Source organism: Musca vetustissima, unplaced genomic scaffold, assembly GCF_032173495.1.
Source record: "Musca vetustissima isolate MV318-11 ecotype Yass unplaced genomic scaffold, APGP_CSIRO_Mvet_v1 utg28269, whole genome shotgun sequence".
Classification (NCBI taxonomy): Eukaryota; Metazoa; Arthropoda; class Insecta; order Diptera; family Muscidae; genus Musca; species Musca vetustissima.
The window spans coordinates 8,427-152,605 of NW_026874012.1; the positions used below are offsets into that span (position 1 = coordinate 8,427).

Consider the following 144,179-nt stretch of genomic DNA (forward strand, 5'->3'; position numbering starts at 1 on the left):
CCGGCATAGATTTTATTAAGCTTTCCGTGTAAGATGTCTGAATTTGTATACCCTTCACCACACTGTGGTACAGGGTATTATGTATTTGTGCATATGTTTGTAAAAGGCAAAAGAAAACGAGATAGACCCATAGTTCCTTTTGAGAATATGCATAGAATCAATCTCTGAATTTTTTATGCATGTCCGTCCATCTGTTGGTGTTAAATTGTAAACAAAGTACAGGTCGCATTTATAATCCGATTTGGATGAAATTTGGCACAGCTCATTTATTTGGTACACCATAAATATATATTTCGATTTGCACGAAATTTGGCATAACGTACTAAAATGAGCCAAGAGTGATGTGAACCAAGTTTCGTGAAAATCGGTTCAGATTTAGATATAGCACCCATATATATTTTCGTCCGATTTAGGAAGTCAATATATATCTTTCGATTTGCATGAAATTTGGAAAAGCGTAATGAATTAGGTCTAGAATGATGTGTGTTAAGTTTCCTGAAAATCGTTCCAGATTTAGATATAACTCCCATATATTTTTATACCCTTCACCACACTGTGGTACAGGATATTATGTCATTGTGCATATGTTTGTAACAGGCAAAAGGATTTCATGTGAATGATCCACCAAACTCCCAATATTTGTCCGATTGGGGCAAAATTTTGCCCGGAATACTGAATTAGTCCCAGACTGATGTCTGCGAAGTTTTGTTAAAGTCGATTCCGATTTAGATATAACTCCCATATATAGTTCCGTCCGATTTTTTGTGAATGATACACCAAACTCCCAATATTTGTCCGACTGATGGTGTGTGATAAGGTTTGTGGAAATCGGTTTAGATTTCGATATAGGTCTTATATATATTTTCGTTAGATTTTATGTAAGTGGTGCAACGAAGGCCCAATGTTTGTTCAATTTACACGAAATTTGGCAGAGGGTATTAGGTTGAATATAAAGTGATAACAAAAAACAAATGATGTATGCAACGGTTGTTCAATTAGGTCCATGTGTTTATATATAGCTCCCATACATAACTCCATTTTACTCCATTTCATATAAATGGTAAACCAAGGAATCCAAGTCAGCTCGTTTGGCATGCAATTTTCCATTGATTTCAGAATGGTATGTGTATGGGTTTTTTTCAATTGATTCAAATATCTATCTAGATAGCACATTAAATGAGATGAATATTTACGCCATAAAATAAACATTTGGTCACATTAGGGTTTGGTTGATTTTACCTCTTGTATATTGACCCATCATCATCTAAACAGCCGTTCTATGTATTTGGTCAGGTCCCCTTCACCGTGTAAAGTATATGAAGTTCTGCAAATAATAAAGGCATGTAGAGCGACTAGAAAACATGACAAAAATACAAAAATAAAGTTTTCAGTTCATTGCACCCACTAAATATCATCTCAACATCACCAAAAATCATAGGCGTCGTCCTTGACCATAACCCGAACTTCATGTAAAATTTCAAACAATATTATAACACATAAACACCTTTAAATATTTACGTATAACTCCCACATCCGAGTACATACAACAATATAATTGGTGTCAATTTAAAGGTCAACCACTCCTCTTGGAGATACTATCAACTTCTCAGGTCTATGTCCTTCAGGAGTAAGTATATTCGCCATAGAATACAAATGTTGTTATTTTTCACACGAAAGTCTGTGTCTATTTGACCCGTTAAATACTGAAAATTTTTCATCAAAAGAGTCATGCTTATTTTTTGGCCCCATTCCCCTTCTCAACGGCCTCTGCAAGAAAAACAGACAAATATAAAGTTTTTGGTCCACTTCATCCCCTTGAGGGTTCAAAATGTCTAGAGCATGACCTCAGCAACGTTAACCTACTTCAATTCTTATAGTATGTTCAGTAGGACTTCTTTTGGAATATCAGAAGGTCTAAAATCCACGTCTATAGCTATGAAAGTCATTGGAAATAAATTCTTTAAAAATTCTGAGTCGTAAATTTTTAACTAATATTTTTTCCAGAAATTTGTCCGAAATATTGTCTCCGTTTGCCAAATATTCTTTTTAAATAATGTATGGCCTTTGGTTGAAGTCCCACGAAATATTTTCCGTATAACTATTCATATTCAGTATTTTGAATACAACTCGTATATTATGAATTTAATAAAAATAACAATAAGTAGTTCTTGAAAATTTCTAAACATGCAGAACTTTCTAACATTCGTTCTATCTAATGTTATTGTCAAGAATAAAAAAAAACATTTTAATAACAACATCAAATGTAGGAGTGTTTAAGAATTTTTATAAACAAATGTTAATACTTTTGGACGAGTACAAATGGTTGTTTATGTGAATTGTTTGTGGGGTGGTGGGGGGATGCATGTTAAAATGCAGGAACGCACTACTGTTCATAACAAACTATTACAATAATTCTAAAGGCCACGATTTGTATGGCCTTTGGTAGGGGTGGGGCACAAATCGACAATATACAAGAACTACTGTATATATTTCTGACCTAGTCAATGAAGTATTTCGGAACAAATGGTCGCATGTTACTTCAGCCAAACTGATTATGTGCAGACTAGTTGTAGTTGTGTAGTATGAGGCTTTTAACCGAATCTGTAAATTAATAGACCATGTTCTTGATAAAGATCCTACTTCTCAACAAAAAGTTTCAATAAAGGTTAGTGGTTGTAAATAAAATTATTCTTGTTTAATTTTCGATACCATTTTACCTCCATTTTCCAATTTTTGTGTCCGTAATTTGGTATTTAATTTTCTAAACAGACAATTTTTAAAAAGAAATTTTGAATATACACCACATTTTGGAGAGGATTTAAAAAGTTCGACCATGCCACCACTTTTTTACTTATTAAAGACAATTTTTTGTTCAAACCTCACTAGGACAACAAGAATGGATCTATTAAGGATTAATTTTTCAAAGACCAATAAGCGTCGATTTCTTAACAAATATTTTTCCAAGGACCAACAGACCATTAGGCATGGATTTCTTAAAAAACATTTTTTCAAAGGCAACTACACCAAAAATCGTGGATTTTTTCAAGAACCATAAAACCTATAAATCTGAAATATTTCAAGGATAAACCCATAGAAGATCACTTGAAGGTCTACTAATAATAAAAGACCTCTTTATTGTGTTTTTTATCGAAAGGCTTCTTGAAGAGGCCCGGAATTTTATTTAGAAATTCTTCTAGGCCTTCATTCCCTTTAAAATCGTTATGTATGTACGCCGACATGTTGTATATAGTTTTGTAACTTTAAGCTTTAACTTCAACATATTTATTTATTGTGTGTGTTTTTGTTGTTGTTTTTTTATGTTTGTTCTAAAAAAAACTGGGATACAAGTTGCCTTCTCATACATTACAGGATTGTACGCTTATGTTGAAGCATGTAAATGTTCCTTGACATACAGATTATCCGGATGGCAGAGACACTATATGGTTCATTGAGGAAGGGGACTGGGTTTTACTTGCATTCTCAGTTACATCATGCATGATGTTCCCCTTGCTATAAGCCGGAGTTGGGTGTTGATTCTTGTTAGCTGACTGCCTGGCTGATGTTGTTATATTTTTGTTGCATTGCAGAGAGGATCATTTAATATTAATGTTTATCTTATTGTATTTTTATTTCCTTTGTAATAGTTTTATTGTCGTTCACGACAGAAGCAAAAACAAAAAAGACAACATTTAAACTCTTTCTTTTTAATGCAATTTGTTTGCATTTGAGTGACAACGCACCATGTTTTACATAATTTAATTTAAGGAGAAAAGGCCTGTTGGAAGGATTTTTATACGACTTGGTTGGAAAACTTTGGCTGGAAAAAAGTAGGATGGGACTTTCATTAGATCGTACCACATCCATATATTCGTCTCAATAAGCTGAAAGCTCGATTTCATCACCTCTCAACACCACAATTATCTTCACTCTAAGAAACCAAATTGCCAAGAATTCGGTAATCAACGCTTCTGGTAGCTCCATATATATCATGATGCTCAAATAGCAGAAAGTATATTTCTTGAAACATTACAGCTGTAACCGCAAAATGTAAATGTGGGACCTATTTCCCGGCAGAGGCAGTCAGTATATTCAATGAGTTTAATGAGCTCTACCAGTCTACACACATCTCAGACACAGGGAATTTACCAGCAGAGGTGAAATATACAGACCTATTTCTTCTTAGCAAGGCAAATGTTTCCGAAGTGCCTAAAAAATACGCAGGTATATATTTGTAATGTTGAAACAGCTTGAAAAAGTAGGTTTCGAGTACCTAACAAATAATAGAAAATTCTGATAAAACATCGACTCAACATTGTTCAAATCGCCCAACTCACAGTTATCTGCGATAAGTTAAAAACCAGTAAGGAAAGTACAAAAGTCAGACGGTTCCGAGTATATGATACCCTTCACCCCTTTGGGTACATACTCATATGTATAATAACCTCCCGATAGAACAGATTTAGCATTTTGCAACACCATTAAAATGGGATCGGAGATGATTTAAAACAAAATTGCATATCAATCGGACAGACTTGTATTCTTTGGTGTACCATTTGTATGAATTCGAACATGGTTCGAAAAGTAATGAAGCGACTTGATCGAAAGCCCCGTCGCAGTGGCCGAAAAATGGCTCATGAGCTGAACTCGGGGTAAAGCCATTGAAATTCCAAAAAGTGCAGGAACTTATACCGCAACAGAAAGAAACCAATGAGCGGAGCAATATTGTCGGACGGAGCCGACCATACAACTTCCACGAAAATCGAACTTTCTGTGGTTCTATATTCTGAGCTTGGGCAATATTTCGCGATATTTGCCCTTTAGTGTGGTAATGGGTTACCAAATAATATATTTATACGTAAGTACCCATAAATATGTAAGTGTATCTCCCGAATCCATCCGAGTACATACGACAATATAATTAGTATCAAAAGGTCAACCACTCCTCTTGAATATGCTATCAACTTATCAGGTCCATGTAATTCAGTAGTAAATATATACGCCGTGGAATACAAATTTTGTTATTTTTCACACAAAAGTCAGGTCCATTTGACCCGCTAAATATTCACCTATCTTTATCAAAAGATGCATGATTATTCCACGGCCCGATCCCCTTCTCCATGTAAAAATTCGAGATGTTTGGGCCATGATTGCGGCCTCTGGAGCGACCAGAAAACCAGACAAAAATTAAGTATTTGGTCCATTTCATCCCCTAATTTTTAACCGATCTTTCCCAAAAACAATAGAGGTCTTCATTGGCCAGAACCCAGCCTACATGCAAAATTTCGTGAAGATTGGTCCATAACTGTGGCCTGTATCAGGTTTACAAATTATAATGGACAGACGGACAAACGAACACGCAGGTCTAGATCGACTCAGCTGGTCGAGATATGACGATCGGTATACTAAAAGTGGGTCTAGGACCAATATATATATATATATACAAAGCTATAATACCCTGACAACATAGTTGTGTAGGGTATAAATAGACTCAAAAGTGCTGAAGAACTGCTTCGCTTGGCAGAAAGTGGTGAACTGCAGAATTTGGTTTACTCCGATGAGAAAATATTCTTTGTCCAGCAGTTTGTAAACAAACAAAACGATCGTGTTTTCATGCCAAAGAGGAGCTATATCTAAATCTGAACCCATTTTCTCCAATCGAGATTTTCTCCGATCACAGACAAGTGACTTGTGCTAAATTTCATCCAAATCGGATCATAAATGCGGCCTGTACTTTGTTTACAATTTAACATAAATAGACGGACAGACATACAGGGTTGCCCATATTCGACGAACCCATGTTTTTTTTTTTAAATCAAAGAAAAAAATAAAAATTTGGAGGTTGGAGGTTGAATATGATATCTCTCAAATGGCCGCCTCTGGCGTTTATGACGTATTGTGCCCTTCTTGCTGCATTTTCCATCGTTTTTGCCACATTTCGGCCGGAATAGCGGCTATTTCTTCACGAATGTTGTCCTTGAACTCTTCTACGGCCCTTGGCTTGTTAACGTAAACCATTGACTTCAAATATCCCCACAAGAAGAAGTCAGGCGGCGGCGAATCGGGCGAACGCGGTGGCCAGTCCAAATCACCACTTTTCGACATCAAACGGCCCGGAAACAAATTCTTCAGAAAATCGATTGTTATGCGACTTGTGTGGGGTGGAGCGCCGTATTGTTGAAACCAGAACTGCCTCAGAACTGCTTTCGGCGAATAATTGGCATCGCAAAACTGGTCATCATGTCGCGATAACGCTCCTGATTGATGGTAACAGCATGGCCATTTTCATTTTGGAAGAAAAACGGCCCAATTACCGTTTTCGCACTAACGCCGCACCAAACTGTGACTTTTTCGTCATGAAGAGACACTTCTTGAATCTCCTTAGGATTTTCAGTGGCGTAAAAACGGCAATTTTGCTTATTTACGGTCCCATTTAATGTGAAATGGGCTTCATCGGACATGATAATTTTGTTCCAAAATTGTTCGTCATCTTCGGCCATTTCGATGACTCTTTGGGTCCATTCCAATCGACAAGGCTTGTCCGCAGGCAACATTCTTTGCGTCAATTGAATTTTGTACGGAAACAAATGCAAATCAATGCGAATAATCCGTTGTAAAGTGGACCGAGCCATGCCCAACTGCTGGGAACGGCGTTTTAGGGATGTTCTTGGGGACCTCTCAACACTGGCTCGTACGGCAGCGATATTCTCGGCCGATCGCCTTGGTCGACTTTTATATGGCCTCTTCGGATTAGAAAGAGCCTTACCAGTCGAAAATTTTTCGTATAAACGCTTAATGGTGTTCTTAGAAGGCGCACTTCTCACATTTTTTAATGTTTTTTTGAGTGTTGAGTTTTCACAATTGATTTCTTCTGTTGAATGTAAATTTCAACTATTTCAGAGCGCTCGCGCGGCGTGTATTGGTAAAAATCTGTTTGGACTGACGCTTCAAACGCGGTATGTCATTAAGCGATGTGACATCTCTGTCAAAAGTTATGGCGTTGCCAGATGGGTCCGTCGAATATGGGCAACCGACTCAGAAAGTGATTCTATGCATATTCCCAAAGTGCATGTGTCTATCTCGTTTCTTTATGCCTGTTACATGCATATGCACAAAGACATTATACCCTGTACCACAGAGTGGTGAAGGGAATAAAAACACCCTTTATATAAAAGTTCATCACCTGAGACCCCATAAAGTATATATATATACAGTGGTGGTCACGTAATTAAAATATTTTCTGTGGTTAACATTTCTTGGAAGGTTTTTTAGGAAGTATTTTCAGTACAAAACACTTAGATATACTGCACTTAAAAGATAAAGTGTGAAAATAGCAAATTATTACATGCAATTTTTCTATAAATGCACTGTGGTACAGAGTAGTATGTCTTTGTGCATATGTTGTTAATAGGGAAAAGGAATCGAGATAGACCCATGGTTCCTTTTGAAAATATGCATAGAATAACTTCCTGAGTCGATTTATGCATGTCCGTCCGTCTGTAGAATGTATGATCCGATTTGGATGAAATTTGGCACAAGTCACTTATTTGACCCAAGGACGAACCCTATTGAAATTGAAGAAAATCGTTTAAGATTTATATATAGCTCCCATATATATTTTTGTCCGATTTAATGTAAATGGTGCACCAAAGTCCCTATATATCCTTCGATTTGCACGAAATTTTGGCATAGTGTACAGAATTGCATCTATAATAATGTGTGCTAAGATTCATGAAAATCGCTTCAGATTCTGATATAGCTCCCATATATATGTTGGCCCGATTTAAGGTAATTGGTGTACCAAAGTTCCTATATATATATATCGATTTGCACGAATTTTGGTATAGCGTACTGAATTAAGACTAGAATTCTCCGTTCATATTTAAATGCACCTCCTATGTATATTTTCGTCCGATTTTAAGTAAGTGGTGCACTAAAGATCCATACCTAGGCCAATTGACACAATGTACTGAAGTTAATATAAATTAATCTCAGGCAAGTTTCCTTTAAATCGGTTCAGATATAGATAGAACATAGCTTCCATATATAATTTTCACCTATCCATGTTAATTGTACACCAAGTAAATTAATATTAAATTTTAAACCGTGCAACTTGAAACAAATAGCATGTGGTGTCAAGTTTGCTTTAAATCGATTTACAAAATTTAGCATAGGTTGCAGAATGACATGTGTAGGGATTGATGTTAGTCGGTTTCGATATACATAAGATTACATATTTAAGTTAGTTCAATTTCATGTCGATGTTCTTTCAAAAAGGCGACGTCTGTATCACATCGTCGGCCCATATACTACTACTTTCCTTACTGGTTTCACTTGTATGAGTTCCCATTGGGTAGTCAATCTCCTTAAAAAAAATTTATGAAAGCCCAATATAACGACACTCGCTATTATTCGGTATTTTTAGGGATTTGGGTTCCCATTAGGTAGTAAATCACCCTACCAGAAATTATGGATGTCGATTTTTAGACACTTCTTTTACCCGAATTGGCTGTAATTTTTCAAATCTTTCTAGCAAAAATTTAACATTGTATTGCCCGCCATTTATTAAGGTCCCGAACTATTTCTGCTATTTTAAATGTCCGCCTCATTGTTGAGGTTATAAAAAGTTCGTTTTACTTTACTTTACTCTTTTCTGAAACAATTTTTTTTACAGTGAAAACTATTTAAACAAATGCATTGGAACATATTTTATTATAAAATCCAAGCTTATTAATAACCCTTGCAAAATGTTTTTACAGAATCCGAGCTTTTTGACAGACCCTAACAATTGCACTCTTATTAAAATATCGTGCAAAAATATTTTTAAACAAATAAATACGTTGTTACGTTCCGCCATGTCCCATTTTATATAGTCTCCACCATTAAGTGGACATTTAAAACACCTAAAATCGATTTGGGTTTGTGATTTTCCGCACATTAGGTCCAATATTGACCGATCATCCTCGTAAAAAACGTCATGCTTATTCGTTGGTTGTTTCCCATTATCTGTGTATTATTTCGTGGCGGCCAGGTGATAATTAAGGCCTCTAGAGCTACCAGGAAAATATCCAAATATACAATCTTTAAAAAAAGGTGGGATCTAGGGGCAATTTCCGGACGATGGGTCAATAACTGTGGCCGGTACTAAGATTACTAATTTTAATGGACAGGCAGATACATAGAGGTAAATCGAATCATTTAGACGAGATATAAGATCGATGTTACAGACTCTTGAGTCCACAAAAACTTATAGGACCCACATGAAACAAAAATTCACTTTTATTGATCATTATTATATAATTAGTATTTGTTGGAAAAATATTTTAATAATATAATCTTAACTTTTTATCACAATTTAGAGTTCAATAAAATGTATATCCTCTCAGACAAAAACCTTCTACAAAGGCGGAATATTCTCCAACAAAATAGGTTCAGGGGCTGGATAACATCCGAGAGATTCAATTGTTACATTGACACCAAATTCATTTATTTCATTCGTAATCATTGGAAAACAAATAACACCATAGGGTGTAGAAATTTCGGGATTTGTGACATGAAGTGGTGATTCTGTGGCAATAGATGGATCCGTTGCAATGGTCGAATCTTCTGCAGTAGTAATTACAGTTTCAGTAGAAGTCTGTAAAATGGTAGTTGTTGGTATTTCCGTGGTACTGGTTGTTGTTGTGGTTATCTTCTCTGTAGTTATTGTATCTTCTATTGTGGGATTTTGTTTGTCGTTTACCCGCTCCAGAGCATTTTTCGTTGAATCCGCAATACCTCTAAACATGTCATGAAAATTTATTTTATTTATTCTCGCTAAAAATTCATCCATATTTTCATTGGGATGATATGACGGATTTAGACTATCCAAAATATCTAAGGGATTTTTGTCGACAATTACACGTTCGGTGGTCGGAGTTGTGGTGGTCGTCTCTTCTGAGTTCTCTGATACATCTGTTACATCATTTTCAAATAGAGTACCCATATTTACTTTAGTTATTGAATTTAATATTTCATTTAAATTCATATTCCCATAAAGGGGATAATTGAAGTCGTTTGAAGGTATTGATGTTTCTGTGGTAGAGGTTGTGGTAGTTGTGTCCTCTGAATAACTGTTTCGGGTAGCATCATTAGAACTATGTCTCACGTGATATGGTTTAGGGAAATTGAGATTTCTAAAAGTTTCTGGTATATGTGATGCCAAAAAGTGACCGCTAGCAAAACCACTTAAAAAGTCATCACGATCTGGAAAATAAAAAAATCAGTTTTCTTAGAAAGATTTAAAAAAAATAAAATAGTTTTTCAAGATCTATAAGACCAATAAGCGTGGATTTTTTTAAAAAAAAATATTTTTTAAAGTCTATCAGACCAATAGGCGTGGATTTTTTAAAGAATATTTTTACAAGGTCTATCAGATCAATAAGCTTGAATTTTTAAAAAATATTTTTTAAGGTCTATCGGACCAATAAGCGTGGATTTTTTAAAGAATATTTTTACAAGGTCTATCAGATCAATATGCTTGAATTTTTAAAAAATATTTTTTAAGGTCTATCGGACCAATAAGCGTGGATTTTTTAAAGAATACTTTGTGTTCTTTTGGTTAGCAAAGGTCTACCAAAAATGATAAATAAAAGTCCATTTTTTCGGATATTTTTAAGAAAATATTTATTTTGGGGGTTTTATCGGACCAATCGCAGAAATTTGATACTTTGTGTTCTTTTGGTTAGCAAAATAAAAATTATAAATAAAGGTCAACGTCTATCAGACCAATAAGCCTGGATTTTTTATAAGAATTCTCTGAAATTTTGTACATTGGGTTCTATGGGTACCAAATACTCCACTAAGAATTTAAATATAGATTATTTTTCAACGTCATATCAGACCAAAAATTTTTGGATTTTTTAAAGAATTCACTTAATTTAGTAGGTCTATAGGTAGCACATATCTCTACTATAAATGCATAAAATCACTTTTTGAGTCGATTTAAGCACGAAATTTAGCACAGCGTAACAAATTAGGTCTAGAATGATGTGTGTTAAGCGAAAATGGATTTTTATATATAGATATATATTTTTCGATTTAATGAAAATGGCAGACCAAAGTACCTATATATCTTTCGATTTGCACGAAATTTGGCACAGCGTAATGAATTATCTCTAGAATGATGTGTGTTAAGTTTCCTGAAAATCGGTTCAGATTTAGATATAGATCTCATTTATTTTTTCTTCCGATTTAAGGTAAATTGTGCACAAAAGTCCCTATATACCTCTAGATTTGCACTAAATTTGGCTCAGCGTAATGAATAAGGTCTAGAATGATGTGTGTTAAGTTTCCTGAAAATCGGTTCGGATTTGGATATAGCTCTCATATATATTTTTCAATTTAATGTAAATGGTACACCAAATAATCTTTCGGTTTGGATAAATTTGGCACAGCGTAATGAATTAGGTGTAGATGTGTGTTAAGTTTCCTGAAATCGGTTCAGATTTAGATATAGCTTCTATATAAGACCAAATGAACAATTTATTTTTTGCAGAATGACGTGTTTATTTCATTTTACTGGTCCTTTAAAAAATGCGACATCGGTTAGGATTCATCTGTTGAATATACTCAAAGTGGTTAAAGAATATTTTTTCAAGGTTTATCAAACCAATAAGCGTGGATTTTTTAAAGAATATTTTTTCAAGGTTTATCAGATCAATAAGCCTGGATTTTTTAAAGAATATTTTTTCAAGGTCTATCAAACCAAGACCACTCACTTGAACTACTTGAAGAATATCCATGACCATTATTATGATTATTTCCATATGTATTGAAGTGGGTGTCATATTGTTGCCATCTGCTGCTGCCTAAGCCCGAGTATGAATTATAACTTCCAAAATTGCCACCATAACCGCTGCTGCTTCCATAATTATCACGATGGTAGTTCAAATTACTGCCGTAATTTTTGAAGCCACTGCCATGATTTCCACTCGAATGGCTATCATATCCGATACTTCCATACCCGCTGCTACCTGAATAACTATCACTATGTGATTTAGAATTGCTGCCGTAATTTTTGGAACCACTTCCATAGCTTCCACTCGAATGACTCCGATATCCACTACTTCCATGCCCGCTACTTCCATGACTGCTACTCGAATGACTACTGCTGCTACCGCTATAACTGCTACGACCACCACTACTTCTTCCACTACTACTACTTCCCCTACTTCCACTTCCACGGCCTCCGCCTCGAGCTTCTGTATTACCAGACAATATTACCAGGCCAATTAGGCCGATTAAAAGGCCCGTGATTTTGAAATTCATTATTTCTGAATTTTCTTATATTGTTGTTTTTTCAACTTCACTTGTTTGCGAATTGAAACTTTCGCACTGCTTCGATGCACAAATCGTAATGAGTTTAAATTAAGAATTCATAAATTGTTTTAAATCAATTCTGGCAAAACCAATTGCCATATTTACGTCGTTTATATTGATAACGTCATCAATCTGATCCGTGGGTACATTAAACCACTGATAAGAGTCATGAGATTAATACAGAAGCATTTTCAAATGAATTATTACTCGATTCAGTGCAATGAACAAAAAATACAATTTTAAAACAAATAACCCACATTGAAAATCCAATTTTATAGCAGTGTTGGAAAGCAATATTGGAAAAAGATTTTTTTAAATACACCGCCTAAATAAGTGTTGGACTTTTTATACCCTTCACCACACTGTGGTACAGGGTATTATGTCTTTGTGCATATGTTTGTAACAGGCAAAAGGAAACGAGATAGACACATGGTTCCTTTTGAGAATATGCATAGAATCACTTTCTGAGTCGATTTATGCATGTCCGTCCGTCCGTCCGTCTGTCCGTCTGTCCATGTTAAATTGTAAACAAAGTACAGGTCGCATTTATGATCCGAATTGGATGAAATTTGGCATAGGTCACTTATTCGGCCCAAGGACGAACCCTATTGAAATTGGGAAAAATCGGTTCAGATTTAGATATAGCTCCCATATATATATTTAACCGATTTAATGTAAACGGTACCTATATATCTTTCGATTTGCACGAAATTTGGTACAGCCTAATCATTAAGGTCTAGAATGATGTCTGCCAAGTTTCGTGAAAATCGGTCCAGATTTAGATATAGCTCCCATATATAGTTTCGTCCGATTTCATGTAAATGGTGCCCCAAAGTCCCTATATATCTTTTGATTTGCACGAAATTTGGTATAACGTGCTGAATTAAGCCTAGAGTGATGTATGCCAAGTTTGGAGAAAATCGGTCCAGATTTAGATATAGCTCCCATATATAGTTTCGTCCGATTTCATGTAAATGGTGCCCCAAAGTCCCTATATATCTTTCGATTTGCACGAAATTTGGTACAGCCTAATCATTTAGGTCTAGAATGATGTCTGCCAAGTTTCGTGAAAATCGGTCCAGATTTAGATATAGCTCCCATATATAGTTTCGTCCGATTTCATGTAAATGGTGCCCCAAAGTCCCTATATATCTTTTGATTTGCACGAAATTTGGTATAACGTGCTGAATTAAGCCTTGAGTGATGTATGCCAAGTTTGGAGAAAATCGGTCCAGATTTAGATATAGCTCCCATATATAGTTTCGTCCGATTTCATGTAAATGGTGCCCCAAAGTCCCTATATATCTTTCGATTTGCACGAAATTTGGTACAGCCTAATCATTTAGGTCTAGAATGATGTCTGCCAAGTTTCGTGAAATCTGTCCAGATTTAGATATAGCTCCCATATATAGTTTCGTCCGATTTCATGTAAATAGTGCCCAAAGTCCCTATATATCTTCTGATTTGCACGAAATTTGGCATAACGTACTGAATTAAGCCTAGAGGGATGTCTGCCAAGTTTGGAGAAAATCGGTCCAGATTTAGATATAGCTCCCCTATATAGTTTCGTCCGATTTGATGTGAATGGTCCACCAAAGTCGCTAAATATCTTCCGATTTGCACGAATTTTGGCACAACGTACTGAATTGAGTCTAGAATGATGTCTGCCAAGTTTCGTGAAAATAGGTCCTGATTTAGATATAGCTCCCATATATAGTTTCGTCCGATTTCATGTAAATGGTGCACCAAAGTCCCTATATATCCTTCGATTTGCACGAAATTTGGCATAACGTACTTAATTGAGCCTAGAATGATGTCTGCCAAGTTTCGTGAAAATCGGTCCAGATTTGGATATAGCTCCCTTTTATTATAGATTGATTTTAAGTAATTGACGTACTAAGGAACCAATTGGAATAAAACGTTCTGAAAGTTGTATAACCTAACCTGTGACAAGTTTGTTTGAAATCGCTCAATATTTGGATAGAGCTTTCATATATATTTTCGCCCGATTTCTAGTAAATTGGGCATCAAACTCCTCATGTTAGTCAGATTGACATCAAATTTTGCACAACTTAAAAAATTGAGCATAGAATTACGTAGTTGCGTTTTCTAGAAGTGCAGACATAGCCCAACGGATGACCTATTTATATTTGTTTGAAGTCGATTGACATACTTTATGGATAGATCTAGGTAGATTCACATTTAGATAAATATCACATTTTTTTCATCCAATTTTATGTTATAGTCCGACTTTACTACTTTCCTTACTGGTTTTTAATAATTAAAGAATATTGAAAAAAAAAACCGCAAACCGAAAGGACCAATGTGGTTGCAATGGGTGCCGCTTTCGATTCCCAAAGAAGGAAACATTATTTAATGTTTTAGTTTTCCATTATTTGTAACAAGAAGCTTACATCCCCCTCCAGATACAATGTATTGCCAACCCTCTGATATTACAATAACCAACGTCATATTCAATTTCAACTCATGTTGAATTATACAAAATAGGAATGGTAGGAGATACCGCCGCCCTGAGGATAATAGCAACATTCAATAAGCAACGACCCCAAACATTGCACAAGATTCGAAGAGACATTGTGTCTAGTCAATGATAGGTGGCAACCCCATTACCTATGACAAGCTATACTTGAGTTACAAATCTAGCGCCACCCAAGGACCCCAACCATTGCAGAAAATTCTATTCGAATCTTAAATGTCTACAGATTTGATATATTAGAGGAGACTAAAGTCGTTTTTTTTTTGTAGGGACATATAATACGGGCCAATTTTACAAATCAGTAAAATTATACTGCTTTGACCACAGGTCTTGAATAGTTCGGTTGGTAATCCATCAACAATTACTGTTTCTTTACACTTCAACCGATTAATTGCTGTTATGGCAACATTTTGTCTAAGTGCTATGCACTATTTTGTCTCCACAGGAGGTCATGGCATTTTACTCGTTTAGTAAAATTTCCAGATTTAATTCTACCTCCTATCCAAATATGACTTTTTTGTCTTTGTGCATATGTTTGTAATAGGCCAAAAGAAACGAAATAGACACATGGTTCCTTTTGAGAATATGCGTAGAATCACTTTCTGAGTCAATTTATGCATGTCCGTCTGTCCATGTTAAATTGTAAACAAAGTACAGATTGCATTTATCATCCGAATTGGATGAAATTTTGCACAGCTCATTTATTTGGCCAAAGGACAAACCCTATTAAGGTTGGGAAAAAGACCCAAAGTTAGGCCGATTGACACAAAATGTGGCATAACGTATTGAAGTTAATATATCCTAACGTGTGAAAAGATAAATTGAAATCGGTTCAGATTTAGATATAGTTCCAATATATACAGTCTCCCGATTTTCTGTAAATGGTGCACGAAAGGCCCAATGTTAGGTCGATTGCCACATAAATTTTACACAAGGTACTAAAGTTAGTATAGCCTTAAGTGTGTCAAGTTTTGCTTCAATCGGTTAAGATTTGGATATAGCTTCTATATATTTTTTCTTTCGATTTTAAGTAAATGGTGCAGTAAGGATCCAAAATATGGCCAATAGACACATAAAGCACTGAAGTTAGTATAACCTAACCTGTGGAAAGTTTCATTGAAATCGGTACAGATTTGGATATAGCTTTCATATATATTTTCGTGGGATTTTGAGTAAATGGTGCACAAAACTCCTCATGCCTGTTAAATTGACACGAAATTTTACACAACATACAAAAGTGAGCATAGAATTACGTAATCGCATTTTGTAGAAATGCGGACAGAGTCCATGTAGTTTTTTCGACCGACTTCATGTTAATTGGGATTTGCTTTAAATTGATTTACATAATTTTATCACATTGTAAACAAACGACTACATATCTGTCCAAATGAAAAATTTAGTATAGTTTGCAGAATGAAATTACATTGGGTTTTTGCCTACTCTATTGTGTTTGCAGCTTCTTTATGGGCCTGAGATCTCATTTTTTTAATTAACGCAGTGGGTTTATGTAATAAATAAATATCTTATATCCGATAGGTTTGGAGGACACTGATTACGATTTTGCAAGAAAAAAGTAAAAATGTAATACGGTGAACCGAAAACTGCGGTCAATTTTTTTAAAAAATTTAATTAATCCAATTATTTTTGAAAACGCTTTGTAGAGCATTGGCCACTGATTAGAATTGTGAAATCAGATTTTGAAAATAAAGTAAACTGGATAGTTTTTGGTACGAAAATTGTAACTCCAATGGGAATTCAAAATACTAAATTGCAGGCAATTTGTTGGAAATCGCGAACAAAATCTCAATAAAAACCAATATTGGGGGGATACCGTTATATGGAGACTGATGTGTGTTAAGTTTCGTGAAAATCGGTCCTGATTTAGATATAGCTCCCATATATATTCGTCCGATTTAAGGTAAATGGTGTACCAAAGCCCCTTAATATCTTTCGGTTGGCACCAATTTTTAGAATGATGTGTGTTAAGTTTCTGGTTCAGATTTAGATATAGCTTCTATATCTGACCAAATGAAAAATTTAGTGTCGGTTGCAGAATGACGTGTTTATGGTTCCAATTTCATTTTACTGGTCCTTTAAAAAGGCGACGTCTGTTAGGATTCATCTGTGGAATATACCCAATGTGGTGAAGGGTATCATACAGTCGGCCCCGTCCAACTTTACTACTTTCCTTACTGCTTATATTATCGACAATATCTCTTAAGTTTATTAACGGTCGCAAAATTCCGAACAGAGAACATATCAAGGCGTCGATTGGTGCTATAACCTCTGGCACTGATTGACACTAGGCTGTGTAACTCAAATTCATGACCCACAATGTTAAACAATTTTACTGGAGCAAAACTCAAGGTCTCCAGATTTGAAATATATAACATTTTATCGGCTCTACCAACAATGATCTTTTTGCCAACAAATTGGATTCATAGTGCGTTATTGCTTCTTTTGGACGAAAAAAACCTTATCTGCTAGAAGGAAACGGTCCGAATCGACATTTGCTCCTTTGGATCGATCGAACGCCTACCACCCTGGATAAATGCCTTCCATCTAGACACACCATAATCAATTTAATATCTCGTTGTTTGATCTGGAGAAAACCAAGTGAAATTTTTTTTACCCCGCGATTTAAAATAAATTAGGGGGGTAAATTAGGTTGTCGAGTCCTTTTGTAAGAGACTGAATTTTCCGTCCGTGGAGCCAGAACATTCCCTCTTCCAATTATAACATCAAAATCTTCTAGCAGAGTCATAGTCAGGACAGCGGTTACATGCTCTTTCTATGTATCTGATTTGCTCATATTTCCTTTGGTGGGAACATGGACTCAAATGCATGTGATGTAAATGAATTTTGCTTTTGCTTTTTTAGTTTATACCACGTTAATGAATCTGCAGACTAGGACTTTTATTTACTGCCATATTAACCACAAATCCGCAGTCAAATTCATATATCGGTTCCTTGCAGCTAATGTTGGTAAATATTCCGATGTCTGCACGCAATTTGTGATGATTATTGAGGCTATGATTAGGGAACATATCTGCTACACTACCTCAACGGGTGTTAGGGGGAGTAGCTACCCTCATACGGGGTGGTTACTGTGTTAGTAAACTATATGTTTAAACATGAGAGCCTTTAGCTGGTTTATACAAATATTCTTTAAAAAGGCACCACAAAACTGCATTGGAAAAAAATCATTTGTTATGGCGATTGAACAACAACAATAAAAATATTATGGATTATGTCGCAACCATTATACAGTATTATCAATTGAATTGAAATTACCTAGTTATCTGATGCAAGATCACATACATAATCAATGACGTTTACGGAATAAGAAAATATTGACTTCAAAGAATTTTGGTGGCCTACAGCGAATAAATCGAGTAATATGAATTATTTCATTGATTGGGCAATATTGGAATCAATTATAGTTCCATTCCCTATTTACCCTGACTGTCGTCTCTTGTCTTACCGCCGTGAGAATTTTAAACTCTGAGAAAAGTATTTTTGTTTTTTTCTTTTTTAATATAATTTACCTACTTAAATATAAGTGAGAAAATCCGATTTAAAATTTAATTCAATAAAAATAATTGCAAATTATTTTGAAATTGCATGTGTAAGCATTGAATTGAAAAAAATAAAACGAATTTTCCTCAGTTGTAACTGACAGCCGGCGTACAAAATGTAGGACATCTGTATTAGTGAATACGGCGGATTTAACGTATTCTAATTGAATTAATGAAATATTAAATGTGTGAGAATTTAATATCAAATCTTTCAGAAAACACAACAAATAAAAATGTTGTTATGTTCGAGCTTTTTATATCATCCACCTGGGTTTTTAAAGGACTGTTCAATGTTTATTCTCAATAAGACACCCGTTCGAAATATATATGAAAGCTATGTCTGCATCTGCACCAATTTCAACAAAACGCCATAAAGTCATTCTAGTTCTAATCTCAATTTGATATGTTGTGCAAAATTTCGAGTCAATCGGGTAAACATTAGGAGTTTGCTGCACATCAAATCGGACGAAAATATATGGAAGCTAGACCTAATTCTGAATCGTTTTTCAAGAAGCTTAGCAGACATCATTCTAGACTCAATTCAGTACACTATGCCAAATATCGTGCAAATCGAAATATATACAGAGACTTTGGTACACCATAGGTATATCTAAATCTAAACCGATTTTCAACAAATTTCAATAGGGTTCGTCCTTGGGCCAAATAAATGATCTGTGCCAAATTTCATCCAATTTGAATCACAAAAATACATTGACAGACGGACGGACATTCAAAAATCGACATAGAATGTGATTCTAGGCATAATCTCAAAAGGATACATGTGTCTATCTCGTTTCCTTTTGCCTGTTATAAACATATGCACAAAGACATAATATCCACAGTGTGGTGAAGGGTATAAAAAGATTACCAAGCACGTCGACCTTGTGCGCAGTTTTTTCAGTTTGAAAGGCCATGCTTTGATACGTCATCCTCCACTTGATCTTATCATCGAATCCGTGACCTTCACCTTCTTCGTGAATTATCTGTAGGCTCGCTTCCATTTGCCTTTTGAGCTGGGGCATTCAAATCCATTCGCACAATATGACCTAAACACCGTAGTCGCTGCAGCTCGATACTCTGACTATTTCCGTATGTATATGGTAAAGCTCGTGGTTCATTCGATTCGATTTTTTCAAATTTCTTTCAAACACTTGAAGTTGCTACCTCATCTACAAGTGCCCAGGCTTCTGATCCATACCAGCACGGGTAGTATCAGCATTTTGTAGAGTGTGAGTTTGGCCTGGCGTGAGGTGGCCTCTGTTGGCCAACAATATCCTTCTCCGAATCTCAAAACTGATGTCATTTGTTTTATTTAAGGCGATACCTAGATAGATGACTACCTCAAAGTTGTAGTTTTCAAGTTCCACCGTTGGTCCAAGTGTACCTTAGTTAATACCATAGATTAGGCTTCTCGTCATTGACTGCCAGACCCACTTTGACAGACTCCTTCTCAATTTTTTTAAGGTGGCTGATAGCGCTCGCAATATTCGACCCATTATGTCGATGTCGTCGGCGTAGGTGAGTAACATATGCTGTTTGGTGTACAGAGTGTCATTTCTGTTCACCTTTGAATCTCGTATGACCTTCTCCAGCAGGAGGTAAAAAAGGTCACATGAACCCTCGTTCGATATTGAAGGTCTCCGAGGGGTACTTTCCGACTTTAACTGCCGACCTTGTGCAAGTTAAAGTTATCCTGTATTAATTCTGCAGGAGTGCCGAATGCAGACATGGCTTTAAATACCTATGACCGGATTGGGCTGTCGAATGCGGCTTTATAGTCGACGAATAGGTGGAATGTTTCGATATGTTTTTCTTGGCTCTTTTTCAATAATTGGCGCAGGGTACAAGGCTGGCCTTGAATAGTTCGGCTGGTAATCCATCGGCACCTGCCAGTTATCAGGTCCCATTTATCAGAAGCCGCACACTACCTTGTCTGGCGCCTACTACCATACGAGATATCCATAAGTTAGTATGGCTGTCTTGAATCCGGTTTGAATCCCCCGTTCATTCCTATGGAGTTAGACATCTGTTAGCGCGCTCCATTACATTACCTCTCCACATTGTCTCGAGATATTTAGTTTCTAGTGAGAGATCTAAGGTCACTTCAGAAATTGGAATCTTACGATTCATCGTGTAGAGTACCATTTCTGTATTCGTGGGCTTGACACCTACTTTACTTTATGTCGGATATGCTCGACAAGTATTTGTCAGAGCTATTATTTTAGGGTGATCAAACTTTGCCAGGATCTTATATATAACTAGGAGCCATACGGAAAATTATGATCTTACGTAAGAGTACCAATTATGTCTTCGTTGAGTTGACCGTATATGAACTTCAAGTATTTGCCACAGATCTACAGGACCTTTTTATCAATTCATCAATCCATTATATTAGAATTGATGAGGTACCTGTATATTCGAGTGCGGAATGGGTATATTCCTGCTTTACATTGTTGAAGACTTCAATCGCACTTTTTCACTGAAGTTCCACTTCGATCAACTACAGTCACATACCAGACAATTACATTATCTTCCCCTAAGAAAACCATTAAGGGAACCCCACCCCCCCCCCCCCCCCCCCATTCTCGATTTTATTTTTTCAAGATTTTCAATGGGCTGGTAAATCTATACCAATGCTTGTTAAGGTTTGTAACTTGGCACATATATAATTGAAGATTTAAAAGAGAAGAAAAATAATTTACAAAAAAATTTTGTTATTGTTTTGTTGTTGTTTTTTGTAATTAAAGAAAAATCCTTATTTTTTATGGCGGGCATGAAAACTCCTCACTGGAACATCGGAATCCGAAAATTCCAAAGGTGTTAGAAATAGTACATGTCTGCCTCTCGTATGAACTAGGATTATTGACTTCGCTCTAAAATTAACAAAATAGTGGACCTTTGAAAAAATATTTTTGGAAAATCGCCGATTTTTTACCAAAAACCAAGTTAAAAAATAAGGAAGATCTTCACCGATTGGCTTTATCCTAGTTCATACGAGAGCTATACACTCCCAGAGAAACGTTGCAAAATTTGGAACCGATTGGATTATTAGTTTTTGAGTTATCGTGCCCGCCATTCGCAAAAAAAGGTTTAGAGAAAAACGCGTTTAAAGTTTGAGAAGCCCTTCAGCCGTCACTTGATGCGGACACAATAAATCGGATATATCTTCAAGAGTTCTTGAGATTTTCACTTGAAATTTTGTAGAGACATTCTTTAATCAGTGTAGATTCGAATTATATCAACAAAAATTTTGACCCCGAGAATGGGGGGGGGTCCCCTTAAATGTCTTATTAACCAGTATCTGATCCCCTGTCTCTCTCCTTCCATTTCTCTCTTTCTCTCTCTCTAGAGACTGATATGTCTACATTACTTAGCATAATTTCAAATTAAAGCCAACATAATTTCACAATTTTGAAATTTTTTGTTTCCCGTTTATGCTACTCTGCTGGTTATCACACTTGCAGTATAAAATACATAAATTCTTAGAATGCCCTCTGCATGAATACGAAATTTCAATATACACACATGCTCTCATTCTCTACGTGTGGTCATCCATTTCATTTTTCCCAAACTAATTTAGGGTCAATTTAAATCGTTTTGTATTGTCGCGGTGGACACCAACCACCGCATCAAATTAAATCAACATCGTTTTTCTTTTCACTTAATTTACTATGGACAAGCGTCTTAGTAGTTTTTAAATTGATACAAGTAAACAAATTATTGTCGTTGTTGTTGTTTTTCTTGGTTTGATATCAAGTACCCTATATTTTGTAGGGTAAATTTGTGATTGTCATAGAGTTTGGTATTTGTATGGTCCTAAAAGCATTATCTAATCGAAGTGAGTATATTTAGTATTGGGAATGAAGTAAATTGGCATTTCAGGGCAATGGTGGAAAAACTTCTTCACAATAAATCTCCCATACAAAGGTCACTTGGTATTTTCGGTATGTTCCAGGTCTCGATCGAATTTTTCAAACTGAGTGTCTGTAGTTTGTCATCTCGTTTTCTTCTGGCAAAAATATTCCATGGCATATTCCAAATCTAAAAGCCCCAATCCCTAAAAGTCAAGTCCCAAAGTCCCAAAAAGAACTAAACAAAATATTTACTTGTAGTTATTTTAAAGTTATTCGCAGAATTTTCCAACCGGAGTGGCAGTAATTTGGTATTCAAGTTTTGAAGGTTCAGAAAAATAATATCTTTATAGCTTACTTACTTAGTTGGCTTATGACAGAACGGTTGTAACATAAGCCGAGCTTAAAAAAGATTTCCTGGCGCGTCGGTCTTGTGCGAATCTCATACAATTTGAAAGCCCATTTTCCGAGATGTTGTCTTCTAAAGCCCATTTTCCGAGATGTTGTCTTCTACTTGATCTTTCCATCGGATTCGTGGCCTTCCCCTTCTGCCTGAACCATCACTTGGCTCGCTTTTATATGCCTTTTGAGCTGACGCACTTCATCCATTCTCACAATATAGCCTAGCCAACGTAGTCGCTGCAGCTCGATACGTCTTACTATGTCGATGTCCGAGAATATATGGTATGGCTCATGGTTCGTTCGACGGCGATATTCACCTTTGACGCCCATATATCTTCCGGAAAATTTGTCTCTCAAACACTCCAAGAGCTGCCTCGTCTACTTGTGGAAGTACCCATGCTTCAGATTCATACAACAGCACGGGTAATATCAGCGTCTTGTAGAGTGTGAGTTTGGTCTGGTGAGAGGTGGCCTTGCTTTTGAATTGCAATCAACCTCATGCCGTTGTCTGATGTTTCTTCATGGAGGCTGCATTTTTCGACGGTGGGGCCAAAGATATTTTCCCTTCCGATTTTTGCATTAAAATCTCCTAGCAGAATTTTAATGTCATGGCCAGGGCAATGGTCATATGCTGTTTCTAGTCGCTCGCAAAATATGTCTTTGGTCTGTTCCTTTTTATCTTCGGTCTGGGCGCAAATGAGACTGATGTAGAAGAACTTCGCGTTTATACGGATTATAGCAATTTGCTCATCTACTGGAGTAAATCTGGAGACGAGGTCTTTTATTCTCCGGTTAAACATAAATGCGCAGCCAAATTCAAGTCTCGTTTCATGGAAGCTATAATACAGTGCGTAATCTTCTGATTTACTTACGATAGTCCCTTTCCATCGCATTTCATGTAAGGCAATAATATGGGCTTTGTACCTCTTGAATACATCCGCCAAAGAGAACACTGCGCCTGTTCTGTGCAACGTGCGCATATCGTGATCCTTTATACGTTTGCGGGGGTCGTCAACATTAGGTGGGTTTGGTTTTCTTTTTCTTTGCTTTTTCATAGTAGGTTCAATTTTCCGAGTGTGGGCAACTAACCCGAGGCCTCAACCCATTTTTTTATAGTTCTTATGGGTGAACTCGTGGCACATATTATCTCACTATTTCATCCGGTGATGAAAATAGCTACCCCAGGTAGCACCACGGTGAGGTCAGTCCACAATTGAGATGAAAGTGGGACCAAGAGAAGCCTTCGCCATGCAAAAGGCTAAAAAAAAAAATATTTACTTGTCATTATTTTAAAGGCATTCGCCACATTTTTCAACCGAAGTGCCAGTAATTTGGTTTTCAAGTTTAATATTTATAAATCGATTTCGATATAAGTTCATGTTTTGACACAGCCTCCATACAATGGCCCCTATTTAAAGGCAGTCCGCCTAATGTTCGGTATTTTAAACGGTATGTTCGGTATTTTGTCTCTAACCACTTCTTTAAAGAAAATTTATAATAATATGAACCTATGATTTTACAAAATGTTATTTCGGTTGCTCTAAAGAACCGCTTATTGCTCTAATGAAGCTTTAAAAAAATCTTCTTAAAAAATCCACTCCCAATGGTCTGATAGTACTTGAAAAAATATTCTTTAAAAAAAAACACGCTTATTGGCCTGATAATCCTTGAAATATATTATTTAAAGAATCCACGCTTATTGGCCTGATAGTCATTGAAAAATATTATTTAAAAAATCCAAGCCTAATCGTCTGATAGTACTTAAAAAAATATTATTTAAAAAATCCACGCCTAATGGTCTGATATTACTTGAAAGGACATTCTTTAAAAAATCCACCCTAATTGGTCTGATACCTTCAAAATTATTCTTTAAAAAATGAAAAAAAGTCCACGCTTATTGGTGTGATAGTCCTTGAACAATATTTTTAAATAATCCACGCCTTTTTGGTCTGCTGGTCCTTGAAAAAATATTTTTAAAAAATCCACGTTTATTGTTTTACTGATCCTTGAAAAAATATTTTTTAAAAAATCCACGCTTATTTGTCCTTAAAAACTATTTTTAAGAAATCAACTCTTATTGGCCTGATAGTCATTGAAAAAATATTTTTAATTTTTAAATATTTTTAAAAAATAGACGCCTTGTTATTTAAAAAAATATTTTTTAAAACTCCACGCCTTAGTTTGACTTTTAAAAAATATTCTTTTAAAAATTCTCGCCTTGATCTGGTCCTTGTAAAAATATTCTTTAAAAATAATCTAATTTATAAATGTAGTATGGATATAATTCGTTTTGATCTAATCCCTTCTTCATTTGTCTTCATAATCACATTTCTGGTGCATTGTACGACATTATAATACATCTCTGTATACATACACCTACATATTTATGTATGTTTGCCTGATCAGTCTGTATACCGGCACACACATAATGTTTAATGGAGATAGATATGACTAATGGCCTTTTAAGTTTGAAGAATTGCCATGGAGGCCGAACGACAACGATCATTTTCTGTCAAGACATCAAAGTGAAAAGACATCGAAAAAATTTACAAAAGCGGTTTGGAAAATTCCATAATACAAAATTTCAAAAAAACTAAAAATTTTTGAGAAGTGCTTATTGAAAAGAATATTTAAAAAACTTATATTGCTTAAAAATGCAAACAATGAAAAGTTGTATCTGTTTATTATTGATAACTTTATCACTCCTAACGGTGTGTGAAGCTCGTGGTGGTAGGCGTGGCGGTTCGATGGGTGGCATGTTTGGTAGTTGGCGTAAATATAAGAAACCCTCCTCCTCGAGTAGTGTATCATCGAGACGTATAGTTAGCAGTTCACCGGTTCACACACCCATCACAAAAGCCCTTAATGAAAAGAAGGCAACCGGTGGTGATAAATTTATCAAAAATGGAAAGACCTATGGTAGTGCTAAATATAATACACCACCACTGCCGCCAGGTGGTTCGTATTATCAAAATACCGCTGCAATGCCGGCTAATGCTGTTTACATCGCCCAAGCACCGCCAAGGGGAGCAGGTAAATACAAATGAAACGAAATCGATTTGGTTAAAAAATACAATTTTGAATTAGAGGAATGTTTGGTATTTATTTTTGAATTATTTGATATAATAAACAAAATTACAAATTATTTCCGTTGACGATTTATTTAAAAAATTCGTGTGTATCATGAGCTCTGTATTACAATAGAATATAATATACAAAGCGATTACAAATTAAATTCAATTGTAAATACTTCAAGTTTATGTGTAGAGCATAATCGGACAGTGGCGTGGATTTTTTAAAGAATATTTTTTCAAGTACTATCAGACCAATAGGCGTGGATTCTTTAAAGAATATTTTTTCAAGTACTATCAGACCAATAGGCGTGGATTTTTTAAAGAATATTTTTTCAAGTACTATCAGACCAATAGGCGTGGATTTTTTAAAGAATATTTTTTCAAGTACTATCAGACCAATAGGCGTGGATTTTTTAAAGAATATTTTTTCAAGTACTATCAGACCAATAGGCGTGGATTTTTTAAAGAATATTTTTTCAAGTACTATCAGACCAATAGGCGTGCATTTTTTAAAGAATATTTTTTCAAGTACTATCAGACCAATAGGCGTGGATTTTTTAAAGAATATTTTTTCAAGTACTATCAGACCAATAGGCGTGGATTTTTTAAAGAATATTTTTTCAAGTACTATCAGACCAATAGGCGTGGATTTTTTAAAGAATATTTTTTCAAGTACTATCAGACCAATAGGCGTAGAATTTTTAAAGAATATTTTTCAAGGACATTCAGGCTTATATGCCTGGTTTTTAAACAATATTTTTTCAAGTACTATCAGACCAATTTTTTTAGGCGTGGATTTTTTAGAGAATATTTTTTCAAGTACTATCAGACCAATAGGCGTGGATTTTTTAAAGAATATTTTTTCAAGTACTATCAGACCAATAGGCGTGGATTTTTTAAAGAATATTTTTTCAAGTACTATCAGACCAATAGGCGTGGATTTTTTAAAGAATATTTTTTCAAGTACTATCAGACCAATAGGCGTGGATTTTTTAAAGAATATTTTTTCAAGTACTATCAGACCAATAGGCGTGGATTTTTTAAAGAATATTTTTTCAAGTACTATCAGACCAATAGGCGTGGATTTTTTAAAGAATATTTTTTCAAGTACTATCAGACCAATAGGCGTGGATTTTTTCAAGAATATTTAGCGGGTCAAATGGACCTTGACTTTTGTGTGAAAAATTACAAAATTTGTATTTTATAGCGTATATATTTACCCCTGAAGGACATAAACCTGAAAAGTTGATATTATATCCAAGAGGAGTGGTTGACCTTTAAATTAATACCAATTATATTGTTGTATGTGCTCGGAGGTGGGAGTTACACCTAAATATTTACAGGTATCTCCGTATTTGTATATTATTTAGTAACCTATTATCACTCTAGAGAGCGGAATTATAGCGCAGATCGCTTTGAAATGTTCCATGAGGTTCCAATTATGGTCAAGGACGACGCCTATAATTTTCGGTGATGATCAGATAATTATTTTGGAATGAAGTGGGCCGAAAACTTTTTTTGTGTTATTTTCGAGTCGATCTATAGACCACAAATGAAAGCCGAACATCACAACACAACCAACGGTGAAGGGAGTCTGGACAATAGCTGTACAGAATACTCGTAATATTCGGAAAATATGTCAGTGTGAGGAAGAGGTGCTGTTTACCTCTAATCGGGCAAGAGGGTGAAAATATCACGAAATATTTCCCAGGCTCGAAATAAACATCCGCAGAAAATTTGAGTTCCGTGGTAGTTGTGTAGGGTATCGTATGGTCGGCCCCGTCCGACTATACTCGTCCGCTCACTGATTTTATATTGGATTTATATTCGGCTGATCCATCGTTTAAAGTACTACCGAATAAATAATTATTCAAAAGGTAGTTGGCGCCTAAATGTATGCTTTAATAAATCGATTTTGAAATTAACATTTTTCCAACGACCCTCAAGGTGTGGATTTTTAGAAGAATATTTCTCCAACGACCCTAAAGGCGTGGATTTTTAAAAGAATATTTCTCCAACGACCCTCAAGGCGTTGATTTTTAAAAGAATATTTCTCCAATGACCCTCAAGGCGTGGATTTTTTAAATAATATTTCTTCAACGACCCTCAAGGAGTGAATCTTTAAAAGAATATTTTTCCAAGGACCAGACCAAGACACGGATCTTTAAAAGAATATTTTTCCAAGGACCAAAACAAGGCGCGGATCTTTAAAAGAATATTTTTCCAAGGACCAAAACAAGGCGTGGATTTTCCAGAGAATATTTTAAAAGAATATTTTCCAAGGACTAAAACAAGAAAATTTTTAATTAAACACATTTTTGATTAATTTTTTTGTATTATTTTCAGACCAATAGGCGTGGATTTTTTTAAGAATATTTTTTCAAGTACTATCAGACCAATAGGCGAGGATTTTTTAGAGAATATTTTTTCAAGTACTATCAGACCAATAGGCGTGGATTTTTTAAAGAATATTTTTTCAAGTACTATCAGACCAATGGGCGTGGATTTTTTAAATAGATTTTTTCAAGGACTATCTGGCCAATAGGCGTGGATTTTTTTAAGAATATTTTTTCAAGTACTATCAGACCAATAGGCGTGGATTTTTTAGAGAATATTTTTTCAAGTACTATCAGACCAATAGGCGTGGATTTTTTAAAGAATATTTTTTCAAGTACTATCAGACCAATAGGCGTGGATTTTTTTAAGAATATTTTTTCAAGTACTATCAGACCAATAGGCGTGGATTTTTTAGAGAATATTTTTTCAAGTACTATCAGACCAATAGGCGTGGATTTTTTAAAGAATATTTTTTCAACGACCAACAGACATATAAAGTTTTGTATTTTTTTCAGATTTTGGTGACTTCTTGACCGGTTACCTTACGGGCAGATTATTGACAATGGGCCTCTCGCCATACCCATATCATCATCACGTGACTCATGTCTATCACGACAATCCAAATCAAGCTGCTGCGAACAATGGCAATAACGACGGAAAAGTTATAATAATCAATAATGGACAAGATGTAGCTGCAGCATCAGCTCCAGCAACAACAACCTCTTCATCAACATCATCAAATAGTCCAGATTCGACAACAGAAATTCCCACCTCATCATCTCCATATGCTTTGGCCTACACCTCATCGACAGAAAATATTGCAGCTGCGATATCAACAACCCCACCACCGAATGGAATTATTTGTGTACCAATTAAAATGAAAGAGAAAAATTCTAACGGTGATCTGATCGAAGTTGATCGTATTGTCTGCTATCCGGCACCACCACCACCGGCTCAAATACAAAATGAAATGAAATCGAAGCCCGTCGAAATTGCCGGAGATATTGTCGATCATTGAAAATTACGGGTTTTCTTTGTATACGAATATTATAACTTAATATTTATTATAGCTGTACTAAAGAAAAAAGCTTTAAATATTTTATATAATCTTTAATTAATAATAAATATATAAAAGAAAAAAAATATGAATAACAGGCTGATTGTTTATACCCTACACAACTATGTTGTCAGGGTATTATAGCTTTGTGCAGCCCCAAAAGTTTGTAACGCAGCGAAATATTGGTCATAGACCCACCTTTAAGTATACCGATCGTCATATCTCGACTAGCTGAGTCGATCTAGACATGTGTTTCCGTCCATCCGTCCGTCCGTCTGTCCATTATAATTTGTAAACACGATACAGGTCACAGTTATGGAGCAATCTTCACGAAATTTTTCATGTAGGATGGGTTCTGGCCAATGAAGACCTCTATTGTTTTTGGGGAAAATCGGTTAATATTTAGGGGATGGAATGGACCAAATACTAAATTATTGTCGGTTTTTGTAATCGCTCCAGGGGCCGCAATAATGGCCCGAACATCGTGAAATTTTGCATGAAGAAGGGGATCGTACCAAAGAATAAGCATGCCGGTTTTGATAAAGATCGGTCAATATTTAGCGGGTCAAATGGACCTTGACTTTTGTGTGAAAAATTACAAAATTTGTATTTTATAGCGTATATATTTACCCCTGAAGGACATAAACCTGAGAAGTTGATATTATATCCAAGAGGAGTGGTTGACCTTTAAATTAATACCAATTATATTGTTGTATGTGCTCGGAGGTGGGAGTTACACCTAAATATTTACAGGTATCTCCGTATTTGTATATTATTTAGTAACCTATTATCACTCTAGAGAGCGGAATTATAGCGCAGATCGCTTTGAAATGTTCCATGAGGTTCCAATTATGGTCAAGGACGACGCCTATAATTTTCGGTGATGATCAGATAATTATTTTGGAATGAAGTGGGCCGAAAACTTTTTTTTGTGTTATTTTCGAGTCGATCTATAGACCACAAATGAAAGCCGAACATCACAACACAACCAACGGTGAAGGGAGTCTGGACAATAGCTGTACAGAATACTCGTAATATTCGGAAAATATGTCAGTGTGAGGAAGAGGTGCTGTTTACCTCTAATCGGGCAAGAGGGTGAAAATATCACGAAATATTTCCCAGGCTCGAAATAAACATCCGCAGAAAATTTGAGTTCCGTGGTAGTTGTGTAGGGTATCGTATGGTCGGCCCCGTCCGACTATACTCGTCCGCTCACTGATTTTATATTGGATTTATATTCGGCTGATCCATCGTTTAAAGTACTACCGAATAAATAATTATTCAAAAGGTAGTTGGCGCCTAAATGTATGCTTTAATAAATCGATTTTGAAATTAACATTTTTCCAACGACCCTCAAGGTGTGGATTTTTAGAAGAATATTTCTCCAACAACCCTAAAGGCGTGGATTTTTAAAAGAATATTTCTCCAACGACCCTCAAGGCGTTGATTTTTAAAAGAATATTTCTCCAATGACCCTCAAGGCGTGGATTTTTTAAATAATATTTCTTCAACGACCCTCAAGGAGTGAATCTTTAAAAGAATATTTTTCCAAGGACCAAAACAAGGCGCGAATCTTTAAACGAATATTTTTCCAAGGACCAAATCCAGGCGCGGATCTTTAAAAGAATATTTTTCCAAGGACCAGACCAAGACACGGATCTTTAAAAGAATATTTTTCCAAGGACCAAAACAAGGCGCGGATCTTTAAAAGAATATTTTTTCAAGGACCAAAACAAGGCGTGGATTTTCCAGAGAATATTTTAAAAGAATATTTTCCAAGGACTAAAACAAGAAAATTTTTAATTAAACACATTTTTGATTAATTTTTTTGTATTATTTTTATTAAATATTTAACCTCTAAAAATACCTAAAACCTATATCCCCCTCCTTCTATAACTCGTTGATCGAACAACCGTTGATTCGATGGCTGGACGCATACGACACATAGCTCCCATGCCATAGGGCCTACGTTTCATTGTACTCAAATAGAAAACCCCTTTCTTTCTCCTTGCCGGTTCGCCACCCATAAACACTTCTGCCGGACATTGTTTCGCCCCAGCTACACAACCACATTTCTGTTCAATAACATTTCTATAATTTTTACAACGAATTGCCCCAAAGGCATAAGGATTTCTCAAAGATTCCGTAAAATAATACAACGAACCAAAATGATCGCAGGCAAATTCCGGTTCAGTCCCCGTAACATTTGGACAATGTGGCTGCCCCAAACCCCAATTGGGAAAAAATGAAGCATGACCCAAATCACTACCCCTATAACCAAACAAGAGCGGTATCCGTTTGTATAGATTCCACATAGAGGGCGGCATCCGGGGTCAATCGCCATTCCTTGGCAATAGTTTGATGTATGGGTCCCGCGGTGTCCAGGGCATAGATGACACCATATTGAGATGGCTTCAGTAATTTTCCCGCTACCCCCGCCACATGACAACCATAACTGTGACCAATTAAATACATCTGTTCGAAGGGATAGTTGGTCGCCTTATGTAGAAATCGAGTGAAGACATTAATTTGTTCCGCAATATCGAACACTTCGGCTATCACGCGAAAATAATTCACATCCAGCGAGTAGTCACTGTAATCGACAAGTATGACATTAAAGTCTCCTATTTCCAAATAGGCATCTTTAATTGCTGCACTCGAGCATGTTGTTGTCATACCATTCCAACCGTGAATTGATATTCTGGAATTAATGAAAATCGAAAAAATTGACGTTAATATAAAATTTAATAAAAGAATGAAGAATATATTTTTCCAAGGACTAATAAGGCGTAGCTTTTTTAAGAATATTTCACAAAGGACCAAAAGAATATTTTTTCAAGGACTAAAAAGGCGAAGATTTGGTGGCGTAGGGGATAATAGATACCAAGCAACGGCTCTGATTGGCTTTAACAAGGCGAAGTTCAGGCTTAGCTTGGTCCTTCTTTCATCTCAATTGTGGTGCCACCTGGGGTAGCTATTTTCATCATCCGATGAAATAGTGAGCTAATATGTGGCGCGAGTTCACCCATAAGAACTATAAGAAAAGGATTGAGGCGTCGGGTTAGTTGCCCACACTCGGAAAACCGAGCCTACTATGAAAAAGCAAAGAAAAAGAAAACCAAACCCAGCCAATGCTGATGACCCCCGCAAGCGTATAAAGGACCACGATCTGCGAATCTGAACTTGGAATGTGCGCACGTTGTACAGAACAGATGCAGTGTTCGCTGGCGGATGTACTCAGTACAAAGTACGATATTATTGCCTTACAGGACATACGATGGAAAGGAACTGGCGTAAGTAAATCAGATTATTACGCCCTGTATTATAGCTGCCATGAAACGAGACGTGAATTTGGCTGCAGATTTATGGTTAACAAGATTCTCCAGATTCACTCCAGTAGATGAGCGAATTGCTATAATCCCTATAAAAGCGAAGTTCTTCTACATCAGTCTCATTTGCGTCCATGCTCCGACCGAAGATAAAAATGAACAGACCAAAGACATATTTTACGAGCGCCTAGAAACAGCATATGACCGTTGCCCTGGCCATGACATTAAAATTCTGCTAGTAGATTTTAATGCAAAAATCGGAAAGGAATTTATATTTGGTCGGAAAATTCAGCCTCCATGATGAAACATTAGACAACGGCATGAGGTTGATTAACTTCGCGGCAGCAAAAATATGGTAGTTAGCAGCACCAGATTCAACCATCTCGATATATACGGGGCCACTTGGATTTTTCCTGATCAAGCAACGAGAAATCATATTAACCATGTTGTGATAGACGGAAAGCATTCATAAAGTGTTTTAAACGTCCGATCGATCCGAGGAGCGAATATCGATTCGGATCATTACCTTGTGACAGCCAAGGTACGCACCTGTCTTAATGTAGCAGCAAAGGTGCGATCTAATGTAACACGGAAATTTGACGTCGAAAAGCTGCAAACACAACAGATAGCAGAAGCCTACTCCGCTCAACTTACCTAACTGCTTGACGAAAGCACCCACTGTCCCGATAATAATATATAAGCACAGCGGCAGAGAATTGCCCACTCCCTACAATCTGCAACAAAAGCAACACTTGGGTACCAAAGACCACCATCAAGAAATCCGTGGTAGGATCAAGAGTGTTGTAATGCTACTGATATGAAAAACGCAGCGTATAGGGCAACCCTGCGGACAGTAGCAACACGTAATACGATAGAGAACTATCGGGAGAAAAGGAGAGAGGAGAGCGTGAGCGTGAGCAAATCGAGATGTACAGGAGTCAGAATGAAGTCCGAAAAGTTCTGTAGAGATAAAGTAGGAAACCTGGTGACAGATACAGTCAGCGTGCTGAGGATCTGGAAGGAGCATTTTGTAATACTTCTGGTATCAAATGGTAGCAGTGAAGTGGATACCCCAGAACCAATAATAGATGACGGTATAGACAAGATGAAGTCTGAGTAGCAATCAATCGATTAAAGAATAAAAAAGCAGCAGGTGCCGATGGTTACAAGCCAAACTATTCAAGACTGGTGGTCAGATGCTGCTAAGGATCATGCACCAGCTGATTAGTACAATTTAGCTAGAAGAATGCATGCCCAATGATTGGAAACTCTGCATCCTGTGTCCCGTGCACAAAAAAGGAAATAAGACGATATGTGTTAACCATTGCATATAAAGTGCTATCCAGCATACTGTGTGAACAACTGAAGCCAATGGTCAATGACATTATTGGACCATACCAATGTGGCCTTAGGCCTGGCAAATTCACCATTGACCAGATTTTCACTCTGCGCCAAATCCTGGAAAAAAACCCACAAAAAACACATCGACACATTCCACCTATTCGTTGACGATAACACCGCATTCGACAGACCTATCCGTTCAGAGGTGTATAAAACCATGTCTGCGTTTGGCATTCCTGCAATATTAATTCGGCTATGCAGGATTATTCGTTGACGATAAAGCCGCATTCGACAGCCCTATCCGTTCAGAGGTGTATAAAGCCATGTCATGTAATTCGGCTATGCAGGATAACTTTAACAGGCACAAGGTCAGCAGTTAAAGTCGGAAAGGACCTCTCCGAGCCCTTCAATACCGAACGAGGATTCAGACAAGGTGACAGTTAGTCGTGTCCTGTAAGGCAAAAGTGAACAGAAATGACACTTTGTACACCAAAGAACACATGTTACTTGCCTAAGCCGATGACATCGACATAATGGGTCGAACATTGAGAGCGGTAACAGCCATCTTTGAACAAATTGAGAAGGAGTCTGCCAAAGTGGGTCTGGCAGTAAACGGCGAGAAGACCAAGCTGATGGTATCAACGCGCAAGACGTCCAGTAGACTCGGACCAACTGTGGAACTTGAGAAGTACAGCTTCGAGGTAGTCAAAAATTTTATATACCTTGTTGTTATACGAATCTGAAGCATGAGTACTTACGGAAGCAGATGAGCAAGCTCTTGGAGTGTTTGAGAGAAAAATTCTCCGAAAAATCTATGGGCCGATCTGGGTTGACGCTGTATATCGCCGTCGAATGAACCATGAGTAGAGATGGTATTTACCGGGTAAATACCCAAGGGGTGGGTAAATACCCATTTGCGGGTATTTATTTGGGTATTTACTATATTGAGTCGGTAATACAACATCTTACACCCAATTTCCGGGTTTCTGTTATCAAATCGATTTGGAATGGATAGTTTTATGATACTTTAAATACATGGGTAAATACCCGAGTTTTTACCGAAAAATACAACATCTTACATCCAAATTTCCGGGTTTCTGTTATCAAATCGATTTGGAATGGATAGGTACCCCCATATAAAGGTACCCCTAATTTGAGTATTAACCCAAAAATTGGACGCAAAATTTTGGCCGCCTATGTCAAGTGGTTCAGCAGTTAATGAGTTTATACCCAATTTTTGGGTAAAAACTCGGGTATTTACCCAAGTATTTACCCACGTCTCTAAAGTATCGTAAAACTATCCATTCTAAATCGATTTGATAACAGAAACCCGGAAATAGGGTGTAAGATGTTGTATTACCTAGAAAAGCGAACCAGCTGATGGTTCACGCAGAAGGGGAAGGCCAAGAATACGTTGGAAATATCAAGTCGAAGACAACATCGCCGAAAATGGACTTTCAAATTGGATAAACTTCGGACCGACGCGTCTGGAAATCTTTTCTAAGCTACGTATGTAAGTATAATTTTAATATTATTTTCCTTTATTTACAGTATTTTTCAAAATATTTCCGCATTTTTGCCACTATTCTCACCGCAAGCAAAAAAATCACGTTCGCTTCTTAAGTCTTTTGTTTCACAAGGAAACATGGACTCTTGCCATTGTAACCAGGTATTTAGACATTCAAAAAATTCTTGTTAATTTCAAAATATTGCGAGAATAATATAAGAAAACAAAATTGCAATATTCAAAATATGCTTTAATTAATGTTATTCGAAGCAAAATAAAAAAAAAAACAAAAAAGATTGCACTTTACAATTAAATTCGGAAATAACACACATCACAGCCCGACTATAATTACCGGCATAAAAAATAAATATAAAGTGTGTTATCACATAAAAAACAACAACAACATGTACAATATTTAAAAGTACTTGGAAGTTGTTGTTGTGATTGTTGTTCACACACAATGCCCCGCTATATATCACAAGCAAAAATGCTGCCAACAAAAGGGTAACTGTAAAACCCTACAGCAAATAAACGTCAAAACTATTAACACTTGACTTCCTCATATATTTCGTGTGGCTTCTCTTGTTTTATTACTTTTTAAATGGAACATTCACCGGCACCTCGAATGTAAACAGTTACCCCGAACACACTTCACTCACCTCACCGGCCATGTGGCATTAAAATTTGATTCATACAATCCCTTCTGATCGCCAGTCTTTAACACTTGCCGCACATAGGGATTCCGCCTGGTATACAAATCGAAACGAACATGTTTCTTTGCCGCTCGCAAATCTGGTATGAGCAACTGACGGGCCTCCTTTGTCACCAGTGTTGCTATGAAATCCACTGTCAATGGCTCACAATAGCCCAACTGGTTTTTAACAACAGCGACGTTGACACGAGCTGTAATGGCATGAAAGAAGGGAAATTATTATTTTTTTAATATGTTTGGAAATAGAGGGTTCTGTCGAAAAATATTTTGTCTAGTGGCCCCTAAAAATGTTCCTAAAAACAATTAAAATTATATTTTTTCAAGGGCTATATAAGGCGTGGATTTTTATACCATTCACCACATTGTAGTACAGGGTATTATGTCTTTGTGCATATGTTTGTAACAGGCAAAAGGAAACGAGATAGGCACATGGTTCCTTTTGAGAATATGCTTAGAATCACTTTTTAAGTCGATTTATGCATGTCCGTCCGTCTGTCTGTTCATGTTAAATTGTAAACAAAGTACAGGTCACATTTTTTATTCGAATTGGATGAAGTTTGGCACAGCTCATTTTTTTGGCCCAAGGACGAACCCTATTGAAATTGGGAAAAATCGGTTCAGATTCAGATATAGCTCCCATATATATTTTCGTCCGATTTTATGAAAATTGTGCACCAAAGACCCTATATATCCTTCGATTTCCACGAAATTTGGCATAACATTCTAAACTAAGTCTAGAATTATGTGTGTTAAATTTCTTGAAAATCGCTTCAGATTTAGATATAGCTCCCAACGACGTAAGCAGATGGGGGCCTTTGAATGGCGTTATTGCGTTGAAATTGATGCAGATGTAGCCATAGCTTCCATATGTATTTCGAACGGGTGTCTGATTGAGATTAAATTTTTAACAGTGCGACGTACCGAATAGCGGGATCAATTTTGCTATACATCGTTTTCCATAAATTTGTCTCATGGTACGCAGACGACTCTAAATATGTCCGAATAAAATTAAATTTATCATAGGTTGCAGAAAGACATGAGTATGTTCCTTCGAGGGAACATTGGCATGTTTTTTTTCATTTCAAGGACTTTAAAAAGAGTGGATTTTTAAATTTTTTTTATAAAAATCCACGCCTTGAAAAACCTTGGATAAATCTTCTTTAAAAAATCCGCGCCTTGAAAATCCTTGGATAAATCTTCTTTAAAAAATTCGCGCCTTGAAAATCCTTGGATAAATCTTCTTTAAAAAATCCGCGCCTTGAAAATCCTTGGATAAATCTTCTTTAAAAAATCCGCGCCATGAAAATCCTTGGGTAAATCTTCTTTAAAAAAACCGCACCTTGAAAATCCTTGGATAAATCTTCTTTAAAAAATCCGCGCCTTGAAAATCTTTGGATAAATCTTCTTTAAAAAATCCGCGCCTTGAAAATCCTTGGATAAATCTTCTTTAAAAAAGCCGCGCCTTGAAAATCCTTGGATAAATCTTCTTTAAAAAATCCGCGCCATGAAAATCCTTGGGTAAATCTTCTTTAAAAAAACCGCGCCTTGAAAATCCTTGGATAAATCTTCTTTAAAAAATCCGCGCCTTGAAAATCCTTGGATAAATCTTCTTTAAAAAATTCGCGCCTTGAAAATCCTTGGATAAATCTTCTTTAAAAAATCCGCGCCTTGAAAATCCTTGGATAAATCTTCTTTAAAAAATCCGCGCCTTGAAAATCCTTTGATAAATCTTCTTTACCACGCCTTGGAAATCCTTGGAAAAATATTCTTTTAAAAAATCCACGAACTGAAAACTCATGGAAAATATTCTATTAAAAATCCACGCTTTGTTGGATGGACCAGCAACGTACACAGGATTTAATTTCGGGGGGGCCCGGTAGTACAAAATGAAAAAATTCGCTGTTGCAAACTTTACTGTGAAAAAAATTCATTTGGGGGGGGGCCTGGAAAATTTTTCCCTAAAAAATCCATCCTTGATGGACCTTGAACAAATATTCTTTAAAAAATCCACGCCTTGTATCGTTTATTCCTTAATAAAATATTTAACTGACGTCACTTCTACCTTCCAAAATTGTAGTTTCTACTAAAAACAACAACAAAACACATTTGAAGTTTAATAATATCATATCTTAATATTAATTATGAAGGCGGGATACTTTTATTTTAATTACGGGCAAACATATATTTTTTCACTTCATTTGTTTTTAAAATTTTCAGTTGACCGCATTTTTATGAAATAATATTCAAATTTATAGAACACAACTGTAGAGTTTAAGTGATGAACAAAAACTGAGATATAGATGATAATGACGATGTTAAAAACCGCTTACACTTAACCCAGAAAAAATTTAAACTTGAGCTGATCTAAGTCATTTGTTTAATTATGAGGTTATTAGCATGCAACTTAATATATTTAAGTCGTATTCACTTAGAATTTAAATATTATTTTTTATAATAATTTTTTTATTTTAAATACCAACCCCAACACATTGTCATGCAAATCACTATGAAAATTAAACACAATCGCTTCAACATTTTGTTTTTCGATTCGATTTTTGTAAAATTTTCAAACTTGAGTTAATTTGTTGGCTAGCGTGTGCGTATGTTAACCCGGCAATGTCCTGTCGATAACTAACCTTGCCACTGGAATAGAACAAAAGATTTATAAGATTTCGGATTCTTAAATGAAGCAAGAACTTCAACATCAACAACAACGGCAATAAACAAATAAACGCAATACGATCAGTGACTAGAACTTGAAACAATGAATTGTGGAAGAGTTTCGCTTTTTTTGTTCAGAGAATCAGAGCAAGGTCATCTTCCCTATAGATAGCAAATACGTGAAGAACAGACAACTCAGTGCGTTATGTGGTTAATTGTTGAAAGGATGAGCTGGAAGATTAGTTGGAAGAGGAGGGTCGGAGTCTTACTGTATCAGATTTATTTCATTTTTAAATAAAATGTTTCTTAATGAAAACATTCGAAATGTGTTAATTAGGATACGAAATAAAAAATATATAATTCACAGTTTTGTATTTTTCTTACGTAATTACTGTAATTATGAACACAATAAAGTAAAACGTCAGATTAGAGAATTACGTTTGTCTGTTGAAATCACGATTGATATTGCAATCTTTGAGATATGTCTTTGGGATTTTGTTCATACCTTGCTACCACCACTAGGATGTTTGGTATTACAAAAGGGTCCACTTTTTTGTACAGCCTCCTATAAAGGTATCACAAATATTCAGCATTTTTGAGGCAAGTTTTTCGATAAAACTGGTGGTAATTTATTTTTTTTTAAATTGCCTTCTCATTGGGCGCAGGTCCAATATACGATTCTACCGCATTATTGTGAATTTTTTGGTATTTTGGCAAGTCCCCACCATGTAACGATACTCGCCATTTTTAGGTATTTAGGGTAGATTTTGGGAATTTTCAAAGATAAAGCTACCGATTTTTTATATGTTGAAGGTATTAACCACATTAAGATCCCGCTCCAGTAAACTTTCTTCTCATATGTTTTGGTAAAACTCCAATAGACCAGTTCGGAAAGTTCTTATCCAAGCACAAAAAGCAGAAAAATTTTAAGTGTTTTGGAAACTTCCATCTCTGTTATGAACACATGTTCTGATCTGGCAACTCCTTTATATAGAAACAGGTATTAGAAAAAAAACCGCTTCCGCAACCGCAATTTTTTACAATGGTCATTTTTTATTATAAACCAGTAGGGAAAGCAGTAAAGTCAGACGGGGCCGACTATAAGATACCCTTCACCACTTTGGGTATATCCAACAGATGAAACCTAAAAGACGTCGATTTTTTAAAGGACCAGGGACAAAATTATGAAAATCAATTATAAGCATATATATATAAGCTATATCAAAATCTAATCCGATTTGAACTAAACTTGCCACACGTTATGTTATAGTAACTTCAGTACCTAGAGCAAAATTTTGTCCCGATTGGACCCACCATGGTAAAGCATTTAAAACCAACTTCTAGGTTATTCTAACTCCAGTACGTTGTGAAAAGTGTGTGCCAATTTTGTGTAAAATAGGATGACACCATATACATTATATCGGACGAAAATATATATGGGAGCTAGATCTAAATCAGGTCCGATTTTCAGGAAACTTAACATATATCATTCTAGACTTAATTCATTACGCGATGCCATATTTCGTGCAAATCGAAAGATATCTAGGGACTTTAATACACCATTTACATAAAATCGGACGAAAATATATATGGGGGCAATATCGAAATCTGAACCGATTTTCAGGAATCTTAACACACATCATATTAGAGCTAATTCATTGCGCTATGCCAAATTTCGTGCAAATCGAAAGATATATGGAGACTTCGGTATACCATTTACATAAAATCGAACGAAAATATATATGGGAGCTATATATAAATCTGGACCGATTTTCAGTTACTCTCCGCAGGCACTTACAATGAAAATATAGGAAACATACCATACCTATACCGATATTTCTACAAACCGATTTATGTAAACCATTTAGTACACCAAATACAAATTTCAGAAATTTTTAATGGGGATTTTTCCAAAAAACTGAAACCCCCAAAAGGCGACTTATACTGATAACTACTGCCATTTAGATTGTCTATACCTAAAGGGGAACCAATATTAATTACATAGTGTAGGAATTAGCGAATATATGTGGTTATCTTATATGAGGGCTATGTCTAATTAATGACCGATATACGTCAATTTCGAACCCAATATTTTAATTTTGTATTTCAATTCTTTCCTTCAGGAGGTATCATTGTATGGAGGAGATGCCTAAATGCTGGCCGATATATTTCATAATCGCCATGTTCGGGTTTTTAATACGATATCTAGAATGATTACAATAGATGGCCAAATCGTCTTAGAACTCCATACTTTGTGGAGTAAAAACTGACTATTTCGAGTAACGACTGTCCCCCACACTATGGTAGAATACGCCTATATGGTGACAACCCCAATACCAATACTACAAAATACCAAATTACATCGAATTCGAAGAGTACTAAATTACAGCCAATTCGATAGAAAAATGCGATCAAAACCCCCAAAATACTGAAAATTGAGGGGTACCGTTGTATGGAGGCTACCAGAAAAAGAGGATAGATATTTATAATTTTTAGTGACCCCAAAATACCGAAAATAGGGGGGTGGGCGGGGGCTACCCATATATGTGAGCTAAACCTAAACGTGGACCGATATAGCCCAGACAAAAGACAACTCTGTGCAACATTTTGGAACAATTCGGTTAGACGTTAGAGTGATTACAACAGACGGACATGCTTAGATCGTCTTAGAACGTTTTACGTCGATCAAGAATATATATAGTTTATAGGGTCGGAAATGATTATTTCGATGAGGTACAAACAAAATTAATATACCCTCTATACTATGGTGGAGGGTATAAAAATCTCCGGCGTTATCTGTGTCAATTATGTTTCGCATTTGATCTTCGCACCCTCATGTATATGGTGAACTGTTTCATAAGGCCTGGATATACCTCCTTAGTCATTACACAGACACTTGTCTTATCGTTGCATAAGAGGTCAACAAAGTAATTTTATTTAGACCACAAGTATTGCCGGTCAGTGGTGTATTCCTTCGTCTTGTATCACAATCCCAAGACGGACAAAAACAATAAATATAATAAACTTTAATCATTTATGAGCCGATGACTGTAATTTTCCATTTAAAATCAGGTTTAATGTGAACGAAACGTTATTTCCATGTTTTGTTTACAATTATTTACATCCATAAATAATGTGCGGTCCTCTTCACATCCTCACATTTTTGTTCAATTGATGAGTCTCATTATACTGACCTGCCTACCTACAACTTATTTTAGTCTATGTATCACTTTTAAAAGTAAATAATATGTTATTAAATACTAGTTGGTCGGCAACATCGCGACTACGTCATATGCAAAGGGCAATGCACTTCATAGTATAATAGTGTTGAGGGCAACAGTGACCTAAGATCAGCATACTACGTATGAAATGAAATTCATTCATAAGATTCTGTTTTGAGAATTTTGGAACAATGAGCAGATATTTTCTTATGCAGGACCTAGCCTTTAATTATGAAAGTTATTTTTCGTTTTTTGTTTAATTTTATAAATATTATAATAATTATGAAATATAATTATATGAAAATAATCAATATCATTCTTTTCAGTTGATATTGTTTGTGGAATCTTACCACCACATCTTTAACAATCTGCCTTGCCCGACGTGTATCTCATTTCAGATACCTTAACTACACTACTGCCCATTCCAGTTCTTTATTCCAATGTGAGGACATGATTACTTGTTATACCCTTCACCACACTGTGGTACAGGGTATTATGTCTTTGTGCATATGTTTGTAACAGGCAAAAATAATCGAGATAGACCCATGGTTCCTTTTGAGAATATGCATAGAATCACTTTCTGAGTCGATTTACGCATGTCCGTCTGTCCGTCCGTCCGTCCGTCTGTCCATGTTAAATTGTAAACAAAGTACAGGTCGCATTTATGATCCGAATTGGATGAAATTTGGCATAGGTCACTTATTTGGCCCAAGGACGAACCCTATTGAAATTGGGAAAAATCGGTTCAGATTTAGATATAGCTCCCATATATATATTTAACCGATTTAATGTAAACAGTCCCTATATAACTTTCGATTTGCACGAAATTTAGTACAGCCTAATCATTTAGGTCTAGAATGATGTCTGCCAAGTTTCGTGAAAATCGGTCCAGATTTAGATATAGCTCCCATATATAGTTTCGTCCGATTTCATGTAAATGGTGCCCCAAAGTCCCTATATATCTTTTGATTTGCACGAAATTTGGCATAACGTACTGAATTAAGCCTAGAGTGATGTCTGCCAAGTTTCGTGAAAATCGGTCCAGATTTAGATATAGCTCCCATATATAGTTTCGTCCGATTTCATGTAAATGGTGCCCCAAAGTCTCTATATATCTTTCGATTTGCACGAAATTTGGCATAACGTACTGAATTGAGTCTAGAATGGTGTCTGCCCTTTCAAGAAAATCGGTCCAGATTTAGATATAGCTCCCATATATAGTTTCGTCCGATTTCATGTAAATGGTGCCCCAAAGTCCCTATATATCCTTCGATTTGCACGAAATTTGGCATAACGTACTTAATTGGGCCTAGAATGATGTCTGCCAAGTTTCATGAAAATCGGTCCCGATTTAGATATAGCTCACATATATAGTTTCGTCCGATTTAATGTAAATGGGGCCCCAAAGTCCCTATATATCTTTCGATTAGCACGAAATTTGGTACAGCCTAATCATTTAGGTCTAGAATGATGTCTGCCAAGCTCCGTGAAAATCGGTCAAGATTTAGATATAGCTACCATATATAGTTTCGTCCGATTTCATGTAAATTGTGACCAAAATCCATATATATCTTTCGATTTGCACGAAATTTGGCATAACGTACTGAATTGAACCTAGAGTTATGTCTGCCAAGTTTCGTGAAAATCAGTCCAGATTTAGATATAGCTCCCATATATAGTTTCGTCCGATTTCATGTAAATTGTGCACCAACATCCATATATATCTTTCGATTTGCCCGAAATTTTGCACAACGTACTGAATTGAGCCTAGAGTGATGTCTGCCAAGTTTCGATAAAATCGGTCCATATTTCTATATAGCTCCCACATATAGTTTCGTCCGATTTCATGTAAATGGTTCACCAAAGTCGCTATATATCTTTCGATTTGCACGAAATTTGGCATAACGTACTGAATTGAGCCTAGAGTGATGTCTGCCTTGTTTCGTGAAAATCGGTCCAGATTTAGATATAGCTCCATTTTATTATAGATTGATTTTATGTAATTGACGCACCAAGGAACCAATAGGAACAAAACGTTCTAAAGTTAGTATAACCTAACCTGTGACAAGTTTGTTTGAAATCGCTTAATATGTGGATATAGCTTACATATATTTTTTCGCCCGATATCAAGCAAATTGGGCATCATACTCCTCATGTTAGTCAGATTGACATCAAATTTTGCACAACGTACAAAATTGAGCATAGAATTACGTAGTTGCGTTTTCTAGAAGTACAGACATAGTCAACCGGATGACCTATTTATATTTGTTTGAAGTCGATTTACACACTTTATGGACAAATCTAGGTAGATTCACATTTAGATAAATATCACATATTTTATTTCATCCAATTTCATGTTAATAGTCCTGTTTAATGTACCCATAGTGGTGAAGGGTATCCTAGAGTCGGCCCCGTCCGACTTTACTACTTTCCTTACTGGTTTTTTTTTATTGTATTGATTTTAATGGCTACACATCTCAATAATGCGATTCCACTAAAATAGTGATAAATGACAATTGCAACTGAACTTGTTTTTCCTTGTTCTATAAATGATCCAGTAATTTTCCTTTCACTTCTAGGACAGAACAAAATTGCCACCCAGGAATTTTTGTAAACCCATGTATAATAGGGTGTAGTATATATTAAATTTGTCATTATATATATATATATATATAATACATTATAAATTATATATATTCTTGATCAGAATAAACGTCTATGTCGATGCCTAGCTTGCGCATCCATCCGTTTTTCTTTTAACATCGCGTTAAAGATCGCAATATTTGAAGTAGCTTGGAAATTTTGTTTCGTTTTCAAAATCGATCAACGTTTTGGAATAGACCCTATATAAAAGTCCCACTTCGTTTAAAGATTTTATGGTCCTATGGTATTTTGGCTTCCGGCTATTGGTGGATAAAAAACTTCTCTGTGGACAATTTTTAATAAGGGTATATGATTTGACTGTGTTTTGATATACAGGTTCCTCCATATGTATTTTTATTGTTTCCAACAAAAGAAGCAGCAATTTGACATTCTTGGCTCTGGGTCCAATCTAAAAATGTTGCTATATTTTTATTATCCTCCACGCCTTTTTTAATGGAAATAGATGTAATATGAAAATGCTGGTGGCAACATCATCGCAAAAAATCTCCCAAGGTTTGACATAATTCCAATTTAAGGTCTCTCACCCCTTTGGGTAACTGCATTATCCGACCTGTTGCTTTTTGGGTCTATAATTTGGTACTTCGAATAAAAACTCTCCTGGACACGTATAAGGTTTCAAAACGGTTTATTATTATTATTTCAATTGATCAAATGTCGACTATATGGTGAAGTGTATATTAAATTTGCTTTCCGCTTCCAATATTCACCGATGACCCCATAAAGTACATATATTCTTGACCAGAATATAATTGGTAAAGCCCCGATAACCTTCCCTCCCAAATTTGGTATTTTTAAGTTTTTGGACAGTTTTTTACACAAATTGGCTGTAAATTGGAATTTTGATTCTCATTTGGTCCTCCAAAAGTATCCTCCAAATTTTTGAGTTTTCTGACCATGTTTTCAAAGAACATGACAGTAATTTTTTTTCTTACTAGTCTATGCCCGCAACTTCGTTAGCGAGTATAAGATTAAAAATGTCTAAATATATAGTTTAGTTTTTACAAAAAACTACCTATTTCGGAAGTGCTAATCAACATACACACCAATATAGATCATAATTAAAATTTTAGTACCAGTTGTTCTCTTATAGTACGTATTTCCAAAACTACATGATTCGAGCTCTATACGTTCTTAATTTTACCAAATTTAGTACCATTTAGTACACATTAATATAAATCCAATAGAATTCATACTTGCAACCCGATCGCTTTACCCAAATATAATTGCACCAAATTTAGTACCATTTAGAACATATTAGAATTAATTTCCAAAACGTCTTACATAGTCAATTCCTACACCCAAACAGTGATCCTAACTTCAAATTCAAGATTGCAGCTCTATCGGTTCACCCAAATCCACATTTGATACCATTTAGTACTCAAAATAAAAAAATTTACAAAACTTCCTACATATCTCAATCCTAAAACCCAACAATGATCCTAACTCCGAATTTCAAGATCCCAGCTCTATCGGTTCACCCAAAATTTAAATTGTACCAATAATTATAAATTTCCAAAACTACATCCATACCGCAATTCTACACTCCAACAGTAACCTTATTTCCAAATGTCACTGTTCCAGCTCTATGGGTTCACTTAAAAAAATTGGACAAAAATTTCCCAGGCATCCCAAATTTCAGTGTTCCAGCTCTATCTGTTCACCCAAATCCAAATTTTACCAAATATTGTACTATTCAGTATTTATACCCTTCACCACACTGTGGTACAGGGTATTATGTCTTTGTGCATATGTTTGTAACAGGCAAAAATAATCGAGATAGACCCATGGTTCCTTTTGAGAATATGCATAGAATCACTTTCTGAGTCGATTTACGCATGTCCGTCTGTCCGTCCGTCCGTCCGTCCGTCCGTCCGTCTGTCCATGTTAAATTGTAAACAAAGTACAGGTCGCATTTATGATCCGAATTGGATGAAATTTGGCATAGGTCACTTATTTGGCCCAAGGACGAACCCTATTGAAATTGGGAAAAATCGGTTCAGATTTAGATATAGCTCCCATATATATATTTAACCGATTTAATGTAAACAGTCCCTATATAACTTTCGATTTGCACGAAATTTAGTACAGCCTAATCATTTAGGTCTAGAATGATGTCTGCCAAGTTTCGTGAAAATCGGTCCAGATTTAGATATAGCTCCCATATATAGTTTCGTCCGATTTCATGTAAATGGTGCCCCAAAGTCCCTATATATCTTTTGATTTGCACGAAATTTGGCATAACGTACTGAATTAAGCCTAGAGTGATGTCTGCCAAGTTTCGTGAAAATCGGTCCAGATTTAGATATAGCTCCCATATATAGTTTCGTCCGATTTCATGTAAATGGTGCCCCAAAGTCTCTATATATCTTTCGATTTGCACGAAATTTGGCATAACGTACTGAATTGAGTCTAGAATGGTGTCTGCCCTTTTTCAAGAAAATCGGTCCAGATTTAGATATAGCTCCCATATATAGTTTCGTCCGATTTCATGTAAATGGTGCCCCAAAGTCCCTATATATCCTTCGATTTGCACGAAATTTGGCATAACGTACTTAATTGGGCCTAGAATGATGTCTGCCAAGTTTCATGAAAATCGGTCCCGATTTAGATATAGCTCACATATATAGTTTCGTCCGATTTAATGTAAATGGGGCCCCAAAGTCCCTATATATCTTTCGATTAGCACGAAATTTGGTACAGCCTAATCATTTAGGTCTAGAATGATGTCTGCCAAGCTCCGTGAAAATCGGTCAAGATTTAGATATAGCTACCATATATAGTTTCGTCCGATTTCATGTAAATTGTGACCAAAATCCATATATATCTTTCGATTTGCACGAAATTTGGCATAACGTACTGAATTGAGCCTAGAGTTATGTCTGCCAAGTTTCGTGAAAATCAGTCCAGATTTAGATATAGCTCCCATATATAGTTTCGTCCGATTTCATGTAAATTGTGCACCAACATCCATATATATCTTTCGATTTGCCCGAAATTTTGCACAACGTACTGAATTGAGCCTAGAGTGATGTCTGCCAAGTTTCGATAAAATCGGTCCATATTTCTATATAGCTCCCACATATAGTTTCGTCCGATTTCATGTAAATGGTTCACCAAAGTCGCTATATATCTTTCGATTTGCACGAAATTTGGCATAACGTACTGAATTGAGCCTAGAGTGATGTCTGCCTTGTTTCGTGAAAATCGGTCCAGATTTAGATATAGCTCCATTTTATTATAGATTGATTTTATGTAATTGACGCACCAAGGAACCAATAGGAACAAAACGTTCTAAAGTTAGTATAACCTAACCTGTGACAAGTTTGTTTGAAATCGCTTAATATGTGGATATAGCTTACATATATTTTTTCGCCCGATATCAAGCAAATTGGGCATCATACTCCTCATGTTAGTCAGATTGACATCAAATTTTGCACAACGTACAAAATTGAGCATAGAATTACGTAGTTGCGTTTTCTAGAAGTACAGACATAGTCAACCGGATGACCTATTTATATTTGTTTGAAGTCGATTTACACACTTTATGGACAAATCTAGGTAGATTCACATTTAGATAAATATCACATATTTTATTTCATCCAATTTCATGTTAATAGTCCTGTTTAATGTACCCATAGTGGTGAAGGGTATCCTAGAGTCGGCCCCGTCCGACTTTACTACTTTCCTTACTGGTTTTCGTATAAATAAATAAATAAAAATTTCCAAAACTATCTACATATCTCCGACGGTAATGTGAATTTCAGATTTTCGTTGGAACGGTGAAATTTTACAGTAAAAAACCAGTAAGGAAAGTAGTAAAGTCGGACGGGGCCGACTCTAGGATACCCTTCACCACTATGGGTACATTAAACAGGACTATTAACATGAAATTGGATGAAATAAAATATGTGATATTTATCTAAATGTGAATCTACCTAGATTTGTCCATAAAGTGTGTAAATCGACTTCAAACAAATATAAATAGGTCATCCGGTTGACTATGTCTGTACTTCTAGAAAACGCAACTACGTAATTCTATGCTCAATTTTGTACGTTGTGCAAAATTTGATGTCAATCTGACTAACATGAGGAGTATGATGCCCAATTTGCTTGATATCGGGCGAAAAAATATATGTAAGCTATATCCACATATTAAGCGATTTCAAACAAACTTGTCACAGGTTAGGTTATACTAACTTTAGAACGTTTTGTTCCTATTGGTTCCTTGGTGCGTCAATTACATAAAATCAATCTATAATAAAATGGAGCTATATCTAAATCTGGACCGATTTTCACGAAACAAGGCAGACATCACTCTAGGCTCAATTCAGTACGTTATGCCAAATTTCGTGCAAATCGAAAGATATATAGCGACTTTGGTGAACCATTTACATGAAATCGGACGAAACTATATGTGGGAGCTATATAGAAATATGGACCGATTTTATCGAAACTTGGCAGACATCACTCTAGGCTCAATTCAGTACGTTGTGCAAAATTTCGGGCAAATCGAAAGATATATATGGATGTTGGTGCACAATTTACATGAAATCGGACGAAACTATATATGGGAGCTATATCTAAATCTGGACTGATTTTCACGAAACTTGGCAGACATAACTCTAGGCTCAATTCAGTACGTTATGCCAAATTTCGTGCAAATCGAAAGATATATATGGATTTTGGTCACAATTTACATGAAATCGGACGAAACTATATATGGTAGCTATATCTAAATCTTGACCGATTTTCACGGAGCTTGGCAGACATCATTCTAGACCTAAATGATTAGGCTGTACCAAATTTCGTGCTAATCGAAAGATATATAGGGACTTTGGGGCCCCATTTACATTAAATCGGACGAAACTATATATGTGAGCTATATCTAAATCGGGACCGATTTTCATGAAACTTGGCAGACATCATTCTAGGCCCAATTAAGTACGTTATGCCAAATTTCGTGCAAATCGAAGGATATATAGGGACTTTGGGGCACCATTTACATGAAATCGGACGAAACTATATATGGGAGCTATATCTAAATCTGGACCGATTTTCTTGAAAAAGGGCAGACACCATTCTAGACTCAATTCAGTACGTTATGCCAAATTTCGTGCAAATCGAAAGATATATAGAGACTTTGGGGCACCATTTACATGAAATCGGACGAAACTATATATGGGAGCTATATCTAAATCTGGACCGATTTTCACGAAACTTGGCAGACATCACTCTAGGCTTAATTCAGTACGTTATGCCAAATTTCGTGCAAATCAAAAGATATATAGGGACTTTGGGGCACCATTTACATGAAATCGGACGAAACTATATATGGGAGCTATATCTAAATCTGGACCGATTTTCACGAAACTTGGCAGACATCATTCTAGACCTAAATGATTAGGCTGTACTAAATTTCGTGCAAATCGAAAGTTATATAGGGACTGTTTACATTAAATCGGTTAAATATATATATGGGAGCTATATCTAAATCTGAACCGATTTTTCCCAATTTCAATAGGGTTCGTCCTTGGGCCAAATAAGTGACCTATGCCAAATTTCATCCAATTCGGATCATAAATGCGACCTGTACTTTGTTTACAATTTAACATGGACAGACGGACGGACGGACGGACGGACGGACAGACGGACATGCGTAAATCGACTCAGAAAGTGATTCTATGCATATTCTCAAAAGGAACCATGGGTCTATCTCGATTATTTTTGCCTGTTACAAACATATGCACAAAGACATAATACCCTGTACCACAGTGTGGTGAAGGGTATAAAAAATATTTTGCTCTTCACCACACTGTGGTATAGGGTATTATGTCTTTGTACATATGTTTGTAAGAGGCAAAAGAATTCAAAGAATTGTTATGTATGTCAGTCTGTCCGTCCACGTATTTTTCTGAACAAAGTGCAGGTCGCATTTATGATCCGATTTGGACAAAATTTGTCACAGGACACTTGTTTGTTCCAAAGACGAACCCTATTGAAATTGGAGAAAATCGGTTCAGCGTTAGACATAGCTCCCATATATATTTTCGTCCGTTTTTATGTAAATGGAGCACCATATTTCCAATATTGGTCCGATTGAGACGAAATTTTGCACGAAGTTTTGTTGAAATCGGTTCATATTTAGATATAGCTCCCATATATAGTTTCGTTCGATTTTAGGTAAATGGCGAACCAAACTCCCAATATTCATCCGATTGAGACAACATTTTGCACTGCATACTGATTAAAGTCCATTTTTTTTAAATCGGTTCAGATTTACATATAGCTCACATACATAATTTGGCTGGATTTCATACAAATGTTACACCAAAAAAATGAAGTCTGCCCGATCGACATGAAATTTTTTCATAGATTTTAGAATGGTATGTATATAGTTTTTTATTGGTTAAAATATCTATGTGGATCACAGATTTTTTTTCGTCCGATTCGATTTCAATGGTCTTCCAGAGATGCTATGTCTCTTCTATATACAGGATATTTTACACATTATCATCTCTTGTATGTACCCAAAGTGGTCTTTGATCTTTCCTTACTGTTTTTTTTTTTTTATTTATTTATTTTTTAGTTCATTCAGTTGTGAGTTACGGGGTGTTAAAAATGGAAGTGAACAAATAGAATATTCGATAAATTTTACAGTTTTTCTTTGCAAGCCAAGCGGCTAAAATTGTGAATGGTGTTTATGGTGTTTATGGTTCCGATACTGTAACAGCCGATTATGTGCAATTTTGATTTCGTATATTCCGTTCAGAAATTTTTTATGTTAAAAATACACCTGGCACACGTAGACCGGTCGTCGAAAATGTCGATAAAATCGGAGAAATGATCGAAGTTGACCGGCATATTAGCAGTCGTAACATCGCCCAGGAGCTAAAAATCAACCATAAAACTGTTTTAAACCATTAACAAACAGGAGATGTGTCGTGTTCCACCAGGACAACGCTACAGTGACTCGCCAGAAACTTCGGGAGCTTGGTTAGGATGTTTTAATGCATTCGCCATACAGTCCGGACTTGTCACCAAGCCATTATAATATTTTTCTTGCATTGCAAAATTTCTTTAATAATAAAAAATTGGTATTTAAGGAGGATTGTGAAAATCGACTACTAGAGTTTTTTGCAAATAGAAAGCAGGACATCTATGAGAGATGCATTATGAAGTTACATTTAAAATGGCAAGAAATCATACAAGAAAACGGTGCACATTTGGCCCAAATCGTCATTCCGAAGTATGTTATAAAAAATACTATAATTCATTTTAGAATAATGGATTTCTTTTCCTTCAACCTAATATATTGCACATGATATCTGTGTTACTTTGTTTGATACAGTTTTGATTAAGCAGTTGCGCCATCTAGTGAACTATAGTTAAACTTTGTATATTAATGAAAAATGAAACCGTCTAGTGAGTAATAGCTGATGTATTCAGATAAAAGTATAACGACTTTACGTAAATTAAATGATTTCAGTTCTTCTTAAATTCGATGCAAGATAAACTACGTATTAAAAAAATTATAAAAGGGCGATATAAAAAATCTTCAATATTATAAGAACTCATTGGAAAGTTGGCCTTGTTCTAAATACTCCCTAAATATTTTCCCACTCTCATGATACACGACAGGTCAAAATAAGACGAGAATAAATGTGGTTTGTCGTTACAATAACAAATTTGACGGAGTATAGGTGATCTAAGACCATTAACACATCTAAATTAGGCTGGATTTTTATATAGGAATATGGACCTATATTTTGAAAGCAAGAACTGTCTCTCATATACTCACCAAGGTCTTTCATTCATTTCAACCCCCCAGAACATGACCATGCTTTTTATACCCTTCATCATATTGTGGTACATGGTATTATGACTTTGTACATATGTTTGTAACAGACAAAAAGAAACGAGATAGAAACACGGTTCCTTTTGAGAATATGCATAGAATCACTTTCTGAATTGATTTATAAATGTCCGTCTGTCTGTCCATCTTAAATTGTAAACAAAATACAATACAATACAAAATAACTTGGGTACAGCTCATTTACATGGCCCAGAGACGAACCCTATTGAAATTGGGAAAAATCGGTTCGGATTTACGTCCGATTTTAAATAAATCGTTCAGCAAAGCTCCAAGATATGGCCAATGAACACAACATTTTGTACAGCGATTTGCACGAAATGTGACACAGCGTACTGAATCAAGTCTAGAATGATGTGTACTATGTTTTGTGAAAATCGGTTCGGATTTAAATATAGTTCCCATTTGTATTTTTGTCCGATTTAATGTAAATGGTGCACAAAAATCCCTATATATTTTTCGATTTGCATGAAATTTGGAATATCGTTAATTCACTACGCTAAAATGATGTGTGTCAAGTCGGTTCAGATCTAGATATAGCTCCCATATATATTTTCGTCCGATTTAATGTAAGTAGTGCACCAAAGTCCCTATATATTTTTTCGATTTGCTCGAAATTTTGCAAAGCGTATTGAATTAGGTCTAGAATGATGTGTGCTAAGTTTCGTGAAAATCGATTCGGATTTAGATATAGCTCCCATTTGTATTTTCGTCCGATTTAAGGTAAATGATCCACCAAAGTTCCTATATAACTTTCGATTTGCACGAAATTTTGCACAGCGTATTGAACTAAGTCTAGAATGATGTGTGCTAAGTTTCGTAAAAATCGGTTCAGATTTAGATATAGCTCCCATATATATTTTCGTCCGATTTAAGGTAAATGGTGCACCAAAGTCTTTATATATCTTTCGATTTGCAGGAAATTTGGCACAGCGTACTGAATTAAGCCTAGAATGATGTGTGCTAAGTTTCGTCAAAATCGGTTCAGATGTATATATAGCTCCCATATATATTTTCGACCAATTTAAGGTAAATGGTGCACCAAAGTCCCTACATATCTTTCGATTTGTACGAAATTTGGCATAGCGTATTTAATTAAGTCTAAAATTATGTGCGTTAAGTTTCGTGGAAATCGGTTTAGATTAGTAGACAAATGAAGATTTACATATCAAATCATCATCGTTAAAAAAAAAAAAAAACAACTAAGCAGACTGACAGGACATCTCAACTTGAAGGCACATTTACACAAGATTGGATGCGGATACTATTCACGACCCTAATGACATAAAGGGGTGTAAATGGAAAAGACTCACTCGCTAAGAACCAACAATTCCTAGAAATATAGGCAAAACAATCTGAAGAGTATGGACAAACTACTAACCTAACCTAAATACATAAAAAATCACTGAATTAAAACTATTTTTCTGTACAAAAAAAAAATGTATTATTTTTGTCCAAAAAATAACTATTGGTGATTTGAGTTTTTTAAGTAATTTGTTTTTATTGAAATTGTTTTGTTTATCTTTTGTAATTTTTGTTTTATTTTTTCTTCTGAATATAATTTGGATGATTTCTTTTTGTTTTCTTAAAACTTTGCTGTTTATTTATACTTGATTTTTTCTGTTTACATAGAAGTCATTTGTTTATGGATAAATTGCATTATTGGCGTTTTTTTCAAACAACATAAAAATATTTTATTTCTTGTTTTTTATTTCTGTTGTAATTTGTAATTAGTAATCTAATCAAAATGTATTTTTTCATAATTGTTTTTTTTTTCTTTTACTTTAACTTATAAGGAATTTCTACTATCCTTAAATACAAAATACACAAGTTCATTTTATGTTGTTTCTTTCTCATTTTAAGTTCGAAAATAGGTTTTTTTTGGATGCTATAAAAATATAGGCCAGAGGAGAAAGAGATTTAAATCGCAGCAACTGCAGGTTTAAAGGCCGTTTGAATATAAAGAATATTAAGTTTATGAAAAATTAAAAAAATAAAATAACCAAATGATTTAATTTTTAAGTAGTCTAAATTTATTTTAATTTCTTGGTATTTTTCCAAAAAATATATATTGTATATAAAATATTAAAATGTCCAAAGAGAATGGGGGCGAGAAATATTTAATGGCGGAAAGAGAGAGACAGACAAAATAAAAATATATTGGAGATAATACAAAGAAAATATGTAAAACAATTTCTGCTGTTTCGTTGTAATTAGACTTTGGATATGAGCGAAATTTAAAACAATACACAAATACATAAACAGGGCAGTACATATACAAACAACAAAAACAGCATTGATTTCTTAACATACAAAAAAAAATTCAAAAAACATGGGTAAATGTGTAACGAAAAATATTGAAAACATAAGTGTTTGTTGCTTGCCCACCTCCATAAGAAGAGATTTACAATTACACATACATACAAACAGCAGTGGTGGCAACGGCGATTCTTGATAAATTACTTTGCTTATTTAAAACATCTGGAGGTTTTTTTCTTTGTTGTAGTTGGTTGTCGATGAATTTATAAAATATTTATTTTATATTTTTACTTAATATAGTTTAGCAGTTTGTTTTTTGTATTATTATGGTTTTTCTTGTTTTTTTTTTTTAAGTTTTATATTCTTGATAGTTGGTATATTTTGTTTTTTCTTGGGCAACTAAAACAAGTTTTTGTTTTATTAATTTAAAGTTATCAAAATAAATTTTAAAGCGAAATACGTTTAAAAGAAGATGGACCACAAAATGACGAAGGAAAAAAACCAAAATATCTTTTTCTCTCATTTTGGGTAGTACTTGGCCAAATATGTAATAGAACGGATAATATTTCACTTTAAGATCATTTTGAATAAAACATACAAATTAATAGTTTAAAATAATAAAAAAAATAATAATAATAAAAGAGAAGAGAAGGACAAAAAGAATAGTAAAATTTTAAAATTATAACTAAAAATTACGCGGTTTTAGACTTTTTAGCACACGGTGGCTGAGGCAGCTGCTGCAGGTCAGCTTCTAGTCCATTGGTGTTCAAGGGTTTAGCCTGTTCCCATGGGAAAACGTCACGGCCGAAATGGCCATAAGTACTTGTGCGCTGGTAAATGGGTTTCTTCAAGTCGAGATCCCTGAAAAAACAACATTACAATTAACAACAAAATCCCAATCAAATAATTTTTTTTTTCAAACTTACTTCACAATTTTACCGGGTCTCAAATCGAAATTGTTCCGAATGATTTCCAACAATTCCTTTTGTGTCTTGTGTGAAGTACCATAATCGAAGACTGTAATGGAGAGTGGCTCAGCCAAACCGATGGCATATGACACTTGGACCAAACAACGTTTGCACAAACCAGCCTTGACCAATGATTTGGCAACCCAACGAGCGGCATAGGCGGCCGATCTGTCTACTTTGGTGTAATCCTTGCCGGAGAAGGCACCACCACCGTGAGCACCCCAACCACCATAGGTGTCGACAATAATTTTACGTCCCGTCAAACCAGCATCACCCATTGGTCCACCAATGACAAACAAACCGCATGGATTAATGTGTACAATTGTATTGGCATCGAAATATTTGGCGGGAATGACTTCTTTGACAACTTTATTCATAACCTCACTACGCAAATCCTCGAGTGTGATCTTTTCCGAGTGTTGCATCGAAATGACAATTGTGTGAACGCGTTTGGGTACAGCAGCGCCTTGATTGAACAAATATTCGCAGGTGATCTAAAATAAGAAGAAAGAAGGAAAGGGGGTATTTTAAGAAGTTGTCCAGAATGTCATCTCATACAATATTTGGAGGTGTTCTCATAAAAAGCACAAGATCTTATCATAGAAGCCCTAAAAGTATTCGCATAGAATCTCACATAATACTCATAGAGGACTTTTCGTAGATGACCGAAATGTATTTTCATAGAGAACTAGAAGACCTTCTGGACGGGGAAGTATATAGAAGACCAAAAAGAAAAGTCCGAAAGAGAAGATTTTTTTCAAAGAGAACCAGATGGCATTCTCGTATGTTGTTTTCGTAGAGGACCAGAAGATCTTTTCCATAGAATTTCAAAAGACACTCTCAAACCAGTAAGGAAAGTAGTAAAGTCGTACGGGGCCGACTAAATGATACCCTTCACCACTATGGGTATATTAAGCAGGACTATTATCATGAAATTGTATGAAATAAAATATGTGATATTTATCTAAATGTGAAACGACCTAGATCTATCCATAAACATGTAATTCATTTGTTACAATGGAACAAAAGTATGTAAATCGACTTCAAACAAATATCATCCGTTGGACTAGGTCTATACTTCTTTGTACGTTGTGCAAAATTTGATGTCAATCTAACAAATATGTGGAGTTTGATGCACAATTTACTTATATATGGTTGCTATATCCAAATATGAACCGATTTCAACGAAACTTGTCACAGGTTAGGTTATACTAATTTCAGTACGTTTTGTTCCTATCAGCCATGTATTGGTTCCTTGGTGCGTCAATTACTTAAAATCAATCTATAATATAAGGGAGCGATATCTAAATCTCAACCGATTTTCACTAAACTTGGCACACATCATTCTGGATTAAATTCAAAACGCTATGCAACATAAGAACTTGGTACATTATTTAGATTAAACGGGCGAAAATATATATATCTAGATCTGAATCGATTTTCACGAAACTCAAAACACATCATTCCAGCATCAATTTAGTATGTTATGCCAAATTTCGTGCAAATCGAAAGCTATATAGGGACTTTGGTGCACTATTTACATGAAATCGGACGAAACTATATATGGCGGCTATATCTAAATCTGGACCGATTTTCACGAAACATACCAGATATAATTCTAGGCTCAATTCAGTACGTTATGCCAAATTTCGTGCAAATCGAAAGATATATAGGGACTTTGGTGCACCATTTACATGAAATCGGACGAAACTATATATGGGAGCTGTATCTAAATCTGTACCGATTTTCTCGAAACTTGGCAGACATCATTTTAGGCTCAATTCAGTACGTTATGCCAAATTTCGTGCAAATCGAAAGATAGTTAGGGACTTTGGTGCACTGTTTAATGAAATCGGACGAAACTATATATGGGAGCTATATCTAAATCTGGGCCGATTTTCACGAAACATACCAGACATCATTCTAGGCTCAATTCAGTACGTTATGCCAAATTTCGTGCAAATCGAAAAACATATAGGGACTTTGGTGCACTATTTACATGAAATCGGACGAAACTATATATGGGAGCTATATCTAAATCTGAACCGATTTTTCCCAATTTCAGTAGGGTTCGTCCTTGGGCCAAACAAATGAACTGTGCCAAATTTCATCCAATTCGGATCATAAATGCGACCTGTACTTTGTTTACAATTTAACATGGACAGACAGACGGACAGACGGACGGACGGACATGCATAAATCGACTTAAAAAGTGATTCTATGCATATTCTCAAAAGGAACCATGGGTCTATCTCGTTTCCTTTTGCATGTTACAAACATATGCACAAAGACATAATACCCTGTACCACAGTGTGGTGAAGGGTATAAAAAGGATTTTTCTCAAAGAGGACCAGAAGGTATTCTCAAAGCAGACACAGAGGTCTACATTGAAGGAAAAAAATTTTTCTCATAGAAGTTTAGAAAGACTTCTCACATAAGCCTAGAAGATCCGCTACCCGTAGAGGACCAAACGGCCTTATCGTAGAAGACCGAAATGTCTTTTCCTAAAGAAGAGAGGGAAGTATTGTCATGAAGAGCAGAAAGATTTTCCATGGAAGTCCGAAAGGCCCTCTCAAAAGAATATTTTTCTCAAGGAGGACAAGATGATATTATCAAAGTATACCCAAAGAATATATTTATAAATGTCCAGAAGGTATCATAGAATACAAAAAGTTTTTTTTTAATGCCATGTTTTCTGTTTGAAGATCTGGAGATCTGATAAATTTCCAGATGGTATTTTGAATGCCTTCTCAGATAGGATTAGGAAGTTTTACGTATTTCTGAGGACACCATGAGGTCTTTTCTTTCCACTCATCATAGTCTGAAGATTTTTCTCAAAGAAGACCGGAAGTTTTTCTCAAAGTAGCGAGAAGATTTATTCATAGAATACGAAACGATCTCTTCATAAAATACAATAATGTTTTCTTGTAGAAGATCTGTGGATCTCATAAAGATGGTCTCTTCATGAAAGACGTGGTTGTCTTCTCCGATGGGATAAGGATGTTTGAAGTATTTAATATAATAAGTTATATCATTGAAACCGATAGTGGTGACACAAGTATTTTGATACTTTTCAAACAATGTGGATAAGTTCTCAAATCGTATCGATAATGAAGAAAAATCCTGAAATATCAGGGGAACAGACGTCACCCACTCATAGTCTCTTCTCTCCTGAAACCGATAGTGATGACACAAATTCTTGATACTTTTCAAACAATGTAGAGAAATTCTCAAATCGTATTGATAATGAGGAAAAGTCCTTTGTTTATCGATTTTAACACCAATCGCAAGTCTTTTACAAAATTATAAAAATCGGCACAATTTTTTCTACAAAAAAATCGAATATTTGTTGAACGCATTTTCTTTCACTGCTTCTAGTGGATGAAAGGAAGGACACTTGTGCTCTGGCTGGTGGCTTTATTGAGAGTGACTATTTACAACTTACACACTAGACAAGAAAACTTAAAACTACCAATATATACAAGTCTGTGTGTAGGTCACACTAAGCGAACCAATTGCAATTACTCTACGCGTATATGTTGTGTGTTGGTAGTCTGTAACGCGGACATTCAACATTTATAACAATATCTTACCTGTGTCTTCGAATCGGGGCGGGCCCACCAGAAGTCACCGGAACGGCGTAATTCGGCAATTTTCTCATTCAATTTGTGTGCCAATACAACGGTCAAGGGCATGCATTCTTCGGTTTCATCGGTGGCATAACCGAACATAATACCCTTTATTTGTAAGGAAGAGAAAGAAGAAACATATTAATAAAAATGTATAATACAAACAAATATTAGAAATATAAACAAATAAAGATAAAGAAAAACACACAAAATAAGCTTGGTTATCGATGTGGGATCGAAGTGGTATTGGAAACAGAATGTTATGTTCGTGCATTATGAAACTTATTTAAACTTTAATTTATTACATTTGGGATGACACCACTCTAATTATATGTATAAATCTTCTATTGGGGGCCTTTTCAAACCCCATTTGTATACTTCTGTTTCTGATACCATTTCGATGCCACAAAATAAAACTAAATGTTATATACACAAAATGTTATTAACTACACAAATAGGATTAGTATAACAAGAAAAATTAAAAATAAATAAAAAGCGGGTTAAGGCAAAAAGCAGATGAAATAAAGCCATGATAAGTTGGGTATTATTAAACAAATATGAAAATTAGTAATAAAAATATATATTTAAATAAAATTCAATAAATAAAATTAAAATAATACAATTCTGTATGACACCAACTCCTTAGAGAGGGCTCCAACATGCCACTCAACTAAAGTATGTCAAACAAAATTATACTATATTCAAATTTCAATTTCAACCAAAATTTCTAGAGATATTATTATGATATACAATTTTTGAGAATTTTGAAAAAAGGCAAATAAATTTGGAGTCAAACTCTAATATCACAAACACCAAAAAGTGAAATTAATATCTAAAAAATATATATTTAAATATATGAAGAAAACTTGTTATTTTCTAATGGAATTTTGAAAATTCAAAAACTAATTGAACTCCAATTGATATTCTAAAAAATAACAAGTCTTAATTGTTTTGATTTGTTATTATTGTAATGGGTGATACAAGTGAACATGTGTGTGTGTGCATAGGCAAAAGAAAAAAAACAAATTGAGTTAAAGAAAAAAAAAATACAAAAAATATAGATTCAACAACCGACAGATATACAGACTAGCTAAAAGAAAACTAAAAGCGGGCCTAGTTAGAAAAACAAAAATTAACTAAAAGAAAAATATAGAGGTGGTAAGTTACAAAACAAAGAAAAAATTTACAAATTCTTTTTTACAAAAAAGACGTGAAATGAAATCTAAAATTGTTTTATTGCATATTTTCACACCTGATCTCCGGCACCGATTTCTTCTTCAGCACGATTAACATGCACTCCAGCGGCAATTTCCGGTGATTGCTGGTCCAAGGCTAACAAAACGTTGCAAGTCTTATAATCAAAACCTGTTTTTGTTGATTCGGTGTTTTTCATATTTATTAACATTTTGTTTTCAATATTAAATATATAGAAAAAGAGAAAGAAATGCACACAATTATATATATAAAAATATTATATAATAAATATTCCTTAAAATAATATATCATAAAATATCTTTGCTGTTCTTCTTCTTGCCTATATAATTCTGTAAAGGAAATTAATAATAATACCCCAGAGTAGTATATAAATAAAATAAATATAACCCAGATTTTTTGGACAATCACAACCATTCACATTGCAAGAGGACGACAAATAAACATATACATAGAGAAAACCCACGTTGGAACCAGTTTTGAGAAAAGAACTGGAAAACTTTTTTGTATTCATTCTCATTCATGAATTGTATTTCAACCCCATTTTGACGTGCATGAAATGATAATTATATTTTTATTGAAAATGTTTAAATGAAATATTAGCTATGTTGGAAAACAAAAATTTGAGCAATGTTTCTAAAGATTGAGAATATTAGTATATGTTTCTATTGACCAGGAGGTCTATCTCCAAGAAAAACAAAAAACCTCAAAGAAAACAAAAATACCTTCGAACGGAAGACCCCTTATGATAAAAACACAAAGGATTTCTCATATAAGAGACAGGCCTACAGGCCAAGGGAATATTTTAAGAGTAATATGACTTCTTCTCAAAAAAAAAAGAATAATAACTTCTAATACAAGATCCCATCTCATAGAATCACAAAGGGTTTCTAATGTTGAAAACCAAAGTCTTCTCAACGAAAACTTTCTCGCAGATCAGGATGGATTCTCGTAGAAGCCCAGGAGGGTTGTCTCGTAGTATAAAAATATATATTCAAAAATACATTTTTATAGAAACACAAATAATTTTTTATAGATCAGGAGGCCTTCCAAGAGTAATAGGTCGCCTTCTCCAAGACAATAAAAATACATTCTTATAGAAACACAAATGATTTCTTATATAGAACACCTTATATAGAAGACCTTCCAAAGAAGACCTTCTCTGGATGACCAGAAGGTAGGTATTCTCGCAGAAGCCCAGGAAGTTGTATCGTAGTATAAAAATAGATCTTCTCATTGAAAAACAAAAGATCTCATGAAAGGCTACTCTATATTCTCGTGCAAGACCATTAGGACCTATTTTTTATAAATTCAAGTCCGCAAAAGTCTTCTTATAAACCACGGGATCTTCCAATCCCAATAGGTCGTCTTCTCAAAGACAACAAAAATAAACTTCCAGAAAGTCTTCCCAAAAAAGGGCTTCTCTGGAAGATCAGAAGGTATTATCGTGGAAGCCCAGTATAAAAATAGATCTTCTCATTGAAAAACAAAAGGCATTCTCATGAAAGACTACTCTATATTCTCATAGAATACCATTTGAACCTATTTTTATTAATTGAAGTAAACAAAGCCCTTTCCTGTAAACCAGGCGATCTCCCAAGCGTAGACCTTCTCACAGAAGATTCTTCTCATAGAAACTCAAATGATTTCTAATATAGAAGTCCACAAGACCATCCGAAAGTCTTCTCAAAAATAGACCTTCTCCAGAAGATCAGAAGGTATTCTCGTGGAAGCCCAATATTAAAATAGATCTTCTCAAAAAGGCTACTGTATACTATACTATACTCTATATTTTCATAAAAGACCATTAGGACATATTTTTATAAATTGAAGTCCATAAAGACCACCCAGAAAGTCTTCTCAAAGAAAGAGTCTTGTCATAAAAGACCGTGAAAAGCAGGATTTATCCTTATAGACGATTTGTAGGACTTCTTATAAAGGGCTAAACGATGTCTTCCTATTGGAGTCATAGAAAACCATTAGGAGCTTTTCTTATAGAGGGAAGTCATCTCATAGAAAACCATGAAAGATTGACAGTATCCTTATAGAAGATTCGAAGGTCTTCATATAAAGGGCCAAAACGATATCTTCTTATTGGAAACAATGGTGTATTCTGTCATAAAACCAGGAGGTCATCTAGGAGACTAGGTTTTCTGGTAGAGAACCAAAAAGTCTTCCCATAGAAGAAATCAACGGAAGATTTCTTTCACGAGGATTTCTTATAAAGACCAGAATAAATTCAGGAGGAAGCATACCAGAAGAAGAAACTTCAGTCTGGCAGACGACCAGGTCTACTCACGAAAATACCAAAAAGTATTTAGAACCCAGAAGGACTACCTTTTGAAGACCAGAAAATCTTTCTATACTAGACCAAAGAGAAATAGAATTTCAAATGTTTTCTCATTGAAGACACGAAGCTAAATTCAAAACCCCCAGAAGGGCTATTTGTAGAATACCACAAGGGTCAAAATGCCTCTCTCTGAAGACCAGAGGTTTCTCGTAGAGAACAAAAATGTATTCTCATAGAAGAAAACATGGTCATAAAGAATTTTCATAGAAGACTAGGCTTTCTAGAAGTCTAAGTTTTCTGGTAGAGAACCAGACGTCTTCTCATAGAAGAAAATATGACCAACATTTTTTTCATAGAAGACTAGATAGATAGATATAGAAAACAAAAAGATCTCACAAAGAAAAGGAAAGCAAAAAATACTTCTCATCGCGAATTAGGTCTTCTGACAAAAGTTAGAGGGTATTCTCGTAGAAGACTGCAAGTTATTTTTTAAGTCCTCTGGAATATCAGAATAATTCATAGAAACTTTGAAGGTCCTTAAAAATGATACCAAAAACAGTTTTTTATGGGACATAAAAAACCAGACGATCTTCATACCGAGGACCAGAAGTTCATCTCAGCTTGGATTTTTCTTTAAGAAACACTGCTCAAATTTCGATTTTATAATTATCCACATTTATGAGCTCATTAAATTTCTTTTTCACTCTTTAAATAAATAAAATAAAGATGTTGATGAATTTTCATTCCCATTTTTTTTCAAATCTATAGTTGGTTTAATGGATTAGTTATTGTTGTTTATTAATATTAGTGAATATTGGTCAAAGAAATTTAGAAAAAAAAAAACAGAATTTTGTAATGAATTTTGCCAACCATGGATGTTAACGAACATAAAAAATTTAGATAAATAAAAAATAATAAGAGCAAAAAATAAATAAAATTTTGAAATGGCGCCATAACGAACGAACAAAAATTCTTATTTGGTAGAGAAATAGGATATACAATGGATGACGTTTTGTTTTTTTTTTTACAACAACAACAAGGAGAAAGAGAAATTGAGAAAAACACAAAATACCTGATCACCAGCGCCGACATCTTCTTGATCGCGATTAACGTGGACACCATTGGCAATATCAGGAGACTGTTGTTCAAGTGCAACAAGTAAATTTAATGTTTTCCAATCGAAGCCTTTAATTTTGTTGTTTACGAAATAAGGAGTGGGGAAGGTGGGTAAAAATTATAGAGAAATAAATAAACAAAAATTTCAAAAAAAAAAAAAAATAATAACAAAATGGACTAATCCCCCTTTAAAAAACTTTTTGTTCACGTTTTCCTATAAAAATCGTCTCAATTCGTCTCATGTCTCTTCTGAATTACTTACCCTTTGAGGAATCATCGTAACCAATGTGTTTAACTGTTTCACGTACAACTTTTTGATAATCCACAACAGCTTTGGAGGTAATTTCACCGCACAACAAAATCATACCAGTTTTAGCCACGGTTTCTATAGAAAAATAATAAAACCAAGAAGAAGAAATATTACAAAATTTGTTTATTTTAAGTCAAGAAGCTAGAGGCACACGCTTTTTGTCATGATCATGATATGTATCAATATCAAAAAAATAATCAAAAGAAATTTGGTTCTTTATCAAAACACAAAGGACCAAGTTATGTTTATTTGTTTAAAAAAAGCTGCTAAATAAATTTTGAATCAGAAGTCAGACGCCAATTGATTTTAATTGCCGCCCGGAGACCAGAAACAAATTTGATATCCCTAAATCAGATTCAAAGTAAAGAGCAAAAAAAAAAGAAAAAGAGATTTAAAGTACAGCGTAATTTGAAGCTAAATAAAGTAATAGCGGAGCAGTTTTATTTACTCTACACCATGAGCTTGAAGGCTGTATATTGCGGATGTCTTTGGGTTTGTATAAAGACAGAAGGCTGATAATCTTCTATGGGCATACGTTATTGGTCTTATATTATATGGTTTTGTTGCCAGAAGTTTTTCTTATGGCTTTTCTTATCTACACCATTTTTACTCTTCTTATCATATTTAATAGGAAGAACTTTGGACCTTCTATGAGGAATCTTTTTGATTTAATATGAAACGAACTTTGCTTCTTCTATGAGAAGAAGTTTTTTACATTATTTTTACACCTCCTGATTTTTAATGAGAAAAAATTCTGATCTTCTATTGGAAAATCTTCTGGCCTTCAAAAAGATGATTCTTTGGTCTTCTATGAAAATGAGAAGACCTTACGATCTTTTATGAGAAGACCTCAGGATCTTCAATAAAAAGACATTCTTGTATTCTATTCTTAGAGAAGGCATCCCTGTCTTCTTAGAGAAGACATCCCGATCTACTTTTAAAATGCATCCTGGTCTTCTATGAGTATGATTTCTGATCGTCAATGAGAAGACATTCTGATCTTCAATTAGAAGACCTTCTGATCTTCTATAAGGATACCTCCTGGTCATTTATGAAAACATATTTTGGTCTTCTATATGAAGAGAAAACGTTCTGGCATTCTATAGTCTTAATGACATTTATGAGAAGACATCCTATAATTTATGAGATCTTCTAAAGGCCTACTGCTCTTCAATGACAAGACCTTCTTTTCTTTTTAGAGAAGATATCCCTGTCTTCTTAGAGAAGACATCCCGATCTACTTTTAAAATGCATCCTGGTCTTCTATGAGAATGATTTCTGATCTTCAATGAGAAGACATTCTGATCTTCAATTAGAAGATAAATTAGATTATATATATATATATATTATCTTCTATAAGGAGACTTCCTGGTCATTTATGAAAAGATCTTTAGAAAGACAATATGGTTTTCTATGAGAATTTCTGATGGCCTATGAGAAAACCTGGCCCCACGTGGGGATAATAATTTATTCGTCTAAGAGAAACCGTCTATGAGGATACATTCTAGTCTTCTATGAGTATACCTCCTGGTTTTCTATGAGAATACCTATTACATTCTGATCTACTAAGGGCACTTTTATCCTGACCTTACTATAGATTGGGAATCTATTGATGACTCTAGATATACTGCACTTGGTATACGTCAAACCATTAGTCATTGGACTAGGGATATCTATACAGACCAATTGGTCCTTTTAAGAACCTGTGGCCTCTATATAAAGATCAAATACTCTCTAAAAAGACATGTGGTGTCTTTATAAAGACTAATTATTGAATTAATATTGTGTTTAACCCTCATACATTCTGATATCAAATAGTAAGAAAATTGTTTAATTTCCAAAGCAATTGTTCTTTCCGTAGCAAACCAAAAATCTCTCCACATCAACTTTGAAAATACATCGTTATGGTCAATTGGCCTTTGTAAAGACCTGTGACCTATAGTTTCAGACCAATTGATCTCTATATAGATCTGTGGTTTATAAATACAAAACAATTGAACTTAATAAAGTCCTGTGGTATCTATACAGAACAATTGACGAAAGTGGTTCCTATGTACAGACCAATCGTTGAGTTAACTTTGTGAGAATATTGTTTAATTTCCGAGGCAATTTCCCAAATTTCTTTCTGGAATACTCTAACCGGCAAAAAATATTTTCACGACAAATTTGAAAATATTGCTTCATTTTCAGGCAATGCAGAACAATTCTCAAAGAAGGAAAATAATGAGGAAAATCCATTTTTATCAATGTTAACTACGATCGCAAGTCTTTCACAAAATTATAAAAGTCGACAGAAAGGTTTCTAAATTGAACGCAGCACCAACAAACAGCATAAACATAATATTGTTGTAGAAAATCATGACCATGACTTTGTTACGCGAAAAAATGATTAAATATCAATTACCGCAAGCAACTTTGGCATCGGGATCTTGTTTTAAGTGGGCATCCAAAATGGCGTCACTAATCTGATCGCACATTTTATCTGTAAGGAAAGAAAAAAAAACATACAAGATTAGAATTTTTTTTTTCAAATAAAAACGTAAATAAACATTTGTTGCAAATGTTCAAGAATAATAAACAAAATATACATATAAAAAAGTTTTGGGAAATCTGCAACACGAGTAATCGCACGCGCATTCAAAATTTCACACTCTGTATAAAACATAGTTAGACAAAAATAAGAAGCTTCATGTGTATATTCAAATTTAAATAAAACCAACAAAAAATGCACTTTCAGTCAGTGACACATGTGAGTATACATGCATGCAGGCATGTATATATGTAATTCAATGCCAATGTGTCTAGATGAAATGAAACTTCGGAACAATATGTCGTCAAGTACATATATGTTGGCTATTTCTTCAAGATTTCAAAAATGAAAATTTAAATATTCACCATAAATTCATGATGATATGACAGAATAGTACACCACCAAAACACGATGGACATCCACGAGAAGGCCATAGTCGTAGTCGTCGTCTTCTTCTGCGTCAAATGTATTATAAAATATATTATGTTCACAGCCGTGAACATAATAGAACCTTGTAAGACATGCAGTTTTTTTCCGATGACGTTGTTGAATTTTTTTTTTTCATTTTGTATATGAAATACAATGCGCCAAAGGAGATACACGTTGTGCTAAATTGATGGCACAAGCGCCAATTTGATCTGGTCCCCCGCCTTCATCGTGTATTGAAATATTATTTGCAAGTCTGGATGATTTTTTTTAAGAAATTATCATCACTTGCACATGGCGGACAAGACTCTCATATTATACCAGACATGAAAAGAAAGTGTGGGTTTTGTGTCTGAAGAAATCGTAAGAAATAGGAATGTCGATGATTGAGTAGAAAATGACAGACCAATTTGTATTTATAAAGTCCTGCGATTTCTAAATACAGACCAAATGGTCTCTATACAAACCAATTTATCTTTATAAAGACCTGTGGACTCTTTACAGACCAATTGGTCTTTATAAAGACCAGAGATCTCTATATAGACCATTTGCTATTTTTACCCAGCATCCACAGGCTTCTGCATCTCTATCAAAAGATTTGTTTACTTTTTTCCAACGGAAAATAAAAAAAGTTCAACGACAATAATTACTAAAATTCCATTTCATTTATATGTGTACATGCATATACGTATATAATTATAAATTGTATGTATGTAATTAAAATACAACAATATAGTACAGTCTATTATTGAATCAGTGGCCTTTTTGGAGAGCAGAAAAATGTGTGATAAGGAAAAATACATATTTTTGCAACGTGGTCATTATAAGTGTACACACATGTAATACTACGTATATATATATATATATATATATATATATTCTATAATTTCCCTTACATTCTGAGAAGGAAGGACATTGATTTATCAATCAATTGAAAAAACAGTATCATCACAACAACAACAATAATTGTTCTATATAATTAATTTTTATTACAATTTTTAAGACAAGTCATTCAAATAATTCCATTACAATGACCAGATTTCGTATTTTTGTTTTTTTTTTTTTTGTGTAATGTAATTTGTTTCTAATTTGAAAAGGAAATTATAAACAGAAACACATAACCTTTGGCTAAAGGTTAGACAGAGTTATCAACCTCAAATTGAAATTTGAAATGAATCATCTAAATTATCTTCTTGTGGTACCTAGAAGTCCGATTTTTTCTTATCATTATTTTTATTTTAGAAATAACTTTCTTTAGTAAAATCTTTCTATGTTAATCCAATTTGTCCTGAACCTTTCAGAGTGATCTTCTGAGTCATATTTTAAACGGTGATTAAGCACAGTGGTCGAGAGACGACCTGAAGTGAGTCTTTATAGACGAGCTGAAGGGAGTCTTTATTGACGAGCTGAGGGGAGTCCCTATAGAAGAACTGAGGGGAGTCTCTATACGAGCTGAAGGTAGAAGGTATTCAAATTTAAATAAAACCAACAAAAAAATGCACTTTCAGTCAGTGACACATGTGAGTATACATGCATGCAGGCATGTATATATGTAATTCAATGCCAATGTGTCTAGATGAAATGAAACTTCGGAACAATATGTCGTCAAGTACATATATGTTGGCTATTTCTTCAAGATTTCAAAAATGAAAATTTAAATATTCACCATAAATTCATGATGATATGACAGAATAGTACACCACCAAAACACGATGGACATCCACGAGAAGGCCATTAGTCGTAGTCGTCGTCTTCTTCTGCGTCAAATGTATTATAAAATATATTATGTTCACAGCCGTGAACATAATAGAACCTTGTAAGACATGCAGTTTTTTTTTCGATGACGTTGTTGATTATACCCTTCACCACACTGTGGTACAGGGTATTATGTCTTTGTGCATATGTTTGTAACAGGCAAAAATAATCGAGATAGACCCATGGTTCCTTTTGAGAATATGCATAGAATCACTTTCTGAGTCGATTTACGCATGTCCGTCTGTCCGTCCGTCCGTCCGTCCGTCCGTCTGTCCATGTTAAATTGTAAACAAAGTACAGGTCGCATTTATGATCCGAATTGGATGAAATTTGGCATAGGTCACTTATTTGGCCCAAGGACGAACCCTATTGAAATTGGGAAAAATCGGTTCAGATTTAGATATAGCTCCCATATATATATTTAACCGATTTAATGTAAACAGTCCCTATATAACTTTCGATTTGCACGAAATTTAGTACAGCCTAATCATTTAGGTCTAGAATGATGTCTGCCAAGTTTCGTGAAAATCGGTCCAGATTTAGATATAGCTCCCATATATAGTTTCGTCCGATTTCATGTAAATGGTGCCCCAAAGTCCCTATATATCTTTTGATTTGCACGAAATTTGGCATAACGTACTGAATTAAGCCTAGAGTGATGTCTGCCAAGTTTCGTGAAAATCGGTCCAGATTTAGATATAGCTCCCATATATAGTTTCGTCCGATTTCATGTAAATGGTGCCCCAAAGTCTCTATATATCTTTCGATTTGCACGAAATTTGGCATAACGTACTGAATTGAGTCTAGAATGGTGTCTGCCCTTTTTCAAGAAAATCGGTCCAGATTTAGATATAGCTCCCATATATAGTTTCGTCCGATTTCATGTAAATGGTGCCCCAAAGTCCCTATATATCCTTCGATTTGCACGAAATTTGGCATAACGTACTTAATTGGGCCTAGAATGATGTCTGCCAAGTTTCATGAAAATCGGTCCCGATTTAGATATAGCTCACATATATAGTTTCGTCCGATTTAATGTAAATGGGGCCCCAAAGTCCCTATATATCTTTCGATTAGCACGAAATTTGGTACAGCCTAATCATTTAGGTCTAGAATGATGTCTGCCAAGCTCCGTGAAAATCGGTCAAGATTTAGATATAGCTACCATATATAGTTTCGTCCGATTTCATGTAAATTGTGACCAAAATCCATATATATCTTTCGATTTGCACGAAATTTGGCATAACGTACTGAATTGAGCCTAGAGTTATGTCTGCCAAGTTTCGTGAAAATCAGTCCAGATTTAGATATAGCTCCCATATATAGTTTCGTCCGATTTCATGTAAATTGTGCACCAACATCCATATATATCTTTCGATTTGCCCGAAATTTTGCACAACGTACTGAATTGAGCCTAGAGTGATGTCTGCCAAGTTTCGATAAAATCGGTCCATATTTCTATATAGCTCCCACATATAGTTTCGTCCGATTTCATGTAAATGGTTCACCAAAGTCGCTATATATCTTTCGATTTGCACGAAATTTGGCATAACGTACTGAATTGAGCCTAGAGTGATGTCTGCCTTGTTTCGTGAAAATCGGTCCAGATTTAGATATAGCTCCATTTTATTATAGATTGATTTTATGTAATTGACGCACCAAGGAACCAATAGGAACAAAACGTTCTAAAGTTAGTATAACCTAACCTGTGACAAGTTTGTTTGAAATCGCTTAATATGTGGATATAGCTTACATATATTTTTTCGCCCGATATCAAGCAAATTGGGCATCATACTCCTCATGTTAGTCAGATTGACATCAAATTTTGCACAACGTACAAAATTGAGCATAGAATTACGTAGTTGCGTTTTCTAGAAGTACAGACATAGTCAACCGGATGACCTATTTATATTTGTTTGAAGTCGATTTACACACTTTATGGACAAATCTAGGTAGATTCACATTTAGATAAATATCACATATTTTATTTCATCCAATTTCATGTTAATAGTCCTGTTTAATGTACCCATAGTGGTGAAGGGTATCCTAGAGTCGGCCCCGTCCGACTTTACTACTTTCCTTACTGGTTTTTTTTTTCATTTTGTATATGAAATACAATGCGCCAAAGGAGATACACGTTGTGCTAAATTGATGGCACAAGCGCCAATTTGATCTGGTCCCCCGCCTTCATCGTATATTGAAATATTATTTGCAAGTCTGGATGATTTTTTTTAAGAAATTATCATCACTTGCACATGGCGGACAAGACTCTCATATTATACCAGACATGAAAAGAAAGTGTGGGTTTTGTGTCTGAAGAAATCGTAAGAAATAGGAATGTCGATGATGGAGTAGAAAATGACAGACCAATTTGTATTTATAAAGACCTGCGATTTCTAAATACAGACCAAATGGTCTTTATAAAGACCAGGGATCTCTATACAAACCAATTTATCTTTATAATGACCTGTGGTCTCTATACAGATCAACTGGTCTTTATAAAGGCCTGTGGTCTCTATACAGACCAATTGGTCTTTATAAAAATGAGGGATCTCTATACAGACCAATTGGTCTTTATAAAAATGAGGGATCTCTATACAGACCAATTGGTCTTTATAAAGACCTGTGGACTCTATACAGACCAATTGGTCTTTATAAAGACCAGAGGTCTCTATATAGACCATTTGGTATTTTTCCCAGCCTCCGCAGGCTTCTGCATCTCTATCGAAAGATTTTTTTACTTTTTTCCAACGGAAAATAAAAAAGTTCAACGACAATAATTACTAAAATTCCATTTCATTTATATGTGTACATGCATATACGTATATAATTATAAATTGTATGTATGTAATTAAAATACAAAAATAGAGTCCAGTCTATTATTGACTCAGTGGCCTTTTTGGAGAGCAGAAAAATGTGTGATAAGGAAAAATACATATTTTTGCAACGTGGTCATTATTATTGTACACATATGTAGTACTACGTATATATATATATATATTCTATTTTTGAAAAAACAGTATCATCACAACAACAACAATAATTGTTCTATATAATTCATTGTTATTACAATTTTTAAGACAAGTCATTCAAATAATTCCATTACAATGACCAGATTTCGTAATGTTTTTTTTTTTTCAAAATGTAATTTGTTTCTAATTTGAAAAGGAAATTATAAACAGAAACACATAACCTTTGGCTAAAGTCTTTATAGACGAGCTGAAGGGAGTCTTTATAGACGAGCTGAAGGGAGTCTTTATAGACGAGCTGAAGGGAGTCTTTATAGACGAGCTGAAGGGAGTCTTTACAGACGAGCTGAAGGGCGTCTTTATAGACGAGCTGAAGGGAGTCTTTATAGACGAGCTGAATGGAGTCTTTATAGACGAGCTGAAGGGAGTCTTTATAGACGAGCTGAAGGGAGTCTTTATAGACGAGCTGAAGGGAGTCTTTATAGACGAGCTGAAGGGAGTCTTTATAGACGAGCTGAAGGGAGTCTTTATAGACGAGCTGAAGGGAGTCTTTATAGACGAGCTGAAGGGAGTCTTTATAGACGAGCTGAAGGGAGTCTTTATAGACGAGCTGAAGGGAGTCTTTATAGACGAGCTGAAGGGAGTCTTTATAGACGAGCTGAAGGGAGTCTTTATAGACGAGCTGAAGGGAGTCTTTATAGACGAGCTGAAGGGAGTCTTTATAGACGAGCTGAAGGGAGTCTTTATAGACGAGCTGAAGGAAGTCTTTATAGACGAGCTGAAGTGAGTCTTTATAGACGAGCTGAAGTGAGTCTTTATAGACGAGCTGAAGTGAGTCTTTATAGACGAGCTGAAGTGAGTCTTTATAGACGAGCTGAAGTGAGTCTTTATAGACGAGCTGAAGTGAGTCTTTATAGACGAGCTGAAGTGAGTCTTTATAGACGAGCTGAAGTGAGTCTTTATAGACGAGCTGAAGTGAGTCTTTATAGACGAGCTGAAGTGAGTCTTTATAGACGAGCTGAAGTGAGTCTTTATAGACGAGCTGAAGTGAGTCTTTATAGACGAGCTGAAGTGAGTCTTTATAGACGAGCTGAAGCGAGTCTTTATTGGCGAGCTGAAGCGAGTATTTATTGGCGAACTGAAGCGAGTCTTTATTGGCGAGCTGAAGTGAGTCTTCATAGGCGAGCTGAAGTGAGTCTTTATAGACGAGCTGAGGGGAGTCTTTATTGGCGAGATGAAGCGAGTCTTTATAGACGAGCTGAAGGGAGTCTTTATAGACGAGCTGAAGTGAGTCTTTATAGACGAGCTGAAGTGAGTCTTTATAGACGAGCTGAAGTGAGTCTTTATAGACGAGCTGAAGTGAGTCTTTATAGACGAGCTGAACTGAGTCTTTATAGACGAGCTGAAGGGAATCTTTATAATCCAGTTGAAGGGAGTGTTTATAGACGAGTTGAAGGGAGTGTTTATAGACGAGTTGAAGGGAGTCTTAGTAGTCGAGCTGAAGGAAGTCTTTATAGACGAGCTGAAAAGAGTCCTAGTAGTCGAGCTGAAGGAAGGCTTTATAGACGTGCTGTAGAGGGTCTTTCTAGACGTGCTGAAGGATGTCTCTATAGACGAACTAAAAGGAGCCTTTATAGACGAGGTATGTCTAAGGTCCTAGACCAATTTTCCTAGCTGAGTGCCTAGTTTGGTTTTCTTCTGACTGCAATTTTTACCATTGCATAATCTTAATAAAAAACTGCTAATGGATTTTAGGAATTTTTAATGTAGAAAATGTAAAAATCGCGCACATAAAGGTCCTACTGTTTGAATCTATTTCTAAACAGTATATGTTCTGATAACATTGCCAAAAATAAATAAAAAATATTTATATAAATATTTAATCTTCAACCCCAAAAACCGTCTCTATGACAAATTTCATCACGAGCTATGCACGTTGCAGCATAAAAATAAAAATCAAAATAATGGCGAAGTACTTTTTTTAAATATAAATTTCAATCATATTTTATAGACATAACATAATTTGTTGCGCAATAAAAAAATATTTAAAATTATTTACAACAAAATCAAGTTTAATGTCAATGAAAGAAGATGAGATTATATTTAAATTGGAATTTCATTCCGAAAACGAAAACGATTTATTATTTAAGTGATAATGACCAAAGCAAAGAAGGGTAAAAAGAAGACAAAATAGATAAAAACCAAAAAATCAATGTTTTGTTATAACACACGGGCCGAATAAGAATCCCAAAATGCCGGTTCATATTGTTGTTGTTTTTATACACAAAGATAATATTTTGAACTGAAACGTTACAGGAAAAAAACAACAACAACAACCAACAATAATACTAAACAGGTCTATAATAAGATAGTAATTAGTATCGGCATAACTAAGATTCGAAAGAAAAAGAAGTTGAAGAAAACAAATGAGAATAAATAAATAAAAATAAAAAAGCACAAATAGAACGAAACGAAAATGACGAATTTTGAAAACACGTGGTTCCGCCGCCGCCAATAGCTTGGAATAATATGGAACAATACACACACACCAGACAACAAAACAAGAAACCAGCTAAAACAAGAAAATGTTGCCCGTGAGATACACACTGTACGTAACAATGGCATACAGTGTGCCACATTATAGTTTGTATATTTTGGGAATAGATTTGAATTCTGCTTACATGGATCAGGAGTGAAGCAGCAAAATACAAATTATATTGAAAATTCAACCAAGGACATGCTACCTATCATAGGTGACCAAGCTAAAATCTTACAAATCGAACTGAAGAGAGTCTCTATAGGCGAACTAAAGGGAGTCTTTATAGACGAGTTGAAGGGAGTCTTTATAGACAAGTTGAAGGGAGTCTTTATAGACAAGTTAAAGGAAGTCTTTATAGACGAACTGAAGGGCGTTGTTATAGACGAGCTGAAGGAGGCTTTATATGCGAGCTGAAGGGAGTCTCTATAGGTGAACTGAAGGGAGTCTTTATAGGCGAGCTAAAGAGTGTTTTTTTTTTTTTTTTTTTTTTTTGCTGAAGCTAGTCTTTTTGGGCGAGCTGAACAAAATATTTATAGGCGTACTGAAGGGAATTTTTTAGTACAGCTGAGAGAAGCTAAAGAAATTCCTTAAAGACTACCTGGAGTGAGTATTTATAGACGATATGAAGAGGAGCTGAACGGAATCCTTATAGATGAGCAGAAAGGAGTCTTCATAGACGAGACGGCCATCTGAAAGGGGTCTTTATAAACGAACTAAAGAGGAGCTGAACGTTTTCTTTATAATATAACAAGCTGAAGGGAGTCTTTATATCTGAATCTGAAGGGATTATTTACAGACGAGCTGAACTAGGGAATCTTTATAGACGAGCTAAACCCAGTCGTTATAGACTATCTGAAGGGAAACTTAACAGACGACCTGAAGGAATTCCTTGTACACGATCTGAAGGGAGTCTTCATACGCGAGCTGAAGCAGGGAATATTTATAGGTGAGCCAAAGGTAGGTAGTCTTTACAGGCGATCAGAAAGAAAAAAATATTAGGCGATCGGAAAGATGTCTTTATAGACGACCTTCAAAGACGAACTGAGGAGGAGCCGAAGGGAGTCTTTATAGTTGAGCAGAAAGGAATATTTATAGTGGAGCCGGAGGGGTGAACTTTGATACGAGTTGAAGAAAATCTTTATAGACGTACTGAAGGGTATTTTTATAGGCCAGCTGAATTTTATAGACGAACTGAAGAGGAGCTCAACGGATTCTTTACAGACGAGCTAAAGGAAATATTTATACGCATTCGGAAGGATGTCTTTATAGTCGATCTGAAGAAAATTTTATAGACGAGCTGAAGGCAGTCTTGGTAGACAAACTGAATCTTGATAGAAGATCTGGAGAAAGTCTTTATATACCCGCTAAGTATTAGACGAAGAAAATACAAACATAAATATTTGTTGTAACTTAATGCAAATTCAATTTCGAATGAAGGTGGCAATAAAAAAACAACTTTTTAGGATGTCTTCCCCACAACATATTCATTTAGTCTGTGCAAATGTTTATTTAACACACTGTAGATAAGCACATTTCACACGAATATATCCTCTTTATTCTTCGTCGGTTTGCGTATTGTTTATATTTCGATTTTTGCACGTTGTTGGGGTCTGGCAAACTGGTTAAGTACTCATAAGTCCAAAAACTAAAAGCAACAACAGCAGTTATTATCAAACAAGAAAAAAGCTAAAAAAATAAAAATAAATAAAACGTAGTCGGAAAACACATTGAGTGGCGCCCAAATAAAAAAAAACCCACTCATCTGCTACGATGGCAGAAAATAATGCCGCACAACAATCGAAAAAAATGAAATTAAAACAATGATTATTTGGCTTTATTGTTTTATTCTAGTTTGTTTTGATCGTGTAATTCTTAAGGGAATCTATCTATATAGCATTGTTGCTTCTTTAAAATAGCACAAAAAATGTGACTTCTACTATCATGATTTTTATCTAAATGTATGACGAAATCCCCTCACTCATTACCAATAGTTTTTTATTCATTGGTTATATTTTCATCCCAACATTTTGCCGCATTTCAGCAACAACGTCACGCTTAATCGTATAAACTATGAAAGCAAAAAGGTAGATAACATACAAGATATTTTTTTAGTTTTGTTTGTACAATTAGTTATCGTCATTGTACTTTGGTTGTTAGTCTTTTGCCTCCTCTCTATGAAAAATTTCACTGAGAACGAAAACAAAACTTGAAAAAATCCCAAAGCACATGGTGCGCATGAATGAGTTATGCGTGTTTCGTCGCTTGAGGTGACCAAACCAGACAGAATAATAATTGTACAGATGCAGTGAAGGAATTTCTTTCCAATGTTATGCACATTTTTTCTGTTTTGTTTTTTTTTTTGAATTTCATAATTTCTTGTAATAATTACAAAGAAAATTGTATGGGGATTTTCTTTTAAAGATTATAGGTTATGTTATATTTATTATCTGTAATTGGAAATCTGAATTCCAAATAAATAATTCGATTAAAAGGTAGCTGTAATAACAAATAAATTATTTCATTAAAAAGGGATAATTTATTGTTTCGAAGACAGTGAGATCTATGAATCGAAATCACGCGGACAATGATTGCCACCCGAGCATATCCATACTATGACAACCAAACTTATTTATAGATCTGATTCATAAAGGACGTTTACTGATGCAAATGTGTTGATGCAATACTTCGAAATTTAACACCATAATTCTTAAGAAAATGAATACCCATTTTCGAACAAGAAAGATGGATTTATACATGGGCTGGAGGAAAACATTATAGATTAGCTGAATGTCGCCTTTATATACTACCTGATGGGAATCTTTATAGAGGAGCCGAAAAGAGTTTTTATAGACGAGCTGAAGGCTGTCTTTACAGATGAGCTGGGCGAGATAAAGGAAGTCTTAATAGGCATTATATGACAATTATTTTGACATAAGTTTTAGCCTTATTTTCCAAGTAGAAATTGTGTTTTTAAAGGAAGTCTTAATAGGCATTATATGAAAATTTTTTTGACATAAGTTCTAGCCTTATTTTCCAAGTAGAAATTGTGTTTTTTTTTTTGTATAAATAACTCTTGGACAATAATTTTCAATGGGCTGATTGGAATCCTTATAGACGAGCTGAAGGAAGGCTTTGTAGACGAGCTGAAGGGAGTCTTTGAAGACAAAATATTTACAAAGATAATCACCGGTTCAACGATTTCCAACGATCATCCAGACTTTTTATCAATTCCGCTGCCTTTCAAATAGAGAAGATTTGAACTTGGAAAACACTACAGTTGCTATCCAGCTTGTAGGTAAGCTCAAGGCCTAGCCTTTCACAGTAGACGCCAGCCCCTGTACCTTCTTCCATCTTGTATCCGCCTGTATAAAAAGCCAGACCATCCAGAGGAGCGTTGGTACGGTTCCAGTCGTCTCTACTAGAGATAACGGCATCTATATCGTCAAATCTTAGGACTGGTGATATTATAGTCGCTGACACTTAATGCAGAGGCCCAGAGGCTTAAAGTTCAGCATTGTGTTCAGAGCTGCTTGTGGCTCCTGTAACTAAAATCGAGGCTGCTCTTTGTACCATATCTAATTTACTGGATGTCGACTTGTGGCGCAGACAGTTCCACCACACAAGAGAGCCATAGGATATTTTGACAAAGGTTCTACCCATATTTCCCAAGTAATAATTTTGGGTTTTAAGAGTATTAATAACATGTGGCCAATAATTTCCAACAAATAGTGTTTTGACATTGTCTCCATCGATCGATTTTAGGTATGTTAAATGCCCATCTCATGGTGGAGGACATGCAATTTATGACACCTATTTTGAATGGACGTTTATTAAGGAAATACAACTTTCAAAATTATTCACGTAGAAGAAGTAAAAAGTGTCAGACGATGTTGTCGACAGATATATACACTCAGCCGACAGATAATATATACACACAGGTTTTATTATTTTCTTTTTATAAGGTATTCGGACTTGTGTTAGGCTTTTTAAAAATAATAGTTTTTACAATTGATAAAAAGGGTATTATTTCAGTTCAACAGATGAAATATTTATATGGGAATGGGAACGTATTCCTTCAGCCTATTAAAATAAGCCTTCAAATCAAGATTATTTACGTAGAAGAAGTAAAAGGTGTCAGTCGGTGTTGTCGGTTTTATTATTTTCTTTATATAAGGTATTCGGACTTGTTCTTGGCTTTATAAAAATAATAGGTTTTATGTTTGGTACAAAGAAACATGGAAACCAAAAAACTAAATTTCGATATAAAAGGGTATTATTTCAGTTCAAAAGGTCTTCTATTAACCGAATAAAACCTAATGTTCTATAATGCGAAAGGAAAACATTTTTTTGTAGATTATTAAAAATGGGAACAGACATCCGAACTTTGATATTGATTCTAGCAGGGGGTTGAAATTTTAATTATATATCTGTTGTCTCTATAAACATGTGTATGTTCAAACGACGAGGTATTGTGAGCTTTGAACACGTGTTATAAACCAATCCCAAAATACAATTTAATATTTTCTCAGTTGTTTTGTGAGGAAAATGAAATAAAAAAATTTTGGAGAAGATATTAGAAAATAACCCACTTTTTTGGATTGAATTTAGTTAAGGTATATTTCTGAGAATATAGTTCTATTAATCAATGAGGATATTTTGAATTTGGACTAAACAAATGAGTCACACGAAGAAAATTCAAATTTAAATATTATTTTTATTCCATGTTTATCAAATGTATTTCAAAACATGTTTTTTGTTATTAAAAATTGTTTTATCTTTGTATATCAAATTGCCTTATTAATTTACAAAATGTATTACTACATTTTTAATTCTAGAGGTTTCTAAATTACTACAGAGGAATATAAATTTGGTTTACAACCTTTATAAAAAATATATACATTAAAAATAAAAACCTTTTTATTATTTCAATTAAAAAGTCAACAGCACCACCGACTTTTATTTAAATTAATTTCAACTTAATTGTATAATGAGTAGCGTAGTACCAATAGACTACTGTGGTGGTTATGCGCCGATTTCCAAACTGGTCTTCGTCCCTAAGAAACTTTGCTATGTTTAACGTATTTCTTATATATTTAAAGCAAACATTCTGTTTGAATAAATAAAGGATACTTTTAATTTAAGAATTAAAATATGGTATTCTTTAAATCGAGCCTACCTATATAATTTCTCAATCTTTTTATAGGTTTTCCCTTGAATCATATGTTTATCATATGGTCACACTTTTGCATTGCAATTTGTCTCCCATATCATCATCAAGTGACCCAGACAATATTTTTTGAATTACATCCAAACGAAAACGAAAAAAAATGAGACCACAAGGAAAGAGAAAATAGAAACGCGCGCGCATACCATATTTGCTGCGGAGGCATTATTATCTCCATCATTGTGGCATATAAAACAAAATGCAATATCAAAGCAGAATAAAAGTGATAGCATCCTAAAATAAAAAAAGCCTTAAACGACGACAACTAACTCCTGGTATACATGGAAACAAAAGCAACGGCTGTCGACATTATCATGATTGAGTTGGTCAGGAGCTGCTAACGTTAAAGAGGAAATTCAAACAGAAATATAATATTTTGACCAAACGGACAAACAAAAATAAAATGGAACCCAAAAAGAAACAAGGAGACTCCTCTACAAAAAAAACATACCCAGCAAACGCCATTTTGTTTGAAATAATATAACAAGAAATTGCCGCACACTGAACTGAACACAGGGATATACAAAAGAACTAACATACGCAATTTGTTTGTTTGTTTGTTGCTGTTGTTGTTTTGTGTCTGGAAAGGTACATATTTCCAAAAGCTTGTTTGAACAAGAAACATATCAACTGTCAAGAACAACAACAAAGAGACAACCACCGACCGACCGACCATCATACACAATAATCTGCCTGTCTGTATTTTATTTGCTGTTCTTCTTGGTAAGAAGAGGAGGTGTATCCACAATTTCATCATCATAATTATAATAACAATGTTGAATAATAATAACAAAAACAAAACACACAATTTGTTGCTAACAAAATAGAACGAAAAAGGAAAAACGTACAGAAAGCACAAAGTAAAATAATATCTCTTTTATGAAATTTGAATTCTAAATATTTATTGAATAATGAAATACAAAATAAAATGATATGTATATACAAAGAATATGTAAATATTGAATTATCTGTATTTCGAATATGAATACATATTGTAAATAGCAACAAAAATATTGTGAATGGTCCAGGTCAAGGATTTGTTCCACAAAACAAAAGCGTTATACTCAATGTTAAAAAATGTTCTTAATTCTTAAAAGAAAATTCTCCTAATAATCTGCCATCTTATACCAGCGAGATATGCTGATGCAATCGACTCAAGTCCTTCTTAAAGAAAAAGAAGCTAACAAGAAGGTTGGAATAGTTTTGATGGCTAAAGAAATTGGACAGAAAAACATATTACGTGCTAAGGTTGCACTTTCCTAACCACTTTAGGTTTCTGTAGGCCAGAACTGGACAGCGGCACAGGAGATATTCAATTGTCTCCTCCGTCTCCTCCTCGTCAGCACAGAGCTTGCAGTAATCAGTAACATCATGGTCCCCTTTACTGGTAAAGGCCCGTATATTGCAATGACCGGTAACGATTCCTATCATTACTCTTATTTCAGCTTTGCTCAGGTTCAACAGTGAGTTTGTTCTCTTGGTTGACAGAGTCGGCCAACTAGATCTTGACACATTAAACCTATGTTCGTTGTGCCAGAGTTCATTGGCTCGTTCGTCGAAGAACGCTTCAAAGTTCCGAAAAAGGTGACAGATTGGTGGTTTGGTTGAGCAATCGATTACTAGATCTGTAGATTCAGATCTTCGTTTGGCTAATTCATCAGCTTATTCGCTACCCATGATGTCAAGGTGTCCTGGTACCCAACACAGCCGATAGCTGTAAGTGAGTGTTTTCAAAACTGCTCTACACTCGAGGACGACCTCAGATTTGATATTACAGGATTTGATTGACTATCCACAAAGATAGTCACCGGTTTAACGATCTCTGCATCCATTATCAATCCCGCTGCCTTCCAAATAGCGAAGATTTCAACTTGGAAAACACTGCAGTTGATATCCAGCTTGAAGGTAAGCTCAAGGCCTAGCTTTTCACAGTAGACGCAAGTTTCTGTACTTTCTTCCGTCTTGGATCCGTACGTATTAAAAAGGCCTCCAGAGGAGGGTTGCTACGATTCCAGTCGTCTCTACTAAAGATAACGACATCTATATCGTCAAATCTCAGGACTGTTGATATATAGCCGTTAAGTTCTACGCGTGGGTCCAATGTTATACCTAGTCGGACTTTGGTGCAGCATTTACACTAAATCCGACGAAAATATATATGGGAGCTATATCCAAATCTGAACCGATTTCCACGAAGCTTAACGCACACCATTCTCGACTCAATTCAGTATGCTGTGCCAAATTTCGTGCAAATCGAAAGTAATATAGGGACTATGGTTCACCATTTACACGAAATCGGACGAAAATATATATGGGAGCTATATCAAAACTGAACCGATTTTTCCCAATTTCAATAGGGTTCGTTCTTGGGCTAAATAATTGACGTGTGTCAAATTTCGTCCGAATCGGATCATAAATGCGAGCTGTACTTTGCTCACAGAAATACATGGACGGACGGCCGGATAGACGGACGGAGCATGAATCGACTCAGAAAGTGATTCTATGCATATTTTCAAAAGGAACCATTTGTATATCTCATTTCCTTTTGCCTGTTACAAACATATACACAAAGACATAATAACCTGTACCGCAGTGTGGAGAAGGGTATAAAAAGCTTTAATAAATCTGAATTTATTAAAACTAACCTTCTCCTGTAAAATTTCAAATTTGAGGGTCACGTTTTTTTTTGCGAATATGGCTCGATATTTCCATAGTCTTATCCGGATCCTTTTAAATCCTGTATTTCTATTGGAAAATATGTGAAATATTTTGATCGTGTTGAAACTTGCAGATGCGCTACTTTAAATATCAAAAATTACATACGTACAAAATCGTTTATAACGACAAAAATTTTTACGACACTTGAACTTATTGAAAGGTCCCGAGAAAAGATGTATAACGATATATCGCTTAAATCAACAAATTTAGCCGGGCTCTTCAGGGTCATTATAAGCAATTTCGATTGACGATTGACTTTTTTTGCCATACAATAATCTCTAAAAGTATGCCTTACAACTTTGCAAATTTCCCAAAACTTAAAAATAGATAAAATTAAATGTATTTAAAAAAGAAATATAGTAAATTATAATGACAAAACACTCACCTGGATGTCCTTCGCCTACAGATTCGGAAGTAAAAAGGAATGATTGACCATCTTCCATGTCATATTGAGTACCATTGCCGTTGACAGTGCAGCCGTTGGCATGACCATTTGTTGGAGTAGCTGGCATTTTGAATGTGGATTATTTGTTGTTGCTGATTAAAAATTGTTTTTATATATGGTTATTTAGTTGTTGTTGTTTGTTGATGTACCAGCAGCAGTTGTGGTATGATGATGGTTGTTGCACAGTTGTTGTAGATACTTTTGGTTAAGCTAAATAAAATAAGTGATGGATTTTTTAGAGAGATTTAGTTTTAGGAGGCTTTCTTTTTTTATAAAGAAAAAATATATATTTTTAAAAAAATATTTTTTACTAAAAATAACTATTTTTTTATATATATGTATATGATTGATTTTTCTCAAAGTGATATAATTTTTTTTTTTTGTATGGCTAGACGACGACCACGGCAAACATTTCAAATGTTGTTGTTTGCGGGGGGTGGATGGAGAGGACACAATGGTGGATTGTTGTGGGGGGTCATCCCGCCGATGTTTTTGTTGTTGTTGCTGTGGCGGTGACTATATTTCACAAGGAAAACACATTTAGGAAAATGAAAAAAAAATCACACACACTATATTTAATTTTTCTCTTCGTTTTTTTTCGGTTGCTTTGCTCTGCTTTAATTTCTTTTTTTTTTCTTTTTTTTTGATGCGATATTTTTTTATAGAACAGACTAAAATTTATGTAACTTTTCATTGGGGTTTTCCTTTAAAGACTCGCACTTTTCAGTCTTTAAATTTTTGTGTTATTTGAGCACTAATAAAAACAAATTTCAATACGATTTCCTTTTATATAGGAAATAACTTTGATAATCTACAAATATTTGATATTCTTCCGTACACAAAAAATAATGGTTGGTTACTGGCGGCGACGGTGGCTTCCTCCTGTTTTTCTCCTCCAGATAGCTCTAAAAGGGGGTATTTGAAAACGGTACGCGTTAGTGCGTGTTCAGTGTGGGGACGACAAACGACAGCGACGTTCTGTGTGTTTCGGCCACAAGAAGACAGGCAGACAACAGGCACTACTAGTCAGGCGGTAGATGCTAACGAAGGCAACGTCCTCACACCTCGAGGTTCTAAACGTAAAAGAGCGCACACATTTCACATTGTTTTCGTTTTATACTCTTCCACTCACATTCGTCGACATATGCGCCGTCTCCAACTAACCATTCGATGAAATGTCGTCCATTGGAGGGGCCAGCCAGCCAGCGCCACAGCACTAGCGAGCGATTGTGTGTTTTGTGCTCTTTGTTATTAGATTCTATTTTATCGCTATTTTCATTGCATTGCTAAAAAAAATTCCTTCATTTTTTCCTATAACTACTAATCGACCATCCATCAAATTTCCCCCACAAATTTTGTAACAAACCAAAACCCCAAACACTCAATTTACCTGAGGACTCCGTTAATTGCCTTCGGTTTTTTTTGGGAATTTGTTATTATTTCAATTTTCTTTCATTTAATTATCGTGTAAAAAATGTGCGTTTCAAAATGTTTCCCTTGTATTTTATTTAACCGCTTTTATTCTTTTGACTTGCTTTCAGCACATGTTTTTTCGCAATTCCAATCAATTCTCTGTGATTCTCTTCTATGTGTGTATGAGGTACCCATTTGCCAAGAGAGAGAGAGAGAGCGAACATGTGTAATTGAAAAGTAACCAATGTTATCGATAGTTGGTATTCGATAAGAGAAGTGATGAACATTAAACGACTGATAGGTTATGTTTACATTTATGTATTTTATTATAAAGGGAATAATTATCATAATTAAAGTCTGGGATGTTAAAAATAAACCACGTCTTTGATAGAATTATGTCGGTTATTTGACATAGAGCGGTTGTCAATTAAATAAGGGATTACATTTTGTTTGTAGTCACAGTTACTGTTGAAGGGAATTTGATCTATTTACCATGGTAGAATCATGGTATAATTAGGTTGTCTGGTTACTTTTCCAGTAAGAATTATTCAGTAAGTTCTAGTTCAAAGAACTTTGCAAATCAAAAAAAGGTTTTGAATAATGTTTATGTTTGGTCATAAAACAGCTGTTCCAAAACTGCTGAGTTTGCAAAATCTTACTGCATAACATTTTTTCAGTAAACTCCAGTATGTTTGTTGTTGTTCAACTATCAAACTTGCTCTCTCACTTGACTCTCTTTTACTGGATTTTTGTGTAAACAGACAACATTTGGTAACAATTGTTACCAAATATCGAGTAAACAGACAGAGCTATTATTACAAGGTAGAATACTGCTACCAACTGATTACAATTTTTTCTCAAGTTGGGTTGTTCCATCAAAACAAAATACATATATTGTGTAGTTCTGTGTATTGTTTTGAATACAATGTCAAATATATTCAAAATAAATTGAAATATATTCCAATTAAATTGAAATGAAAATTATGTTTTTAACACGTCCGTCTGGAAGTAATTACTTTGTTATGGATGAAACAAATATTTCATGATATTCACTACAGGATTTTGGAAAGAAATCATAATTTTTCATTGTCATTTCGCATTTTTCGTTAAGTGTTAAAAAAATGTCAAATAAACACAACCAATTGTTACGTATATTTTTTTATATTTGGCAGAAGAAGCCAACTCCTACATAGTTGCTTTTTTGTTATTCAACTCAAGCTGCCCTACCTTCTATTATTGTAAGATGGGTACAAAAATACAGGGTGGACAACTTGTGGTCCGTTCCCGTCTCTACATCTAGATTTTACTATTTTCTTCGATGTCATAAAAGAAAATTCGTTATCGTAGTAAAAAGTAGTAGATTATTGCAGTACTAGAACAGGCCATTGATGTGAATAACAAAAAGCATATCGGTTGGTAGTGGCTTGTTCTGTCACTCAAAAGGTTGTTGTGTTTATTTGTCATAACTAAAAACGCGAAAAAATTAATGAAATACTATGATTTATTTTCTAAATCGAGTGCTATGAAATTATTGTTGTGTACATAAAATCAAAATTTCTTCCAGACAAATAATGTAAAAAGTTTTTCAATTCAATTAAATTTGAATATATTTCAACATATTTTTATTTAGCATGGGATTCGAAACAATACACATTTAAAATAAATAAAATGGCAATTACATTAGAACTTTTTACCGGTTTAACCGACATTATGAGGATTTATTTGACATATAAACAATGGAATTGAAAATTATATGCCACTGTGTTAACGAAATCCGATATAATGTAAACGTACAATAAGAAAATGAAATATATTCAAATTTAATTAAAATAAAAATAATTTGTTTTTGAAGTTTTTGGAAGTAAATTGGATTTTGGGAAGAAACCATTAACTTTTATTCAATTTTTGTGTTGAAGAATTCTAAATAAACACAACAACTTATTTCGTACGTTTTTTATATTTTACAGAAGAAACCACTACCTACATAGTTGTTTTTCGTTATTCAACACAAGTTGTCCTACCCTATATTATTGTACCATGTACCTCATGAGTTAGTACCTCGATTTAGAAATGGAGTCGATGTAGAATGCATAAACTAAGAACTTACTGAGAGTGAATATAAAATGTTCATTCTAAAGAGAGAAAATTGTCAGGGCAAACAAACACCTACCAGTTAAGAGGTTTTATCGATTCGCCTGATTACATATTAGAGCAAAAGATCCGATTTTTTAAGAAAAATTAATATCATGAACAAATTAAAATAATAATTACAAAAATGCATGAGAATAAATTGTTTTGTTTGTTTACAAATCACAACAAAACAGCTGATGTAACTTGGAAACCTTTACTGAGTAAATTTTCCTTGAAAGAATGTCAAATTTGCTCTCTCCATTCATTCTCTTTGGGATAATATAACAATTGAACAAAAATTATTGACAAATTGAAATTGTTTTCAACTTTTCTTTTATACAGTTTTAGCACTTTTTGAGTACGGGAACCAAACAAATAATATATTGGCCTGTTCCCGTACTGCAAGAATCTACTATTTTTTACTACGATAACACTTTTTTCCTTTATGATATCGGAAATAATAGTAAAAACTCGTAGATTCTTGTAGTACAGGAACAGACCATATGTTACTAAGAAAACAATATAAATTGATATATTATTAAAGATTCTAGAATTCGAAAAAAAATATTACCTCCGAATAAAAAAATGAAAACAACAGCAGTTTAATTCACCTGATAAAACGACAATGCACCACCTGCATGAACTGCTGAACCTGCATGAACTGCTGAACCTTAATAATACATTTATGAAAATAACATATAATTCATATCCGGAATTTGTTATTTCGTTGTTATTATTAAAGAAATAACAAATTTACGCCTTTCTTATCAGGATGCCAGACAACGAAATTCAATATTTTTTTTCTATATTTAATATTCATATAGAAGACTGGGTCAAATTTGTTGTGAAAAAAAATATATATTTGCAATTTTTGTTATTAATAGTAAAAACTATTCTTGTAGTATGGGAACATACCAATTGTAATTAACATTTTGTCGAGTATAAATGTAGGGTAATTTTATAGGGTTTTTCGTTACGGGAAATGCTATAACCATGGCATGATGATGCAATAATAAGGTGATGTATCGAAACAAAAACCTTGGTTTTTGTCAAATTTTTCCTTATAATATTTCCATGGTTTGCAACATTGCATATCAAATTCAAGTAGAAATTACCCACTTTGGCAGTTAATCGAGACATCAGCTGATCTAAATGGACTACCTATTTATTGTGCCATGCATGGCATAATTATTCAAGGTAGTCTTTTAAATAAAGTGAAAAATAAATTCCATAAAATTTCATGTATGTCGATTGGCATATTTTCAATAAATTAAACAAAATATATTTTCTAAAGCTGAACATTGCCCTCAAAATTTAACCATGAATGTTACAAATTATATATTAAAGTTTTAGAGGCAGGAAACTTCAAAATATTTATAAATATAAATGATTTAGCAATTCTCGCTACTGAGCACATGATATGCGTATATTTCCAAGAAAGTTATTTTCATTTACATTTTGAAAAATGAATGCTGCAAAAGGCAAATTTATAAAAAAAATGTAGAAAAATATGACTGCATGAGACTACTTTGTATAATTATGCCATGTGTGTTATAACAGCAAGTGTTTTGCATAAAACGATACAACAACCACATGGAAATTTGTTGTTGAAAATTCTACTAAAGTGTCAACTCATTTGACAGAAAAATGTAAACAAACAAACAAATTATCATCAAATTATTTTTATTTTGAAAATGATATATTTTCGAATCCTCAAAATAAAAATTGAAAAACATGAATGAGTTGCACATGTAAATAAAGTGACAGCACATATCGACGCCTACGAACCATAGTATGCTAACTCGACTTAGCATGTTTTAAAGTTCTTTACGTTTTTAGATACTACGGTCCTTAATTTAAATTCTCTGAAATTTTGGTAGTCATCGGCCAATCCAAAGCAAAGTTATAAGCAAAAATTTACTTAGCATGGCACGTAAGATTTAAGAAACTTCCATACTTTGAGAGCTTCTGGTGAAAAATTCACTTTTCAGACTTAGCATACTATTCTTCGGAGGCGTCGATATGAAAAAAACATATTGTGTAAAAGCACCTTTAGTTCAAGACTTCTAAAGGTGCAGGAACAGAGCAATTGAATAGAATTAAAATCAATCGTTTTATAAAAGCTCACAGACAAAAACATTTTTAATTTATAAAGAAAAAAATAAAAAAAATCGACAATTGTAGATTATTACATGATCTAGAACATAGCAATTAAATTGATATCTAAGTTGGCAACTCGAAACACACAATAATTCGCAAAGTCTATCAACATTGCACATCGAATTCAAGTAGAAATTACCCACTTTGACAGTTAATCGAAATTAACTATCTATTTATTGTGCCATGGTTTATTATTACGAATTTAATACATAATTACAGATATGTCATTAACATTAATAAAACGTCAATAAAAGATTATTACATGTTCTGGAACCGAGCATTTAATTCTGTTTAGTTGGCAACTCGAAAACAAATGAATATCAACATTGTCTAAACAACTGTTTACACATCACATATTAAAGATTTATTACTCAATGACAACTTTTAATTTAAAATAAAAAAAAATGATTTTATTATCAACTGTATCGAAATTTGAACTCATTCTCTTTTTTAACATCATTAAATAACAGAAATTTTTACTTAATTAAATTTTTTTAAAACTTCCACAATTTTTTTTAATCACACAAGTATATTTTCACTTTTGTAAAATATCAGCAACAACAACAATAATTTTTTTACAATGAAACAACAAATCACTAAGTTAAAAAAATTCAATGAACTTTATGCGATCGGGAAGCGTTATTCGATAGATAAGAACAAACATGCTTTTGAACTCTTTTTTTTTCTATTTCACATTTTCAATTAATAGACAAAACGTGCTGATCTTTATCTCCAAATAGTTTATATAATGAAATAATTTCTGGCAGGATCAGTGGGTATTATTTTCTTCCACAGAATAATCACATGTTTTCACAAATTTCATGAATATAGCCACATTTGTTTAAATTTCAAACATATTTCTAAAAAGGAAAAAAACACGCACACATCCTTTCACAATCCATCACAAATTTCATGAACATGGCAGTTTATTGTGATGATTTTTTTAATTCCAAACATATTCCTAAAAACACATGATAGCAACGCACACACATCCTTTCACAATCCATTCACCCGATGCCATTACTAAACTTTGAGAAAAATCCTTAAAATTCAAAAATTATTTTACTTTCAGACTTACATCTCACAACGGCAGTTTAGTATTAACTGTTTCAAATCCACTAATTTCAGTTTCATTTATAACATACGGAAAATATACAAATTCCCGATTCCCTTCGCTCTCTATGTGTGGAAAGTAAAAAAAAACATAGCAGAACAGTACAGTATCAAATCTTCTTCGTGAAAATAAAGCTTGCTATCAGTTGGCAAAAAGCCGATTTTAAAATTCCGAACTCGGATCACAGATTTGCTTTCATATTTTAAATATGTATATACGGTTTCGTGGAAGGCGTGTGTACTGATTGATTTTGACAGTAGGTGATAAAAGTATGCGGCAAAAAATATTCTTTAAAAAATCCACGCCTAAAATTCTTTTTTATCTTGAAGAAATATTCTTTAAAAAATCCACGCCTAAAATTCTTTTTTATCTTGAAGAAATATTCTTTAAAAAATCCACGCCTAAAATTCTTTTTTATCTTGAAGAAATATTCTTTAAAAAATCCACGCCTAAAATTCTGTTATATCTTGAAGAAATATTCTTTAAAAAATCCACGCCTAAAATTCTTTTTTATCTTGAAGAAATATTCTTTAAAAAATCCACGCCTAAAATTCTGTTATATCTTGAAGAAATATTCTTTAAAAAATCCACGCCTAAAATTCTGTTATATCTTGAAGAAATATTCTTTAAAAAATCCACGCCTAAAATTCTGTTATATCTTGAAGAAATATTCTTTAAAAAATCCACGCCTAAAATTCTGTTATATCTTGAAGAAATATTCTTTAAAAAAGCCACGCCTATGGCTTTGATAGGGGCTCTAAAAATATTCTTTAAAAAAGCCACGCCTAAAATTCTGTTATATCTTGAAGAAATATTCTTTAAAAAATCCACGCCTAAAATTCTGTTATATCTTGAAGAAATATTCTTTAAAAAATCCACGCCTAAAATTCTGTTATATCTTGAGGAAATATTCTTTAAAAAATTCACGCCTAAAATTCTGTTATATCTTGAAGAAATATTCTTTAAAAAATTCACGACTAAAATTCTGTTATATCTTGAAGAAATATTCTTTAAAAATCGACGCATACTTTTTACCTTTAGAGTAAAACTTTTGTATTGATATGGGCTATTAGTGCTTTCACTTTGTTTGATTATATTTCAATAATTTTTGCTAGGTTTTCAGCAATGTGTGCATCTCCTCATACTTCTTTTGGGACCGTTCAAGGGAGCTGCCTCTGCACAGAACAAATAGAAAAAATAAAATTCGGCAGCTTCGTGTCACAAATGTCAAACGAAATAACAAATAAATATTGAAAGCTCAGCCACACTTCCCTCTTTTTTATTGTCTGAGATTTAAGAGTTCGTAAACAATTAGAATTGCGTCAAAAAAACAAATCTGAAGATGTTCGATAAGCTTATTTTGGAAGGTCTTTGAGGATCATCACGTAATTATTGTTTTGTGGTGAAATAATTATGCCAAGTTTTTTGTTGTTGTAGTTGCTATTTTTTTAAATGATAATTCTTTGTTGGAGGCAAATATATTCATAAAAAATTATCAAAAAACCAAGATTGCTTCTTGAAATTGATATGGGTCTTAATTACTAATTTCTAAACAGAAGAAAATAATGGCCTGAGTATTTTGTACAGGCCCACAAAGTTCTAATAATTAGTTTCAAAAATATTCTTTAGAAAATCCACGCCTTCAGACCTAATAATATTTAAGAAATATTCTTTAAAACATCCACGCCTTTAGACCTAATAATATTTAAGAAATATTCTTTAAAAAATCCACGCCTTTAGACCTAATAATCTTTAAGAAATATTCTTTAAAAAATCCACGCCTTTAGACCTTTAGACCTAATAATCTTTAAGAAATATTCTTTAAAAAATCCACGCCTTTAGACCTTTAGACCTAATAATCTTTAAGAAATATTCTTTAAAAAATCCACGCCTTTAGACCTAATAATCTTTAAGAAATATTCTTTAAAAAATCCACGCCTTTAGACCTTTAGATAATCTTTAAGAAATATTCTTTAACAAATCCACGCCTTTAGACCTAATAATCTTTAAGAAATATTCTTTAAAAAATCCACGCCTTTAGACCTAATAATCTTTAAGAAATATTCTTTAAAAAATCCACGCCTTTAGACCTAATAATCTTTAAGAAATATTCTTTAAAAAATCCACGCCTTTAGACCTAATAATCTTTAAGAAATATTCTTTAAAAAATCCACGCCTTTAGACCTAATAATCTTTAAGAAATATTCTTTAAAAAATCCACGCCTTTAGACCTAATAATCTTTAAGAAATATTCTTTAAAAAATCCACGCCTTTAGACCTAATAATCTTTAAGAAATATTCTTTAAAAAATCCACGCCTTTAGACCTAATAATCTTTAAGAAATATTCTTTAAAAAATCCACGCCTTTAGACCTAATAATCTTTAAGAAATATTCTTTAAAAAATCCACGCCTTTAGACCTAATAATCTTTAAGAAATATTCTTTAAAAAATCCACGCCTTTAGACCTAATAATCTTTAAGAAATATTCTTTAAAAAATCCACGCCTTTAGACCTAATAATCTTTAAGAAATATTCTTTAAAAAATCCACGCCTTTAGACCTAATAATCTTTAAGAAATATTCTTTAAAAAATCCACGCCTTTAGACCTAATAATCTTTAAGAAATATTCTTTAAAAAATCCACGCCTTTAGACCTAATAATCTTTAAGAAATATTCTTTAAAAAATCCACGCCTTTAGACCTAATAATCTTTAAGAAATATTCTTTAAAAAATCCACGCCTTTAGACCTAATAATCTTTAAGAAATATTCTTTAAAAAATCCACGCCTTTAGACCTAATAATCTTTAAGAAATATTCTTTAAAAAATCCACGCCTTTAGACCTAATAATCTTTAAGAAATATTCTTTAAAAATCCACGCCTTTAGACCTAATAATCTTTAAGAAATATTCTTTAAAAAATCCACGCCTTTAGACCTAATAATCGTTAAGAAATATTCTTTAAAAAATCCACGCCTATATACCTAATAATCTTTAAGAAATATTCTTTAAAAAATCCACGCCTTGTATAGGTCCTTTAAGAAATATTCTTTAAAAAATCCACGCCTTGTATAGGTCCTTTAAGAAATATTCTTTAAAAAATCCACGCCTTGTATAGGTCCTTTAAGAAATATTCTTTAAAAAATCCACGCCTTATAAGGATCCTTAAAAAATATTCTTTAAAAAATCCACGCCTTTAGACCTAATAATCTTTAAGAAATATTCTTTAAAAAATCCACGCCTTTAGACCTAATAATCTTTAAGAAATATTCTTTAAAAAATCCACGCCTATAGACCTAATAATCTTTAAGAAATATTCTTTAAAAAATCCACGCCTTTAGACCTAATAATCTTTAAGAAATATTCTTTAAAAAATCCACGCCTTTAGACCTAATAATCTTTAAGAAATATTCTTTAAAAAATCCACGCCTTTAGACCTAATAATCTTTAAGAAATATTCTTTAAAAAATCCACGCCTTTAGACCTAATAATCTTTAAGAAATATTCTTTAAAAAATCCACGCCTTTAGACCTAATAATCTTTAAGAAATATTCTTTAAAAATCAACGCCTTTAGACCTAATAATCTTTAAGAAATATTCTTTAAAAAATCCACGCCTTTAGATCCAATAATCTTTAATAAATATTCTTTAAAAAATCCACGCCTTTAGATCCAATAATCTTTAATAAATATTCTTTAAAAAATCCACGCCTTTAGATCCAATAATCTTTAATAAATATTCTTTAAAAAATCCACGCCTTTAGACCTAATAATCTTTAAGAAATATTCTTTAAAAAATCCACGCCTTTAGACCTAATAATCTTAAAGAAATATTCTTTAAAAACTCCACGCCTTTAGACCTAATAATCTTAAAGAAATATTCTTTAAAAAATCCACGCCTTTAGACCTAATAATCTTTAAGAAATATTCTTTAAAAAATCCACGCCTTTAGACTAATAATCTTTAAGAAATATTCTTTAAAAAATCCACGCCTTTAGACCTAATAATCTTTAAGAAATATTCTTTAAAAAATCCACGCCTTTAGACCTAATAATCTTTAAGAAATATTCTTTAAAAAATCCACGCCTTTAGACCTAATAATCTTTAAGAAATATTCTTTAAAAAATCCACGCCTTTAGACCTAATAATCTTTAAGAAATATTCTTTAAAAAATCCACGCCTTTAGACCTAATAATATTTAAGAAATATTCTTTAAAAATACACGCCTATAGTCCTAAAGAAATAATCTTTAAAAATACACGCCTATAGCCCTAAAGAAATATTCTTTAACAAAACCACGCTTATAGCCCTAATAATCCTTAAGAAATATTCTTTAACAAATCCACGCCTATAGCCCTAATAATCCTTAAGAAATATTCTTTAACAAATCCACGCCTATAGCCCTAATAATCCTTAAGAAATATTCTTTAACAATACCACGCCTATAGCCCTAATAATCCTTAAGAAATATTCTTTAACAAATCCACGCCAATAGCCCTAATAATCCTTAAGAAATATTCTTTAACAAATCCACGCCTATAGCCCTAATAAACCTTTAGACCTAATAATCTTTAAGAAATATTCTTTAAAAAATCCACGCCTTTAGATCCAATAATTATTAATAAATATTCTTTAAAAAATCCACGCCTTTAGACCTAATAATCTTTAAGAAATATTCTTTAAAAAATCCACGTCTTTAGACCTAATAATCTTTAAGAAATATTCTTTGAAAAATCCTAATAATCTTTAAGAAATATTCTTTAAAAATCCACGCCTTTAGACCTAATAATCTTAAAGAAATATTCTTTAAAAAATCCACGCCTTTAGACCTAATAATCTTTAAGAAATATTCTTTAAAAAATCCACGCCTTTAGACTAATAATCTTTAAGAAATATTCTTTAAAAAATCCACGCCTTTAGACCTAATAATCTTTAAGAAATATTCTTTAAAAAATCCACGCCTTTAGACCTAATAATCTTTAAGAAATATTCTTTAAAAACTCCACGCCTTTAGACCTAATAATCTTAATGAAATATTCTTTAAAAAGTCCACGCCTTTAGACCTAATAATCTTAAAGAAATATTCTTTAAAAAATCCACGCCTTTAGACCTAATAATCTTTAAGAAATATTCTTTAAAAAATCCACGCCTTTAGACTAATAATCTTTAAGAAATATTCTTTAAAAAATCCACGCCTTTGACCTAATAATCCTTTAAGAAATATTCTTTAAAAAATCCACGCCTTTAGACTAATAATCTTTAAGAAATATTCTTTAAAAAATCCACGCCTTTAGACCTAATAATCTTTAAGAAATATTCTTTAAAAAATCCACGCCTTTAGACCTAATAATCTTTAAGAAATATTCTTTAAAAAATCCACGCCTTTAGACCTAATAATCTTTAAGAAATATTCTTTAAAAAATCCACGCCTTTAGACCTAATAATCTTTAAGAAATATTCTTTAAAAAATCCACGCCTTTAGACCTAATAATATTTAAGAAATATTCTTTAAAAATACACGCCTATAGTCCTAAAGAAATATTCTTTAAAATATACACGCCTATAGCCCTAAAGAAATATTCTTTAACAAAACCACGCTTATAGCCCTAATAATCCTTAAGAAATATTCTTTAACAAATCCACGCCTATAGCCCTAATAATCCTTAAGAAATATTCTTTAACAATACCACGCCTATAGCCCTAATAATCCTTAAGAAATATTCTTTAACAAATCCACGCCAATAGCCCTAATAATCCTTAAGAAATATTCTTTAAAAAATCCGCGCCTAGAGCCTCAATAATCCTTAAGAAATATTCTTTAACAAATCCACGCCTATAGCCCTAATAAACCTTTAGACCTAATAATCTTTAAGAAAAATCCTTAAAAAATCCACGCCTTTACATCCAATAATTTTTAATAAATATTCTTTAAAAAATCCACGCCTTTAGATCCAATAATCTTTAATAAATATTCTTTAAAAAATCCACGCCTTTAGACCTAATAATCTTTAAGAAATATTCTTTAAAAACTCCACGCCTTTAGACCTAATAATCTTAAAGAAATATTCTTTAAAAAATCCACGCCTTTAGACCTAATAATCTTTAAGAAATATTCTTTAAAAAATCCACGCCTTTAGACTAATAATCTTTAAGAAATATTCTTTAAAAAATCCACGCCTTTAGACCTAATAATCTTTAAGAAATATTCTTTAAAAAATCCACGCCTTTAGACCTAATAATCTTTAAGAAATATTCTTTAAAAAATCCACGCCTTTAGACCTAATAATCTTTAAGAAATATTCTTTAAAAAATCCACGCCTTTAGACCTAATAATCTTTAAGAAATATTCTTTAAAACAATCCACACCTTTAGACCTAATAATATTTAAGAAATATTCTTTAAAAATACACGCCTATAGTCCTAAAGAAATATTCTTTAAAAAATATACGCCTATAGCCCTAAAGAAATATTCTTTAACAAAACCACGCTTATAGCCCTAATAATCCTTAAGAAATATTCTTTAACAAATCCACGCCTATAGCCCTAATAATCCTTAAGAAATATTCTTTAAAAAATACACGCCTATAGCCCTAAAGAAATATTATTTAACAAAACCACGCTTATAGCCCTAATAATCCTTAAGAAATATTCTTTAACAAATCCACGCCTATAGCCCTAATAATCCTTAAGAAATATTCTTTAACAATACCACGCCTATAGCCCTAATAATCCTTAAGAAATATTCTTTAACAAATCCACGCCAATAGCCCTAATAATCCTTAAGAAATATTCTTTAACAAATCCACGCCTATAGCCCTAATAATCCTTAAGAAATATTCTTTAACAAATCCACCCCTATAGTCCTAATAATCCTTAAAAATCCATGCCTATAACCTTAATAATTCTTAAGAAATATTCGTTAAAAAATCCACGCCTACGGCCCTAATAATCCTTATGAAATATTATTCAAAAAAATCCACGCCTTTAACCCCAAAAATCCTTAAGAATATTCTTTAAAAAACCCACGCCTAAAGCCCCAATAATCCTTAAGAAATATTCTTTAAAAAATCCACGCCGAAAGCCCTAATAATCCTTTACAAATATTCTTTAAGAAATTCTTACATGGGGTTTGGGATGGGGAATTTATTTACAATATATACATGGAAGGACGCTTTACCCGCTACTGTGACGTGCTTCATTCAAAGTGGCTAAATAGCTCGGAGGCCTATAGTTTGTCGAATTAACCTTCCGACGTCTGTTTCGTGAAAAAGACTATCTCTAACTAACTTATTTTCTAAAGTTGCCGCTCGGTCTAGGAACCTAAGAGCGCTTGCCATTAGAAAGTTGTCTATTCAGTCTGAAGTCGATGGAATCGTACACTACTCTATTAGAAGGCAGTCCCAGATTCCATCCACACCTTGTTGTGGCCTTAAGCCTAAGTAGGACCTAAGGAGTCGCCTCTCCCAAATGCAAGGCTTCCCCATTTTGTGGGAAGAGATCCCAAACCAAAAAGGGAATGCATACCCAATTTGCCCACTAGTTGCTTTGAGAGCACGCTGGTAGTACTCCTATGACTTTCCTGAGAACGTAATCAATATGCCTAACAAATTCAAATTTACTAGTCAAGATAACTCCCAGATATTTAATCTGATCGAAGTTTCCTATTGTTTGCCCTCCAATAGCAAGAGTAAGTTCATACTGCATCTCTTCATTACCGTTGAAAGATATTTCATTTTATTTAATTACCTAATGAAAATTATGACAATCCATGGAAAATATCCTTTAAAAAAATCATTTCCCAAATTCTTCTTCAAATCAAAATTTTCTAGATGTTTCGAAGATAACAGCACACTTTATTTGAACACAATTACTGTAGCCAATATTCCAAATTTCATTCCAAAAATAGTTTTAATCTCTTCTGAAAATTTTAAAACTATGATTATTTGCTTTAAACTAGAAAATTTGCCTTATCAAACGATCCAATTGCGACCACAACAGGAAAAAGTAAAATCGCCTTCTGTAGTTAACATTTGTGGCAAAAAATTGTTTGTCATGGAGAGGGATAGAGAGGTTCAGGGTCATGCTATATCTCGTAGACTCTTCTTTGAAGATAGGGTTAATGTTATAGACACATATGAATATAATATTACCCCTATCGTCGAAGAAAGGTCAATGAACTGTAATAAAAAATTTTGTTATATATATTTTTATTTTTAATACCGGAGATTGAAAACATATGCTTCTCTCGTGCTCAAAATGTAACGTGAGCCTATTAAAATTATTAACCCTCTGGGGAGCGGGTAATTGACTTCTTTAGCAATATATAGAAGACCTCCCATAAGTAGCCATTAAATAAATGGCCTTCGATATGACTCCTAGGCAATTTCTTACGTTGTGTTTGTGTTTGAAAAGATAATGAAAATGTGTCTTTAAAATTTCATTCTGCCTTTTCTTTCTACCATTTCTCTTTTCTACCTTTTAACATTTGCAAAATTATATCCAAGGCTTATTTTCAATTTTCCAATTTCATATGCCTGGTTTCAATTGCAATTTTTCGTGGGAGCATATTTTTGTTTATTAAAAGTTCTCGTGTCCACTAATGGTTCTTTGATCATATGAAAATACTCATATTTTGGTATAGAATTTCTAAGAACATTCTGTCTGGTTTTTACTAAAAAAAAACGACATGAGGCGCGAGTTCATTACACTGTCAGTGTCATTTAACTTCAATGAAATACAAACTATTCAAAATATTTTAATAATTGATAACATTTCGGTTGTTAAGTATTTGTTAAACAATTACACCTACACATATGTACATGAGACTTATTGAATTTAGTCATCTTTCAAAAAATTAAGAAAACTACAACAAATATGATTATAAACGGTACAAAATTTACGAAAAAGTTTGCATCCTTAATTTGAAAGATGTAAAGGGGGGAAACACATACGAGTATTTTATGTTAAGTTTATATTGTTTGATTATAAGAGTATAGGAAATGGGCGTCCATATTTCCACAATTACGGACAAATCAGATCACGTATTTTCCTCTAGAAAAATACTTAAATTTATTATCAAATAACAAGAACAACATAGCTTATTAAGTATTTCGAAGAGTAAACATAATATCAATTTATGTTGCACGACTAGCATATTACGAAAGTGTAGCATACTTTCAGGCTCGTATAGTTTAACAAGTAATAAATCTGTGATATGACAAAAATCTCCTTAAATCTATTTGCGTCAAACATTTTAAATTATTTTCATTTACAAAATCCAGCTATAAACATGGTTTTATAACATTATTTCTAAATCGAATAACACTATAAATTTTGCCTTATTGGTATCGAAGAAAAAAGTAAAATCTAGTAGATTCTTGTCGTACGGGAACACACCATATGTATATATAACATAGACCTTCCTATAATGTAAGCAATTGAAATTAATTTTAAATAAATGAAAAAAAAATTGAAAAATTCTTAAAAAATAAAAATAACTTACATCTTGTTGCGTACCGCCTGCTGCGGCTTCTAGTGGGGTTCCAACCAGCACATTCGGGGCACAGCTTTAGTGGTGAATTCCCAACCGTACCACCATCAGCCCTAGGGGTCGAACAATTAAAAAGAAAAACGGACATAGAACAAAAACAAAACAACAAAAGGACAACACACATAAGAGTGAAATTGGTGTCAACTATTCCCGCACATCCTCATCAACTCGTCATTTTAAAGGCCCCTATTTCCACACACACTCACCACACTACAACAGCGTCCTATCTTCCTCCTTTACAGAAAAACGGTTAGCACATCATATTAATCTAAACATTTATACATAAAGAATATTTTATTGATATATATTTTTTCTTGCTTAAACCTAACATGAACAAGCTATCGATCAGTCAATGTTTCAGACTACCATCACAATCTATTGAAACGGCTCCTTCTGGCCACTCTATTACCTTATTATCTCACCTAAAACACTTCTCGCATTTTGTCAGGTGTTAAAAATTCTCACAATTTCGTATGAATCTTATATTAATCACTAAATACTAACAAATACCACACTTAATCTAACACTCAATTATTTAAAAATTTAGTAAATTTTTCCTTTTTTTATTATTTGGTGATTTTCTTGCTTTAATATATACTTTGCGTACTAATTAATTTCTTGTTGTACTTTTAGGTTTCTTCAAGGCGCTCGGGCTCTTGGCATTAAAATTTCAACTTTTAGCCGGTAGACGATTTTTAACCACACAATGATTACCCAGATACTTATCTTGGCGATGGATTTCCAGGATTTTTGGCGCTGGACGGACAGACACATCAATTTGATTGCCAACTTCGTTTAAGTTTACGCTGCCGTATTGCATGTTTTTGGGCTTAACCGTCTTCCAGGCAATTCTCTTACGGCTAAAACCTTCAGCAAAAAATTTCCACCCAAGAAGCCCAAAAAATTGGATGAGGAGGTCATCCTCCTCCTCCTCGTGCAAAGTCAGTCAGTGCTTGTTTTATTAGTTGAGGACGATGTTGGCGATATCTATGTAAAATACCAAAAAAACACAAACATTTAAACACATAAAATATTACCGAATCACACTACCTTACTTTACTTTGCTCGCTCGCAGCCATAAGCCTACACTCAACAATAAAAAGCAAGTGTTAATAAATGGGGATTTTTGTTTTTTCTTATGAAAATTGTTTCAAAATTATGGCCTCTTGACAAAACACCAAATAAATCTGATCAAATTTCCCCCGTTATGCCTTGTATACTCCCGCAACCAGATCCCATTTTCCCACTTTTCTGGGATTCTCGCGCATTTTCGACTTCTATCATTTTTCCTTTATTTCACCTCTTGATACCTACATCATCGACAGGGTTGCATTTGACAGGCCTAAATTTCATACTAGATGGCAACGCTAAGTTTCTCAACCGTTGTACTGAGCTTAACGTATACGGCTCACTTTTTCCTGACCGGCAGCTGCACACACTTCACATCGGATAATTGCTGCCGGTTGTGTATTTTTTATTTATTTTTATACAAAATTACATTCACATGCAACAATCCTTACTATCTTCCCAACTTTTGGGTCCGCTTTCTACCAATGCAACAGAAGCCGAAGAATCCATTTGAACGAATAATTGACTTTTGGCATTTTCGCCATCATCCGAACCTATTGACCCGCATTCTTCCAATGCAACAGAAGCCGAAGAATCTCTTCGAATTCTCTCAAGTTCGAAATCATCTGCAGGATTGGTTGAATCTTGAATTTGAGAAATTCCACAAATGGATTATATTCGTTAGCTCGGCACCATCCTGAAATGATCAATGATTTTATCTTTTTAGATGACGCCAGAGTTTTATAGTTTTCGGAGTAATAAACTCTATATCAAAATATAAAAATATAAAATATGCACAGATAGTATCAAACTTACTTTTTAAACATTCGAATTTATTACTGAGATGAGCTTAATATATTTTTATGAGGGGCAGTAAGGTATCTCTTGAGCGATCTTGCACCGGTACTATAAAACAGATATTGATGGATCGCTCAATGTCGCCAAACACGCTTCCTTCTTGCTACTACCGACTCAACAGTCTTCGGCCGACGACAGAGTGCGCGCGAGGTGCGATGCTATGATATGCCACTAGACGACGCTATAAACCTCTGCGAGTGTTTTGTTATGGCATAACACAAAAGCTGCCAGAGTGGATGCTATGCTACAAGCGATAAAGCGTATTGTGCAATGGTTTATAGTAAGAACTCGCTTTGTCTCTGTTTTCTTTTTTATTATTTTAACTTACCGTTATTGATCGGGTTTTGGTATCGTTCTTTTGCAGTCGGAATTTTTGTGGACTCAAGTCCAAATTTAATTAAATAATAATAAAATACTTTGGAAAAATATAGGGAAATCGATGCAGAAACATTTGTTAATTTCATGAATTTTCTTTTAAAAATTATGTTGAAAATCTTTTGCGATGTGAAAAATGCTTCGTCTTAATCCTTCTTGATTCAATAAAACCCCATTTTGCAACTGAAATAGGCAATGTAAACAAACAACACGCTTTGCTCTCTATAGAACTCTGACATTTTATAGCATTGAAGTAGCATGAACTATTATAGCATGTAGTATCGCATAGAGCTGTAAAAAATCAATGGCAATATCGATAGTATCGATTTTTTTTTAAAAATTTAATATCGATTGATAGTTTTGGCTATCGATATTATCGGACAAAATAACATAGGTTAGGTTTTGCCAATACGCCAATATAATTTGCGCGCCTTTTCGACTTTGTGTTTGTAAAAAATAGTATTGTAAAATACGTATTATCCAAAACCGAACAATGTAAATTAGCTTAGAAGCACGTACGTTTTTCAGAAACGCGAAAAGATTTCAACAATCGTAAAGGAGGATACATTGCGCCAGGCAAACCACTGACTGTGGTTCTCCTTGAGGTAGAGGCAGCTGATATTTACTTTCATATACCATCCCCACAAATGTATTAAGATGAATAATGTGAATTATGTTCAGTCCCAAATGAGATTTGCCACACAACCAAATGTTCAAAACCAGGAAAAAGTCTACAATGTGTTACAAAAATTATTAATATCATCGGTTTAACAAAAGTCTAAAATATACATACCTTCAATTTTGTATTTGTAGATTCGGCATTTGTTTTTTGAATCAATAGTTCTGCGCCTTTGTGGTTTTATTAATAAATTGTTTCTTCTCCGATAATATCGATAGAATCGATACTTTGAAATGAAATATCGGAACTATCTACTGTTTGGAATATCGATATTTTTACAGCTCTAGTATCGCATCGATTGCACTCTGACGTCAGCCCTAATTTCTACCTTAGATCCGCCAATATAAATTTTTGTTTGGAATTCTCTGAATATTGCTACATTCCTGCAGTAAGTATTCCAATCTGCAGCTGTATGAATACTTATGGATATCTCGTCCATTGTTCCGCTTCGCTTGGTCTACATAAATATAAACTAATTGTAAAAAAAGTATCGTAGGAAACATTAAAAAAATATCATATTTTTTTAATTACTTACCTCCACGGCCAGTCATCACAATTATTCAATTTAAACTGGTGGCCTTTATACAAATTTATATAGTCCATCTCTCGGGATGAATCCCCACTCCGGCAATTTGATCACTGTCCTCATATAATTTTACACAACATGATAATTTAACACCCAAACTTCAGTTTTTTTAAACAATTAAAATAACGATTATTTTTCAATAACCATTCAATTGTAACATGTCAAATTAATGAACTTCTGTACATAACCGTTGAAAAAGGCTTTCCGATTTTTATATCGATATTTTTAGAAGGCGCCAAAACCCTTCTATTATGTTGGTGTTTATTCGTTAGCTGATCAACAATGTTTTCAGAGTGGTTAACTCGAAAGTGTGTATATCCCTAATCATCAAAATAAAAATATATGAACAAATACATAGATTAAACTTACCATCCAACAATTCGAAATTATTACCGAGACTGGCTTAATATATTTTTATATATTTCGGTGAGAATATTGGCCCGTTTTCAATGCCCTCAAACAACTTTTCTATTCATCACAATTTATGTTCCACCTTTTTTAAAATGTTACAAATATGTCAAATGAACAGAACGATTTGTTGCATTTTTTATTTATTTTGACATTTTAGCACATGCGTTGTATAATGTTCTAATGTCAAAAGCTTTTGTCGAATATTTTGTAAAGATTAAATTTTCCATTATTGTGGAGTTTTTTGATCATTCACTTTTTCACCTACATCAAAATGTGTTATCACCTGGGATATCCCCCTTCACAATGAAATGTATGCACTTTATCTAACTAATTTGACGTTTGGTATATTAAAAATATTTTCTTGTTACAGCTATTATCGTAATAAATTGCTCTAATATAAAATTGTGTACAGGAAAATGTAACCCTTTTGACCTTGATTTTATGTTGAATATGCAAATAGATGTCAAAATTATTATGTTATGTATACATAGTCACATAATTACAAATAAACCATAACACCTTAATTACCAATTTCATTAAATATGTATCAAATAAACGTCACGTTATAATAAAATGTATATTTTGTATTGATTACTGTCTGTTACTTTTTTTATAAAAAGTCACAAATGATTTGTGTAGGGTATAAATCATGGTATAATAATAGAAGGTAACAGCAAGTGTTGTTGTACAACAAACGATACAAAAACCACATGGAAATTTGTTTTTGTAAGTTATACTAGTGTCAACGCCATTTGACAGAAAAATGTAAACAAACAAATAAATTATATTTATTTTGAAAATAAAATATTTTCGAATCCTAAAAATAAAATTTGAAAAACATGAATGAAAATCTATCAAATTTATATTTCTATCGCTTCCACATCTTTCCTATAATTGAACTATTGCCACTTATATGTGTAACACATATGAAAGTTAAGGGAATTGCGAGTTATTCAATGAAGAAAGATTTGCTTCCTCAAACTTTCCCAACAGGAAGATTGAGTAAAATGAATACGGGAGTACATTTAATAAAGAACAATTTCGAAATGAATGCGTTCCCAATTTTCCTGTTGGGTGATTTTTAAAATCACGTTGGAATCAAATCAGCTGGGATTTGCTGTTACCTTTTATAATTGTACCATGGGTATAAATTTAAAAAAATACAAATTTACCAAATACAGTATTTTTCTGTTAATTGCACATCAAAATTTGCACAAATTTTTGTTCAATTAACCGAGGAACCAAATATCCGAACCCGCTTAATTGAATAGTTTGTTCAATTGCAGTAATCACGTATAATTGGAACAACTAATTATTTCTCGCAGTTTTTCCTTAGCAATAAACATATGTTTGGAATTAGTAGAGATGCCGCCTAGTCTTTTTCACAAATTATGGCAAATATGTATGTAAAAAATGGCAGATTATTTTTCAATTATTATTATGCAATTAACCGGTGAAAGGTAAAAGGAATTTATTTTTGATTAATAAAATTTGAACCAATTAAGCGGGAAAATCAATTAACAGGGTTTAATTACCCGAGAAAATTTACATGTATTTTCCTATGAAATATTTTTTGCCCCATCATATGGTTCAATTAAGCATGGAAACCAATTAACTGTAGGGTCTATTAACCGAAAAATACTGTATATTCGTATATGAAGTAAAATCATCTTTCTTTTCGAAATAATGGATAAATACACAATAAAAAATTATTTATGTTTTGTATGCAAGATCTGCATTTTATCCCATTGTGCATAGTCTAAACCCTTCTTTAAAATAATAAAAAAAATTTTGTCTGTTCCAGTACTTTTTTAATAGTAAATCTAGTAAAAGAGTACAAAATAATTTGAAAAGTTCGGGAACGCAAATCTAGTAAATATGCCAAAATTAGATGGCAATACTTCAAAATCAACATAACAGCCAATCAGAAGTAGGCATTCCTGTTTACCATTTTTACTCGACCAAATTTCTCGAGTAAAAAGTTTACAAAGAGAACGGCATTTTGTTTTGTGCTCTCTTAAATTTGAGTCAATGTTTTACCAGTTTTGTGGGTTGAGGAACGGGTTTCGAGTAAAAAGTTGTAAAAAATGTAAAATAAGTAGAATTTTTTAGGTTCTGGAACGGAACTATTGTAAAATTTCAGTAGTGTTGGCCATGGTATGTCCATGGTACAATTATAAAAGGTAACAGCAAATCCCAGCTGATTTGATTCCAACGTAATACTAGTGTCAATATGAATTTGACAAATTATGTTTTTAAAAATCACCCAACAGGAAAATTGGGAACGCATACAATTTGAAATTGTTCTTTATTAATGTGCTCCCGTATTCAATTTACTTAATCTGCCTGCTGGGAAAGTTTGAGGAAGCAAATCTTTCTTGGAGGAATTACTCGCTATTCCCAGCATTGTCATATGTGTTACACATATATATGGCAATGGTTCAATTAAAGGAAAGATGTGGAAGCGATAGAAATATAAATTTGATAGATTTTCATTCATGTTTTTCAATTTTTATTTTGAGGATTCGAAAATATGCCATTTTCAAAATAAAAATAATTTGATGATAATTTGTTTGTTTACATTTTTCTGTCAAATGAGTTGACACTAGTAGATCTTACAACAACAAATTTCCATGTGGTTGTTGTATCGTTTTTTGTACAACAACACTTGCTGTTACCTTTTATTATTATACCATGGGTATGTCTTGATTTAGATTAGGCGAGTTTACTTGCGGCAAGTCTTTGTTTGAAGGAGAGAGGGGAAAGGGGTATAGAAATGAAAAAAAAAAAAAAAAATTGCTCGTACCGACAATTTTCTGGCAATTCGTTTTGTGTATTTCGTATTTGTTGACATTTCATATATATTTAAATGTGAAAAAACAACAAATAAAAAAATATTTTGGAAACCGAATTGCCTTGTATAGACGCATGGAGCAAGTTCAAAAGAGAACGATAAAAATTGCCGCAAGTAAACTCGCCTAAGTCTTGATTTAGATTAGGCGAGTTTACTTGTGGCAATTCTTGTCGTTCTATTTTGAACTTGCTTCATGTTTCTATACAAGGCAATTCGGTTTCCAAAATATTTTTCTATTTGTTGTTTTTTCACATTTAAATATATATAAAATGTCAACAAATACGAAATACACAAAACGAATTGCCAGAAAATTCTCGGTACAAGCAATTTTTTTCATTTCTATTCCCCTTGCCCCTCTCTGCTACAAACAAAGACTTGCCGCAAGTAAACTCGCCTAATCTAAATCATGACTAATATAAATCAGGACTATAATAATAAAAGGTAACAGCAAGTGTTGTTGTACAAAAAACGATACAACAACCACATGGAAATTTGTTGTTGTAAGATCTACTAGTGTCAACTCATTTGACAGAAAAATGTAAACAAACAAACAAATTAGCATCAAATTATTTTTATTTTGAAAATGGAATATTTTCGAATCCTCAAAATAAAAATTGAAAAACATGAATGAAAATCTATCAAATTTATATTTCTATCGCTTCCACATCTTTCCTTTAATTGAGCCATTGTCATATATATATGTGTAACACATATGACAATGCTTTCCCAGCAGGCAGATTGAGTAAATTGAATACGAGAGCACATTAATAAAGAACAATTTCAAATTGTATGCGTTCCCAATTTTCCTGTTGGGTGGTTTTTAAAAACATAATTTGTCAAATTCATATTGACACTAGTATTACGTTGGAATCAAATCAGCTGGGATTTGCTGTTACATTTTATAATTGTACCATGAGTGTTGGCAGGTTATTTGGGTACCATTTGTATTTTGTTTTAGCCAAGGTGTATTTAATAAGGTGTGACAATCATATTGTTTTAAACTTTTTTCTTCATTGTTTGTAAAGTAAATTGTCAAAAACATTTTAAATATTACATTTCGATTTCAAAAATGGCCCTTAAATTTAGTCTTTTTTAATAATAAAAATTCAATTTATAACTCCGTTCGTCGAATGGTCCACATATTTTACGTTATGTGTGGAAATCTGTCCATAAATTCCTGTTACTCATGAAATGGAGGAGATTGTGTTAGCCTATTGGAATCGGTCCATTGGTGCTTTTTACAATTCTCGGCGAAGGTTAAATACGCCTATGGAAAGATATTATACGGTGATTTAGTCTTTGCCAGGGATTTATGTCGCTCAATTTTCTTAAAGAAGGCAACAAAATTGAAAGACACTACTCCATAGAAAAATAGATTGTAATTCACAATATAAACGACATCACAAGGAGCCATGGGCTGCATGTGGGAAACTTAAAATTAATCGCGACCAGGTCTTAAACTTTATTTTTCATTGACCTAAAACCGCCAATAACCCAAGAATACACAAATTCATTAATTATTCCTCAAAGAATATTTCTTGACAAAAATAAATTAATAATTGTTTTTGGTTATTTTTGTCAAAAACTGATTGTCAGAATGACAATTTAATTTCTATAACAACAATGTTGTTTTTGTAAAATATTTGTTGTTGTATCTGATGCATACACCTTATTAAATACACCTTGGTTTTTGCAAAATAGTCAGGCTGAATCCCAGTTTGTTGTTTTTTTTTTTATAAAAAAAAAACAACTATTTATTAGTGGGGAATGTATGGCATTGTCCGCCGAGTGGTGAGGCAGGGAAGACAATAGTTTCGGATCTCGCCAATGATCTTCATCAGTTCCCTAAAAAAATTGTAAAATCTTGATAAAGCTTTTCTGTTGAAATTTTAAATAAACCGCATTATTAAAAAAAATTAATTGTAAAAACGTAAAATATTTTTCGTGACGTATGCATCAAAATTCTTGCAAAACCAAATGCAAAATTTTAATTTTATTTCTTTTTGCGTCTTTTAAATAATTTGAGATTTTGGGAAATTAACTGTGTAATAATTATCTATGTATAAACAACAAAACAATAAGAAATCAAGTAAAACATAAACAAAATTTGAAAGACAGTGAATTTAACTAAAATATTTAACAGATGCCTTATTGAAAATGTACGATTATTTACTGGAATTTATTAGAAATGAATATATTTTGATCAGCTGTTAAATGTCAAATGTGAAAAATTGTACATTTATTGACGCAGTAATAGAGAGATGTATCAAAATTGAAACATCTATTTTTTATTCGACATCTGTCAAATGTCGTCTAGTACTATTTCTCATGGTTGGCAACATTGCATGTCGAGCTCAAGTAGAAATGATGAACTTTGACAGTTAACGGGATAGTCAGCTGCGCTAAATGGAGCACCTGTTTATTGTGATATAATGAATCTATTTGCATATATGTATGTGAAATAAATGTCAAAGCATGGCTTACAACATCTTGAACTATTTTCCAGTAATAAATACTGGAAGAACTTATACTAATTAAAATAAAAGTACCGCCAATAATAGCATACTCTTCAAACGTGTGCATGTAAAATTGCTGGAAAATTACCACGCTAATCATTTGCGAAAAACATTTCCTGAAAAAAGTAGGTTGATAATTGAAAATATTTTTGCATGTAATAAATGCTAATTAATTATGACTCAACATAATTAATTAATAATTTTCATGGCAAAAACAACAACAAAAACTATTATTTGTTTAATGCGTGAAAAGACACATGTTATTTTTTATTGTTGTCTTTTGTTCAAGATGACTTTTAAATATTTAATAGAAATCAATAATAATAACAATACTCGTTAATAGATAAGGTGTTTGCTTGTTTTGCCTTATCGCAAAAAAAAAAACATTTATTGCAATTTTCATATATAATAATAGGCACATTAAAGAAAATATAAATGTTAATTGCATTCATAAATTTTAATGAAAATTAGTTGTCTCAGATAACAATAGCAAGTGATGTTGTTATGTTAATCATGTTCATGTGTGGCCAAAAAAAGGATAGTATTTGGGATTTAAAATGATATTTAAAAAATTAATTCATAAGGAATATTTCCAAGTCTATTATAGTACTTTTACATTGTACTGGATTTCGTTAACCCAGAGGGTTTAAATTGTCAATTCCCTTGTGTATATGTCAAATAAATCCACATAAAAAGGTTAACCTGGTAAAAAAGTTCTAATGTAAATGCCGTTAGAGTTTTATTAGAGTTATATGTGCTAATGCTAAAGTGGCGACTGCCAAAATGATATAATGGGGGCAATACATTTTGCAACATATTTTGTCGAAAGGGTTTCTTATACGATTACGGCAAATAATTATTTTTAATCTCCAGTTCATTGAGAAGATATATCAAAACAAAAACATCTGTTTATTATTCGACCATCTGTCAAATTTAATCTAGTTATATTTTTCATGGTTGGCAACATTACACGTCGAATTCAAATAGAAACCATGAACGTTGACAGTTAATCGGATAGTCAGCTGTGCTAATTTGTTCTGACAGCTGACAGTCATTTTAGTGATCTCTGATCGGTGAATTTTTCTTCAAGACATAGCAGAATTATATGCGTAGATTTTAGCCAGTGATTCTTACAGAAATGCATACATCACGATCTTCTATTGACGACGTTATATATATGGTCGAATTGGATAGATAAATAACACAAAATCTCATGTTTTGAAAATTAGAAGTTTGTGCTGTCTCGTGGTACATTGGCGAAAACCCTTGAAGATAACAAAAGTTCCAAATGCACAATGTACGGACACTGCTCAAAAATTGTTTTCAAACAAATATTTGTACTGCATCAGGGATGCGAAATGAATTTATTCAAATTGTACTGGCTTTCAAAAAAAAGTGTACTTTTATCAGTCCGATTGTACTTTTTATATATTTTTTATCAAATTTTTTATTGTTATTAACAATTAATAAAAACATACATAAAGTATTCATTTTTATATACACATAGATAAGATGAACACTTAAAAACACCTCAAAAATAACACCTGAACACATCTAAAAATTTGTGATATATAAGGAAACATATCTTCGTTTAGTTCATTTTTTTACTTTAGCCACCTTTGACCAATAAGTGCATATATTGTCGTTTTTGAAAGACTTAATAATTTCTACATACATACTGACATCCTCAGACTGCATTTTTAATAATTATTTATAATTTGTGTACATACTGTAAGAACAAAAATAACAGTAAAAAGCGTTTGAAAATTCTGAAATAATAGAATTGAGCCTTAACTTTTGGGAATCAGCTTCGAAATCATTGAGTGTAAAATGATATTGAAGTGATTCCCACTGCGCCAAAATTGCTTCTATAACTTCTTGACGTGAAAGCCATCAAGTTGTTGAGTATTTAACCCTACGGTCGATAACCAAAAAAAAAATATACGTATATCAATAACCGTGGTACATTTGTACCCAACCAAAGATAGTTCTGTAACTCATAAACAAATTGGACTATCGAGAGGTTTTTTGTTTTGAATTAGTCTATACGGACCTGGTCTAGATGTAGGAACTCAAAATTATATATACATGAAAATAATATATATTCAAATCCATGCTTAAATGATAATCTATCTAAAACAATCATAGTAAATTCGTTATAGCTTTCGAATGGGTTAAGCTTTTTTAGTTATTTTTTATTGGGATCTTATTTAGGTGTTCCTCAACCCCTCTGCAAACTTTTGTGGCCCTGGACAACATGGGGCCATCAGGTCGACTCGTGGAAATTAGAAACTACCATGGTTTTCCTTTGGTATTTGAATTTATCAATCTGATCGGGAATACTGAATTTTGAAGTGCCATAGGACACTACGCTTAAACTATGGTAAATTCATCCAATCGTAACGACAGCGGGGGATGGCGACTCATTCCATGTTGTATCTTAAAGCACTTATAATACTTTTAAGTGAGAATAATTTGATACAATTTAGAAATAGTGCTAAATATGTCATTGGGGTGCTATTGTATTTTTGACTTCCAAATAGTGCTAAAATTAGTACAATTGTACCAACTTTTGCATCCCTGTACTGCATGTAGTGGCGAACATGATGTCTCAAATTGTCAAGTAAACAAAACACCACATGATCATCCAGCGCCATATAAATGTTTCAATTGCACAAAGAAAAACTTAAAAAATTCCAACAAAAACTATTGAAAATATATGTATTTCAGTATATTTTTCAACAAACAAACAAAATTTATCTCTTCGTATTGTCCACGATACACATCCGACTTTATAAACGATCTGGAGATTATTACATCATCCTGGACGAATCAACGCACATCACACCAGCTGGAACTGCCATTCATCCGATGCTGCAGGAAATGCATTGTTCAATCACCAAAATGCTTAAAGCTATTATATTTTTTACCCTTATAGTCCAACTAGATTTCCTCAAAATTTAATGTATAGAAGACCTTCTACAATTGACCTTTTTTCATTCACTGACTTACGGACTCACCCATATGAACTGTACTCGGACCATTTACCCTTTTGTCATTAATGAAGAAGCGATAGAGAGTACAAAACATATCTAGATTTTAAAAACGCAAACTGGGACGATTTTAAACGTTCTGTAGACATTAAATTAACTGCACTTGAAATAAATTGTAATGAATTATCACTCCTTAATATCGATGCAACTATTTGTGAATTTGTATGTTTTTTGTAGTTAGCTTCAGTGGATACAATACCTCAGAAGTTAAAATATTCTAATCACTTTGCATGGTATAATAATAGAAGGTAACAGCAAGTGTTGTTGTACAAAAAACGATACAACAACCACATGGAAATTTGTTGTTGTAAGTTCTACTAGTGTCAACTCATTTGACAGAAAAATGTAAACAAACAAACAAATTATCATCAAATTATTTTTATTTTGAAAATGAAATATTTTAGAATCCTCAAAATAAAAATTGAAAAATATGAATGAAAACCTATCAAATTTATATTTCTATCTATTCCACATCTTTCCTATAATTGAGCCATTGCCATATATATGTGTAACACATATGAAAATGCTGGGAATAGCGAGTTATTCCTTGAAGAAAGATTTGCTTCCTCAAACTTTCCCAGCTGGCAGATTGAGTAAATTGAATACAGGAGCACATTTAATAAAGAACTATTTTAAATTGTATGCGTTTCCAATTTTCCTGTTGGGTGATTTTTAAAAACATAATTTGTCAAATTCATATTGACACTAGTATAACGTTGGAATCAAATCAGCTGGGATTTGCTGTTACCTTTTATAATTGTACCATGATCACTTTGTAATAAAGGGCCGATGTAGGATGATTGGTAACAGAAATAGATATAAACGAATTTTAAAAGATGCAATGACAGTAATTTAAAATGTACAAATAAAGCTAATATAATAGAACTGAACAAACTTATTTCAGCACTCATCAATACATTGAGGAATGAACACTGGTCTAAATGTTTATCAAAACTAAATGTAGGTAGTAAACATTTTTGGAAAAAACAAAGCGAATCAAAGGTCCACAATGAAGATAAAGCAGATATAATCGCAAACCATTTTGAAAAGTCTCATCTAATTAACAAAAATGATCTAAGTTCCGTGGAAAGTAATGTAAATTATGTTATTATAACTTCAACAAGAGACCTCTGAGAGTCATGACCACAATATTCAAAAATCTCTTGAAGAGGTAATTTTTTACATTAAAAATCTGAAAAATTCTAAGGCACCAGACATTAACGGAATTAATAATACTGTTACGTTCTTGGACTTCACTTATTCCCGTGTAGTCGTTGTTTTATTTCCCGATACAGTTCGTACCAAATAAAACGCGGGTTCGTTCAGATTACGATTATTACAATGACTTTATTCACACAACTTTACTTTGCACTTTACTTTACACGACGGTTTCAATTCGCGATCTGATTCACCACTGACTCACTGCCTTTCCATTCCCTCTATTTATATGAGCCCTGCCTGTCGCTACAGAAGTTTCTAGACGATCTGGTAACACCTAGATCACGAACAATCTACCAATGCAACAAACACATTGAGTAACAATAACAACAACAAACTTACTGAGTGAACAATAACAACAACAAACTTGAGTAAACAAACTTACAATAACAACAACACATATACAGGCGAGGGAATAACAAAGAAAGAGGAATAACAACAACACATATACAGGCGAGGGAATAACAAAGAAAGAGGAATGACGTTTAACAAGAATTGTACGACAATAACAAAATAGAAAATGAAAGAGGAAATGGAAGGATGTAGAAAAATCTATACAGTGGTTGTTGTTGTGAAGTTATTCAAATAAACTGCGTAGTAGAAATTTACGTTACAATTCAAATTCTTAAATTAACGGAATTCATCTAAATTAACTTAAATCTAAAGTTATATTCGTAACATTGCCCCCCGCTTAAGCCTGTTCGTCCCGAATAGGCACAGTTCCCGTTCCGTAGGGGGTCAGCCGCTCCAAATGTACAACTTTCATCTTCGACCTGGGACTGTCGCTCCTCTGGATGCGATAAACGACGTCATTTATTTTCGTGACAATCTTGTAGGGTCCTTCCCAGTGCGTTTGCAATTTGGGGCATAGTCCTTTCTTTCGTTGTGGGTTGAACAATAGTACCAGTTGCCCTTCTTGAAACCCATCGGTATTTGCCGCTCGATCGTACCTTGCCTTCATGCGGTTGCTAACCATTTTTATTCGATGTCGGACTGCATCGTGGACTTTACTAAAAGAGTTTTGGCTGTCTTCATCTTGGTTCACATCGTCGTTTGGGGTAGCGCCGAATATCAAATCGCCAGGTAGCTTTAATTCATTTCCGAACAGAACTTTGGCTGGGGTCCGGGATGTGGAATCATGAATGGCCGATCTATAAGCCAATAAAAACTTTGGAATATGCTCATCCCAGTCTCGTTGGCCACTGTCCACCACTTTCCGTAGATGTTCTTCAAGGGTGCGATTGAATCTTTCCACCATGCCATCTGATTGTGGATGTAGGGGCGTCGTTCTGGTTTTCTTGATTCCGTAGGAGTCACACATTTCCTTGAAGATCGCTGATTCAAAATTCCTACCTTGATCGGAATGAACCTCAGATGGAACACCATAGCGACAAATCCAATTTTTGCTGAACACATCCACAATTGTCCTGGCTTCTTGATTTGGGATAGCATAAACCTCTGGCCATTTACTGAAGTAATCCATGACCACTAAGACATACCGGTTCCCAGAGTCGCTTGTTGGGAACGGTCCAGCTACATCCATTGCGATTCTTTCAAAAGGTGCTCCTGAATTATACTGCTGCATGTAGCCTCGACTCTTCCGTGTTGGACCTTTAGCTCTTATGCACCTTTCACAATTGGCGATCCAGTCGGCAATGGATTTTTGACAGCCGACCCAGTAAAATCTCTGCTTTACCTTTTCAGCGGTCTTTGCTATGCCAAGGTGTCCTCCACTTGGCCCATCATGAAACTCCGACAAGACATCTCTTATTTTAGAATCTGGGACGACGATCAAGTTCCGGTGGGATTTACCGTCCTCACTTTCCCATTTGCGATATAGGCAACCATCTATTATAAGTAGACTGTCCCACTGCGCCCAATAGGATTTTAAAAGAGGGCTCTCGGAGGTAATTTCTTTCCGACTAGGTCGCTTGCCCGTTTCTATGGCCGAAATTATTTTGCCCAGAATGGGATCCCCTCGTTGTTCCGTCGACCAATCTTCACCCGACTCAAACTGCAATCGTCGGACATCAACGATATTCTCGTTGCACTCGGCCTTTGAGCAGTGCCTGTATTCTACCTTGCATGGCCGACGAGACAGGGCATCAGCATTACCGCGTTTTCCGCCTTCTCTGTGCTCGATTCTGTTTAACGGTGACTCATTGGTGGACTGTTGAGCCATTCTTCTACCATCTTTCGTTGGAGGTGGTGATGATGACCTGGATCGTTTGCGCTTAGCTCTGCATTCGCGCGCAATATGACCTGCTTTATCGCAGTTGTAGCATCTAATCCTGGGCTTAGTCATCCCTGCTAACTTTGTTTCTTCTATTACCTGCCTCATGGCGTCCTTGATCGAGTTAACGAGAGATTTGGGTTCGCAATCTTCGGTCTCCAGTTGGCGAATCTTGTGGGTCTGGGGCTTAACAATTATTCTTGCCGTCTCTTGGGCAAGGGCAAACGACACAGTTTCGGCAAATGACGCTTTTGGTGACGCATATGTTGCACATTTAATCTCAGGGTCACGTATGCCATTCACAAAGGTTTCGATTTTCATACGGTCCAGCAACGGGTGATTCTCTCCTGGATACGCCATTAGCACCAAACGTTCCACCTCAGCTGCGAAGTCTTGTAACGTCTCGTTTGCCCTCTGTACTCTTCCCCTTAATTCCATAAGGTAGATGTTTTGTTTATGTTCGCCACCGTACTTACGTTCCAGTGCAGCAATAACATCTTCATAGTTGCTTCTAGAAGCGACAGGAATACTCTGTATAACATCAGCAGCACTGCCCTTCAATGCCAGAAGTAGTGCAACCGCTTTGTCGCTGTCGTTCCACGAATTTCTAGAAGCCACTGTCTCGAACTGTAACTTGAAAACATTGAATGACGTAGAGCCGTCGAATACAGGAGGTTTGATTTTTAGCGTGTTATCAGGAACTCGGACCGGACCACCTTTGATTTCCAGTTCCGACATTTTCTTCTCCAGATTCGTAAACCTGTGGTCGTGGGCCAGAAATTTTTCATCCACAGACAGAATCTTCTCGTCGACCGACTGCACTTTCTTATCCAACTCTTTAATTTGGACCTCCACGGTTTCCACTCTCCTTCCAATAACTTCTGTAATTTTCTCGAGTTTCTCGTCAAACATTCTACAATTCTCCGCCTTGAGTTCATCTAACTTTCTGGAATTCTCTTCGAACATTCGTCTCGTGTTTCTGGAATTCTCTTCGAACATTTTAGCCAGCATTTCTCTGAAATCGTCACCCCTGGCAGCTACTGACGAGACTTCCCCACCGTTGGATTCGCCCATTTCCGATAAATCCACTTCATCCTTACTGTCAAACTCATATGTATCGATGTTCATACCACGGCGCTCGAACTCATCCAACAGACGTTTTTGGAGTTCAGCCTTGTTGCCAGTAGAGGACAATTCCAATTTATTCAGCTCCTTCTTCAAGTCTTCCACTCGTAGATCCTTAAACTTCATCGTAGTACTATCGTAATCCCACTTCTGACACCAATTGTTACGTTCTTGGACTTCACTTATTCCCGTGTAGTCGTTGTTTTATTTCCCGATACAGTTCGTACCAAATAAAACGCGGGTTCGTTCAGATTACGATTATTACAATGACTTTATTCACACAACTTTACTTTGCACTTTACTTTACACGACGGTTTCAATTCGCGATCTGATTCACCACTGACTCACTGCCTTTCCATTCCCTCTATTTATATGAGCCCTGCCTGTCGCTACAGAAGTTTCTAGACGATCTGGTAACACCTAGATCACGAACAATCTACCAATGCAACAAACACATTGAGTAACAATAACAACAACAAACTTACTGAGTGAACAATAACAACAACAAACTTGAGTAAACAAACTTACAATAACAACAACACATATACAGGCGAGGGAATAACAAAGAAAGAGGAATAACAACAACACATATACAGGCGAGGGAATAACAAAGAAAGAGGAATGACGTTTAACAAGAATTGTACGACAATAACAAAATAGAAAATGAAAGAGGAAATGGAAGGATGTAGAAAAATCTATACAGTGGTTGTTGTTGTGAAGTTATTCAAATAAACTGCGTAGTAGAAATTTACGTTACAATTCAAATTCTTAAATTAACGGAATTCATCTAAATTAACTTAAATCTAAAGTTATATTCGTAACATTGCCCCCCGCTTAAGCCTGTTCGTCCCGAATAGGCACAGTTCCCGTTCCGTAGGGGGTCAGCCGCTCCAAATGTACAACTTTCATCTTCGACCTGGGACTGTCGCTCCTCTGGATGCGATAAACGACGTCATTTATTTTCGTGACAATCTTGTAGGGTCCTTCCCAGTGCGTTTGCAATTTGGGGCATAGTCCTTTCTTTCGTTGTGGGTTGAACAATAGTACCAGTTGCCCTTCTTGAAACCCATCGGTATTTGCCGCTCGATCGTACCTTGCCTTCATGCGGTTGCTAACCATTTTTATTCGATGTCGGACTGCATCGTGGACTTTACTAAAAGAGTTTTGGCTGTCTTCATCTTGGTTCACATCGTCGTTTGGGGTAGCGCCGAATATCAAATCGCCAGGTAGCTTTAATTCATTTCCGAACAGAACTTTGGCTGGGGTCCGGGATGTGGAATCATGAATGGCCGATCTATAAGCCAATAAAAACTTTGGAATATGCTCATCCCAGTCTCGTTGGCCACTGTCCACCACTTTCCGTAGATGTTCTTCAAGGGTGCGATTGAATCTTTCCACCATGCCATCTGATTGTGGATGTAGGGGCGTCGTTCTGGTTTTCTTGATTCCGTAGGAGTCACACATTTCCTTGAAGATCGCTGATTCAAAATTCCTACCTTGATCGGAATGAACCTCAGATGGAACACCATAGCGACAAATCCAATTTTTGCTGAACACATCCACAATTGTCCTGGCTTCTTGATTTGGGATAGCATAAACCTCTGGCCATTTACTGAAGTAATCCATGACCACTAAGACATACCGGTTCCCAGAGTCGCTTGTTGGGAACGGTCCAGCTACATCCATTGCGATTCTTTCAAAAGGTGCTCCTGAATTATACTGCTGCATGTAGCCTCGACTCTTCCGTGTTGGACCTTTAGCTCTTATGCACCTTTCACAATTGGCGATCCAGTCGGCAATGGATTTTTGACAGCCGACCCAGTAAAATCTCTGCTTTACCTTTTCAGCGGTCTTTGCTATGCCAAGGTGTCCTCCACTTGGCCCATCATGAAACTCCGACAAGACATCTCTTATTTTAGAATCTGGGACGACGATCAAGTTCCGGTGGGATTTACCGTCCTCACTTTCCCATTTGCGATATAGGCAACCATCTATTATAAGTAGACTGTCCCACTGCGCCCAATAGGATTTTAAAAGAGGGCTCTCGGAGGTAATTTCTTTCCGACTAGGTCGCTTGCCCGTTTCTATGGCCGAAATTATTTTGCCCAGAATGGGATCCCCTCGTTGTTCCGTCGACCAATCTTCACCCGACTCAAACTGCAATCGTCGGACATCAACGATATTCTCGTTGCACTCGGCCTTTGAGCAGTGCCTGTATTCTACCTTGCATGGCCGACGAGACAGGGCATCAGCATTACCGCGTTTTCCGCCTTCTCTGTGCTCGATTCTGTTTAACGGTGACTCATTGGTGGACTGTTGAGCCATTCTTCTACCATCTTTCGTTGGAGGTGGTGACGATGACCTGGATCGTTTGCGCTTAGCTCTGCATTCGCGCGCAATATGACCTGCTTTATCGCAGTTGTAGCATCTAATCCTGGGCTTAGTCATCCCTGCTAACTTTGTTTCTTCTATTACCTGCCTCATGGCGTCCTTGATCGAGTTAACGAGAGATTTGGGTTCGCAATCTTCGGTCTCCAGTTGGCGAATCTTGTGGGTCTGGGGCTTAACAATTATTCTTGCCGTCTCTTGGGCAAGGGCAAACGACACAGTTTCGGCAAATGACGCTTTTGGTGACGCATATGTTGCACATTTAATCTCAGGGTCACGTATGCCATTCACAAAGGTTTCGATTTTCATACGGTCCAGCAACGGGTGATTCTCTCCTGGATACGCCATTAGCACCAAACGTTCCACCTCAGCTGCGAAGTCTTGTAACGTCTCGTTTGCCCTCTGTACTCTTCCCCTTAATTCCATAAGGTAGATGTTTTGTTTATGTTCGCCACCGTACTTACGTTCCAGTGCAGCAATAACATCTTCATAGTTGCTTCTAGAAGCGACAGGAATACTCTGTATAACATCAGCAGCACTGCCCTTCAATGCCAGAAGTAGTGCAACCGCTTTGTCGCTGTCGTTCCACGAATTTCTAGAAGCCACTGTCTCGAACTGTAACTTGAAAACATTGAATGACGTAGAGCCGTCGAATACAGGAGGTTTGATTTTTAGCGTGTTATCAGGAACTCGGACCGGACCACCTTTGATTTCCAGTTCCGACATTTTCTTCTCCAGATTCGTAAACCTGTGGTCGTGGGCCAGAAATTTTTCATCCACAGACAGAATCTTCTCGTCGACCGACTGCACTTTCTTATCCAACTCTTTAATTTGGACCTCCACGGTTTCCACTCTCCTTCCAATAACTTCTGTAATTTTCTCGAGTTTCTCGTCAAACATTCTACAATTCTCCGCCTTGAGTTCATCTAACTTTCTGGAATTCTCTTCGAACATTCGTCTCGTGTTTCTGGAATTCTCTTCGAACATTTTAGCCAGCATTTCTCTGAAATCGTCACCCCTGGCAGCTACTGACGAGACTTCCCCACCGTTGGATTCGCCCATTTCCGATAAATCCACTTCATCCTTACTGTCAAACTCATATGTATCGATGTTCATACCACGGCGCTCGAACTCATCCAACAGACGTTTTTGGAGTTCAGCCTTGTTGCCAGTAGAGGACAATTCCAATTTATTCAGCTCCTTCTTCAAGTCTTCCACTCGTAGATCCTTAAACTTCATCGTAGTACTATCGTAATCCCACTTCTGACACCAATTGTTACGTTCTTGGACTTCACTTATTCCCGTGTAGTCGTTGTTTTATTTCCCGATACAGTTCGTACCAAATAAAACGCGGGTTCGTTCAGATTACGATTATTACAATGACTTTATTCACACAACTTTACTTTGCACTTTACTTTACACGACGGTTTCAATTCGCGATCTGATTCACCACTGACTCACTGCCTTTCCATTCCCTCTATTTATATGAGCCCTGCCTGTCGCTACAGAAGTTTCTAGACGATCTGGTAACACCTAGATCACGAACAATCTACCAATGCAACAAACACATTGAGTAACAATAACAACAACAAACTTACTGAGTGAACAATAACAACAACAAACTTGAGTAAACAAACTTACAATAACAACAACACATATACAGGCGAGGGAATAACAAAGAAAGAGGAATAACAACAACACATATACAGGCGAGGGAATAACAAAGAAAGAGGAATGACGTTTAACAAGAATTGTACGACAATAACAAAATAGAAAATGAAAGAGGAAATGGAAGGATGTAGAAAAATCTATACAGTGGTTGTTGTTGTGAAGTTATTCAAATAAACTGCGTAGTAGAAATTTACGTTACAATTCAAATTCTTAAATTAACGGAATTCATCTAAATTAACTTAAATCTAAAGTTATATTCGTAACAATACATTACATGAAAATCTGTCACAATCTGCTTACGCTTTTTTAGTTAATATATTTAATTTTTATTTAAGGTTTTCGAATTTTCCTCGTGAATATAAATTAACTAATATAATTCTGATACATAAAAAGGAAATGATCCCAAACTTCCTTCAAGCTATCTCAAAAATAAAACTCAAAACTTTGTTAAATAACTAAGATTGAAATATTGATAGTAAATAAAATAAAAAAATGCGTTGACTTTTAAAGAATATTTCTTCAGGATATAGCAGAATTATAGGCTCGAATTTCAGAAATTTTTCTTCAAGACATAGCAGAATTATATGCGTGGATTTTTAAAAAATATTTCTTCAAATTATAGCAGAATTATGGGCGTGGATTTTCAAGGACAATTTTTTCAAGACGCAAAAGAATTTTAAATTTAGGCTTTATGCGTGAAATTTATTTGAAGGTTCGTTACATTAACGTTACGTCCTCATTGGTGTAAGTACTGTACACATTTTATTCAATTTGCAAGGTGTTCACTGAAGTGATGAATATTCATTATTCCTGTTCACAAAAGGAACTAGTTCTTATATATATTTCTTAACTCTATCCTGTTAAATCGCTTTACTAATTAAGCAGACATATACATTATTTATGTAATTAATTCCATTTCATAATATAAAGTGCCCTAAATATATAAAATGCTTTATATTACAATGTTATTGAAAGGAAATGATTTCATCTGGTTCACAAAGTTCGCTTCAGTGAATATTTCCATTGAACACACGTCTAAGTCGTTTTCTTGCAATTGTTCCCCACACGATTCGTATCAGCTGATTGCCATTTTCCCCATCTACTATTCTAAACATGATGAGGTGCCACGCCGTTATGCTTCACACACATTCGTAAACATGATGGAGCCATCCATTTTTGTTTCGCTTTGGTTTTTATCAGTGATTTTCTCCACTCTCCCTTTATACGTAGCATGGAAAACGTTTTTACATTAGGTCACCCTCGGCTAACCCAACGAATTGAACACACGACTCAGTTGGAAAAATGAAATGAGTAACAGTTTAACTATTTTTGTTGTTATTTGTGGAACTTTCGTGAAAAACACGGCAATTACAAATGTTAATAGTTGTATCCGACGCAAAGTAATTAAAATTAAATAATCTATATAATTCCAAAATACGTCCTGATTTTAATGAAATTTTTGTAAAGCCTATGGTGATGAAATATGGCAAGAAATCGTGCAAGAACCTCAACAACAATCACATACTGTGCATTAGTGGTGCTGTTGATAACATTATCCAGCATTTTCACGGTTACGATAAGGGCAGAAGAACAAAATCCACAACAACAACAACAAACCAACCTTGCCCCAAATGGCCCCAATGCAAATAATGTCCCCTTATCGGGAGATAATAAAACCCAAACAAATGCCACTGCTACGGGAGATTCTTCAGGAAACCACAATGCACCAGCGGATCCTGCTAATCTAACCAATGGCAACATTAACAACAACTCATCCACCAATGAAAACAATCCCATGGCAAATGGTGATTCCAGTTCCTCAACAACCTCCATATCACCACCAACACCATCTGCTGCTGCAAATACCTCTGCACAACAAAATGAAACAAAGGCCGTTACAGAACCTCCACTGCCAGATCATCATGCCGTGGAGCAAGAACACAATTCATCCCTATCCCTATTCTTTGTGATCTGTGTCATTATGTTGGGTATCCTGCTCATACATTCGATGTTACAAACGGGTTTCCAATATTTACCCGAATCTATTGTTGTGGTATTTTTGGGTGCCCTTATTGGTCTACTGCTGAAGGTAATGTCCGGAGAAAATGCCAGCTGGAAACGTGAAGAAGTCTTTTCGCCGACTGGGTTCTTTTTGGTTTTGCTACCACCCATTATCTTTGAATCTGGTTATAATTTGCATAAGGGTAACTTTTTTCAAAATATTGGTTCCATACTGGTATTTGCCATTGTCGGTACGACAATATCAGCCTTGGTTATTGGAGCTGGCATATATTTGTTGGGTTTGGCTGAGGTTGCTTATCGGTAAGTGGTGTATACAAGTGTTTTTGTTTTTTTATCTTTCGTTTGTTTCCTATAGAGGTATTTTTGATGGGGGTTTTAGGTGAAAAGCATAATGGTATAAGTAATGAAATTCAATTTATTCAAACATTTTTCAACTGATAAGAAATAAAACGGTTATTTGTGAATAGAAAAAAATTAAATGCTAAAAAGTAGCAGTGGATGGAGGAAGTGTGGGTGTACAAAGAAGGCAGACTATAAGGCAGCTCATTGCTTTCAGCTCAAAAATAGCAGAAAGCGAAAACGCGATATTTCTACAATTTTAAAACAACAAAGCGATGAGGTGACTATAATTCAAGCAGGCTTGTCCTACAGTGCTGAAAAGAAGTTAAAAACCTGGATATTCTAAAGAATATTTTCCCAAGACATAGCTGCATTTCAGACGTGGGTTTTGAAAGAATATTTCTTCAAGACCTAACAGCATTTTAAGACAAGGATTTTAAAAGTATATTTTCTCATGGCTTAGCATAATTATAGGCGAGGATTTTTAAATAATTTTAGGCGTGGATTTTTTACAGAATATTTCCTAAAGACATAGCTGCATTTCAGACGTGGATTTTTAAAGAATCTTTCTTCAGGACAATAGCAGAATTTTAGGCGTGGATTTTTAAAGAATATTTCTTCAAGACATAACAGCATTTTAGGCGTGGATTTTTAAAGAATATTTCTTCAAGACATAACAGCATTTTAGGCGTGGATTTTTAAAGAATATTTCTTCAAGCCATAACAGCATTTTAGGCGTGGAGTTTTAAAGAATATTTCTTCAAGACATAACAGCATTTTAGGCGTGGATTTTTAAAGAATATTTCTTCAAGCCATAACAGCATTTTAGGCCTGGATTTTTAAAAAATATTTCTTAAAGCCATAACAGCATTTTAGGCGTGGATTTTTAAAAAATATTTCTTCAAGATAGAGAAGTTATAGGAGTGGGTTTTTAAAGGATATTTCTTCAAGATAGAGAAGTTATAGGAGTGGGTTTTTAAAGGATATTTCTTCAAGACAGAGAAATTATAGGAGTGGATTATTAAAGAATATTTCTTCAAGATAGAGAAGTTATAGGAGTGGGTTTTTAAAAAATATTTCTTCAAGACAGAAAAGTTATAGGTGTGGGTTTTTAAAGAATATTTCTTCAAGATAGAGAAGTTATAGGAGTGGGTTTTTAAAGAATATTTCTTCAAGACAGAAAAGTTATAGGAAAGGGTTTTTAAAGAATATTTTTTCAGACATAGCAGAATATTTCTTGAAGGACTATCCAAATTATAAGGGCGGAGGAAATTTTCCTAATGGACTACCCTAATTAAAGGCGTGTATGTTTATACCTTACATCACATTGTCCGCCTGTCCATGTATTTTTTTGAACAAAGTATATGTCGCATTTATGTGGCACATGTCACTTATTTGGCCCAAGGACGAAGGAATATTGGTCCGATTGAGACAAAATTTTGCACAGAGTACTGAATTGGGTCTAAATTTATGTATGCCAAGCTTTGTTGAAATCGGTTGAGATTCAGATATTGCTCCCATATATAGTCTCGTCCGATTTTATCTAAATGGAGCAGCATGACAATATTGGTCCGATTGAGGCAAAATTTTGCACAGCGTACTGAATTAGGCCCAGATTGATGTATGCGAACTTTTGATGATCCAAATATGCTATGTCTATTCTATCAAAAGGATATTGTACATATGAGCATATCTTCTATGTACCCAAAGTGGTGAAGGGTTACGGGTTTAAATATATTTTTTGCTGGATTATGCAAACCCTAAGTTTAGATTTTTGGCGTCAATGGACTTTACGGATACCTCTCAGAAAATTATGAAACTGTTTGGAGGACTAGGCGAACCATAAATTTGGATTTTTTGATCTATTTTTTTTTCAAGGGCTATCCGAACCAAAAGCCTAAATTGGATCAATGACTATCCATAAGCGTGGGTTTTTAAACATATATTTTTAAGAACTGTCCGGATTTTAAATATCCTTAGCCTTATGACTAATGAGGGTATATACACTTTGATACGGCAAAAATGTGTTTTATCGAAATATTGGTTGTGGACCCTATGTTTCTTTGGACAAAATCCATTTTAAACAATTTGGAGTTGATTTACAAATATTCGTCCGCCTGTCTGGTTGGTTGGCTTGTGCGAACGATAACTCTCGAAAGGAGTATCCGATTTCATCCAAACTTTACACATCGTAGTATTTCTTCCGAACTAAATTCAAGTTCGAATATGGAATATCGGCCCACTCCTTCTGGTACCTCCCATACAAAATGTACGGACTATTCGATTTGAACGAAACTTTACACAACCTAATAGTTTTATAAAGCCTTTATATTGTTTGGAGGTGGGATTTACCTCACCCACAAAGGATTTAAATTTTAAATTTTGATTTGATCCAAACATTATTTTTACCAATCCTTGATCAAGTCCGAAGATGGTACCCATCGGCCCACACTTCCCACAAAAAGTGTCAGTATTTTGAAAATTTCTTAATTCAATATCAAACTAATGGAATGCTCGATTTGACCCTAACTCTATACATTGTAATACTTTTTTTCCAAACCTGGATCATGTCCGAAGATGGAACCTATCGATACCTCCCACACAAAGTGTCAGTATTTTGAAAATTTTTTGGTCGATATCAAATTAATGGAATGTTCGATTTGACCCTAACTCTATATATCGTAATACTTTTTTCCAAACCTAGATCATATCCCTGATCATTCCTTCTGGTACCTTCCCCACAAAGTGTCAGTATTTTGAAAATTTCTTAATTCAATATCAAACGAATGGAATGTTCGATTTGACCAAAACTTGACATATCATAATATTTTTACTTTGGCTAGATCAAATCCAAATATGGGACCCATCGGTCCGTTCCTTTTGGTGTCTGCCTGTGTCAATAGTTTGAAAATTTGTTAATTCAATATCAAACGAATTCAATGTCCGATTTAATCCAAATCGTTTGCATATCGTAATACTTTTAACAGACATATATCTTGTCCCAAAATGGGACCCAACGATCTCTTTCTATTTATATTTCTTATCAAAATGTACGTCATTTGAAACGTATATCAATGTCTAAATTTTGGGGCTCTTTACCGGCTCCCACATTTATATGGAAATTTCATCACTGACCCAGATTTACAACAGATTTAATTAACACCATTTTCTTTTAATTTTATTTACAGCCTTAACTTTTCCGAATCCTTTGCATTCGGTTCGTTAATATCAGCCGTTGATCCCGTTGCTACAGTTGCCATATTTCACGCCCTGGATGTTGATCCGATACTTAACATGTTGGTATTCGGTGAGAGTATATTGAACGATGCTATTTCAATTGTGCTAACAACAACGGTAACACAATCAGCAAATAGTCCACTCTACGCCAAGATGACAACAGGTGAGGCTATCTTCTCTGCCCTGAAGACTTTCTGTGAAATGTTTTTTGCTTCGGCCGGTATTGGGGTAATATTTGCTTTAATTTCTGCACTCTTATTGAAACACATTGATTTGAGAAAACATCCTTCATTGGAATTTGCCATAATGTTAATGTTTACATATGCCCCGTATGTTCTAGCGGAGGGTATACACTTGAGCGGTATTATGGCTATATTATTTTGTGGTATTGTTATGTCCCATTATACACATTTCAATTTGTCCACAGTGACTCAGATTACAATGCAACAGACAATGCGTACCTTGGCCTTTATAGCCGAAACTTGTGTCTTTGCCTATTTGGGTTTGGCCATATTTTCGTTTAAACATCAAGTGGAGCTGTCATTTGTGATATGGTCCATGGTGTTGTGTTTGATTGGTAGGGCGTGTAATATTTTCCCGTTAGCCTATTTGGTGAATAAATTTCGTGAACATAAAATCACAAATAAAATGCAATTTATTATGTGGTTTTCTGGGTTGAGAGGTGCCATTTCCTATGCCCTTTCGCTGCATTTAGATTTATCGAGTGATGAGACGCGGCATGTCATTATCACCACAACATTAATTATTGTGCTCTTTACGACATTGGTATTTGGCGGGAGCACAATGCCGCTATTGAAATATTTAAAACCGGGTAAAAAACGTCGTTCACGTTCGGGTCGTAGTGGTGGTGGTGCGGCCTCTTCCTCATCGCGTACACGCAGCAATTCACGTAAACGTTCCAAATCGATATCGTTGTCGAAGACACGTGAATGGGGTCAAGCCATTGATTCGGAACATTTATCTGAGCTAACCGAAGAAGAGGATGTTAGTTTTGCTCAGACACGTATAGCTGGATTTGGCCGACTGGATCGTAAATATTTTATACCATTCTTTACACGGCGTTTTAATAGTCAAGAACTGCACGAGTGTAAATCACAAATGGCCGATTTGACCAATAAATGGTATCAGGCCATAAGGGTTAGTCCTTTAGATTCAGATGAATCCGATGAAGAAATGGGTCTCTCCGCTAGCACTAGTCAAAGTACATTAAATGCAAGAACTTAATGGAATGGAGGGAAAAAGGGGGAAGTAATGGTTATGGGAATATTTGGGGTCAGGATAGTCATTTTGAGAATAGCAAAAATATTTTTTTTGTTATATGTACTTCTGGTATACGAAATAGTTATTGTTGTAGAAATGTTTTTGCTCAAGTTTTAATTTTTTCGCTAGAGAATTTTTTGTTTTTGTTTCCCCACCCCACATTTGAATTATTGGATATGCACAATTATTATTTAATCTATTAATACATAACATTCTTTCTCATTTACATACTTTACACTTCATACTATTTTTGTATTGTAAGACGGTATAAGGTATTGCTTAAAGTTTCATATTACAAACACGATTTTCATTCATGAGTGATTTTTTCGATTCTAATTTAGCAAATTCTTTATTCACACTGGCTTTGGGATCAATAACATTAATATATCAATTTCAAAAAATGTCAATAATTTGTGATTGATTGTAACATGAAAGAGAAAGAGGTCAAAAATCTTGATCAGTCGTATTGAAAGAATTTGTAAAAAAACTATATTTCGAAAAAGGCTCTCTTCCGTCATAATTGTCTTCTATTACATTTGATCAGATGTCAACATCTGTACCATATAGCATGATTGCCTTTGTTATTGGTGGTATATATTGGTCCACTTTTTGGTATTTTTGATATTTAAGGCAGGTTTTTTTTTTCAACCGAATTGATTTTAATTTTGTGTTTTATATTCTCAATTAGGTTCATTTTTAAGGTTAGATGTCATATAATGATACCCCCAAAATGTAAGTAGGAAGTTTGGTAATCGGTTGTAATTTGTAATTTTGGGGTTTCTCTGTGGGTACCAAATTTTCCTACAAAAAATTATCAATGATAATTCAATTTTCATGGAATCCCCAATTTAACGGTACCTCCCAATTATCGGTATTTTGTGGAGTTTAAGCAACTTTTTTCCAACCAAATCTGATCCAATTTTTATTACGTCTTTGTGCATATGTTTGTAACAGGCTAAAGGACACGAGATGGGCATATGGTTTCTTTAGAGGATATGCATAGAATTGGATGAAATTTGGCACAGCTAATTTGTTTGGCCCAATGACGAACCCTATTGAAATTGGAGAAAATCGGTTCGGATTTAGATACAGTTCTCAGATATATTTCCGTCCGATTTTATCTAAATGGCGCAACAGACTCCCAATATTTGTCAGATCGAGACAAAATATTGCACAGCGTACTGAATTAGGTCCACTTTAGATATTTAGATATTGCTCTCATATATATCTTATGTAAATTGTGCACCAAAGACTCAAAGTTAGGCCGATCGACAAAATTTTATCCACAGTATACTGAATTAGGTCCACATTAATGTAACTTAGGTTTTGTTGAAAACGGAACAGATTAGATATATTTTCGTCCGATTTTAAGTAAATGGTGCCCCAACATTAGGCCATTTGACAATAAATTTTGCACAGCGTACTGAATTTGGTCCAGATTGATGTATGCGAAGTTTTGTTGAAATTGGATCAGATTTAGATATAGCTCCCATATACATTTTTGTCATATCTTACGTAAATGGTGCACCAACGATTGAAAGTTAGGCCGATTTGCACACAATTTTGCACAACGTACTGAAGTTAGAATACTCTGACGTGTATCAAGTTTTGTTGAAATCGGTTCATATTTGGATATAGCTTTCATATATATTTTCGTCCGATTTTAAGTATTCAAATCTGAATCGATTGTCGAAGTCGGTTTAGATTTGGATATAGCTCCCATATATATTTTCGTCCGATTTTAAGTAAATGGTGCACCAAACTCCTCATGTTCGTCATATTGACACGAAATTTTGCCCCGACCGACTTTTGAATTTGCTTAATCCCTACAGATAACCTTGCTATTAAAAATTTTAAATATCGGTCGATCTTTGATTATCGCTCTTTGCATAAACATTTGACAGTCTTGTGTCTCAGTTAACAGTTTGGTTTAAAAATATTCACTTTCTATCGGTTTAATTCACAATTTTGCTAACTGAAGCCAGCTGAAAATCGAATATATTAGGTATGGGTATGATTTATGTCCCCTGCATCCTTGTGCTTATGTTAGAATACGCGATTTGAAATATAAACCTGCAGTTGCTCCATAAGGAGATCTTTGGTCGATACTATAGGTCACTATAGGAAACAAAAAAATGAAATAAGAGGGAGGATTGAAATTAGCCTGGATAGTTTTTTTTTTGCATTTTGCATTGATAATTCACATTTTTGGGGTTTGATAGACTTTTTAATATGCATATTACCTTGTGGTACGCATCCTCTCTCAAATATATCACTGATCGAATTCAAGTACCTTTGTTCCATGAAATATCCTGATCACGTTTCTAAAGATCTATGAGATGAGACCATTACAGAGTTGTTGAAACAGCAGCATGCTTTTTTCTGTAAATATGTGATACGGGTTTATGCCTTAAAAAGGTCAAAATTGTTTTACATTTTGGTATACCCCGATTATCGGAACTTGAAAGCGTTATTACGAATTGTTGGTATCCCTTTTCGTCTGTATTCAAAAGTAGCCAATGGAAAATAAACCACCATCCCACACGATTTCTGGTATTTTGAAGGAATTTTTAACCGATATGCTTGAATGCTTTAACTTGAAATTTCAGGTGTCTTAATGACGACATTTTTATAAAGAAATCCCAAACAGTGATGTGGTGCAATGAATAAACCCACGTCTTCGAAGCAAAACAGGGAAGTACCTCACTATTATCCTTCGAAACAGTCCTGCATGTTTGTCATTGCCCAGACTTAAATATTTCACAAATCCATTTAGTATTTTTATAACGATTGTCACACTGTTATTTAATACAAATTTAGTTCAATTTCATTTTATTACAAAAACAAAAAAATAATGAACGAATTGCTACATGGGACTGAATTGGGCATCATATTCTCTTCGTATACATTTCTGCTAAAATTTTAAGATTTTTATTAACGACCGAACCTCCTTAATATATTTACTAGGAATTCCTCATGAGGACATTCGGCGTTACTTTATGACAATTCCAATGAAATGTTTTTCGTTCAATGCTTATAATTTTTTCTAAAAATTCTCAACAATACTATTTTAACGACTTCGAAAGAAAAAAAATCATTCTAAAATAAAAATTAAAGAATTCAAAATTTTAATTTTGTTTAAGTTCCTGTCTTAAAAAAATATAGCTCAAATTATATATCATTTAAATATTTGTTTTAAATCACAAATCTACACATAGATAATTTAATTTTCACTGCAACGCCAATTTGCCAAATAATTGCAAAGAAAAAACAAATGTACCTTGAAAAAGAAAACAAATACATTCAACAACTAACTACATCAACACATAACTCGCATAATTTTATTATAATATTGTATACATCAGTATTTTTTTAAAATATGTCACACCAATTGTTATTATTATTTATTTTTTATTAAATTTAAATTTTCTTTTTGTCTGCAAAATAGAGGTTGATCCTTACACATAGTTAAACAAACAGCCATTTTGAAAATGTTAAGGATTTTTTAAATCCTATATTTTTAAATAAAAATGTATAGATAACATTTTTTATATATTTATATATACAATTATTTCATTTTAATTTATTATTATTATTTTTTGTGATCTACTTATGTTTCTTTATAAAAGGATATGTAATTTATTCAAATATAAACCAAATAGAAAAGATAATCGTTATAATTTATTATATTTTTAATGTTGTAAAAAAAATTATATAGAAAAATAATGTAAAAATAATATACGATAAGAAAAATAAATAAAAAATAATGAGCACACATGCAAAATTAAATATAGTTGTGTTTTATTTTAATATGTAAAGAGAGGATGTAAGTAAATAACAAAGGAGTAAAGATTCAATTATAAACCCAGTAAGGAAAGTAGTAAAGTCAGACTGGGGGCCGACTATATGATACCCTTCACCACTTCCGGTATATTCTACGTACGTATCCTAACAATTTCATGTCAATGTTCCTTCGAAGGAAATTGATACGCTGTGCGAAATTTCGTGCAAATCGAAAGATATATAGGGACTTTGATGCACCATTTACATAAAATCGGACGAAAATATATATGGGAGCTATATCTAAGTCTGAATCGATTTTCATGAAACTTAGCACACACCATTCTAGACTCAATTCAGTACGGGATGTAAAATTTCGTGCAAATAGAAGGATATAAAGGGACTTTGGTGCACCATTTACATTAAATCGGAAGAAAAACACATATGGGAGCTATATCTAAATCTGAACCGATTTTCACTAAACTTAATACACATCATTATTTACCCAATTCAGTACGCTATGCCATATTTCGTGCAAATCGAAAGCAATATAGGGAGTTTAGTGCACCATTTACCTTAAATCGGACGAATATATATGTAGGAGCTACATCTAAATCAGAACCGATTTTTCCCAATTTCAGTAGAGTTCGTCCTTGGCCCAAACAAATGAGTTGCGCCAAATTTCATCCAATTCGGATCATAAATGCGACCTGTACTTTGTTTACAATTTAACATCAACAGTCGGACGGATGGGCAGGCATAAATCGACTCAGAAAGCGATACTATGAATATTCTCAAAAGGAACCATGTGTTTATCTCTTTTCCTTTTGTCCGTTACAAACATATGCACAAAGACTTAATTCCCTGTACCACAGTGGAGTGAAGGGTACAAAAAGAGGGCTATTCCCAAAATATTTTTTTTTGTAAGGAGATATGTTACCAAAAACAACTATAAAATGCCAAATTACAGCGAATTAGGTTGGGGTGTACCGTTATATGGGTACTATTAGAAAAAGTGGACCAATACTTTTTTAATGGAAACATTTTGGTACCGTATTTAGCGGTTAAAAGTGGTAGCTATGCCCTACCAGGTAATAATTATACCCTAGTGCCCACCCTCGTATTACAAATATCTGAAAATAGGGTTGTTTTTATAAAGTTCTCCATGTAGTTTAAAGAGGCCTTAAGATTTGCTGATAATAAACATTTCAATGTGGCAACACTTCATTTGTTTCTCCGTTTTGCTACACATTGAAATTCGTAAACAAACTAATATATTTTACGATTACTGTGTATTCAAGTAAATATTCGTCTTAAATTGTTTATTCAATATTTATAAAAAATATTTAAATAACTAATTTTTATAAACAACAACAATTTCGCCATTACATCCCCTAAAATACCGGCTAAATGCTACCCCTTTAGCATTCGCCGTTTACAACATTTGCAAAAAACCAACGTCGTCAGCAACCACATTCATTGGCTTTGAACTCTGGAGAACAAAATAGAAAAAAAACCAACTGCACGCAAAAAAACCACGTAAACCCTCTTCACTTCCAAAGAGATTATCAATTAAAAACGAAGAAAAGATAAATTAAAGTAGAACCTACCGACGGACAACATAACACGCAAGCAAACGTCATTTGAACATTTGCGCGAACATGAAAAGTCTTCCGGAAATTATCACAATTTTGCTATACGCATTGAGCACAGCTGTTGTGATTATTCAAGCTGATGATCCTTTGAATCCCAAGGAGCAGAAAGAGAAGGCCACCAATTTGCCACCATGTAAGGCCTGTACAACTTTGGCAGCTTCATTCAAATTGGGAATGGATAATACCAGGTGAGGTTTCATTAAAAAGATTCCATGGAAAAGTTTTTCATGAATGTGGATTATTAATCCCAATTTTGTTTCTATTCCTTTCAGTCGTGGTAAACATGCTGGTGGTGATGCTGCCTGGGAGGAGGAGAAATTACGTTCATATAAAACAAGTGAAGTGCGTTTGGTGGAAATCCAAGAAAACCTATGCCGTGAAGTAAGACGAGGTCAAACTCAATGTCACAATTTGGCCAATGATCATGAACATTTGTTGGAAGAATGGTTTACCCATAAACAGACGGAGGAACCAGATGTCCATAAATGGTTGTGCATTGAACAGTTGAAAGTTTGTTGTCCCGAGGGTCATTTCGGTGCTGAATGTAAACAATGTACTGATTGCCATGGAAATGGTAAATGTAAAGGTGACGGTACCCGCAAAGGTAACGGCAAATGTAATTGTGATGCTGGCTATGCGGGTGATGATTGTAATCAATGTGCCAATGGTTTTTATGAAGCATTCCGAGATGAAAAGAAGTTGTTATGTTCGGCTTGCCATAAATCGTGCACCCAGGATGGTGGATGTAAGGGTGCTGGACCAAAAGGTGAGTGTGTGAAGAAAGATTAAATGGAAAGGGAGGTGGTTTGTAAATAAAAAAAATATATATGACATATGTAGGATATGGTGAATCTTTTAAAGTACTGTGTGAAAGACCTTTAAAAAAGTTTCTATGTGAATGACCCTTTATATTCATTTTTATTCAATAACATGAGGTTTTATTAAGTGATATCTACACACTGGAGTAATTGAGCATGTACTTGGATACTTTGGCCCATTTAGTTGATTCTGGATAACTAAGAATAGGGCTATAGAACTTTGAAAAGAATGGCATAACAATGTGAAGCTAGAGGCCATCCATTCTGCTCTAGTAAGCTCAGTTATCCCCTCACTTCTAACGGACTCGATTGATAGAATGCTGGAAAGCAGAATTATCAACTCATCCTTAGGAGTGAGTTCCTTGAGGAAATCTGTCAACTGAGGCACACTACAGGGGGGAGTAATATCTCCCCTTCTGTGACTTCTGGTGATAAATGAGATACTGCTGAAATTCGTTCATCTTAAAATAAAGGTTGTGCCGATGATGTAGTCTTGCTGGTTGTTGCAGACAATGACAATAATGACAATTTCAGATATTTTGGAGGGTGCCCTTTCAACTCTGGGCACACGCCAAGGCTATTGTTGTAAACCCCACTAAGACAGAATTGGTGGTCTTCACTATGAAACGTAAGATTCCTAGTTTCCGCTTGCCATCTTTGGGAGGAATGACCCTAACCCTTTCTGAAGAAGCAAAATACCTTGGTACAATCCTTGACCGCAAATTAACGTGAAATAAGAATGTTGAGGAACGCTCTAAGAAAGGACTAATAACACTCTACTCATGAAGGAACTCCATATGTAAGAGGTGAGGACTAAGACCAGAGATCATACACTGGCTGTATGTGACGGTCGATCTACCCATTCTTCAACAAAAAGATACTGCTGACAAAATTAAATTCAGTACAGCGATCGGCATCGATACAACCTCTGGACATTCTGATTAAATTCGAGGCTGCCAGCTGTGCCCTGGGCCTCCGGACAAACGGATGCCTGGAAATCGCTGAACTATGGTCACGCTAGTATCCTCAACCTAACCTAACGATTTGCTCGAAATTTTGGCATAACGTACTGAATTGAGCCTAGAGTGGTGTCTACCAAGTTTCATGAAAATCGATCCAGATTTAGATATAGCTCCCATAAATATTTTCGTCCGATTTAATGCGTAAGGTGCATCAAAGTCCCTATATATCTTTCGATTTGCACGAAGTTTGACATAGCGTACTGAATTGAGCCTATAATGATATGTGTCAAGTTTCGTGAAAATCAGTCCAGATTTAGATATAACTGCCATATGTATTTTCATCCGATTTAATGTTAAAGGTGCACCAAAGTCCCTATATGAAATTTGGTATAACGTACTGAATTGAACTTAGAATGATGTCTGCAAAGTTTCGTAAAAATCGGTCAAGATTTAGATATAGCTCTCATATATAGTTTCGCCTGATTGTATGTAAACGGAACTTCTGGAACTACTTCTTTCTTTAGAAGAATTAGAGGATACTATACCCATAAAAGAAGATCCTCTAGGACTTTGAAAGATTTCTAGAAGACTTCTAGTTCCTCTCTTCTCCTCTGACAGATTGTTTGTTCATAAACTTTCTTTTGTCTTAGAGGATCATCTGTCTTGAGAAGACTTTTATGTATTCCCTTCTTCCCTACTACAGAAGATCTCTGAAGTAAAACCAGGCTTTTTGGAATAGAAGACTTGCTGGAGGGCCCAGCAAGTCTTCTATTCATAGAAAAAACTGTTTAAAGTATTTTGTGTTATGAGACCTTGGGAAGATACTCCGTCCTTAAAAAACCATAAACCTCTGATTTAGAGATTTTTTAATCATTTTATTTTTTTCTCATTACTTCTTCCAGCTTGTACAAAATGCAATGAAGGCTGGCGATGGGATGCCACAAATGGTTGCCAGGATATCAATGAATGTCTCGACAATCCAAGAACCTGTCGTCCCAATCAATTTTGTGTCAACAATGAGGGAACATATTCATGTTTAGAATGTGATCGTTCATGTGAGGGATGCGATGGTGATGGTCCGGATATGTGTAAAAAATGTGCCTCCGGTTTTACACTAAAGGATGGAAAGTGTACTGGTAAGTAATTGAGAAAATTACAAAAAAAAGTTTCCTCTGGCTGAGTTCAATGTATTTTTTTGTATTTATATTTTTTCACATAAAACAAACGCTAACATTTTGTTGGATAAACATGACACACACAGATGATTCGAATGAGAAACGTGATCAATATGTCAACATAACACGTTTTCTAACATATTTCGGCCTGTGTGTCGCCACCTGTGTTATATTCCAAAGTTCAACGCATATCGCTTATATTGTTGGTGCAGCTGTTGCCATTTATATAGCCGCATCGGAATATTGGCTTAGTTCAGCTCCGGCCGGTGCCAATAAGCCACAAATCGATACAAAACAATTGGAAGAAATGCTAATGAAATCATTGTAAGCAAGCAGACAATGATGATGATAATGGAAATGAAGAAAGCAAAGGGAATAATAGTAACAACATCCATTCCATCGTATCCAATTGGTTTTGCGCATAAAGACAAATGTTTTTTAAACTACAATTAAGCATTATAATTTATTTATTTGGTTCTTTTATAAATTTTGCTAAACAATTTTGGGTAAAATGAAACAAAACAACAACAAACGTTCATCAGCATTTATTCTGTGAATAAATGAGAGCACAAACAACAAAAACTAATAGCAATTTTGGAATGCCTTTTTTATATGAGAAAAAAAAACACATCAATGGTATTCCTTTGCAACAATTTTAGACACGTTTTGTGGTTTTCGCATTTTTTCAGTATTATAAGTTCCTTATATAATTCATAAACGTAATATATATTGGCAGCGATATAACTTCGCCTTTTTTAGTGTGAGTAATATTTTTTAAATCAATAATTCTTAAAGTTAGAATAGTTTACATTTAATTTTATTTTTTTTAATTTTGTATTTTTTAGTTTTTGTTTTTTTTTTAATGATTGAACTAACAAATATAACAATTGCCTGCTATTATTAGATTATATGTTGAGACTTTATAATTTTCCATCATTCATATCATTTTTATTTCAATATTAAATATTTTATTTCGAGATTTTCTGTCTATAAAATAGTCCAAACTTGTCTGTCTGTAAAGGAGGTGTATAATTATAAAAAGGCTTTTAGATTTTCTGTCTATAAAATACGTCTATACTCTGTTCTGTCTGTATAACAGTTCCTTTTTATAGGATAATACCAGTTGAAGGTTTTGCTGAAGAATACCAGTTGAAGGTTTTGCACCATACGGGAGTTATAGGTATATATGACTGCTAGATCTTATGTTTATTAAACACATCCATGATTCTGTCTGTAGAGTTCCTTGAGTAAATCATTTTTATAGCTAAAGAATACCGCTTGAAGGTCTTCTGCTGCCTATTCGAGAAAAGTAGTTCTACGTCCTTCAAAGACCTCTAGGAATAGATATACACTGGTGGTCAAAACTAAAGCAACTAAAATTGCAAGGTTAATAAATGCAGCATAACTTTTTCAGAAATAGAGATATCATGTTGGTTTTTTAAGTTTTTAAATCGGATACTTTATTCGCTTTAATAAAACAAAAGCGTTAATGCAAAACTCATTATGATATAAATTATGGATAAGGACTAATTACCAGTGATTGTGAAAAAAATTATCACAGAAAATAATTTCGGAGAAATATTCCATAAATAAACCTGTGATTTCTCCAATTATATGCTCATTTTATGCAATTATATCAGTAGTGACAGTTCAGCACGGAAGAAGGCTGCAAATCTCGTATTAATTGGAATCCAACTCAGTGATGAAATTAAAGTTTAAGTCGAAAAATGAAAAGAAGCATGGAGGTCAATAATGGTGTTAGGCTGTTTTACTTTTTATGGAGTTCGATATTTTTACGAGTTTTGTGAAATAATGGATCGAATTGTTTATACAAATGTGTTGGGAAACGCTATGGTTCCCTTCGCTAAAGAAAATATACCGCTTGTTATCAGCTTTCAGTTTGGTGTATATGGAATATATCAAGGACTTTCTTTTAAAAAGACCTCAAGGCTTTTTTTGGTTATACTCTCCACCATAGTATGGAGGGAGGGTATATTAAGTTTGTTTTACTTTTTGTAACTAAAGAATGAACCATTACCGACCCTATACACTATTGATCAGCGTCAAAATTCTATGACATTTTACACATGTTGTAATCTCTCTAGTCCCCAATGAATTGAGATACATCGTCAACATTTGGCTTGACCTGCAGGTAGGCCAAGCTCTATAATGGGCTATATCGGTCCATTTTAAAACATAACGGCGCCCCAAATGTTCGGTATATTGGTTTTTTTAGATCGTTTTCGAACGTATTCGCTATAATTTGGTACATTGGGTTCATTTTGGGTATCAAATCTCCACATTAAAAAATATCAATACCGGTTCACTTTTTCGGGTAGCACCCATATAAAAGCACCTCCCAATAAGAATTATTTTGGGGAGTTTGGACACGTTATTTAACCAAATTGACTGTAATTTAGTATTTTAAATTTTTATAGAAAAATTATCAATATTGACCCAAGTTTGAGGGTAGCTTCATACATCCAACTATTATTAAAATTGACACTGAAAATTATTTAAATTGACCCATGTCGGAATTTTTGAAATTTTTTTAACCAAATTGGTATTTTGTATTCTCATTGGCTTTCTAATCTCACTACCGAAAATTATCAATATCGATTCCCGCTTTGGTACAGCCCATCATATAACGGTTGTCCCAATATTAGGTAGTTTGAGAATTCAAATCATTTTTTTGTTCAAGGTTTTATGAATTTTCTCCTAGTAGCTCCCATTGGTTTTAGATATTTTGAATGTCATATTTTCTTGTCTTTCTCTCTCGTTTATGTCTATAAAAGAACTCAATGACCTTCTGTAGTAAAATCAGTTTTTTGTCATTGTAGGTGTTCTATCCATAGATGACCCTCTAGGTTAGGTTAGGGATGCACGGTTGGTAGTAACAACCATCGTGATCAATATCGAATGTTGTTAAAAGTTACAGAATAGGCCTACTGGAACCCAACATTATTTAACTATTTGTCGTATATCACGTGCATCCTTGCACTCACGAACCTCTTTTGAGCTAATAGTACACGATTTAAGTACCTTAAGGGTCGCCTGGCTATCGACATATATAGTCACCGGTCCTATGTTGTCGGCAGTAAGTGTTTTGACTATCTCAGCCGTTTTCGTGATTACCAGGATTTCTGCCTGAAAAACGATACAAAGATCGTTATGTTTATAAGAGTTGTAGATGGCTAGTTCTTTGCACTATCGTAAACACCTGGATCAGTACCATCCTCCATTTTCGACCGTCTGTAAATATCGACAGATCGGCCAGAGGTAGGAGAGCCATTTGTCCAGGATTCGCTACTAAGAAACTCTACTCTAATGTCGTTAAAGTCGTTATGAGAAGGAGTAGAAGTTCACAAACTGACGTTGTATAGTGCACTCAATTAGGTCTATAATGATGTGTTGTAAGTTTCCTGAAAATCGGTTCATATTTAGATATATATATATATATATATATATTTTCGTCCGATTTAATATCTTGCTATTTGCACGAAATTTGGCATAGCGTAATGAATTGTATTTTGAAGACCTCTGGAGGATCACCTGTCCCTTTAGAGGTCACATTTAGAATGTAGAAAGTTTGAAGCAGACATTTTTTGTGTGTTTCCATCTACATAAGATCTCGGGAAGGTATTTTGGCTTTTGAAGTCACCAGAAAGGACTTCTGTCTTTAGATTGTCTCTACCTTTTGAAGTCAACTTGTCTTCTGCTTTCATTTTTTTCTTTGTAAAGCCTTCGGCCTTTAAAATACCCCTATAACACATTTTGTCTTTAGAATACGTTGAAAGGTGTTCAGTTGGTCTATCTATAGAAAATCTTTATTTGAGGTTATATTTAGTCTATAGAAAGCTTTAGTGCACTTCCATTCCATGCGTAAGATCTTAGGAAGGTCTTCTGAGTTTTTAAAGTCACTAGGAATGACGTTTGTCTTCAGATCTAGGACGTCCTCTGCCTTTACATGCCCTCTGTCGTCGTGTCATCTGTTTTTAGAAGTGTTCTTTGTAAAGTCTTCGGTCTTTTAAATGCCCCTAGAACTCGTTTTGTCTTCAGATAACTCTTGGAAGGTGTTAATTCTCTAAAATTGCTTTGGAGGGTCTTCTATGAATATTATCTGCCTTGGAAGCGTTTCTATCTTTTGATGATATTGGAAGTTTTGCAGGAGAAGTTCTTAGGTCTATGGGAAACAAAATGTATAACTCGGAAAGACCCTTGTCGGCATTCTCCCATAACAAGAACTCTTGATGATCTCTTTTAGATCATTTGTCCATTGAATGTGTTTGGAAGGTCTTCTATCTGTAGAAGGCCTCTAGCTGTTTTGTTTTTGTCTAGAAAATAAATTTGGGAATCTTTTGTCCATAAAATACCTCTAGAAAGTCTCCTGTCGTCTATAGCAAACCTTTGAAAAATTACTCTACAGAAAGACTGCGGATATATTTTGGATATCTATAGATAATACTTTAATATAGGAAATTTTCATTTTGCATCTTGTCATTTTTTATAATTCTTCTTTTTTTCAAATTATTATTTTTAATTAATTACATTATTTTTTTGTTTCTACTATTTAATTTTCATTTTTATTATTTTTGTTTGTTTTATAATTTTTATTTATATATTTATTTTATTTTACTGCTTTAATTTTTATTTCCTGTTCTAATTTCTATTTTATTTTTTAATTTTTATTTTTTTAGATGATGAAGACGATAGCCACAATGATGATGAGGAGGAGGACGATGATACATATACCCAAATCGAAGCTCCTCATCTTAAAGATGAATTATAATTTATTTAGACCATATATATATATACATGTACATTTAGAATAGCACAATTAGACATTTGAAATCACCTTGTCCAAATAAAACCAATCCCACTTCCATTATCCACTTATTTTAAAACTAAGCTATCATTAAGTAAAGCAAACATACTTGTGCACTGTGTTAATTTTATAAATTAGCCAAAAATTAAAAAAAAATAAACTAAGTCAAAATCAAACAAAGCATTATTGAAACATCGATACAACAACATGGATTAAAATTATTTATTTATAATTTGTAAATTGTTTTCCAAATTTTGTTTTTTTTTTTTTAATAAATTGTGAAAAAAATGTATTTCATTTTAATGTGTGGTTTTTCTCTTTCTCCGGGGGTATTTCATTATTTTCTTGATGTTCCTTAAACAATTGTAAATTATCTAGAATTTTTGCATTTTCATCTAGAAATGATGTGACAAAACTACCAAATATTTCTTCATTATTTTCTGGGGATCTTATATAGTCATCATTTTCTCCATTACTGTTATCCTCTTCATCTTCCTGATAGGTGGCCAAAGTTTGATCAAAGTTTTTCAATGTATTTTCCAATTCTTCTTTCAGAAATCTATCCACAACTTGTTCAATAATATCGGTTTTGCTGTGATTCGACCGTTCATTGTTGATAAATTCATTTACTGTCGATTTAAGGGACAAGGCATCATCTGAGTTACTTTCCGATTCCATATTGTGATAAGAATTTTTATTAAGGGTTGTACCACCTTTAAATTTATACCCCTTCTGTAGCTCTTCATGATTATCTCCGTATAGTTCTTTCAGTGTGGTTTTTGTCAAATTCAATTGCCTCCAACCAAAGCTTTTCTTTTCTCGCGATTTATGCGGATGACCTTTCCTCTTCATATCTTGACCTGGTATTGCCACAATACTTTCCCGCCTAGATGACCAACCCGATGATATGGATTGCCGTGAACGTTTTATTATCTGACGGCATTTATTTGTTATGCCACCCACAATTATTAAAGGATCCACCAAGGCGTGGATTTATTAAAGAAAAAAAAAGGCGTGGATTTATTAAAGAAAATTATTTTCAAGGATCCAACAAGGCGTGGATTTATTAAAGAAAATTATTAAAGGGCCAAATGTTGAGTGGATTTATTAAAGAAAAATAAACAATGTCCAAAACAGTCCAGGGAAGGCGTGGATTTATTAAAGAAAATTTTTCAAGGGCCAACTGAGGCGTGGATTTATTAAAGAAAATTTTTCAGGGCCAACTGAGGCGTGGATTTGAGGCGTGGATTTATTAAAGAAAATTTTTCAAGGGCCAACTGAGGCGTGGATTTATTAAAGAAAATTTTTCAAGGGCCAACTGAGGCGTGGATTTATTAAAGAAAATTTTTAAAGGGCCAACTGAGGCGTGGATTTATTAAAGAAAATTTTTCAAGTGCCAACAGAGGCGTGGATTTATTAAAGAATATTTGTCAAGGATCCAACAAGGCGTGGATTTATTAAAGACTTTGTTTTCAAGGATCCAACAAGGCGTGGATTTATTAAAGAAAATTTTTCAATGGCCAACTGAGGCGTGGATTTATTAAAGAAAATTTTTCAAGGGCCAACTGAGGCGTGGATTTATTAAAGAAAATTTTTCAAGGGCCAACTGAGGCGTGGATTTATTAAAGAAAATTTTTCAAGGGCCAACAGAGGCGTGGATTTATTAAAGAAAAATTTTCAAGGGCCAACTGAGGCGTGGATTTATTAAAGAAAATTTTTCAATGGCCAACTGAGGCGTGGATTTATTAAAGAAAATTTTTCAAGGGCCAACTGAGGCGTGGATTTATTAAAGAAAATTATTCAAGGGCCAACTGAGGCGTGGATTTATTAAAGAAAATTATTCAAGGACCAACTGAGGCGTGGATTTATTAAAGAAAATTTTTCAAGGGCCAACTGAGGCGTGGATTTATTAAAGAATATTTTTCAAGGGCCAACTGAGGCGTGGATTTATTAAAGAAAATTTTTCAAGGGCCAACTGAGGCGTGGATTTATTAAAGAAAATTATTCAGGATCCCTTGGTGGATCCTATTAAAGATTTATTAAAGAAAATTATTCAGGATCCACCAAGGCGTGGATTTATTAAAGAAAATTATTCAGGATCCACCAAGGCGTGGATTTATTAAAGAAAATTATTCAGGATCCACCAAGGCGTGGATTTATTAAAGAAAATTATTCAGGATCCACCAAGGCGTGGATTTATTAAAGAAAATTATTCAGGATCCACCAAGGCGTGGATTTATTAAAGAAAATTATTCAGGATCCACCAAGGCGTGGATTTATTAAAGAAAATTATTCAGGATCCACCAAGGCGTGGATTTATTAAAGAAAATTATTCAGGATCCACCAAGGCGTGGATTTATTAAAGAAAATTATTCAGGATCCACCAAGGCGTGGATTTATTAAAGAAAATTATTCAGGATCCACCAAGGCGTGGATTTATTAAAGAAAATTATTCAGGATCCACCAAGGCGTGGATTTATTAAAGAAAATTATTCAGGATCCACCAAGGCGTGGATTTATTAAAGAAAATTATTCAGGATCCACCAAGGCGTGGATTTATTAAAGAAAATTTTTATTAAAGAATATTAAAGAATATTTTTCAAGGGCCAACTGAGGCGTGGATTTATTAAAGAATATTTTTCAAGGGCCAACTGATGCGTGGATTTATTAAAGAAAATTTTTTTTTCGAGGGCCAACTGAGGCGTGGATTTATTAAAGAAAATTTTTCCAGGGCCAACTGAGGCGTGGATTTATTAAAGAAAATTTTTCAAGGGCCAACTGAGGCGTGGATTTATTAAAGAAAATTATTCAAGGGCCAACTGAGGCGTGGATTTATTAAAGAAAATTTTTCAAGGGCCAACTGAGGCGTGGATTTATTAAAGAAAATTTTTCAAGGGCCAACTGAGGCGTGGATTTATTAAAGAAAATTTTTCAGGGGCATTTATTAAAGAAAATTTTTCAAGGGCCAACTGAGGCGTGGATTTATTAAAGAAAATTTTTCAAAGGGCCAACCAAGGCATCCAAGAAAGGCATAATTCCAAAAGAAGCTCTGAGTAACATTGCCAATACCCTCTTCCACAGAGGAGACATATTCCATTTTTTGGAATAAACGGGCCGTGGGTTCATGTGAGGAATTTTGAAACCAAGACTCCCAGCCACCATTATCTGCGAATAGAAATGTTAATATTGAATAAAATATATATCTCAAAACCCCTTACCAATCGTTCCCACTCTAAAGAACAACCCCAATAGATCCATTACCGAATCCACAGTATCAGGAAAAGCGGGCAGGGTAACAAAGGCAATAATCGAACCCGTATAGCATGCCGTAATAATTATCGTAAATATCCAATAGGATCCAATTAATATCCTCGTCGAGACTTTTTGTGTATTGGCCCATGAGTATTTTCCCGAAAATGTTAACGAATTCGTAAACATTCCGAAAACATACCAAAACATATTCTCAATTTCACCCCAATTACCAAGTAAGTGGCTCAACGTTAAACGATCTGTGAAAACGATGGGGAAGATGGCGCCCAAATAGATACAAATAAGAGCCACCCAAACGGGCCATTGAAACGGACCCATTATGGCACGATATCTGTAAAAAGGAAACTCAATTATAATGGCTTTTTTGTTATAAAACGATTAAATCTCCCAAGTACTTAGGTAGGGCCTTTGAGGCCAATGTTATAAAGGCGGCACAATCCTTCGAGTGACCCACAGAGAAATCAACATTTTCTAGCTTATCCGTTGACACGTACATGCCGGCCATACCGATGTCCACTAAACGTTCAGCCACACTGTATTCGAGGAGTTCTAGGGGTCTGGAAAAATA

General features: G+C 34.3%; 7 protein-coding genes across 8 annotated transcripts in view; 3 read left to right on the top strand and 4 right to left on the bottom strand.

The window, feature by feature from the left end:
• Positions 1 to 9,394: 9,394 nt before the first annotated feature.
• On the bottom strand, positions 9,395 to 12,306 carry LOC133329963 (uncharacterized protein DDB_G0280315-like). Its single transcript, XM_061538425.1, has 2 exons — positions 11,757 to 12,306; positions 9,395 to 10,242 (listed from the first exon to the last, which is right to left on the bottom strand). Exons 1-2 carry the CDS (start codon positions 12,304 to 12,306, stop codon positions 9,395 to 9,397), a joined length of 1,398 nt encoding a protein of 465 aa, XP_061394409.1.
• A 13,042-nt stretch (positions 12,307 to 25,348) lies between these two features.
• Positions 25,349 to 29,114, top strand: LOC133329991 (uncharacterized). Its single transcript, XM_061538453.1, has 2 exons — positions 25,349 to 25,718; positions 28,612 to 29,114. Exons 1-2 carry the CDS (start codon positions 25,349 to 25,351, stop codon positions 29,112 to 29,114), a joined length of 873 nt encoding a protein of 290 aa, XP_061394437.1.
• Positions 29,115 to 31,027: 1,913 nt separating this feature from the next.
• LOC133330001 (phospholipase A1 member A-like) lies at positions 31,028 to 42,347 on the bottom strand. The gene is given in 5 exon segments (XM_061538464.1): positions 31,028 to 31,438; positions 31,440 to 31,854; positions 35,990 to 36,233; positions 38,679 to 38,685; positions 42,327 to 42,347. Coding segments are annotated over 5 exon segments (1,098 nt in total).
• A 12,999-nt stretch (positions 42,348 to 55,346) lies between these two features.
• On the bottom strand, positions 55,347 to 82,938 carry LOC133329974 (S-adenosylmethionine synthase). 2 transcript variants are annotated; one of them, XM_061538434.1, is made up of 7 exons: positions 82,789 to 82,938; positions 66,647 to 66,724; positions 64,195 to 64,317; positions 60,567 to 60,679; positions 59,279 to 59,422; positions 55,644 to 56,179; positions 55,347 to 55,578 (listed from the first exon to the last, which is right to left on the bottom strand). In XM_061538434.1, the coding sequence occupies exons 1-7, from the start codon at positions 82,913 to 82,915 to the stop codon at positions 55,410 to 55,412; spliced, it is 1,290 nt and encodes a 429-aa protein (XP_061394418.1). In that variant the 5' UTR covers positions 82,916 to 82,938; the 3' UTR covers positions 55,347 to 55,409. The 2 variants fall into 2 exon arrangements, with proteins under 2 accessions (XP_061394418.1, XP_061394426.1); XM_061538442.1 differs by lacking the exon at positions 60,567 to 60,679 and adding an exon at positions 63,889 to 64,001.
• Positions 82,939 to 121,730: 38,792 nt separating this feature from the next.
• Positions 121,731 to 127,090, top strand: LOC133330012 (sodium/hydrogen exchanger 8). The gene is made up of 2 exons (XM_061538475.1): positions 121,731 to 122,569; positions 125,797 to 127,090. The coding sequence occupies exons 1-2, from the start codon at positions 121,731 to 121,733 to the stop codon at positions 127,088 to 127,090; spliced, it is 2,133 nt and encodes a 710-aa protein (XP_061394459.1).
• A 5,477-nt stretch (positions 127,091 to 132,567) lies between these two features.
• Positions 132,568 to 135,844, top strand: LOC133330023 (cysteine-rich with EGF-like domain protein 2). Its single transcript, XM_061538486.1, has 4 exons — positions 132,568 to 132,749; positions 132,834 to 133,327; positions 135,244 to 135,477; positions 135,603 to 135,844. The coding sequence occupies exons 1-4, from the start codon at positions 132,568 to 132,570 to the stop codon at positions 135,842 to 135,844; spliced, it is 1,152 nt and encodes a 383-aa protein (XP_061394470.1).
• A 4,791-nt stretch (positions 135,845 to 140,635) lies between these two features.
• LOC133330034 (ionotropic receptor 21a) overlaps positions 140,636 to 144,179 on the bottom strand; it is a gene marked incomplete at its 5' end in the record, with an annotated part of 3,923 nt that continues 379 nt past the window's right edge. Inside the window, 4 exons of the mRNA XM_061538499.1 lie at positions 140,636 to 141,327; positions 143,354 to 143,506; positions 143,560 to 143,942; positions 144,007 to 144,168. Of these exons, the coding sequence (XP_061394483.1) occupies positions 140,636 to 141,327; positions 143,354 to 143,506; positions 143,560 to 143,942; positions 144,007 to 144,168 (1,390 nt within the window). The remainder of the gene's footprint in view (positions 141,328 to 143,353; positions 143,507 to 143,559; positions 143,943 to 144,006; positions 144,169 to 144,179) is intronic.

Excerpts from the sequence above, each read along its gene's own strand:
- LOC133329963 (XM_061538425.1), bottom strand. The coding sequence starts at position 12,306 with ATGAATTTCAAAATCACGGGCCTTTTAATCGGCCTAATTGGCCTGGTA. Across the intron at positions 10,243-11,756 it reads ATATTCTTCAAGTAGTTCAA|ATCGTGATGACTTTTTAAGT; the intron begins GTGAGTGGTCTT and ends TTTATTTTCCAG.
- LOC133329991 (XM_061538453.1), top strand. The coding sequence starts at position 25,349 with ATGAAAAGTTGTATCTGTTTATTATTGATAACTTTATCACTCCTAACG. Across the intron at positions 25,719-28,611 it reads AGCACCGCCAAGGGGAGCAG|ATTTTGGTGACTTCTTGACC; the intron begins GTAAATACAAAT and ends TATTTTTTTCAG.
- LOC133329974 (XM_061538434.1), bottom strand. The coding sequence starts at position 82,915 with ATGCCAGCTACTCCAACAAATGGTCATGCCAACGGCTGCACTGTCAAC. Across the intron at positions 59,423-60,566 it reads AAATCGGTGCCGGAGATCAG|GGTATTATGTTCGGTTATGC; the intron begins GTGTGAAAATAT and ends TTACAAATAAAG. Across the intron at positions 56,180-59,278 it reads GCCCCGATTCGAAGACACAG|ATCACCTGCGAATATTTGTT; the intron begins GTAAGATATTGT and ends TTCTTATTTTAG.
- LOC133330012 (XM_061538475.1), top strand. The coding sequence starts at position 121,731 with ATGGCAAGAAATCGTGCAAGAACCTCAACAACAATCACATACTGTGCA. Across the intron at positions 122,570-125,796 it reads TTGGCTGAGGTTGCTTATCG|CCTTAACTTTTCCGAATCCT; the intron begins GTAAGTGGTGTA and ends TTTTATTTACAG.
- LOC133330023 (XM_061538486.1), top strand. The coding sequence starts at position 132,568 with ATGAAAAGTCTTCCGGAAATTATCACAATTTTGCTATACGCATTGAGC. Across the intron at positions 132,750-132,833 it reads TTGGGAATGGATAATACCAG|TCGTGGTAAACATGCTGGTG; the intron begins GTGAGGTTTCAT and ends TATTCCTTTCAG. Across the intron at positions 133,328-135,243 it reads TAAGGGTGCTGGACCAAAAG|CTTGTACAAAATGCAATGAA; the intron begins GTGAGTGTGTGA and ends TACTTCTTCCAG.